This window comes from Zootoca vivipara, chromosome 13, assembly GCF_965207765.1.
Source record: "Zootoca vivipara chromosome 13, rZooViv2.hap1.1, whole genome shotgun sequence".
NCBI lineage: Eukaryota > Metazoa > Chordata > Lepidosauria > Squamata > Lacertidae > Zootoca > Zootoca vivipara.
Window position 1 is genome coordinate 40,895,593 of NC_142596.1, and position 118,409 is coordinate 41,014,001.

General features: G+C 45.8%; 5 protein-coding genes across 5 annotated transcripts; 3 read left to right on the forward strand and 2 right to left on the reverse strand.

Moving 5' to 3' along the window:
• The first annotated feature begins 1,389 nt into the window (after window positions 1–1,389).
• On the forward strand, window positions 1,390–13,383 carry ANKS4B (ankyrin repeat and sterile alpha motif domain containing 4B). Its single transcript, XM_035131588.3, has 2 exons — window positions 1,390–1,633; window positions 11,794–13,383. The coding sequence occupies exons 1-2, from the start codon at window positions 1,470–1,472 to the stop codon at window positions 12,875–12,877; spliced, it is 1,248 nt and encodes a 415-aa protein (XP_034987479.3). The 5' UTR covers window positions 1,390–1,469; the 3' UTR covers window positions 12,878–13,383.
• Window positions 13,384–19,541: 6,158 nt separating this feature from the next.
• Window positions 19,542–35,392, reverse strand: CRYM (crystallin mu). Its single transcript, XM_035131589.3, has 8 exons — window positions 34,253–35,392; window positions 30,890–31,040; window positions 30,373–30,435; window positions 30,044–30,145; window positions 29,425–29,608; window positions 23,677–23,798; window positions 22,103–22,187; window positions 19,542–19,725 (listed from the first exon to the last, which is right to left on the reverse strand). Exons 1-8 carry the CDS (start codon window positions 34,429–34,431, stop codon window positions 19,661–19,663), a joined length of 951 nt encoding a protein of 316 aa, XP_034987480.3. The 5' UTR covers window positions 34,432–35,392; the 3' UTR covers window positions 19,542–19,660.
• A 1,182-nt stretch (window positions 35,393–36,574) lies between these two features.
• Window positions 36,575–51,794, forward strand: UQCRC2 (ubiquinol-cytochrome c reductase core protein 2). Its single transcript, XM_035131592.3, has 14 exons — window positions 36,575–36,646; window positions 37,242–37,334; window positions 37,446–37,595; window positions 40,115–40,179; window positions 42,447–42,503; window positions 43,157–43,281; window positions 43,957–44,054; window positions 45,376–45,433; window positions 45,540–45,635; window positions 47,401–47,600; window positions 49,039–49,119; window positions 49,856–49,932; window positions 50,789–50,942; window positions 51,544–51,794. The coding sequence occupies exons 1-14, from the start codon at window positions 36,611–36,613 to the stop codon at window positions 51,625–51,627; spliced, it is 1,374 nt and encodes a 457-aa protein (XP_034987483.3). The 5' UTR covers window positions 36,575–36,610; the 3' UTR covers window positions 51,628–51,794.
• A 1,307-nt stretch (window positions 51,795–53,101) lies between these two features.
• On the reverse strand, window positions 53,102–64,460 carry PDZD9 (PDZ domain containing 9). The gene is made up of 6 exons (XM_088656968.1): window positions 64,142–64,460; window positions 61,927–61,983; window positions 59,724–59,900; window positions 56,522–56,714; window positions 53,785–53,966; window positions 53,102–53,424 (listed from the first exon to the last, which is right to left on the reverse strand). Exons 1-6 carry the CDS (start codon window positions 64,458–64,460, stop codon window positions 53,102–53,104), a joined length of 1,251 nt encoding a protein of 416 aa, XP_088513094.1.
• Window positions 64,461–66,742: 2,282 nt separating this feature from the next.
• Window positions 66,743–114,239, forward strand: MOSMO (modulator of smoothened). Its single transcript, XM_035130789.3, has 3 exons — window positions 66,743–67,071; window positions 108,332–108,544; window positions 113,578–114,239. The coding sequence occupies exons 1-3, from the start codon at window positions 66,966–66,968 to the stop codon at window positions 113,760–113,762; spliced, it is 504 nt and encodes a 167-aa protein (XP_034986680.1). The 5' UTR covers window positions 66,743–66,965; the 3' UTR covers window positions 113,763–114,239.
• The last annotated feature ends 4,170 nt before the right edge of the window (window positions 114,240–118,409 follow it).

The following is a 118,409-nucleotide window of genomic DNA, read 5'->3' on the forward strand; positions in this document are numbered from 1 at the left end:
TCATCTTCCAGCGTCATAACTTTTATATGCCTGTTGTCTTTGTCCATGGAGTTTTCTTGGCAGGGATACTGGAGTGGCTTGCCAGTTCCTTCTCCAGGTGGATCACGTTTAGTCAAAACTCTCCACTATGACCTGTCCATCTTGGGTGGCCCTGCATGGCATAGCTCATAGCTTCTCTGAGTTATTCAAGCCCCTTCGCCACGACAAGGCATTGATCCATTGATCAAACAACTACAAGAAGTTTAAAAGCATCCTTTCAAACAACTGTTAAGTTCCTCCTAATGAGTCCCACACACTTCATTCCCTCATTTCAGAGCGAAATGATTTGAGCCTTGGGATATCTTTTCTGAGGACAAAGGGAGAAATAATCATTCTGGAAGCTCAAAGCACCATTCAATGTTGATTCAACATTTACAAAAAGGGGAAGAAGAAGGACTCCCACTCAAATGAAGCTCATTCTTTAAGAGCTTTGCAAGGGTCTAGATTCTATAGATGGTAGAGCTAATAAAGTCCTCCCGAGCGGGAAATTGCGGTCTCATTGGATCTTTTCCAAACTGCTTGACAGAACCAACAGTGTGACTCATTAGGCATTAAGTCTCCTCCTCCTCCTCCTCCTCCTCCTCTTCTTCTTCTTCTTCTTCTTCCTCTTCTTCCTGGTTTCCTTATAACGGACCCAAAAACTGATATAAATCCCACTCCCCTGCTGCTGGTCGCTCGATATATTCAGTTGTAACACAGGATATTGCAACACAGCTCTCCTAGCCAAGGGTGCCAACTTGAATAAAATATTGGGGGGGAGGGGGGTTTAAGCAGGTAGGCCCCACCCTGTATAATAAATCACATGATGTCGCACACACAACCATTTGAATGGAAATTCCCCTCAACTTTGGAGAAGATCACAGCACCCAAAATGGCCGACACGATCTTGTGTTTAAAAACGGGGTGTCCGTTTTCCCGCAGAACAGTTGACAGGTATACTGTTGAACCACTCAGAGAACCGTAACTCTGGGAGGGGAGCAGGGGTCTCCTCACAACTTTGGGGGAAGCCGTGAGCGTTTAAAGTGGTATAATACCACTTTAAATGTGCAGTGTGGATGTACATAGCCTCAGTATAAGGCAGCTTCCTTTGTTAGGAGAGGCCTCCATTTATAACACAAATAGGCCTATTTTCCCCTTGTCAAATGCTGAAGAAAATGGAGTTGGATGGGGTGCCCTTACTCTGCGTAGGCATTTGGGCATTGTGAGAACTACAGTGAAGGTCCCTCAAAGTTATGACTGAGGAGATGACATTTTCAAGAACGGTGCAAACAGGAGTGACCTTTGCTTCCTCGTTTTTTTTTATCTTGCCGCCCTGCTGCCTGCGGCTATTAATTAACTAGCTGTGTTTCCGGAAGCATTCAGCCATTGAATCCAACGGCTACACTGTTTGAGGAGGATTCTGCCTCAGACAGATCCTACCAGCGGGGAAGATGTCCACCCGGTACCACCAGGCAGCTGCCGACGGCAATCTGGACCTACTCAGAGAAGCCACCAAAAAAGACCTGAACACTTCAGACGCGGATGGGATGACACCGACCTTGCTGGTGGCTTACCATGGCAACCTGGAGGCTATGGAAATAATCTGCCGAAGAGGGTAAAATCAGCAAGCTTTGATATATGCCAAAATGTGTCTTTTCTTAAAATCCTAAAACCTACAGGGAGAGGGATGGGAAAGTGACGTGGGATAACATGCAGAAGGTTCTTTGTTTTAGAGCTGATCAGGGGATGAGGAGGGAAAATCTATACAGTATAAGAAACCCCACCCAGAAGTTGTATCCCATGCTAGTCCTACACAGAGCAGAGCTATTGAAATCAATGGGCATTGAATTCTGTGATTCTACTTTGAGTTGAACCTAGTTAGATACAACTTTTTGCCTTGTGTTTAAGACCGTAAGAACATAAATGAGCTTGTTGGTGGCGTTGTCAATGTGGGCTGCCTGCTTGGTGGGGAGCCATGGCGGGGACTTTTTAGTGGTGGTTCCCCATTTGTGGAATGCCCTCCCTACTGAGGTGTGTTCGTCTCTCTCTCTCATTAAGCACTTTTAGGGGAGAATTTTAAAAAACAATCCTGTTTACCCAGGCATTTGATGGCTCCGTTCTTGGCAACCTTGGAATTATCGGTTCTGAGAGCTAGTGATCTTTTTAAAAGGTTTAAACAGTCTTTAGAGGTGTTAAATTGTATTCTTTCATTATTTACATGTTTGCTACTGTGGGCTCCTTGGGAAGGAAGGGTGAGATATAAATTTATTAAATAATAATACGACCCATCTAGTCCAGCATCCTGTTCTCACAGTGGCCAACCAGATGTCAATAACACTCCCTCATTCAGTGGTTTCCATTTGCTGGTATTCAATGGCATTACTATTTGTGATCGTGGAAGCAGACCACAGCCATCACGACTAGTGGCCACTAGTATTTTTGTGCTCCATTTATTTCTCTAATTCTCTTATAAAGCAATACAAGTTGGTGGCCATCATGGGCCTCCTGAGGGTTCGAATTCTGTGTTTAACATGCGACTGTTCTTTTCATCTGTCCTGAATCTTCCAATCTTCGGCTTCATGAGATGTCCATGAAGTCTGGGGTTAGGAGAGAGGGAGAAACACTTTTCTCCACCCACTTTCTCCCGTGTCATGCATAGTTTTATAAGCTCCCTTCAGGTCACCTCTTATTCCCTTTTTCTCTAAGCTTAAAAGCCCCCAAACGCTGTAAGCTTTGCTTGTAGATGGATGGGCTCCACCCCCTTGATCATTTTGGTTGCCCTTTTTTCCCTGAACCTTTTCCACCTCCACAATAACCAGAGCAGGTCCCAGGTTCTCGGTGGGCTTCCTGCTGGGGTGTGGGCACTCAACACATGAGTTGAGTGTAAGAAGGTTAGAAGGAAGGGCCATAGCTCAGTGGAAACGCATCTGCTTTGCATCCAGAAGATCTATTGCCTGGTGCAGTTCCCCAGTTGTCCGGTTTAGCACTTCGCTCACACAAGACACGCAACACTGGCAGTTTTACTAGTTGAGGTTCATTTAGCAATAACATGCTCTCAGCTCCCACAACTCATTCCTCACTGTCGGAGTCAGTTGACTTGACTGGCTTTCGGCTCGTCCCAAGGTGAGATATACTCCACGGTCTTCCTCTGCTTCCTGCTGGTCTTATTTGTTCTAATCGCTTGCTCCACCTCCTACTTCTTGGAGACTCAGGTGTAGCCAATTCCTCCTCCTCTGGAGCAGAATCCAACCCCCTCCTACCACCTGCCTCCTGCATCCCTGTGCTGCTGAGAAAAATTACAGGCAGTATTCCCGAGCAAGAAGGGCTTATCTCACTTTCGTTGTGTGAAAGCATCAAGTTCCTGTTTTCCTCTGCCTCTTCCTCCCCCTCTGCAGAATCCTCTCTGCCGGACATGTCTCTGACACCAGTTGAGCCCTACCTGGAACCCTGGAGAACCCTGCTCACAGTCTATGTAGAAAAAACTCTGCTAGATGGTTCAAGGATCTGACTCGGAAAGGCAGGTTCCTAGAATCATAGTTGGAAAGGACCCTATGGCTCATCTAGTCCAATCCCCCTCAATGCAGGAATCTGCAACCATACAGGGATCAAACCTGTGACCTTGCCGTCATCAGCACCAAGCTCTAACCAACTGAGCTAAACTGGGCCACACCAGAATCATGGCTAGGAGAAAGTGGGTGGGTGGGTGGTGAGCCTTCTTCCTGAACGCTGGAAGGAATGCTCCCAACAAGGAAACCTGTTTAACTCAGAGGTTTCCAGCCCAAAGAATTCAGAGCAAGGAAGACAATAATTTCTGTAGACTCAAAATTGCTTGTACACTTGGAAATCGATTGAACAGAATTGAACCAGGATTATATATACCTGCAATAATGCCTTTAGCACTTGACATGCGTTTGTGGGAGACGTAGGTGATCGAAATCCAGTTAAGAAGCAATCTTCTTCTAATTAGAGTCACTCAAAGGTACCTCAACCACTGCTTTGCAGCTTGTATTAATCTCTTTCAATCTGCTTGGGTTGGAATCTGCGTCTGTGCGTTGAACTCCTCTCTTGAACTTCCACAAGGAAGGGCTGTCTGAACGGGGGAGATGAATGTGGATTTTTGGACACATGTTGAACTGTTCAAAGGGCCCAATGTGGAGGATAAGTATCAACAAGGAGGAAATGATTGTATGAGTTGGAATGGACCCCAAGGGTCATCTAGTCCAGACCCCAGCAATGCAGGAATCTCAACACACGGTCCCCCATCCAATTTGAAACCATACCAGACCCTGGCTTAGCTTTGCAAATGTGCTAGCTGTTTTGTTGCTGCATCACCAAGAAAGGAACCCCCCACCAGCTTCCTTTTTATGTGTTAGCCCCAGGTCTTAAAATAAATCGTTATTTATTTCATTTATGAATTGCCTCCTATGAGGCATCTCAAAGCGATTTCACAACCCAATAAAAACGTGTATGAAACAATTGCATATATAAAACAGTTAAAAACTGTTACACATACGAAAACAGATTTAAAAAGTTACATCTATAAAAACAACTTCAAATACAATACGGATATTGACTGAGGGCCATAGTACTGGGTTGTGTGTGTCTGTGTAGAATAAAAGACTGATATGAGCTATGCTGAAATAATGCATAAAGCGAGGGAGGCTCAAGCCTAGGAGGAAACAGGGGCAGTTTTAGGGTAGTGTGACTGGTTCAGCTGCAGGGGGCGCCACAACAGTGCAGTGTAGAACAGAGCCTTAGAGGTGGAAGACACCAATTTTTAGTGTTGCACAGGGTGGCGCTGAAGTTTGGCAACCACTGGGGACAAATGCAGCCCTCTGTGACCAGTACTTGGGACTGTCCTCAAGCCACAACTTCCCCACCCAACCACAAGCCTCACTTGTCCTGCTCTGTGTCCTCCTGATGTCATTTTGTCAGGCTGGGCTGTGCCCTTGAATTGTAACAGTGCCTCTTGCCTGCCTGGTTAGAAATATGACTCTTGCTCATCCGCAATGCAGTCCACAATGCAAAAGCAATGGCAGATCCATTTAAAAGACATCAGGTGCACATTTAAAGCGCATGATCCCTCGTGTGTGTGTGTGTGTGTGTGTGTGTGTGTAAGTGTGTGTAATCGTAAGAACTGTAGTTTTGCTGTCACAGAGCTCCAGTTCCTCCGTGTTTCTCCAAAAATAAGACATCGTCTTATATTTATTTTTCCTCAAAAACAAAAACAAAACACGGTGGCTTATTTTTGGGGTATGGCTTATTTTTGGGGTATGGCTTATTTTTGGGGTATGGCTTATTTTCGGAGAACCACAGTAGCCCCTCTGACAAAATTCAGTTCCCAAGATTCTTTGGGGGAAGTCTTGTGTGCTGAACGTACTTTAATTGTCTGGTATCCACCTGCCTTTTGCCTTTGAACCCACCTGTCAGTGCTGTTGTGGATTTTAAAGCACATGCAGAGAAATATTTCTTCAGCTACTTGTAAGCTTTATTTGTGCTCATACAATCAGTGATCACCAGAGAGTCTCAGAAAAAGAGAACTCCAAATTCTTTGACAGAAAGCTGATATAGGAAAACAAAGCCTACAGCATAGGATTCAGATAAAACATAAGCTTCTAATAGGTTAAATTCCTCTCTTTTTTATACAGGGAGATAACTTTTCTCCTTCCCTGCAGAGTTCCTAGGCAGATGACATTAGGAGCAGAATACAAATCCCAGGAAGACCAACTCCTTTTATGCTTATCAGGAAAAGCTCAGAGGCATGTTGGCACCAGAAAGTTGTTCAGAACAGAAGGTGGTCCTCAATTCCTCACTGCTGGCTTAGAGTGTTAGAACAGAATGCAAACTTCAAGTATAGGAAGATAAAGAATTTCTTGTTGTTGTTTAGTCGTTTAGTCGTGTCTGACTCTTTGTGACCCCATGGACCAGAGCACGCCAGGCAATCCTGTCTTCCACTGCCTCCCACAGCTTGGTCAGACTCATGTTAGCTTCGAGAACACTGTCCAACCATCTCGTCCTCTGTTGTCCCCTTCTCCTAGTGCGGCTTGGGTGTGGCTTGCTCTTTCATATGCTATGTTTTATTGCCAGTAAAAGCAACCTTTTACTGTACCAAAGTACAATTGCTTATCCTAAATTTACAGCCTAGTAAAATGAATTATCACTCCATAGACTTTACTAATAAAAAAAGGAACCAAGGCTTGTCATTACCGAGGTGGTCAATGCCTGCTTGGGCTATACCACTTTGAACTGACCTGGGTGTGGGGATGATTAGGGAGGCAGGAGAGGATATATTATTTAATGATATCCTTCCTAACTTGCGCTAGCAAGTTCCATATTCTAGCAGAGTTCCAAACATCCACCTTTTAAAATCACGCAGCGACCAGCTTGTTGCTGACTCATCTGAGTCTTACTATTAAAGATCCCTTCCTGGTAAAAATCCCTTCTAATCCCTCTTAAAAAGAATAAACACAAGAATCTGATTAACATTAATATAAAAGTAGTTTACTCACAGATTCATTCAGGTTCACAGACATATCCCTGAAGGCAGGCTTAGGTTACATAACAACTAGAACTATTCCATAAAGAAGTTAGTCCCAAGTGACTGCGACTAAGCAGTCACTTCTCCAAACACACAGCAACGTACAAAATGGAAAAGACACACTGATCGGAACATGGAAGCCGTGTGCTCCTCCATGCTAGTATAACAGGCCACACCCTCTTCAAGTCACATGTAGTGGAAGTCTGTCTCAGCTCAAGAGGAAACAGGATGTTTTCTCCTGAGTGGTGCAAACCATCCCCTAACATGTCCACTGTAGGAATGTTGTACAGTGGTGCCTCGCAAGACGAATTTAATTCGTTCCGCGAGTCAATTCATTTTGCGAAAAATTCATCTTGCGAATCGCAGTTTCCCATAGGAATGCATTGAAATTTCTTTTTTTGCCCATAGGAACGCATTAATTAAATTTCAATGCATTCCTATGGGGAAACTGCGATTCGCAAGATGAATTTTTCGCAAAACGAATTCGTCTTGTGAGTCACCATCAGATCGCAAGACACATTCATCTTGTGAAAAATTCGTCTTGCAGGACAAAAACAGAAAAAGCCACTGCTCAGACATGGAGCTTTAAAGCCCAAGAAAAGTGGCACAAAAGGAAGCCTGGATGAGCCCTTAATGTAGACAGTAATGAGCTAGATTATCAAAATAATGTTGCACACCACCCCAATCTCTGAGCGGTGCAAGTTTCCAGGGGCTCACCCACAGCTCGTGTTTCCTTTTGTAAATGAGGCACAGTGGAGACTGTGTTGTCTTTAGGAAGTATGGTTTATTTGCACATATATACAACCTGCGCCTGTTATGGAGGGGCTTACAGCATTAACACTCCAAGAAGGTCTTGCTTCTTCCATGGCCACAGTCTTGGATGCCAGCAGAAACCAGCCATTACTCTCTGACCCTTACTGTGTTTAACAGACGGCCATTTCCCCCTTTCTCAGCTCACCTCCCAGCCAACTGCAATCCTAAAACAACAACTCCCTTTCCAACCCTGCCCTTTGTCCTACTCACTCAGAGCTGGAGGAGGGGCCCCTCCTGAGAGCCATCCGACACAGAGTCCCCGCTTTCTTAATGTCTTATCACCTTGCTTTTGTAAAATTAGTGACTCATACTTAGTGGGTGTTTTCATGCTGACCTGGCTATTCTGGCAATTGAATCCCATCTGGAGCTGGGGATTCTGCGGGCTTGATTAAATTATAACACTTACTAAATCCAGGAATTATAGGGAATATGGCACCCCCAAACCCTGGCACCCACAGCTCATAAATTATTTGTTCTCCATCACAAAGGCAAATCCTAAATCTCAATGAGTGAAACTATCATTTAAAAAATGGGTCATCTTCCTGACTTGTGACTGATCGCATTATATTATCTAAGAGACAAACTCAATAGAAGTTTGTGCCTGGTCTGGATTTTTTTATTATTAAAAAAACCCCTTTGGTATAAGACAACAGATGCCCTGCAGCTCATGTTGGAGAACATTGAATCACTGTGACCTGATGTGCAGGGAAACCTATTCATACAGACAGGCCCTTAATTTCACTGACATCAATAGGAGTAAAATGAGATTTTAACAGTTTAGCTTAAACCAGTTATGGGTAAACTCATGAGAAGTGATATAGTAGCCCTGTGTCTGCATACAAAGCAATCATAGCTAATTAGAAATAATACTTAGCATCTGTGTAGCGCTTTCAAGTGTTCAAAGTGCTTTACGTGCATTACCTAGTTGCAATCCTTACAACAACCCTGTAAGGTAGTATTATTGTCACCCATATTGCTCAGAGAGTGGCTTGCCAGTGTGGTGTAGTGGTTAAGAGCAGTAGACTCGTAATCTGGGGAACCAGGTTCGCGTCCCCGCTCCTCCACATGCAGCTGCTGGGTGACCTTGGGCTAGTCACACTTCTCTGAAGTCTCTCAGCCCCACCCACCTCACAGAGTGTTTGTTGTGGGGGAGGAAGGGAAAGGAGAATGTTAGCCGCTTTGAGACTCCTTCGGGTAGTGATAAAGCGGGATACCGGTATCAAATCCAAACTACTCCTCCTCCTCCTCCTCCTCCTCCTCCTCCTCCTCCTCCTCCTTGCCTAGTGAGTTCATGGCAGAGTCAAGATCTAAGCCATGGATTGTGATATTTGTAGTTTACAACGTGATCCAGTATAAATCTACTCAGAAGTTAATCCCGCTGAGTTCTATGAAACTTTCTTCCCAGTTATGTGTGACTGTGTCTCTGGTGCCTTACACAAGATCAGTCCCCTTAAAATGATTTAGCTCAGCAATTCCCAAACTCTTTTCCTCTACAGAGAGCTTGAACATTATTGAGAGTTTTGGTGGAGCACTTAATCATTTTTCTGCCCGTTGTAGCAACTGCAGTTCTCTGTGCTAGGTGATTTGCAATTGCATTTTTATTGCTTCTGTTTCTTGAATTGTATTTTATTGTATTGCAATAACGATGTACTTTGCCCTGCGTTGCTTAGGCTGCATCCACATGGCACTTTCACAACCTTTCCCTAACTGTTAATTCCACATTACATTTGACCACAAATACTCATTAAATTTGAGCACAAACACAACATAAAAGGCACTTCCGAAACTATAGTGGAATACCTAAACAAGTTTAGCAACCATTTCCATATTATTTGCAGGTGGGGGGGGGGGGTTGGAAGCAAAAAAAACACTGAAATTAGCACTTAACTTGCACACTCTGGTTCCAGAATATAAACACAAAGCGCATTATAAAATCAAAAACAAAAGCAAAACAAACCAATAACACCACCCCATAAGAAGGAAGGACAGTTAAACTTGTATACCTATGTTGCCTGACCCCTGATTATAGGGGGCATCCCACTAAATTCTGCTCAGAGAAACCCATTAAAATGAATGAGAATGACCAACCGAGGCCCGTTAAGATAAGCGGGTTGCACTGAGCATAACTTGGCAGAATGCAATCCCCCGTGGTAAGCTAGGGAAGGTAGACGTGACGGCATTGAGTGTTCTTTCCAGTTCGGTGACTCTGTAATTGTATGATTGCAAGATTGGGGTCTGGGCAAGAGTCTGCTAAAGCAGTTGGACAGGAGTTTACCCAAATGGTTGCACATGTCTCCTTTGTCCAGAAGATTGTCAGATTGCTATCAATAGCTGCCTTTTGAATGACTGGAAAATTCCTGACAAGGGGGAGATCTTTCCCTGCATCCAAGCAGAGGATGTGTGTGTAAAGCACAGGTGACCATTTTGAGCCAGGCTGAGGATAGGCAGAGAGCTGAAGCTTTGGAACAAACAGTATTTACTGATGCTGTCTGCCTGCCTGCCTGCCTGCCTGAGTATTTACAATAAAACAATGAACAGGATGGTGATACAATGACTACTGCAATTGACACAAGATAATATCACCAAGGCACCTGTCTGCAAACAAACAATAAACATCCATAAAAATTGCAAAAGTAGTTTCTTTCCCCAGATAGAAAGAGGATGATGTCCTTTAGTTTGTTAAACCTCCTTTAACAAACTGAAGCACATTGTCCTCTTTCTATGCTCCTCCCGATGCAAACATGCAGATGGGGATAGATACACCCCTGCTTTAAGTCGTTTACATACTGTCTTCTTTTGTATACTGTATTATTTACTACAAAGTTTGCTGACTAGCTCTTTAGCGACAAAACATTGGATTACTGGAATGAGGTCCGAGCACTGAACCACTGATGTATTACAAGTGAACTCCTTATTTATTGTGTTTGCTATTAAGATAATATCTATTTGGGAAAGAAACTACTTTTGCAGTGGCACCCAAAAATGGGATGTTCTGATTTTATCAGGACAGTTGAGGGGTCTCAGATACGCTCTGACTATGTGGTATATATTCAGCTCCAGTTGAAGACAAGTAATGCCTTCTGTGCAAATGTTTGAAAAACTTCTCAAGAGCAAATACAGTTGGGAGAACAAAGGGCCTGGGGGAAATAGATGACTTCTATCAGAATTCAATAGCAAAGCATTAAAGTTAAGTATATAAAGCCAGGATGTGCTTCCTCTTACTGAATTTACAAGAGGCTGCCATGGATACAGGCAGCTTGTCGGGAGCCACTGAATGTAAGTCTCAACAATTTATATTCAGAGAGGGAAACCTGCGGATAAGGTTGCCCATATTACCAAAGTCGGGGAGACAGAGATTGTAATGAGCGGGCTACTCAGCTGCAAATGTAACTGTATGCAAAAGGCTGTAAAAATCAAATCCCCCTCCCCTTCATGTAACATCATCATCATCAATTAATGTATAGCTTGCCCTTCCTCTTCAAGGAGCAAACACATCCACAGCAAAACTACTTTAAAAACAAGCATTCTAAAAACAGCTGAAAGAGTTACAGTTAAAACATTCTAAAAAGAGTTAAAAACATTCAGTCACTCTGCACTGGGGTAGGAAGCCTCTTGGGCACCCGGAGCAGCAAACATGACGTGCACCTAGGGGTGGGGCACTGCTACGTAGTGCGCATGCGCAGCATCGTTACGTATGATGCATGCGTCACTATGTACGATGCATGTGTTGCTATGTAGCAGGGTGCCGCCGGCGGCGCTTGCACTGCCCCCCAAAAGACGGAGGTAGGAGCGGGTTGCCCCCTCCGCTCCCCACTTGCTATGCCCCTGTCACTCTGTTATCCCAGGGTTCCCAGGACCAATCATCTTCAGCCATCCAATGCCTGGGCAAACAGGAATGCTTTTCACTTCCTCCTGAAAGTCAATAGCGAGGGAGACAGACTCATCTCACCAGGGTGGGCATTTCACAAACAGGGAACCACCACCAAAAAGGCCTTGCCACAAGTCAATGACAACCACACAACCCTCAGTGATTGTAGAGTTGAACCTGCTGATTGTAGAGTTGAACTAGATCTTTAAAGTTTTATTTCAAAATATTTCCGGGCTGTTCCCAAGCAGTGACCCAAATGGTTTAACCAGCCCTCTTCCCAGGAAACTCTGGGAATTTCAGCTCTGCAACAAAATAAAATGGGAATAAAGTGGCAAAAATTCCCTACACTTAGACAAGTAGCTCAGCTAGAAATGTGCTGGCCTAGAAGCTTTCTCCTTAGTGTACTAGTTTTCACCTTGCAGGGAAGAATTAAAAAATGGTGCTCCCAGCACCATTTTTCAAGTAGTACTATCCACTCTACCTTATTATGTTGCCTTTGGAAAACTCCAGAGTTGAGTTCAATTGTCTGAGTCCTTCATGTTTTGTTTCTTTCCAGAGGAAACCCAGATAAGTGTGACATTTGGGGGAACACTCCCCTTCACCACGCTGCCGCGAATGGCCATGTCCATTGCATAACATTCTTAATCAATTTTGGTGCCAATATCTTCGCCCTGGATAATGACATGCGTTCTCCTCTCGACGTGGCTGCCAGCAGGAACCAATACGAATGTGTCAGGATCCTCGACATTGCCGCTACTGAGCAGAACCTCAAGAATCCCAAGAGAGTCTCTCAGCTCAAGACCCAGGCTCGGCACGATGCAGAAAAGCAAATCCAGGAATGCGAGCGGCGTCAGGAGAAACACGAACACGAAATGGCCAGGAATTTCAGCAAAGGATCCATGCATTCAAAGAGGGGGACAGCCACAAGGACAAAAGTCTCCAGTTTCTTTGCATCCACTTCACTGGGCACACTGCCCAACAAGCTGAAAGACACCTTCAAGCTAAGGCTGAAAAGGAAAGAGGAGAATCTCGATGGTCAAGAAGCAAATGCCCAAGAGGGAGGCACCCCAGCCGGACGAACCGCCGTGATGGATGTGTTCAACGAAGAAGACGAGGAAGACCTGACCAAGGACTTCCAAAGGAAAAACGGCATTTCTGACGATGACGACGAGCTGGGCCAAAGGTCCATCTTCCACCGGCCGGGTCTTGGCAACATTGTCTTTAAAAACAACTTGCCCACCATGGGCAAAAACTTTGACGCGACGATGCTCGAGAAAGAAGGCATCGGCTTCAAAATGCCCAATGAGCTGCTTCAGTTCAAAGAGCCCGAAGATGACGGTGGTGACGCAGATGCGGAGAACAATCCGGAAGAGTCTTGGATTGAAGAGGATATCGGGTGGGATGACGGGAAAGTGGAGACCACCCCCCTGGAGGTGTTTTTGGCGTCCCAGAACCTGAACGAACTCCTTCCCATCTTGATGAGGGAAAACATTGATTTAGAGGCCCTGGTGCTTTGTTCGGATGAAGACCTGCGGAGCATTCAGATGCAGCTAGGGCCAAGGAAGAAAATCCTTCACGCAGTTGACAGAAGAATGCAGGCTCTGGCAAACCCGGGCAAGGCTGCAGATACGCAGTTATAAACCATGAAGTTCCTGTCTTGCAATAGCTCCACCAAAACCGCTGCAGGCTGCAGCTGTTGCAATGTGACTGCACCATGCAGGGTGTTAGATCAGGGATGAGGAACCAGTAACCATTCATCTGTTGGACTCAAACTCCCTTCAGCATGGCCAGTGAGTTGCAGTCCAGCAACAATTTGAAGGGACACAGCTTCCTCATTCAATGTGTTTAGATTCTAGAGTAGACAGCAGGGGATTTGAGCTTTTTGAAGCCACAGTGCAACTTAACAGGTTCAACTGCGGTCTGCAGGGTGATTGTTTAGTGGCTCAGATACATGCATAGGACTGGTTCCTACAAGGGGACAGAGTACCGCCACTTCCGTGATCAGAATGGCAAATAAGTTTTCTACAGGTGATCTTTATATGGAAAAGCGTCGCGTGAAGAGACAGGAGCAGAAGGAGGTCATGCATGCGAATGAACCCCATATTATTATTGTTAATATTTTTATTCATTAAATTTCTATACTCCATCCGAGGATCAGAGGGTGGTTTACAACACAAAAACACAAAGCTACATAGGCGAGTAACAAACAAAAACAATACCCGCACCCAGTTTAAAAGGTTGTAGATTGTTTAATTAGCCAAAGGCCTGGGAGAAGAGGAATGTTTTTTGGTACAAGTTCCAGAGTGGTTTAACAATCAATCTTTCTTCCAAGGGAAATCAGGGAATTGTAGCCCTGTGAGAGGAATGTGTGTGTGTGTGTGTGTCTCCTAACAGCTCTTAACAGATTACACTCCCCATAATTCTTTGGGGGAAGCCATGATGGTTTCAAGTGGTATGATACTGTTTTAAATGTCTAATGCAGACTATTCTGATGTGAATGTGTTTGTTAACAGGCACATCTATGTAGTCTCCAAATCCTAGTGATGAAACTCTAAAATGACACCATCCATGCAACCTCTAAAATAATTTCAGTTCACAGAGAGAGGGTAAAGGTAGGTTGATTGATGTATGCTGGCAGGTTTCAGGTTATTTGCTTCTTTGAGCAAATGCCCACGGCTTCCCTAGGGAAGCCCATTTTAAAACAAAGCAAAAATATATCTTCCCAGTACAGGAAAATGAGATGTCATTCCATGTGACAGCCACTTTAATAACCAGCCTTTGTTCTCATGCAGTATATTTAAGATGGTGAAACCACCGCTGATTTATATCGGGCAAATAAAATTGGAACTTACAAAGCTGCCTTTGGTCTGTCTAGTTGGTCTGTTTACTCCGATGCCATCAGCACTCGGAGGTCTCAAGTGTTGCTCTGATTATTGGGGAGGGAGGGAGGCTTAATGAAATCTACAGATCTCCTCCATGACCAGGAATCCCCAAACTGCGGCCCTCCAGATGTTTTGGCCTACAACTCCCATGATCCCTAGCTAACAGGACCAGCGGTCGGGGAAGATGGGAACTGTAGTCCAAAACATCTGGAGGGCCAAAGTTTGGGGATGCCTGTCCATGACACTTCTTAATTTTAGTCATAACTTCCAAAAACACAGGCAGGGGCGGAGGAAGGGGAGCAGTGGAGGCAGGCTGCCCCAGGTGTCAACACTGAGGGGGTGACAAAATGGCGGGTGGCACTCACCGCGGGGCCTGCAGTGCACCCGAGCCACGCATCTCTCCTGGGAGTGACGTGGTGGCTTGGGCTCCCGCAGGCTCTACACTTCCCCAAATGGTCTGCCTGCCATCCCTCCCTCAGCTGTAGGGCAGCTGAGTGGGAGGAGGCAGCAGACTCCTCGGAGGCATCCTGTCCTGGCTTGCCCTGCTCTGTGGGTGCCTGCCCCTGTTCCTGGGTGCAGGGCACGTCCACTGCCCATGGCGCCTGGTCGGCTTGCTCCACCACTGAACACAGGCCCCCACTGCCCCTGTTTAATTCAAACACTGGATGTGAGTGGCGAAGGATTGATGTTCTGGTCTAAGTTGTGTCTTCAGCAGCAGAAGTATTCTAGCAGGTGTGAGATCACAGTAAATGCTCAGGGTATGGGTAAGCAGAAAAGGCAAAGCAGGGCAGAGTCCAGCTTCCAGCAGAAGCAAACAGACAATACTTGCTTCTGGTGATGCAAAAAGGTAAGGCAAAGGAAAACAAAGACACATCCCTACTATACATGTAATGCATTTAAAGCGCCTGGCTTCCCCTTCAAGAATCCTGGGAGTTGTGGTTTGCTTCTCAGTTACAATTCACAGGACTCTTAGCAAACAACAGTCCCCATGATTCTTTGGGAGGAAGACAGGCACTTTAAATGTACAGTGGTACCTTGGTTACAGGTAGGTAGCCGTGTTGGTCTGATGTAGTCGAAACAAAATAAAAAAATTCCAGTAGCACCTTTGGGACCAACTAAGTTTGTCATTGGTATGAGCTTTCGTGTGCATGTACCTGAAGAAGTGTGCATGCACACGAAAGCTCATACCAATGACAAACTTAGTTGGTATCTAAGGTGCTACTGGAAGGAATTTTTTAATAGTGGTACCTCGGGTTACAAACGCTTCAGGTTACAAACTCCGCTAACCCAGAAATAGTACATCAGGTTAAGAACTTTGCTTCAGGATGAGAATAAAAATCGTGTGGCGGCGGCGCAGCAGCAGCAGGAGGCCCCATTAGCTAAAGTGGTGCTTCAGGTTAAGAACGGGCCTCCAGAACAAATTAAGTTCTTAACCAGAGGTGCCACTGTATAGTGTGTATGTAGACCAAGAGAACACATAAATTCAGGTTGCAGATAGCACCTTGGACAGCTCCAGGAGGAATTCAAGCTGGAGACTCACAGCAGCAAGACTCAAATGTTGCTTCAGCAACAAGCAGCCTCAAACTGAGTGTTAAGTACTGTAGAGCTGAACCTCAAGCTGGAAGCCTGGCACCGCCTCTGATGAGAAGTCTCTTCACTTAACAGGGTCTCCCCAACATGGAGAGTCAGACCCTGGGATCACAACAGGCAACCTCGGAGAACAAAGCATTGAGAGATGGAGGCCAGACAGCCTTCTTCAGCAAGTATAAAATTACAGAGGGACATAGAGGCAGGGAGCCATGGGGATGAGTCCTCAGGCCCCTATATATAGCCTTTTGAAACAATAGCTAAGACAGATGTCACAAAAGGTATCTGGGCCAGGACTCTGGTAATTGGACCCCTGGACTCGGGCAGAAGCTTTTCCCAGCTCTGCTGCCTCAGATATAGTAGCAGCGTGAGCCAAGCACTTAATATGGAGCCTTCTAAATGCCAAGCATATGCTCTGCACATGAACTGCAGGTCTTCTGCAAGTTGGCTGTAGCCCAGAAGTCCCAGGAGGAGGAAGTCAAGGTGATCAGTCTTAGGTTTGATAAGTGTACAAACGAATGAATAAAGTCAAGGTCCCTGGAATGCAATCAAATGCAAAGGGACAATCTTGAAGTCCAGGTGATGAAACACAGTTACCAAAGATGTATTTTAAATAATCTGCCTTTGTTCATTGCTGCGGTGTAATTAGTATTTGAGAGACAAATTTAGTCTGCACAGCCAGTATGTTACAATTTAGTGATATTACATACTGTGTTTGCATTGTGATATGTTGTGAAGTACATAAGGGGTTTTTTGGGGGGGTGAGTTGTTGGTGTACATTCTATTGGCTACCAGGCATAGACCTTTTCTTTTTTCTTTTTGCAAAGTTTTCAAATTCCTACAGACCTACTGTACATGATAGAAATATATTGTGTTCATTTCCAGTGATGGCCAAACTTGGCCCTCCAGCTGTTTTAGGACTACAATTCCCATCATCCCTGACCACTGTGCTGTTAGCTAGGGATGATGCGAGTTGTAGTCCCAAAACAGCTGGAGGGCCAACTTTGGCCATTTAGACCTTGACTTCATTTATTTGCTTGTATCCATTGACTGGTCAGAGATTACACCCTCCAGGTTTGATGAAGTGAACTCCATGACTGGGAGCCCATTGTCCTCCAGTTGTTGCCAAACAACGGTTCGCTTCACTCCTGACCATTACCCATGCTGGCTGGACTGATTGGCGTTGGAGTCCAGCAACATCTGACAGGCACCAGATCCCCCATCACTGTCAGGGGTAACCACTCAATCAATCAATCAAGCTTTATTACGGTTGTATACCAGCTATTAAAATAAAAATGCTTTACAGGGCTATGGGGGTTGTCATTCGGGGTGGATATAAGAGTCTATAAGTTTGAAGCGGCTATGTTTCCAGAAGGGGGTCCAGCTGGCCTTTCCCCTGGTGCTGCTCAAAGTTCTCAGTTTCGTGCCCGAGCGAAGGAACTACTTCCCACAGTCCAATCCCGCGTTTACTATTCCAATGGCTGTCTTGTTCTGGGGGGGAAGACTGGTCCTGCAGATCTGGGTGCAGAATCTGGCTACCATCCGAGTTAACTTTTGCTCCTTTCCTAATAGTAGGGCCTTTAGTTTGGCCTTATCTGGGAGGTCGGCCAGGCTCTCCAGAATGGGGGCGATGGTATCTCTACGTACCTTATCGAACAGAGGGCATCTAAAAAAAGATGTTCAGGGCTGGGGGTAACCACTCTCTTGCCACCCAGCCATATGCTTGAGCCCCTAGTTGGCAGCTGGCATCCTTCAGCAGGTACCTCTGCCCAGCAGCCATTATAGCATATCTGTATCAGCATAACATTGTTGTTTGAGATCAGTTGGCTTCTTCAGACTGGTAGTAAGGCTGTAAAGATCAGGTTGGGTAAAAGACATTCCATGCACACATGGGAAATGAAAGTCAAGCTGCTGATGTGGGTCTGAAATTTTAGAACACAACAAGTGCCCTGCAGAGTGAGACACAAAGGCCTACTGATAAACCTCTATCCTCTCAAAGCCATATGTGCCACAGGTCATCCTTGCAACTTGTGGCAGTGAATGCCGCATATAAATTAACTGTTCTGCAAAGAAGGGCTTCTGGTTTGTCCTGAATATCCTGAAGGCTGAATGCCGAATAATTGATGCTTTTGAATTATGGTGCTGGAGGAGACTCTTGAGAGTCCCATGGACTGCAAGAAGAGCAAACCTATCCATTCTGAAGGAAATCAGCCCTGAGTGCTCACTGGAAGGACAGATCCTGAAGCTAAGGCTCCAATACTTTGGCCACAACATGAGAAGAGAAGACTCCCTGGAAAAGACCCTGGTGCTGGGAAAGATGGAGGGCACAAGGAGAAGGGGATGACAGAGGACAAGATGGTTGGACAGTGTTCTCAAAGCTACCAACATGAGTTTGACCAAACTGCGGGAGGCAGTGGAAGACAGGAGTGTCTGGCATGTTCTGGTCCATGGGGTCACGAAGAGTTGGAGACAACTAAATGACTAAACAACAAAAATCCTGACGAAGTGTGCATGCACACGAAAACTCATACCAAAATAAAAACTTAGTTGGTCTTTAAGGTGCTACTGAAGGAATTTTTTTATTTTGTTTCGACTCAGACCAACATGGCTACCTACCTGTAACTAGAACAATCCTGCCAATTAGTTTAATTGGATGACCCTGAGTTCTAGTATTCTGAGAGGAGGGGGACCTCTCTCTATCCACTTCTTAAACACCATGAATTATCTTGAAAACGGTGGCATGCACACCCACTCCACTTTTTGCAAAAACACCAAATGCTGGTAAAGGTAAAGGGACCCCTGACCATTAGGTCCAGTCGTGACCGACTCTGGGGTTGCGGGGCTCATCTCGCGTTACTGGCCGAGGGAGCCAGCGTACAGCTTCCAGCAAAGTCGCTTCTGGCAAACCAGAGCAGCACACAGAAACACTGTTTACCTTCCCGCTGAAGCGGTACCTATTTATCTACTTGCACTTTGATGTGCTTTCGAACTGCTAGGTTGGCAGGAGCTGGGACTGAGCAATGGGAGCTCACCCCATCGCGGGGATTAGAACCACCAACCTTCTGATCAGCAAGCCCTAGGCTGTGTGGTTATCTGATCAAAATGCAAATAACCACTTTAACTTGTAGCAAAATTCAGTAAACACCCATTACCAGAGATTTTCAACCAATACAGCCTCACTTCAATTAAAAAATAAGGTGTAAGAGGGAAAAGTCATTATGTATTAAAGCAATACAAAATGTAGTATTCTGCTATTCTATTTTTTAAGCAAATAGCGCTCAAAAGGATTTGACCCACATCACGATTATGATTTTTTGCAATCCTCCTTGATCCACTCAGTGTCAACGAAAGGCAGAGATGCTAGGAGATAATTGCAAATTCTATTTATTATTTTACAACTGCGGCAAGCTTAATCATAGATGAGCCTCTTGAACTATTTCTCATCCTTGAGAAGATATGAAATTAAGCTGCCAAATGCGACTCGAAAAGGTGGTTGGAGCCTATTATTATTATTGACAATAATTTTCAACCTAATGCTTTGCAGCAAGAAATTATGTAACCTTCTAAAGATTTTGGGGGGAGGGTGAACCCCGTGCCTGTTTACCTCACAGTGAGCACAAGACAGAATTAAATAGTGTAAATCAAAACCAAAGTGGACAGAAAAAAATATTGGTTATGCATGTCACAAAAGTTTGGTTTATTCTATTCTAACTACTTTGTCCTCAACAGAAATACTATATAAGTTATACTGCAATCCTATGCATATTGACTCAAAAGAAAGCACACACCCCCAATTCAATGAGATTTTCTCCCATTGTAAGTGGGTATAAGATGGTAATGTTATCATTTTTATTTTTTAAAAAAACAGCTCCTGCTAAAAGTGGAGATACAACACTAAATGCTACTTCATTCTCAATATTGTTTTGGTGCTTGGATTATTGGAAGATCTTCATTTTAGCTGCCAGCTGACCAGGAATCAAATATCATTTTCGCCGGGACTGTGTCTTCAATCGCCATTCCTAAAATAAACAACAATTGACATCACAGTCAACAAGGATGAGGGGAACCCCACAGCATTTTCTGGAGGAAAAGAATGATCAGATCATATACAAGAATTTTAAAATCTGTTACTTCTACTGCATTCTACAATACTCCAAGGAGTCTGCATATTAAGCAAATTTGAATATACATGGGTCTATCTGATACAGATGTGGGAACCATTAACCCCCAGATGTTGAACTCCCACCATTCCTGACCATGACTGGGGCTGATGGGAGTTGTAGTTTAGCAACATCTGGAAGACCCAAGGCTCTAATACTATCTACACCAGCCTTCCCCAGTATGCCGCCATTGAGATGTTGTTGGACTCCAACTTCCACCAGTGCCACCATGCATTTGAAGCACATAAAAGGTAAAGGTAAAGGGATCCCTAACCATTGGGTCCAGTCATGACCGACTCTGGGGTTGCGGCGCTCATCTCGCATTATTGGCCGAGGGAGCTGGCATACAGCTTCCAGGTCATGTGACCAGCATGACAAAGTCGCTTCTGGCGAACCAGAGCAGCACACGGAAGCGCCGTTTACCTTCCTGCTGTAGCGGTCTCTATTTAGCTACTTGCACTTTGACATGCTTTCGAACTGCTAGGTTGGCAGGAGCTGGAACCAAGCAACGGGAGCTCACCCCGTCGCAGGGATTCGAACCGCCGACCTTCTGATTAGCAAGCTCTAGGCTCTGTGGTTCTTCCCCCAAAGAATCCTGTAGGGCTAGGAATTGCAGCTCCCAGGGTTCTTTGGAGGAAGCAGTGTGCTTTAAATCAGGGTTTCCTAAACCTGGGTCTCCAGCTGTTTTTTGGGAGGGAGGGAACTGACCCCTGGTCCTGCTAGCTAGGGATGATGGGAGCTGTAGTCCAACAACAGCTGGAGAACCAAGTTTGGGAAACCCTGCTTTAGGTGTACAGTGTGTAAGCAGCCTCAATTACTCCAGAGTGGCAAAAAAGATGACAAGACCCCAAAGACCCTCACCTAATTACTTGGCCTGCTGACCAACAACTGCAACCAACCCATGTCCCATTTTCAGGATGTTTCCCTCAATGGAGCCAGAACAAAAGCCACATGGCCCTGCCCACTGATCAAAGGGTTGCCAGCCCCACACCCTACAGGCACAAAGTCCATCTGGACTGCCAGCTGTTCTCAGGGAGGAAAGGCAGACACACAACTATTATTTAGCACCGAGGCTGTTCCAGAAGCACTTTCAATCATTTAAGAACTCACTTCAAAGGTAACTGCTTCCTCTTTGGGTCACAGCTCTAAAGCTGGTTCTGCAGAATTCCAAAAGACAATAGAAAGGGGACAGCTCAGCTGGTAGAGCACGAGCCTATTAATCTCAGGGTAGCAGGTTCAAGCTCCACATTGGACGAAACATTCCTGCATTGCAGGGCGTTGGAATAGATCAGGGTTTCCCTAACTTGGGTCTCCAGCTGTTTGTGGACTACAATTCCCATCATCCCTGACCACTGTTCCTGCTAGCTAGGGATGATGGGAGTTGTGGTCCCAAAACAGCTGAAAACCCAAGTTTGGGAAACCCTGGACTAGATCAGGCACCCCCAAACTTCAGCCCTCCAGATGTTTTGGACTACAATTCCCATCTTCCCCGACCACTGGTCCTGTTAGCTAGGGATCATGGAAGTTGTAGGCCAAAACATCTGGAGAGCCGCAGTTTGGGGATGCCTGGACTAGATGATCCTCATGGTCCCTTCCAATTGTTATTATTCAAGTTGTGCCTGGTGCCGATTGGCTGATGTCACAAAAAACCTCCCACCCAGTTCCTGGAAAGGTTTTGCAGTTTTATTTATTTTTTTAAATGAGGCAAAGGAATAGATAAATGCTTCATGTGACAGCTTGCCTGGAAGACAGGGCTTTCGGCTACTAGCCACGATGGTCACGTTCTCCCTTCACTGTTGGAGACTGCATGCATCTATGCATCTGTTGCTGGGAATCACAAACAGGGAGAGTGCTGTGGCGCTCATGCCCTGCTCTAGGGCTTCCCAGAGGCATCTGTCTGGCCTCTGCGAGAACAGGATGCTGGACTCGATGGTCCATTGCCTGACTCTTGTTAAGTTCTAAAGTTTTGTGGGGGGGGGGGAATTGTTACGATGAGAGCTCATGCATCATACAAAGACGAACAATACATTGATTCATCTTGGCTTCCCTGTTGATGCTAATCGCTTCTGTCTGATGTCTTCAAGGAGGGAAAGAGGCATGCCTGCCTTTGTTAAATGGGGGGAGTCCGTTGTCAATTTGAAGATAATCACCAGCATTCTCACGCAAGAGGGGGGGGGAGATAAATAATAAAGTGTTGTCTTGCACTCTTATTCATGCACAGCAGGGACATTCTTACCCAGGGACTTGAACACAGTGGTTTTCTCACGCAAAGCTGGTTTTGTTCCCAGTACCACCTCACCCAGCTCTGCATACATCTCTGCCTGCAAAACAAACACAGACCTTTTGTCATTTTCTGGTTCCACCATTTTCTGAGGTGCAGAAAAAGGCTTGCAAAGCCAAAACAGCATCACAAGTGGAAGGTATCGAAAGACTTTGGGGAACCTGAGATTTTGCAGGAAATCCTGTGGGGTGGGGTGGGGGAAGAGCTTTGGGTTCTCCCCAGGCTGAGCTCTGGCCCTGCCTTTAAACACAGTTACAAGTTCTTTGTTTGTTGTTTAGTCGTTTAGTCGTGTCCGACTCTTTGTGACCTCATGGACCATAGCACGCCAGGCACTCCTGTCTTGCACTGCCTCCCGCAGTTTGGTCAAACTCATGTTCGTAGCTTCGAGAACACTGTCCAACCATCTCGTCCTCTGACGTCCCCTTCTCCTAGTGCCCTCAATCTTTCCCAACATCAGGGTCTTTTCCAAGGATTCTTCTCTTCTCATGAGGTGGCCAAAGTACTGGAGCCTCAGCTTCACGATCAGTCCTTCCAGGGAGCACTCAGGGCTGATTTCCTCAAGAATGGGTAGGTTTGATCTTCTTGCAGTCCATGGGACTCTCAAGAGTCTCCTCCAGCACCCCTTCATGGATCAATGCCTTGTCGTGGCGAAGGGGCTTGAATAACTCAGAGAAGCTATGAGCTATGCCATGCAGGGCCACCCAAGATGGACAGGTCATAGTGGAGAGTTTTGACTAAACGTGATCCACCTGGAGAAGGAACTGGCAAGCCACTCCAGTATCCCTGCCAAGAAAACTCCATGGACAAAGACAACAGGCATACAAGTTCTTAAGGGTTCTTAAGATTTCAGTCCCCACAGAAAACCAGGCCTGGCACCAGCACTTGGCACCCTGGTGTAGAGTCACCCCTGGGGATTGTGGGAAGGTAAAATGGCAGCACCAATGGAAGTGACAATTCTACACAGGGGGATTGTGGGAAATTAAATTTGATGGTAAAGTAAAGGTAAAGGGACCCCTGACCATTAGGTCCAGTCGTGACCGACTCTGGGGTTGCGGCGCTCATCTCGCGTTATTGGCCGAGGGAGCCGGTGTACAGCTTCCAGGTCATGTGGCCAGCATGACAAAGCCGCTTCTGGTGAACCAGAGCAGCACATGAAAACGCCGTTTACCTTCCCGCTGCAGCGACACCTATTTATCTACTTGCACTTTGATGTGCTTTCGAACTGCTACGGTAGGTTGGCAGGAGCTGGGACCGAGCAACGGGAGCTCACGCTGTCGCAGGGATTAGAACCGCTGACCTTCTGATCGGCAAGCCCTAGTCTCCCACAATGTCCCGCAAAATATAGGAGTCCTTGAAAGGGTCCTTTGCCAAAGTTTCCCCTCAAACTTGGTGTCATCCCCACAGAAAACTATCGGGAAACTCCAAAAATGCTCGTGGCTACCTTGGGCAGAGGTCTCAGGGACTTCACTCAAAGTGTATTGGTAAAAGGAGACACACAACCCTCCACCCTCTCACTCCTGCTTGCTTACCCCCGATAAAATGACATCTCCCGATTCACGGATAGCAGCCTCTCTCGAATCGACGTATAATACAGAGTTCCTCATCGCATCATCATCCAGCTCCCGCCAGTCAGGCCTGCTTGCCCCAATGGCTAAAAGACAGAAATAAACGAATTGGAAATTTATCTCCCAAGATGAAAAGGGTTAAGACAATCACCCCAACCTTATGGTCACAATTGACAATTGCCTTTGAATTACTCTCGCAAAGCAGGAGCAATATTAATGTTTAACACACAAAGGGTGCTAAATGACTCCAGGGCCCAGGCTGAACCATGGGCTTCATTCATGCTCTTGTATCATTTACTGTGGCCACAACTACACCATATACTGAAAGCAGTATCATACCACTTTAAACAGAGATGGCTTCCCCCAAAGAATCCTGGGTGCTGTAGTTTATTAAGGGTTGTTAGGAGATTCCTATTCTCCTCACAGACCTACAATTCTCTCTTTTTTCATTTCGTATTTATTTTATTTTGTAACACAAACACACATAACACTAAAAAAAAAAAACCTTTAAAAGAAAATACAAAAACCAATATGAAAAAAATAATGAACATGGAACCAAATTTCAGTACTTCTTTTCTTCTAAGTTCAATGTGGGACTGCTTTCATATTGAGTAAACGGTTTCCTTCTCACTTCGCCCCCCCTTCTTTCTATTTTAAGCTTTTATACCATAATTTGTTTTGCAAAACTTAATCAAAACAAGCCCAGGTATTAATTTGAGGGCACTGCTTTTTAAGATAATCTCCATATTTTTCCCATTCTTTTTGAAATGTTTGTTTAGACTGACCCCTAATTGCATCTGTCATTCTAGCCAACTCAATGTAATCAAATAATTTTTCTTGCCATTCTTTTTTTGTTGGTGCTGTCTCGTTTCCCCAATTTTCTTCTTCTTCTCCTCTTCCTCCTCCTCTTACAAAAGTTTGTTTAAATTTGTTGCCGTTTAGTCGTGTCCGACTCTTCGTGACCCTATGGACCATAGCACGCCAGGCACTCCTGTCTTGCACTGCCTCCCGCAGTTTGGTCAGACTCATGTTCGTAGCTTCGAGAACACTGTCCAACCATCTCGTCCTCTGTCGTCCCCTTCTCCTAGTGCCCTCCATCTTTCCCAACATCAGGGTCTTTTCCAGGGAGTCTTCTCTTCTCATGAGGTGGCCAAAGTATTGGAGCCTCAGCTTCACGATCTGTCCTTCCAGGGAGCACTCAGGGCTGATTTCCTTCAGAATGGATAGGTTTGATCTTCTTGCAGTCCATGGGACTCTCAAGAGTCTCCTCCAAATATTGTTTAAATATTTTATTTAATTCTTCATATACCATATGCCAGAAGCCCTTAATTTTGTCACAGGTCCACCTACAATTCTCAGTGAAACCTATGAACCCCGATTGGCCCCACCTCCGAGACCACCTCCCACATAAAATCCTGCCTGCGAAGAGGGAACCAGTTCGCTCAGACTGGCTCCATCCGTCCTAAGCTGGGATAGCTCAGTTGGTAAAGCCTGAGACTCTTAATCTCAGGGTTGTGGGTTCGAGCCCCACACTGGTCAAACATTTCCTGCATTACAGGGGGCTGGAATAGATGAGGCTTGTGCTCTCTTCCAACTCTTATCATTCTATGGTTATATGACCCCCAGCTCCAGCCACCTCAAGTTCACCCAAGAGTGGAAGTAGCAAGCGTACCAAAATGGAGGCAGGGGCTATCTGGTAGCACAAGATCTCCCAGCCCCAAGTCTTCTCCTCACAATGAGGAAGCCAGACTCCTCATGTGCAACCCCTGACCCACTGATTTTGAGCCATATGCCCAGCGGCGTCGCTAGACTTCTGGCTGCCCGGGGCGGCAAACCAGAAGGCACCCCACCGGGGGGCGGGGCGTCCGCCGCGTGCATGTGTCACGCGTCATGACACATGCATCACGACGCACACGTTGCGCTCTGGAGCGGGTTGCCGGGGGCGGTGCTCGAGCGCCTGGATCCGAGGATCTGGGCCCTGGAGCACCGCCGCTGGCAACCCGCTCCGTAGTGCGACTGTGCTTCTTCCTACTCAGTCTCCGCTTATGCCCCTCGCCGCTCCGCCTCCGCCTGAGTAGGAAGAAGACAAAGCGCACTATGGATCGGCTTGCCGCACGCTTTGTCTTCTTCCTACTCGGGTGGAGGCGGAGCGGCGAGGGGCATCAGCGGCCGGCCGCCACTGACGCTGCTCTCTGGCGCCAGGAAGAAGCGAGGGGTGAGGGCAGAAACATTGAGGTCTCCGCGATGGCGAGGGGGCGCCATGCTGCCCCCCGCAGAGTGAAGCCCAGGGCGCCCCGCCCCCTATTGCGACGCCCCTGCATATGCCATGTGGGGGGACACACTTCTGCAGTAAGAATAGGTAAAGCTAAAGGGGCCCCTGACCATCAGGTCCAGTCGTGTCCGACTCTGGGGTTGCGGTGCTCATCTCTCTCTATAGGCCAAGGGAGCTGGCGTTTGTCCGCAGACAGCTTCCAGGTCATGTGGCCAGCATGACAAAGCTGCTTCTGGCAAACCAGAGCAGCACACGGAAACGCCGTTTACCTTCCCGCCGGAGCGGTCCCTATTTATCTACTTGCACTTTGAGGTGCTTTCTAACTGCTAGGTTGGCAGGAGCTGGGACCAAGCAATGGGAGCTCACCCCATTGCAGGGATTCAAACTGCCGACCTTCTGATCAGCAAGCCCTAGACTCTGTGGTTTAACCCACAGCGCCACCTGGGTCCCGCAGTAAGAATACCCCCTAGCATTTAGATCCCACCCGTTCAGCTAGTGAGGCTTCCAGAGCACCTTACGAAGACATAGATCAAAAGGAAAACGGGGAAAGTGGGGAGGAGGAAAAAGCAAATTCACACATTCTTCTGCTTAACAGTTCTTTAACTTACAGCTGCTGCCACTGGTGGTTTTGGCTGTCTTGCCCTCCATAAAGCATGTATAACTGTTTTACATATGTTTGCGAACTGCTTCAGGGTGTCTTGTTGCAAATGAGTCGTAAATGAAATTGACCAAAATTAATTCCAATGAAAAGAGCTCCCATCAGCTCGCAGCAAAAATAAAAAATAAAATAAATAAAGAGCAGTCCTTCCCCAGAAGCACTCTTTCCCCTCAGATAAGATCCTGCCACACAGTTCTTCCTTCAGGTAACTGGCATGATATTAGTCAGAATCCTCACAAGAGGCAATAGAATCCTACACTACTGGATCAGGGCAGCCTTAGCTATTTGGTAAAGTTTTTTTGTTTTGTTTTTAATGTACCAGTGTGGCACACTTTCTACCCACCATCTGGTTGAAAGCCCTTACACATGTGACAATATTTGATTGCATCACTTGAAATTTTAGGAGAGATTTTGTTGTTGTTTTTTGTTTTCATCCGAAACCTATAATTAAGGAGAATGAGCCACCATCAGCCTCCTTTTAAGTGGATATAAAGAATGCGACAGAAAGCAGTTATACAAAACAGAAACACTCACATATTTTTCTGAAAACCTGCTCAAGCATTAGAAATGAGTTCCCTGGGAAGTGGGTTGACGCAAGGAGAGGCATCCCTTTGTTTATGTGTTGCAGTCATGAACGAGGACACCAATTGTCCCCCTGACGCTTCATGATGTGCCTCTACACAATATGAAGAATCCATCACACAAAGGATTGATTATGAAGGGGTGGGTGGAAATTGGTCAGACAGTGATGAAATCTTGAATTGCATATCCCATTCGCTTCCACGAATCCCTTTCTATGTCCTTTGCTGACAATGCAGGACAGAAGTGGAGTGGCTGGTATGATGCAACTAGATTCTAGAAATTAATGCACACAATTAACTGAGGTTCATTAATCTCAATGGGTCTAATGTAAAGAAAGGAGACATCTGCAGGGACCTTTTAACCCTGGGAGGTCACTTCAGGAAGTAAAATGAGAAGAAACCAGAGTTCAAAGAAATTTTCCAAGAAAGAACCGGCGGGTTCTTCATCTGCTGTGAAGGTATTCATAAGAGAACAGAGCCAAACCCTGAAAAGAGATGTGATTGGTCCCCACTCAGAGAACTCACAATGGAAGGAGGAGCCAACTCCTAGAGGCCGAGGTCCCTCGCCCCCAATAATATATTTGCGGGGGCTGCCCCTCAAAGCTAATGGGCATTGCTGTTCAAATGTGATGTGCGTGCTGTGTCTTGTGATTGATAGGGCAGGGTGGGGTGGTTCTCACCTAGGGCCCCTCAATATTATATTCAAATTGGTGCCTCTATCATGAAATTCTGTACTGAGTAATTAGGGAATGTGGAATACAGGTGAGCCTCAGGAATGTTTTAATGTTTTCTGCATTGTGTGGAAGCGAATCCTACTGATTTTAACAGACTGCAGTTCAATGTAAGTGTGCCTCGAATCGATATTGTAAACAGATTAGCACCCCCTCTTTAAAACCAGTTAATCTGGATCAGCTAATCCTTTGCAAGATGCTTTAGCTACAGCTAATTAAAGCAAGGTGCTTTTCTTTTTCCCTTTCCCAACTAAGCCTATTTCTGGGAGCAATTGCTAACACTTTTGTTGAATGTTGACGGCCAATCTTGCACCATACCTAGATCCTTCTGCTCAATGTTAGGACAACTGTCTCATTACTCCACTTATGCTACTGCTTCCGACTGTTTCCTGGCAAGAAAGGCTTGTTGTCAGGGGCGTCTTGCCCATAGAGACCAGTGGCGCAGGGCACCAGGACGGCAAGTTCACGCCGAGTCCTGGAGGGCGCCTGGGGAGAGGCGGAGGCTCACTGCCCTTGCCCGCTGCGCTGAAACAGCGCCACATCTGGAGCCTCCGTCTCTTCCCCGCCGGAGGAGCCGCCCTCCAGCCGCTGCCCACCTCCTCCAGCCCCGCAAAGCTGCCGGCAGCGATGTAAAAAGGTCAGAAACTCTGGGAAATGGGGGGAGGGTGCCGGAGGGATCTTTGAACCACGGCACTGGATAGGCTTAAGACGTCCCTGCTTGTTGTCACCACCGACCAGCTGATAAGAACATATGTATATAAGAGTCTGGTGGATCAAGTCGATGGCCCATCTAGTCCAGCCTCCTGTTCTCACAGTGGCTAACCAGATGCCTGTGGGGAAAGTCCCCAAGCAAGACCTGAACCCACAGCTCCCTCCCCTTCCTGTGGTTGCCAGCAAATGGTATGCAAAAGCATTACTACCTCTGAACTTGGAGGCAGAGCATGGCCATCATGGCCAACAAGCCATCAATTTCCCCCTCCTCCATCACGGTGACATCAGGAGATGGACAAGTGAGTGGCTTTGCCCAGCTGAGATGTTGGCCAGGGAGGGGAAACCAAGAATCCTGACCCCTTGCTTTAAATAAGGCATCCCCAAACTGCGGCCCTCCAGATGTTTTGGCCTACAACTCCCATGATCCCTAGCTAACAGGACCAGTGGTTGGGGAAGGTGGGAAATGTAGTCCAAAACATCTGGAGGGCCAAAGTTTGAGGATGCCTGCTTTAAATCCTTCAGTAAAGGAGAGTCCATCACTTCCAAAGGAGCCTGCTTCTGTGTGGAACAGCTCAAATTATCTGGAAGTTTAGCCAAAAACCCTCCCTTGTCACTTTAAGGAGCTGTTTTGGAACACCAGAAAACAGGTCCCGTCCCCCGCTAGTATTTGGACCACATCAAGCTCCCTGGTTCCAACAAAGTCATCCACCCCTTTAAGTATCCAGAGAGGGAGAAATCCTTACACAAAGCATATCTTACCGTTGATATGGGCCCCGAGCTTCACCCATTCTCCATGCAAAATTGGCTTTGTTGCCATCGTGACCGTTACAACCACGTCCGCCCCGGTGACAGCCTCCTGAGCAGAAGAGCAGACTTGGACTGGCCCATGAACCGAGCGAGCAAACTTCTCCGCCTTCTCCTTGGTCCGATTCCAGATCTTCACCTACAAGGGAAACGGAGCGGCTGGTCTTTCACCCTCTCGGGGACTACATAAAATCTTTGCCTCAAGGAAGTCCTACTACAACATGGACAGGGGACCCGTGGACACTTTTCCAGGAGAGTGTAAACATAAGAAAACGCATAAAATTAATTTGCCAGTCCCTAATGCATTCCTCGGCCATGCGTGGCACGGGCGTGCTGCAGGCCCCATGGTGAGTGCCGCCCGCCAATTTGTCACCCCCTCAGTGCTGACACATGGGGCAGCCTGCCCCCATTGCACCCCCCTTCCTCCGCCCCTGGGGGGGAGGGACCAAAAGGTGTCAGACAAATCAACAGGTACTCTGTGCGTGCTAGAAACGCCTAAGACAGAGGCTATTGCTGAGTGGTAAATGCGTTAAAAAAATAAATAAAAATCTGTTGGTTTAATTGAACTTCCTACCTCCTTAAACGAGAACATCTCTGTGAAAATCTCGTAGTGGCTGTAGGCTTGAACACCAGCTCCTAGGATACACAGCACTTCAGAATCCACCGGCATTAAGAACTGAAAATATATCCAACGGGGGAGGGCAAAAAACTTGTTCATATGGCACCTTTCATATTAACAACTTTTGCCAACCCTAAAGCCTATGTCCTTTTATTAGGGGTGGGGAACACCCAGGCTGCAGGTCAATCCTGGCCTGGGGGGGGGGCGCCTGCAATTTGGCCCACCATGCCATTTCCCCCAAACCACAGTCCCTTTCTTTGTCCCGCTTAATAAAAAGCACCCACCTTGGTGGCTATTGCAGAAACTGCCGCTGTCCGTTTGGCTGTTATGACGCTACCATCCATGACCTTCCCGAAGGAGAACATCAAATAGAACGAAAAGAAAAACAGCAAGATGCAAGTTAAATACAAAATGCTTTTCCTCAAGCGGACAAGGCCCACCCATGCAACACATCGGAGTTGTATCATGCCACTTTAAACAGTCATGGCTTCCTCCCAAAGGATCCTGGGAAGTGTGGCTTGTAGCACAGCGCTACAATTCCCGGATTGGATGGATAATCAATCCCTCCTCCAAGGGAATACCCCTCACACATTGATAAGACGTGGGGACCATACTCTTCTCCGCCATGTGCCAGGCAGTGGTGGCTAGGGCCCTTTGAGACTGATTGAGAGGGAGGCAAGGAGTCCAACAGTAGGTGGCGCCAGAGATAATGACAGGCGGAGCCAGCTGGCTGAGGGCAGCCTGAGGTTGGTGGGGCTAAAGCGGTTCAAACTGTGCTCACTGTTGCCTTGGGAGACTTACAGCTTTGAGAGTGCCATTGCTTGGCTCAAACAGGAGCACTGTTGCTTGATGGGAAGGAACAGCAGGATCCGGTGTGTGCTCATAAAAGGTCACCAGCTTGGTTGTCAATGCGTCATCTTCCGCGCTGTAGGCAGGCATGAGTCCTAAAAAGCTTACAAGCAGAAGACGGAGGCGGTGCAATGGTCATTCAAGTGTGGTCTCTTCCCTCAGCAACTAAGCTAGCAAGTTAATCTAAAACTTTAAAGACAGTGTAATGAATAACTTAAGCCACCAGGGCTGGCACAAGGTTTGAGGGCTCTTTCATAAGTGCTGGCCAGTGTGGCCATCTGCTTTTAGTGGCGCCCCTCCGGGAGGAGTCCAAGGAAGCTTATTTTCATGATGCCAGCAGCTCCAGGAGGTAACAGTTTTTCCCTGCCAACGCCCTAATTCAGGCATGTCCAACAGGTAGATTGTGACCTACTGGTAGATCACTGGACGTCTGTGGTAGATCACCAGTAGATCAGTGGCTCCCCCCAAAGATGCTAAAAAAACTTTGTCTCCCCTAAGAAAAGCTCAACATCTTTGCCCTGCACCCCTAAAATGACCTGAACCACCAAAAACAGGGCTTTCCTTCCTAAAAAAGCTCAACGTCACTTTCCTCTTCCCTAAAGAAGCTCAACAACTTTGACCTGAACCCCACAAAAGGTGGTAGATCACTGCCAATTATTAACTCTGTGAGTAGATCGCAGTCTCTTGGAAGTTGGCTACCACTGCTAATTGACACATACTGCCAAGTCAATGCCTGGCCCAGGGAGGACCAGAGATTTCCTACCCCTGTTTTATAGGCAGCCCAAGGCAGGTGTCAGTGAAAGACCTTGGCGATTATTTCTTTGTTTACCCTGCCTTTCATCCCAAAGGAGCCCAGGGTGGCAAACCTCAAGCAAATCGCCACAGATGCAAGCGTTCAGGAACTTGTTTTCTCTTTTCCCCCATAAAAGAAGTATTCTAAAACCACAGGCTAAGCTTTGGCAACAATTTGTTTAAGGTTCAGCAAAGCAGGTTGGCAAGTCTGCTGTGGGTGTGTGAATTTGGAGAGCAGCTCTTCCTGGAGCCAGTCCACACCGAGAGAGAGAGAGAGAGAGAGAGAGAGAGAGAGAGAGAGAGAGAGAGAGAGAGAGAGAGAGAGAGAGTGTTTTGCCACAATAAATCTGTTCTCATCTTCTAGCAGACCACAAGGCTCCTGACTGTCATCAACAGCTCACAATTTGGTTAGCTCATTTTTATGTGCAAAGTGCTAGGGTGACTGAATTCTACTTGGAAAGAACAACAGTTTGGAACTGTACAGAGTCAATAAAAGTAGAAACCTGTGTGCCATCAGTGAGCATTCATGACAGCAGCATCTGGGCACAACAAGGAGTTTGGGGACACCCTAAGTGCAACCATAACACCCTGATTAATGTCAAAAGCACAGGCAGTCAAGAAGCTGGCGCAGACAGTCCCAAAAATGGGCATTATGGGGTGTGTGGCAGAGCTGAGTCATCCACAGACCAGCAGGATACTAAGCCAGCCAGTTTCCCAGAGAAGGGCTCAATTACATCACCTTGAAAGATTACCAAAAAAATGTTCTTCATCTTCCAACATGGCCAGCAGGGCTTCCTAGGCTGGCTTCATTAATTACGAACCTTGAAATTTTGGGTCCCCTCCATACGGGTGCCAACGTTTTGCAGCCACTTTGTAGCGCAAACCCTGCGTTTTGTAGCGTGCCACACCCCCAACTGAGTAATGGATACATCAAGCTGCGGTTTGAAGTTAACACACAGAAATTCAACGTTGTCCAATTCACTCCAAACTGGTGCCAAAGTTTTATAGCTGTGTTGTAGGGTTTTGTCGTTTCGGGGCTTGCAGTTAATGAAGCCCCCCAGGCCCCCTTCCAAGAATTCTCTGCCCATCTACAATCCTATGCCCACTTTCTTAGGAGTAAGCCTCATTGAACTCAACAGGGCTTACTTCAGAGAGCACACAGAATTGTAGAGTTGGAACATACCCAAAGGGTAATCTAGTCCCCAATACTGGGACCACATGTGCAGGCATACACTCAAATGTGCGTTTATGGACTCCTGGGTCCAAAAGGGAACAAAATGGGGAAAGTACAGCCTTTGATGACAGTAGGTTAAGATTTTCTAAAAAGCCAAAGTGACCCTTTGAAACAGGTGCTAGACAGACAGCACAATTCTCTGCATGTTCATTCACAAAGCTGGATCCAGGCGTTAGTTGTGCTTAGAGCAGACCCCATGAAATCAATTGAACTTTAAGTTAGTAACTGCTGAGCGCACAACTCAGCATTGCTCACTCCCTTTCTTCCCTGTACAGTGAAAACAGCAATTGCTTTTATTATGTACACATTACGAAACTCAGCAAAATAAAACCGAACATTTATATGACTATGCTTGAAACTGGTTTGTACATGCCCAATTGGATTCCTTATTTTGTTGTATTTACTTTACTGAACATTAACATGTGCCAATTTACAATATATATACTGTAGTTTAAAACTTGTAAATAGTGTGTGTGTGTGTGTGTGTGTGTGTGTGTGTGTAAGAATAGCTATTTCTTCATTGTTTGTTTTTTTTATTGCTAAGTTGCCCCACCGATGTCAACACATCTACTCAAAGCGTGACTATACAATACAATGTCTGCTCATTGAATGCATAGGGAGCTCATTCCCAGGTAAAGTGGGTTTAGGATCTGCTTGCCCCAATGAGTATGTCTGGATCCAACCTATAACCAGACCCCATGGATTTACTCCCAGGGAAGCCCACAAGAGTGCTGCCGCCCGTCACAGAAAGATCCCAGTTTCTCGAGGTTAATTTCGTCAGCTTAATGAACATCCGTAGGAAACGTCAAGCAGCTTTAGTCGTGCTGGGACCTGACCCGCGGCTGAAATTATTGGAACGAATTCCACCATGAATTCCACGGGGTCTCCTCTTATGTAAGACTTAGTTGGATTGCATTCAGCTAACTTGTACTCAGAGCGGACCAGTTAATAAGCGTGAACAAGTTGGGTCCATCAGATCCAATGGGTCTACTCTGAGAGTAGCAGTGACTTGAATCCAGGAGTGCCAGCTTGGCCCCGCGACCGTGGGTGCCCTGGGTCGTGGGTGCTACGCATGCTGTACCGAAATATGTGGGTGCCCAGCCTCTTCATGGGGAATTTTGAGGGTGCGGGGCACCCAGAGCCCCAAGGAGTTAGCACCTATGCTTGAATCCCACCCATTATCTTTATGGCATAAGTCACGGCGGGCGGGGGGGACAACCCTACAAAAACCCCACATCACCTGGGGATGTACCTGGCAGGCGATCCCCATCCCCATCCCGGGTCCTCACCCGCTATACTTCTGGATCGGCACCACGACGCGCACCGGCTGCACGACGCCTCCTTCGGCGCCCCGGGAGAAGTTGGCCAGGGCCGTGGCCAGGGCGGGGATGAGCCGGCGGGCGGCGGGGAAATGCTTCTCCACTTCTTCGGCCGCCAGGAAAACTGGAGGAGGCACAGCGTGGCTCATGGTGGGGACTGCGGAGAGCAGAGTCGGCGGCGCCCGGTGCCCCTCGACTGAGCCACCCGCTTCCAGGCGCCCCGCCCGCCCCGTCTCGCCGCTCTTCCAGCAGCCCGAGAGGCGGCGGCGTCCAGCACCTCCTGGCGGCGGCCCGAGACGCCTGCCTGCTGCTCCGGACGGACCTGGGGGCTTGGCCTCGCCTTGCCTGGTCCGGGACCTCTGAGCAGGGAACCCCCATGAAGGTCCTCGTAGGGTTGCCAGCTTTGATCTGGGAAAATACAGAACCGGTTGGGGGAAGCGGTTCCCCCCCCCCACCCGGTGCTGAAGTGACTTCAAAGCAAATACTGTTGTAAATTTTTACAACACTGTAAACTGCAATCTGTTGCAACCTAAATGGGTGGCCGTGGCCCTCTGGAATTTGTCACACACACACACACACACACACACACATACCTGATACAGGTAGGCAGCCGTGTTGGTCTGACGTAGTCGAAACAAAAAATAAATAAAAATATTCCTTCCAGTAGCATCTTAGAGACCAACTAAGTTTGCCATTGGTATGAGCTTTTGTGTGCATGCACACTTCTTCAGATACCTGAATTGGTAAATCTGTCTGCAGTTGGCTACCCAGAGCCATGGGCGTAGCAGCTGCAACCCATTAAATCAATAACATTCAATAAAAATACATAGCAAACTGAGGTTGCCCCCCCCCCAAAAAACAAAAATCCTGGCTAGACCCATGCCCAGAGCTTATGCATGGCTTTCACGCACGCTTTCGAACACATGCATTTGGAGAGAATCCCTAACTTGGCAGAGAGACAGACAGACAAACAGACAGACAGCGAAGACCTGAAATAAAAGACGAAACTGTATCAATACAGGACATAGCATTTTCTTTGCAATATGGGACAATCCTGTATTATACAGGACAGGTGGCAAGTGGCAACCCTGCTAGGGACGGATCTACTATGAAACGAATGAAGCTTAAGCTTCAGGGCCCCTAATCCTGGAGGGGCCCCAGAAGCGACTTTAGTCCACGTTGCTTAAGCTTTTTGGGTCTACTAGACCCAACTGGAGTCGCACGACTCAAATTGATTATTATTTTTATTGTATGTATATATTTCAAAAGTCCCAAAGTTTGAGAGTCAGCAGCACAGGTGTTGTAAAGGTGTGGTGGTCTGTCAAGGAACAACCCCATTGAAGAAGGCAACAAGACCTTGTTGTCACTTGTGAAGGTTAGCCATGCCTATTGATTTCGATGGGTTGCCCACAGTTAACTTTTACTCGTAGCTGACCTGTTGATATTAATACAGTAGAGCTAAATTAACCATGTCTTAATTTCAATGGGTCTACTCGGAGTAGGTCCAACAGCGCATACGACCCAAAGGCTTTTTTATATATATTAGGCCAGGAGTGAGTGGCCAACTCCCAAGAGACTGCGATCTACTCACAGAGTTAAAAACTGGCAGTGACCTACCCCCATTTTGGGGGTTCAGGTTGAGCTTTTTTAGGAAGGAGGAGAGCCCCGTTTTGGGGGGGTTCAGGTAAAAGTTGAAAGTTGTTGTAGAAAGTTGGGTAGAAAGTTGTCTACCCTTGATCTACAACAGACATCCGGTGATCTACTGGTAGATCACGATCTACCTGTTGGACATGCCTGAAACACCCTTCCCAGAATGGGTTCCCTTGACTCTTGCACTCTTAAACATTACTGAGCATAAAAAAGGGAGGAGGGACGTTAACCCACAGCTTAAGTTTGGGAGAGTCAAAAAGTTTTAGGATGTCCCTTTAGCTTAATACATGATTAACTTAGCTGCTCAGTCCTCAGGTTCTGTTTTCGTCCTTTGCCATCCAGGAGTCTACCAACTGCAAATGAGAACCGGACGTGTATGATGATTCTTAGTGGTGAACCCCTTGATGGGACTGGGACGCTCTAGCCGCTTTCCTGTCCTAGTTTCTATGATGGAACAGCGTTCCCCTACCTCTACGGGGCGGGGGCGTTTCCCTGGTAGTCGCAGGCGCTGGGCGCATAGACGGGAGATTATAGAAAGGCTCCGCTTTCTCTATGGTTCGGGCGGTGCGGAAAGAGTGGCCGCGCGGCGTGGGCCGGAAGAGCCTTCCGCTTCCTGGGCGGCCATCTTGGATTTCTTCCCCGGGGAGGCTCCGGAGGGGTCTGTGGCGGTCGGAGACCATGAAGCCCATTTCGGCGGCAGCGCGGTGCCTCTCGGTGAGCAGCAGCGCCCTGGAGGAGGCGGCGGTGGTAAAGGGGCGGGAGCCCGGAGCAAGACAGGCGCCTGGGCCGGGGAAGGCCCGATGGAGGAAGCGCAGTTCCCGCTTCTCGGGAGCGACCTTGACTCAGGCCTTCGACCGGGGAACGAGGGGAAAGGGAAGGCCGGCACATCGTCCCTCTCCGGGCGCTGCTGCTTCTCGCCGCTCCTCCTTCTCAGCAGCCGCTTTGGGGAGGGAATAGGGTGATGGCACACCCCTCTTCTGCGGGGAGACTGAAGGTCGCTGCAGGAGCTCCGAGGTCGGCCTGCCCCTGGAGCCCCAGCGCCGTTTGAGGCGGCGTTTCCCCATTTAATGTACAGGGTGGGGGAGAAAACGGAAGGAAAAAAATCCCCGCACGGGGGCGAGGAGTCTCTAGGGAGAACGGCTAAACTATTTATGTATTTTGTAAAAATTATACATCGCTTATTGCAGACAACGGCAACACATCCAAGTGCTCTACAAAAAGAGGAAACCATAAAATTCAGGAGAAATTGCAAGACGTTTAAACGAATGTATATGGATCTAGCTTACCAATGTTTCTCCTCTCTTATTAGAGGAGGTTTTATTCTCTCAAGGCTGCACCTAAAGTTGAAGCCCACGGAGGAGCAGAGCGTTCAAAAGTACTGCTGAATCCCCAGGAACTTGAGGTTAGTCTGAAGAGGAAGTTATTTTTCATTTTGATATTTCTGCTAATTAGAGCAGCACATAGTGGAGCAGTGTGATTTCACGTAGACTGATGTGTCCTCTTATAAATGCAGATTGCAAAACTACCAAATGGCTTGATGATTGCTTCTCTGGAAAATTATTCTCCAGTTTCAAGGATTGGCGTCTTCATCAAAGCAGGCAGCAGGTATGAGACCGCCACCAATTTGGGAACTGCTCACCTGCTCCGCCTTGCATCTAACCTGGTGGGTTTCTTCTTCAACTTCTTTGACTTTAGATTAAGGAAGCAAAGTGTTATATTCAGCTTATTTAGTGTTGGTATCCTAAAAGTGAAATTGGGAGGCAGGAAAGAGTGGGGTGGGGAGGTGAGTGGAGTACTTTTGAAATTCTGGAAAAACACATGTTTGTGCTACTCTGTTAAAAACAGAGGAGAATACTTTTTTGTTATTTTCATAGGAGGAAAAAATGGTGTGAATAAAACACTGCATTATTCTCAGGCTGGCATGTGTGTAGCATCTACATGATGGGTTGCCTCTCCTGATTTGCCCAGGCCAGGCAGTGACCATGTGATTTTGAGTATCATTATACAGTGGTGCCTCGCTAGACGAATTTAATTCATTCCACGGGTCTTTTCTTATAACGAAAAATTCGTCTAGCGAATCCCATAGGAATGCATTGATATATATATATTTTTGCCCATAGGAACGCATTAATTGAATTTCAATGCATTCCTATGGGAAACCGCGATTCACTAGATGAATTTTTCATAAAACGAATTCGTCTAGCGAGGCAACCTCCGCTCGAAAAATCCTTTCGTTAAGCGGAAATTTTGTTAAGCAGGGCATTCGTTAAGCCACTGTACTGCACTCTCTCGGGTATCCCACTTTTTGTTTTCCTGCCTCCACCCAATAAAATGTATATCCTCTTCTATCACTTCTGCTCTATGGGCCATTTGTTTTCCCTTCTGCACTGATCTTACTTGTAGGCCTCACAGAGGTTGGCCACTGTGAGAACAGGATGCTGGACTAGGTGGGCCTTTCAACTAATCCAGCCAGGCTTTTCAGTTAGTTGGCTTTAAAAGGCAAGTGGACAAATTCATTGAGGATAAGGCTATCAATGACTGTTGATCTTCATCCCTGTGTACGCCTCCTAGAATCAGAAGGGGTGTTGCACTCATGCCTTGATTTTTTGTTTCTCATGAGGCTCTGGTTGGCCATTGTAGGGAACTGGATGCTGCACTAGAAAGACTTCTGGTCTACTCTTATTAATTCTCACCATTCCTAATTTTCTGCTATTTCCTCGTCTCTGCTGCCATGACATCTTCAGGCAAAGACAGAGCTGGCTTCAAGCTGTTTTTTTAAATTGGCTTCTCCGCAGACTATGCCCAAAGCAGATTGCAGTGCAGCAGAAATAAGCTTCTCTGCCACCCTGCCCTGAATACCATACCAAGGGGCCTCTGGTGTGTGGCATACCTATACCATCACTGAATGTCCCATTGCCTCCATCCCTGAACGCTTCTATCACAGAGCTCCTCTTGGGCACTCAACTGGCCATAGTGGTCCATGCCAGCAACTGGGATAAGGCTTGGGGAACCAGCAGTGCTGCCTCCTCTTCTGCACCAAGGTGCCAAGATCTTGAACCAGCTGCTTGAGTCCCTTTGCTGTTTCTTCCTCCTCAGCTGGAGCAGCATCAGTTTATTTGAAAGTTTTGGGCTGCACCACTTTCCATGGCCACCAGAGGCCCTTGGAGAACAGTGTAAGACTGCTTTCTTGTTTTAAGGAACAGCAAATTAGCCTTTCTGAATCTCAGCAGACCCAGCAAATGTATCCAAGTAAACATCTTCATTTTCTAAAGAAATGATTTCTTCCCTAAAGGAGGCCCTGCTGGCAGATATTTCTAAGGACCTGAAACTTAAAAGGACCTGCAAGCACACACAAAAATGTGTCAGACACTCTTCTCCTTATTCTCCTTGTCTCTAATTATTCCAAAGGCTTAGCTGGCTTTGAGGAAGACCTCCCTTTATTAATGAGGAGGCTCTTCGCCGGAGCACTAGCAGGCTATTAACATGCTCTAGCACAGCTGCTCCTGGGTCCCCTGAGCAAAGTGGAGGCTGGCCAGCTGATTAGCAGCAGCCACCACCTCCCACTTCACACCTGACATGCGCAGCAGCACAAAGATCTAGGCTGGCTTGCCTGCTCCTTTGCTCTAGTCCTGCACCCCTGTTATAAATTGCAAATAGCCCTGCTGGGGCCATTGGCCATCTATTCTAGCATCTTGTCATGGTGGCCAGCCAGATGCCTCTTCAACGCTGCAAGAAGGAACAGAATGCAAGAGCACACTCTTCACTTGTGATTCCCAGCAACCGTGGAGGTTGAACATAGTCATCATGGCTAGTGGCTGTTGGTACCCTTATCCTCCATGATTTTGTCTGATCCTGTTTTAAAACCACCACATTCTATCACTCTTATCCGGGTGGGAGAAAAGGAGGTGCAGTCTTGCTACTTTCAGTTTTGTCTGGTTTCAGCATAAGGATTAAGTATATAATAAGCCTTCTGAATTTCCATTGGGTGTTTATCTTGCAGCATAACACTGACTTAACATGCTCTGGCTTATTCATTATACCTGAACAGTTTAGTGATGCAAGCATTGGCTCTGTGTATTTGGTTACAATACCCAGTGGCCAGGTTAAAACATATGGGCTAGATATGACTGAAGTTTTGTTTTGATGCCTGCAGTTGAAACTGTAATGTTGGTTTTTCTACAGACTACAAAAGGAGCTTCTGCCTTCAAAATCACCCGTGGTATTGAAGCTGTTGGTGGTAGCTTAAGGTTTGTAATTGTTCAATGCTCAACTGTGTTTGAATAATTACGTGGAAATTGGATTCCTCTGATTATGGCAGTTTATAGTTGGATGACTTTGTATAGCCCAAGGTGGAAGTACTGAGAATAAGGGTGGGTGGGTTTTTTAAAAGTGATTTTTCATGTTTTAATCTAAAGGCACGCTTCACTTAAACATCTCTCCACTATCCAATTTTAATTGCACTTCCCCCTGCAATAGTTCTTTCAAAAATGATTCCCAGTTTCATCCTGGAGTTTAATTATTTTGTTTTATATGAGCTTCATCAAGCATGTTGGTATGTAGAACCGTAGCACATGGTTTAACAGTGCTGATATCAGCACAGAAAGGAAGTATAATGACAGTGAAAGAGAGTTCTGTATTTTTCATATATGCTCATATAAACCAGGGGAAAGGCGTTACATCTCTAGAAACATATCACTTGTTGGCTTGGGGCATGATTCTCTCTTAGAGAGAAGTCGGGAGTGGCTGTGTCTCAGCGGGACAGCGCAGGCTTTGCATGCAAAATGTTTTTGGTTCAGTTCCCAGCATCTCGAGGAAGGACTTGGAAAAAGTCTAGTAAAAAATCTTGGAGATTTTGCCAGACTTTGTAAACAATACTGAGCTAAATAGACCAATTGTATAAGGTAACTTCCAGTGTTCCATCTCCTTTACTGAACCTGAAGCTGGGTTGCAGGTAGAGCTGGGCAATATATTGATATATTGTCTAAAGCCGCTTTGAAGTTCACATCATGATAAATTGTTTCATAATATTTGAGCTGGCAATATATTGTGAATCACTGTGTGTGTAAGGGCTAGGCCAGTGATGCCAAACTTGGCCCTCCAGCTGTTTTGGGACTACAACTCCCATCATCCCTAGCTAACAGTACCAAGGGTCAGGGATGATGGGAATTGTAGTCCCAACACACTTGGAGGGCCAAGTTTGTCCATCCAGCTGGGCTAGGCGATACCTGGTTTTCAACATCGCGATAACTCACCAGCTAAACACTGCAATGTTATCAGCAGCTAAACGTTGCAATGTTATCACTAGCTAAACATTGCAATCTACCACAATGTCTAAAATAAGGAAGGAACAGAGGTGAACAGGACATTGTCCAGGCAACTGCTACTGCTTAGGGGCCTAAAACAGATAAATGACAATCTTATCAATCATCATACACACAGTTTCATCAGCAGGCAAGCTAAAATGAATCCCAATAGGACTTTTGGTTTGGGGCTTGCCTACTAAGTGGTGATATTCAGGACAATCCAAAGTATGGCGATGAGTCATATCGTGAATACAAATAATGTGGGACTGCTGGCAGACCTGCTAGGAGGCAGAAGCAGCTGGCCATGACGGTGGTACGTGTCAGCAGTAGTGGTGACAACCTGCAAGGCCTGGCGGTGGCGGCAGAGTCAGTGGTGGCCTGCGAGTCCTCGTGGCGGCAACTGGAGGGGGCAGCAGTAGCAGCGGCTTTTATCTCCTTATTTAATATAGTGCTATTGCAAACTCTTGTGAATCAGAATCTCATGGCTTGTATCCGTTGCTGACCCTCCTTGGAGTAAACCCATTGAAATTAATCAGCATGGGTAACTTGCGTTCATGAATTTCATTGGGTCTATTCTGAGTAGAACTTGATTGGATAAAACTCGTGTCTTGTTTTATGTTTCTCAGAAGAGTTTTATCATTGCAAAATTAAAGGTAAAGGGGCCCCTGACCATCAGGTCCAGTCGTATCCAACTCTGGGGTTGCGGCGCTCATCTTGCTCTATAGGCCAAGGGAGCCGGCGTAGCTTCCGGGTCATGTGGCCAGCATGACAAAGCTGCTTCTGGCGAACCAGGGCAGCGCACGGAAACACCGTTTACCTTCCTGCCGGAGCGGTCCCTGTTTATCTACTTGCACTTTGATGTGTTTTCGAACTGCTAGGTGGGCAGGAGCTGGGACCGAACAACGGGAGCTCATCCCGATGCAGGGATTCGAACCACCGACCTTCTGATCAGCAAGCCCTAGACTCTGTGGTTTAACCCATTGCAAAATTAGTAGCTTATATTACACTACAAAGATAACTATTGGAGGGGACTCTTACAATAGGCAGTATACATGTGTACTAAATCTGCATGTGGGTATTAATTGTGCTTCAAGATAGAAAACATTAGTAGCAAAACATTTAATTGTAAGCAACCCCACAATAGGATTGTAAACAGAAGGAACCAGTAACCTCAGATCAACTTTTGAAAAATGCACTTCTTTTTATTTTAGTGTGACATCTACCAGAGAGAACATGGTTTATTCCGTTGAATGCCTCCGTGACTATATGTAAGCCTCTAGATGTGTAACAAATCAGTTTTCAACGCATTCTGTAAGCATTCCCATTGATAAAGCAACAAAACATCATTGCATAAGTAATTTTTTGTTCCTGCCCTTGAAATACACAGTATGACTTTATTCCAAGCTATAAATAACATGGCACATGTTTATCTGTGGGTCAGTTCCTAAAAGGATTGTCAGGAAGAAAACACATCTGTTAATTCTGCCCTTGTTCGTTACCTAACTCCCTGTCTCTCTCTTTCCCCACCCTCCGTCAATATTTTGGTTGTAAGGTTCTTACAAAGGAGCCGTGTGTTTTCTGTAAGGTGCCGTGTAGAGCAGGCATCCCCAAACCTCGGCCCTCCAGATGTTTTGGACTACAATTCCCATCTTCCCCGACCACTGGTCCTGTTAGCTAGGGATCATGGGAGTTGTAGGCCAAAACATCTGGAGGGCCGCAGTTTGGGGATGCCTGGTGTAGAGACTAGGTAACCTTTGAGTCCGTTCTTATATTCTCAGAAGGAATACCATTGAAATTCGTGTTAACCCACTTACCTTTGAATTTTTATATTTTAACATCAGCTTGCCCTTGATCTGCTCTCTAACATTTTGGAGCCTCTGTTTGATCCTTTCTTGATATATGTTGTTCTTCCTTTATTCAGTGATACCGTTTTGGAGTATTTATTAAATGTCACAACGGCCCCAGAATTCAGGCGCTGGGAAGTGGCTGAGGCCAATCCCCGTTTAAGAATTGACAAGGCGATTGCCTTTCAGAACTCTCAAGTTGGTGAGTGTTCCTAATCTGCTGGGGGCTACGAGGAGTATTTCTTTTAAGATTGTACAAGTATAAAACAATCCTTTTGAATGGAATAGTTTCCCCCTGCCTATGGGTGGATATCACAGTTGTCTTTCCAGGATTGTGCTCGAGAGAGGCCTGTAAATGTCACTTCTCCAACTTAAATTTGTGTGCCCTCAACAACTGATATGGCTTTAAATTAATGATTCCTTAAATTAATGATTCCTTTATTACATTTGCAGTGATAAAGGGGGTTGTGGAGTTCTTTCTTGGAAAACATTATTCTGTGCCATGCAGAATTTAAGGAGCAGCATTTTTAAAAATAAATAAATGTAGGGCTGCTATTTGGTGGATCAAAGGTATGCGCGATTTAAATCTCAGTGGACCCACACTAGGACCTTGGATATGCCTAAAATAGCTTTTCGATCCTTACCCAACATCCATGGTCCAGCAAACTATTTTGCAGATTGTTTAGACAGAGCCAAGTGACAGTTTGTTTCCCCAAGGTGGATTTGATTTGTATATTCTGCAAAAACAGGGGCTTCGCCTTAGTATTGAAGGGGAAGCTCCACACAATCAATGAAAAACACGTTTCTGCAGAGCACAGCTTATGTACAAATGATTCCCTACAATAAGTAAACAAACTTTCCATTGTCTTATGCATAGGTGTTCTTGAAAACTTGCATGCAGCGGCTTATCGGAATGCCCTTGCCAACTCCTTGTACTGTCCAGATTACGTTATTGGGAAGATTACTTCGGAACAAGTAAGATTTTAAACAGCACTTATTATACTTAATTATTGTAGATGAAGAGAAACTTGGCACTAAAGACTTCAACTTAATTGCAACGTTCGTCTCTCCCCTGCCCTCCTGATGCTATTTTGCTTCCAATTCTCATCAGCCCTGGCCAGCACAGCCTATGGTTAGGGATGATGGGAGTTGTAGTCTGGCAACATCTGAAGGGCTGGAGATTCCCTGTCCTATGATTTAGACTTGCTCAGCAAACCACAATTGAAAACCAGGGTTTGATCCTGGTTTATGCAAGCCATCCTTTGCCTGCTTGAATGTAACTTTGGGTTCTGGAGATGTCTCTCTTCACAGAAGCAGTATTAAAAAAAACAGCTTAAATTTACCTAGAAGGTTTTTGTTTGTAGGCGGCCCTGTTTAGGGAAGTTTTTAATGTTTGATGCTGTACTGTTTTTAATATTCGGTTGGAAGCCACCCAGAGTGGCTGGGGAAACCCAGCCAGATGGGCGGGGTATAAATAAATTGTTGTTGTTGTTGTTGTGGTTTGGAGGAGAATTTCCTCCCCTATCTGAGTGTATTGCTCCTACCTTACTTTGTTTTGGTTGATTTTTCAACATGCATGTCAACCGAATTCATAGTAAGTGTATGGGATTGCAGTTTTAAAGCACCATGTTGCGTTTTAACACTTGTTTCCACAAACTGTTGCACTTAATCAAAATATTTGTGAAGATGTTTAAAATTTGTGTCACTTAAACCTGTTCTGTTCTGAAATGCCTCAAACGCTAAGGCAGTGTTCTCCTCCATGTGCTTTTTTGGAAGTGAAGCATGGTCATAGTCTAGGCAAACAACTTACATAAGGTAAATTTTTTTAAATGGCCCTGGGTAGCTCAATTGGTTAGAGCTTGGTGCTGATAATGCCAAGGTTGCAGGTTCGATCCCCCTATGGGACAGCTGCATATTCCTGCCCTGCAGGGGGTTGGATTAGATCAGGCATAGGCAACCTTGGCTCTCCAGATGTTTTAGAACTACAACTCCCATGATCCCTAGCTAACAGGGCCAGTGGTCAGGGATCATGGGAGTTGTAGTTCCAAAACATCTGGAGAGCCAAGGTTGCCTATGCCTGGATTAGATGATCCTCAGGGTCCCTTCCAGCTCTACAATTCTATGATTCTGTGATTACCGTGTCTTGCTTATGAGATTCTCAGAAGCATCTGGTTGGCCACTGGAAAAGCAGGCTGCTTGACTCGATAGACCTTTTGGTGTGATTCAGAAGGACTCTTGTTCTTATTTTAATTATGTGGCAGAAATACTGACACACACACCCTCCTTTTCACCACAGCTGCACCAGTTCGTACAGAACAACTTCACAAGTGGCAGAATGGCTCTGGTGGGGCTCGGTATGTAAGGCAAGATCTGTGGCTGTACTGTGGTCTTTTAAAAGACAAAAACACCCTTTGCCGCAAACCTCTGGGTGGTTCTTCTGATGCTAACACTGCCTTTCAGGTGTCAGCCATTCCGACCTGAAGCAGATTGGAGAGCAGTTCCTAAACATCCGCAGCGGGGCTGGCTCAGTTGGTGAGAAGGCCAAGTATCGTGGAGGTAAACGTGCGCTCTCTTTTTTGGTACGTGCAGATTTCTTGATAATTCTGTAGCAGTGCTGCTGAATTAGATTGATGGGGTGAGTTCATCCTACCGTCCATCTCACCCCCTCTTGCTGTGGGGCCATCATCTGGCCTTCAAACCTGCTGTACCGCTACCCCAGCCACTGCACTGTCTCCTTACTCCACATCCAGGGACAACCTTTCACAAAGACCAGAGAATTCCACCACATGTTATATGGCTTGCAGATTACTGTTCTCAATAGGCATGTTACAGTTCACTACATTTTTATCACACCCTTCCTCCCAAGGTGTTCAGGGCAGGGCACACATGCTTCACGGGAACATAGGGGCCAATGCTCAATGCTAGAACATCTGCTTTGCATGCAGAAGGTCACAGGTCCAATTCCCGGTATCTCCAAGTGCAGCTTGGAATGTCCTGTATGAAACACTGGAGAGCCACTGCCAGTCAGTGCAGACAGTACTGAGCTAGATGGCTCAATGGTCTTATTCAGCACAAAGCAGTGTCTTTTCTTTGGGGGATGAGTGGTAGAACATCTGCTCTGGAGAGAACCTTTCCGGAACCCCTGGAGAGGTACTTCCATCAGCATAGACAATACTAAGCTGGATGGACCCAGTGGTCTGATTTGGTATAAGGACTGATTCGGTCCTAGGACTCTGTGTTCCTAACTGCAGGCTGGGGCTTTTTTGCCATCAAGGGCATCCTTCCCCAATCTGGTGCTCTCCAAATGTTGCTGGGCTACAACTCACATCATCCCAGATCATTAACCGCACTGGCTGTGGCTGATGGGGATTGTAGTCCAAAACAGTTGGGGGAAACTGATCTAGGCCTTTATCATCTGCTCTAGCTGGCAGTGGTCATCCAGAGTCTTGAGTAGGGAGAGGCCTTTCCAGACACTTGCTGATGTAACTGGAGATGTCAGGAAATGAATCTGGGACCTTTCCCCTGCAAAACAGATGTTCTCCCACAGTGCTATTCCTATTTTTCCTCACAACAATCCTGCAGGGTAGCTTAGGGTGAGAGCATGTGACTTACTTTTCAGGGGATTCTGTTGGCTGAGCAAGATGTGGACCCAGGCTGCCCTTGTCTTAAGACCAACATTAACCATCACACCACTTTGGCCTGTGCACTTTGACCTACTGCCCACTGGGCAAGTGCCAAATTCTAAGGCTGCTGTAGTTTTTCAGTTTTTCAGGGTGTCTACTTGATCACCTTGAAAATTCAGTTTCATAATTCAGTAGCCATAATGTGTCTGTTGGTGACTTGGGCCTTGAAGATCTAGTTCTAAGCTCTCCCTCTGGGATACTTCATGGCAGCAGCATTCACTTCCTATCTGAAAGTCACCTTGGTTCTCTGCGAATTTGTGTTTTGATTATGTTAGTTTTCTGGGGAACTTTGGGGTTCCTTAGAAGCTGACTTGATAACGTTAGTGATGCTAGTCATGCTTCCCAAAAAGGTAGCTTAAGTCATTGTGGTCTGCACAATGTGCAGGGAGCATGCTGGGTGTCTTTTAGGCTTCACCCTCAATTCATGTGGGGCACTTGCCTTATTCCCATTCCACATGATTCAAGTGTGTGCTTTGGAATGTGTCCCCCAGAATCCTCTGCAGCATCTACCAGTTTCATGGTGGGTTTGGGAAGGCTTCTCTGTAGACAATTTGACAGAGAAAATGCTGTTATTGTAGGGATTGTTGATGTGTTATGCTTTGATGAGCATATAATGCCTCTTTTTGCCTCTCACTAAGGTGAAGTCCGAGAGCAGAACGGCCATAGCCTTGTCCATGCTGCCGTAGTTGCTGAAGGAGCTGCTGTAGGAAGTGCAGAAGCAAACGCCTTTAGTGTCCTTCAGCATGTTCTTGGGGCAGGGCCTCTCATTAAGAGAGGAAGTAGCGTTACCAGTAAGCTCATCCAAGGTGTTGCAAAGGCAACTGCCCTACCTTTTGACGTAAGTATGTAGGCTTGTGTCTGTGATTTTAACGAGAGCAAAGAAAAGAGGAGAGACATGTAGGGTTGTATCCATCGTAAGTCCTACTCAGAGTAAAACTGTTGACATTAATGGACCTAAGTTAGTTATGTTCAGTAATTTCAACGGATGGATCTACTCTGTGCAGGACTAGCATTGGATGTAACCTGTACTGTTTATATTTTTGGAAATGATTATGTGTGAAAAACATGGACTGGCTGACTAGTAGCCACCAAGCCAGTTTTAAGACTCTGCTGCTTAGATACAGTGTCCTAAATAACTCTGGACCTTGTAAGGATGCTACAATCCACTAATGGAACCTGGTTACTTTTGCTACAGCCTGATGATTATTTGCTTGTGGTAACATGGGGGTGGGGTGGCTTTTTCATTGGTGGGATTGGTGGTGTGGAATGCAACCACTACTGAAATACGAGAGGCCGCATCAGTATTGGCATTCTGCCAACTGCTGAAGACACACCTGTTTAGCCAAGCATTCCCTTGGGCTTGAACTTCTTCTCTTACTGGATTAATAATACTTTTTAACTTGCTTGTTTCTTTTTAGTTTTAATTAAGGGTGATTTAATGTCCCAATGGAATTGTAACTGTGTTTTTTTTAAATTATGGGTTTCATACTTGATTGTATAGTTGTAAAACCCAGTTAGAAGTAATTCTAGCATATAAGCGGCACCGTATTTTTCGGACCATAACACGCACCAGACCATAACACGCACCTAGTTTTTTGAGGACGAAAACAAGAAAAAAAATTTCCCCGGTTTTCCTTCTCTAAAAGGCTTGGAGGGGGAGCGAAGGAGGCAGCAGGGGTTGGCGGGGAAGAACGAGCAGCATCCGCTGCCCCCCACTTCTCGCTGAACGCGGCGGAGTACTTGGTACTCAAATGCTCCTGAACAAATTTGGTTTGTGTACGTTTTTCGGAAGCTGAACATCCGATGCAGATTCTGCTTGAGTGCAGGAAGCTCCTGCAGCCAATCGGAAGCTGTGCGTTCGTTTTCGAACGGTTTGGGGAGTCGAACGGACTCATGGAACAAATTAAGTCTGAGAACCAAGATATTACTGTATACAAATAATTACAAAAGCTACATATGGCAAATGCCCTCTAAGAAGTGGCATTTTCCACTTCTCTCACACAAGTAGAAATTTTCATTTGACATTATGGCTTCTGATTGTTTTAAATTCATGCACAGTTACATATATTAACTAAAATATGAACAATCAGTAATAAACTAAGGGTTATCATTAGGTGATAACCCTATTTCCTAGGCCTATTTCCTAACTCTGTTTCCTAGTTTGAATTTCAGCCTGTCTAAACATGGACTACCGTACTTTAAAATGCCAAAAATATTTCCACATGAAGAAAAGAGCTTGTTGGAATATGCTAACTGAAATCAAATTTCTTTCACAGGCAGCAGCATTTAATGTCAATTACTCTGATTCCGGACTCTTTGGGGTTTACACTGTATCTCAGGCTTCAGCTGCTGGGGAGGTAAGTCACCAGTTTGTATTCTTAGACCAAGTTAATTGGAAGCACGTTCAGTCTGCAAGTTCTGATGAGGATTTATTTAACAATCGATAGGGTTTGATGACAAATGTGTGTATTGCTGACACCGCAAGGGGTGTTTTGCTTTCAGGAAGGATGTGCTGAAAGTAGAAAATGTGTCCTTAAGTTGCTATGGTTAGAGGGATAGGTGTACTTTAGGATAGATGTCTTTATGAAACCTCTTGTGGATTAGCTTCTTTAAAAAAAATCTCCTTAATTCATGTGATTGTAAGTGGGCAAACAAAGTAATCTGGCTCTGGAAAAGACCATAGTGGAAGAAGATTCAGTCCTTGGCATCTCCAGTTAAAAGAAAGGGATCTAGTAGCAGGTGAAAATAAGCCCCAGAGGCCTGCTATTCTTTCTCACCCACCCACTTTCAATCCACCCATCCATGCCCCTGCAGCTTGCTCAGGGGATAAGACTTGCATTCACTCCAATTGGATATTTCCCCCCAGTGCACATTGCAGATGCAGAAGGCTTGATCTAGCTCGGATTTTCCCTGTGTGCAAATAATGTGAGGACCACACAGAGTGATTCTCCCTCAGCCCTGCACACCCCAAGGGACAGCTCTGGCTGCATATGTCTAATAAAAATTCAAGGTATATGTAAATAAAGTGGGGACAGGTGTTGAATTCTGACTTTTGTAGCCAGCAGCAAAATGTTTTCATGTTTTTGAATCAAGGTAATCAAAGCTGCTTTGAACCAAGTGAAGGCAGTTGCCCAGGGTGGAGTCACCGATGCGGAAGTCACAAGAGCCAAGTAAGTTAGCTTACCAGAGCTATTCTTGTGACCTGTTCACAGCCCAAAATCATATATTAAACTCATCCCTCTTTCTGCTCTGGAACACATTCCTGATATTTGGGAATTGTTGATGTACATTTTAATCAGTTGTATTTTTAAGTAAAGTAAAAGCTCTCATTTTTATATCTAAATAAGAAAAGTGCCTCTCATCTAGGACAAATGAGATAGGGTTGAGGCATTTTAGAGAAGGTGGCGTAGCTCAATTGTTGAGCACATGCTTTGCATGCAGAATATCCCAGGTTCAAACCCTGCTTGTCACCCAGTTAAAATGCTTGGGCAGCCTAATATTCTAGAGAACTGCCAGCTGCTAGTCAGAGTAAGCAATATTGATAAGGTGGACAAATACTCTGAATTGGCAAATGGCTGTTTCTTATGTAAAATATACATTGTTGGACTACTTTTTTAAAAAAGAAGAAGAAGAGCAATGGAACACTAAAATGTATAGAAAATCTACTTTACTCTTAAACTATGGAAATCTAATAAATTGTTAGGTTTTACATGATTTCATAAAATACATGATTACAACACTTCTTTGGCCTATTTAACTGAGGGTTGTTTTTCCTCCCATGAAGCTGGATTTTCTCTCATGCCTGCCTTCAATGATGCCTTGTGATTTCCACAAGCTCACGGATGACCGTTTTAAAGTAATAGGCATTCTGTAACTATGTCAGAATTACGAAGTGCATTGCAAATGCAAGTAAGACAATGTAAATAAATGCACTCCACGTTATCCTTTTCCTGCTGATTGTCTGCCATCATATTTACAGATTCCTAAGCAGGCTGCTATGCTCATTTCCCTCAATATTCTTGACAGAAACCAGCTGAAGGCAGCTTACTTGATGTCTGTGGAGTCTTCAGAAGGCTTGCTTGATGAAATTGGCTCTCAGGCCCTGGCATCTGGGGCATACACATCACCAAGCGCTGCGGCCGAAAAGATTGATTCTGTGGCCACTGCTGACATTGTGAATGTAAGTAAGGTGCCTGTAGATTACAACATAATCAGCAGCGGTGGTAAATAGAATGCTGCCTTTGTGTTTAGAAAGGTTTCCCCTCTTCCTGTTTTCTGTAGTGCTGACAAAATGGGTTACCTGCTTCTTGAGTTGGCCAGCAGTCCGCATAACCCTTATTCTGAGGGTCAGGACTTTGCTCCGGTGACTCCCAGTCTCTGGGATGCCCATCAGAGCTGTATCTGTGAAGTGTTGACCCTAAATGTTTTGTTTCCCTCCGCCCACACTTCCGATGGCACTTTGCTGGTGTTATTCTTTGCGTTCGGGGTGTTTGCAGTCCTGGGTTTGCTTCTCATTTTTGTCTCTTGCCAGCTGCCCCAGAGACCTAGATTTGGTAGAATGCAGAATACAAATATATTAAATGAATACCAACACTGGCTTTCTGCCCCACAAATGGCTCTTCCTACACCCACTGCATGCCAAATTCTAATCCAGCAGTTCCTTTAAAGCTCAAAAATAGCCACTCATCAAATACAGTGATTCTGTTTGCTGATTCCGAAGCAGATGATGCCTCAATCGCCTAACATTTTGTCCTCTGCTATCTTTGTGCTTTATTTTTCAGGCTGCAAAGAAGTTTGTTAGTGGGAAGAAGTCGATGGCAGCTAGTGGGAATTTGGCAAACACCCCTTTTGTGGATGAGTTGTAAGAAGTTGAACACGAGGCACAGCCTCAAAATGGACTCTGTTCTAAGGCAGTTGTGTTGACTGTCATTATTGTCCTGTATTATTTATGAGCTCCTAATGCTTTGGAGCTGTAGGTTACTTTCAGTACACTTACACCAAATAAAGTGCAGAGCTCATCCTCTTAACAGGATTCTCAGTATCTTTGTCTCTTCTGTATTGTTATGCACTTAAAGCATTTTCTGTTGCTCTTATAGCAGCATCTGGTGCTTAATATGGAATTGTGTAGGATGAGCACAACCCTGAGTATCTGCTTTTTTGTTCTGAGCCAGTTTGGTCTTGTGGCTGGTGGACTGGTTTTGGATCGAGGAAGCCCAGGTTAAAACCTCATCACAGCCAATGGGTTCATTGGATGGCCTTGTGAGAGTCAAAATCTCAAGAGAATTGTTGGATGCCTTTAATTCTTCTAAAGTTCAAATGCTTAAAGCATTTTAAAACAATGGTGTATATCTACAAAATACTGGTAGAATCCCTCCCTTTGTGATGATGGAGGGGATTCACAACATTCCAAATTCTTCCTTGGTGTTGACACCAAATTTATTGAACTGTATAAAGCATTAAAAAGCTGGACTGGGATGGTTTTCTTCCCCCCTTTAAAAGGTAGGAAATAAGTAATTAAAGGAGGGGGCCAGAAATAAAGTAGGCATGGATCAATTTGGCACCATGGGAAACTTTGGTTGTTACGATAATCCCTAGGGCCCTTGACAACCTTGAGGATTGTACAGTCATACCTCTATTTAAGTATGCCTCGGTTTGAGTATTTTCAGTTTAAGTACTCCGCAGACCTGTCTGGAACGGATTAATCCACTTTCCATTACTTTCAATGGGAAAGTTCACTTCAGGTTAAGTACGCTTCAGTTTAAGTACAGACTTCCGGAACCAATTGTGTTTGTAAACCGAGGTACCACTGTACATTGATTGGTGCATGTCATATCATCAGGCTACATGGACCAGAATTGTGGGGTGCAGGGAACCCATTCCAGCATACAGATAATGAGTTTCCAAATGTGTGTGGGCATGTGTGTTGCAGTAAAATGCTAAGAACAAAATTTCCTAATCTTTGCTAATGGTTCAGCTAAAAAGTAGCAAGGGTTAGATTAATTTCAAGTCTGGCATAATTCATTTTGAATTATTGTTTCTTACCTTCACAAGTAGAAGATGGCCAAGTGCTGCTCTTGCAAATGTGCTGTATAGCTTGGCTGCTAGACTTCCAGATACATGACTATATGAAAGCTGACTGTAGTTATTTCCCCACTGTTGAGATTATTCTCTCCCACAAAAGAGGGAGCATCACTTCTTTCAAACACCCAAGTTTCCTGCTCGCCAAACAGATGAAACCCATCAGTTGAGGGAGGGGTTGTATGAGTGAAAATCCAGTTTATAACTGGATCCAGTTTCAGAAACCCAGTTCCTGGCAGTGCAAAACTGGATCCAGTGGCCTCACTCAACTTCTTGAGAAAAGTTTTCAAGCCAAAATGCATCCGACACAGTAGAGGAGGAAGATGACAATGATGGTGCCGCAACACCTTTTGGCATAGTCCAATATGGTGACGAGGATGTTAAATACAAACTTGAAATGTCGGCATCGCTTTCATCTTCAATACCTTTATGAATTATAATGTCGTTACCAATGTCTGAGCCCACGGTAAATGTGTAGGTTTTCCTTTCAAAGATGTGCCAGTCTTTAGAGATCCACTTGGCTTGCTTTGAAGTTTCGAAAGAAAGTGATGGTACAGCTTTGACATTAGGAAAAGCATCGGCATGTACAGTTCTGTGGGCATGTATAGTTCTGTTGGCATGTACAGTTCTGTTGGCATGTTCAGTTCTTTTGGCATGTTCAGTTCTTTTGGCATGTTCAGTTCTGTTGGCATGTTCAGTTCTGTTGGCATGTTCAGTTCTGTTGGCATGCTCAGTTCTGTTGGCATGCTCAGTTCTGTTGGCATGTTCAGTTCTGTTGGCATGTTCAGTTCTGTTGGCATGCTCAGTTCTGTTGGCATGTTCAGTTCTGTTGACATGTTCAGTTCTGTTGGCATGTTCAGTTCTGTTGGCATGCTCAGTTCTGTTGGCATGCTCAGTTCTGTTGGCATGTTCAGTTCTGTTGGCATGTTCAGTTCTGTTGGCATGTTCAGTTCTGTTAACAGGAACCTCAGTCACTTCAGTTTTAGTATAGATCTCATCACTACCAAAGCTGACAACATGGCCCCCACCAGTAGGCTCCTCGTCGTCACTAACATGACAGCCACAATCATACTCTTCAGAGTCTTCACTGCTCGACCAAGCTTCTTCACTGGTGTAACCTGACGTCCTAAAATGTAGACAACACAGGGAGTCTTGAAAAGTAGTAATGCTGTAAGGATTGCTTCTATTTGATTCATAGAGGGCAGATCTTAAAGAAGTGCTCTGGCCACAGATAAATATACTTGTGGGATTTAGTAACTCAGGAAGGGGTTGCAATTCAGTGACAGAACATAGCTTTGCAAGCAGAACGGTCTCAGGTTCAATGAAAAACCTCTTCCCTCTTCTGGGGGTCTTCTTGCAAAAGAGCTTTCAGATAATCCCTGTGATGCACTTTGAAGTCCCAACAATTGGGGCTTCAAAGTGCAGCATTACCTGATGCCATTGTGATGTCAGTTGATTGGATGACCTGCTGGGGGGTTGGGAGATAAGGATTTATTCCACTGGCCAGAAAAGGTTCCTCACATTTTGTATAGATAGACCAGAGGCATGCCTCAATATATGTCAGCTTCCCCTGTTGCTATACGTTTCCTGTTTGGCCTAGATTATTGCTATCATATTACCAATCAACATATCTGACTTATCAACACCCTCCTGTATTTTTAAAATAAAGCAACTGGCCCTCTACTCCCAGCACTTCTGGCTTCCATGCTGTGTTTCCTCCACCTCTTTTGTAACATACCATGTTTCTCCAAAAATAAGGCACCGTCTTATATTTATTTTTCCTTAAAAAAACACAGTGGCTTATTTTCAGGATATGGCTTATTTTCGGAGAACACGGTAACATTGCAAGCTCCTTGGAGATGGGGGAAATTGTGTATAATAATTGTATGCATTAAGTTACTAGGCTAGAACAGCCTATTAAATATAAATTATGTGCTTGGGAAAAGCTAGTGCTCTGCTACTTCAAGGTCTGCAAACAGTACTTAGGTGGATTTTGATGTCAAACTGTTGTGGTGGAGACCTCTTTACTGGTTAATTTTATAGGGTGTGGGTGTTGGCAAAGAAGACACTTGCATTGGTGACAGCCATCAGATGAAACACTACAGCTCATCCTTCTGGTAGCTCCCAGGACTACCGGCCCCTCTTTCTCATCCTAATAGCTTGGGTTAGAATACCCCTTTCTTCCATCCCTTATTTCCTCAAGTCCTGGAATTAGGAGGAGGAAGAGCAAGAACAAGAAGCTTCTGCTAAATGCTACTGGGGACTCTGTTCATTTCACTGAACGGAATTATCCCAGTTTATAGAATAACTTACTCCATGTGATCCTGAATGTTCATTTTTACAAAACACCACTCCATTGTGTGGTATGTGTTTTCCAATTTCTTTTGCTGATTACCAAGTGAAAGTTTCACAACTGAGCAATGCTGCTGCTTCCCTTACACCAGGGGTGGCCAACTCCCAGGAGACTGTGATCTACTTTCAGAATTAAAATCTGGCGGTGATCTGCCCCCATTTTTTTGGGTTCGGCTCAAAGTTGTTGAGCTTTTTTTAGGGAGAAGGAAAGGGGGGTGACCAGATTTGGTAACCTTTTTGGGGGGAGCACTGCCCAAATACTTTTCTTACGGGGGACAACAGAAACTTTTAGAGCTTTTGGGAGAGAGTTGCATAAAAGCACTCACAAAACTGTACACCGCACAAACTCCTTTACCCACTCCATTAACCTACCTATCAAGATTTCTTAAAAAAATACATGCCTTCATCCATTGTTAGTGTGAAACCTGCATCACCATTTTGGTAACCAACTGTTCGATATCAGGCGAGTACTGTGTCAGGGCCAGCTGCAGGAAATCCTTAAGGTGCTCATCTGTCATGTTTGAACGTTGCTCTCTCTCTCTCTCTCTTTCTCCCCCACCCCCTCAGCTAGGGGAACCCACCCACCTCTCTCTCTCTCTCTCGCTAGCTGGCTCCCAGTGGCTCATAGGGACAGGGGGGAAATCCCTCTGTGAGTCGCGGCTCCCACTTTCCTCCCATGCACGCAAACTCTCACACACCCCTCCCTTTCTGCCGACATGAGGGAGGAGGAGCCGGGGAGCTCTAGGCAGGCAAGAGGGACAGGGAGCAATCCAGCCATTCTGTGCAACGCACTAACGCAGTCACACACATACTGGTAAGCTCAGTATCGGGAAGAGGGAAGGAGCTCTCCCTGCAATTGCTCAGGGTTATTGAGCTTTTTTGTGGGGGAGAGACAAGAGTTCTTGAGGGTTTTTTTTAGGGGGAGAGCTCTTTCTTTTCTTTTAGGCTGGCGATCACTAAGGAACCCACAATCTACCCGCGATCTACCAGAAACGTCCTGGGGATCTACTGGTAGATCCCGATCTACCTGTTGGCCATGCCTGCCTTACACCATCTAATTACTGGCTCATTTTTAGTTGTTCCAAAGTGAGGGTTGGGACCTTTCTTCAGCCAGATGCCCACCTTCCCTTCTGGGCAACCAAACACCTGAGGGCTGCTTGCTACTGATGGAGGAGGGCCAGAGGTGGTGCTGCTAGCTAGCTAGCTAGCTAGCTAGCTAGCTATGTTTGTTTGTTTGTTTGTTTATTTCCACCCTTCATCATAAGATCTCAGGATATAAAATACAGGATAAAAACAGGATTTGCAAGTAAATAACCTATGGTTTCTTACCTTACTAGGTCAGCTCCCTTTCTTTCAGGTATGTTGTTGATGGCAGTTTCCCATCGGACTGGTAATTTCATAAATTCCCTGTAAACTTGGATCTGCAGAACTGTCCCAATGAGAGTGGTGTGCAGAAGCTGCCTTAGCTCTCGTAGTGTCCACCCTAGGACATTAGCATGCCCAATTTTAATCAGGATGTCACCTGGAAGGAAAAGAAAGCTATTAATCATAGAATCATAGAGTTGGAAGAGACCACAAGGGCCATCCACTCCAGCCCCCTGCCAAGCAGGAAACACCATCAAAGCATTTCTGACAGATGGCTGTCAAGCCTCCGCTTAAAGACCTCCAAAGGAGGAGACTCCACCACACTCCTTGGCAGCAAATTCCACTGCCGAACAGCTCTTATTGTCAGGAAGTTCTTCCTAATGTTTAGGTGGAATATTCTTTCTTGTAGCTTGAATCCATTGCTCCGTGTCCGCTTCTCTGGAGCAGCCGTTCCTCATAAGGCATTGTTTCCAGGCCTTTGACCAGTTTGGTTGCCCTCCTCTGGACACGTTCCAGCTTGTCAGTATCCTTCTTGAACTGTGGTGCCCAAAACTGGACACAGTATTCAAGGTGAGGTCTGACCAGAGTGGAATATAGTGGTACTATTACTTCCCTTGATCTAGATGCTATACTCCTATTGATGCAGCCCAGAATTGCAATGGCTTTTTTAGCTGCTGCATCACACTGTTGACTCATGTCAAGTTTGTGGTCTACCAAGACTCCTAGATCCTTTTCACATGTACTGCTCTCAAGCCAGGTGTCACCCATCCTGTATTTGTGCCTTTCATTTTTATTTTTATTTTGCCCAAGTGTAGCACTTTACATTTCTCCCTGTTAAAATTCATCTTGTTTGCTTTGGCCCAGTTGTCTAATCTGTTAAGGTCATTTTGAAGTGTGATCCTGTCCTCTGGGGTATTAGCCACCCCTCCCAATTTGGTGTCATCTGCTCAGGATGCCCTCAAGCCCATCATCCAAGTCATTGATAAAGATGTTGAATAAGACTGGGCCCAAGACAGAACCCTGTGCCACCCCACTAGTCACTTCTCTCCAGGATGAAGAGGAGCCATTGATGAGCACCCTTTGGGTTCGGTCAGTCAGCCAGTTACAAATCCACTGAATGTTAGCATTGTCTAGCCCGCATTTTACCAGCTTTTTTTCAAGAATATCATGGGGCACCTTGTCAAAGGCCTTGCTGAAATCAAGATAGGCTATATCCACAGCATTCCCTTCATCTACCAGGCTTGTAATTCTGTCAAATAATGAGATCAGATTAGTCTGACATGACCTATTTTTCAGAAACCCATGCTGACTTTTAGTGATCACAGCATTCCTTTCTAGGTGCTCACAGACTGTTTGCTTAATGATCTGCTCTAGAATCTTTCCTGGTATTGATGTCAGGCTGACTGGACGGTAATTGTTTGGGTCCTCTCTTTTTCCCCTTTTGAAAATAGGGACAACATTTGCCCTCCTCCAGTCTGCTGGGACTTTGCCTGTTCTCCAGGAATTCTCAAAGATTACTGCCAGTGGTTCTGAAATCACCTCTGCCAGTTCTTTTAATACTCTTGGGTGTAGTTCATCTGGCCCTGGAGACTTGAATACATCTAAACTAGCCAAGTATTCTTGTACTGTACTACCTCCTTACTTGTTCGGGGCTGTGTTTCCCCTGCTGAATAATCTGCTCCATATTCTTCAGGTCGGGCATTGTTTTCTTTTTTGGAGAAGACTGAGGCAAAGAAGGTATTGAGGAGTTCTGCCCTTTCTCTGTCCCCTGTTCGCATTTCACCATCTTCTCCTCTAGGTGACCCCAGTGTTTCCTTGTCTTCCTTTTGCTACGGACATACCCATAAAAGCCCTTTTTGTTGCTTTTAACCTCTCTAGCAAGCTTGAGATCATTCTGTGCTTTAGCTTTTCTGACTTTGTCTCTACACATGCTGGCTATTTGTGTGAATTCCTCTCTGGTGGTTTCCCCCTTTTTCCATTTTTTGTACATATCCCTTTTAAATCTTAACTCAGTTAAAAGTTCTTTAGATAGCCACCCTGGCTTCTTTAGGCACCTTCCATGTTTCCGTCTCATTGGTATTGCCTGAAGTTGTGCTTTTAATATCTCCCTTTTAACAAACTCCCAACCATCATGAACTCCCTTCCCTTTTAGTATTTCTGTCCATGTTCGACCTTATGCTCTTGGCTGAGTTTGACATCCAACAAATATCAGGATAGTTGAAATCCCCCATTACTACTATCTCACTTCCTTTTGAATGCTTGGTCATCTCTTCTAGGAAGACTTCATCTGTGACCTCAGTTTGGCTTGGGGATCTATAGTAAACTCCTACAATGAGATCACTGTTATTTTTCTCTCCCTTAATTTTGACCCAGATACTCTCAATATGGCTTTGAAGTTTTAAATCCTGGATCTCTTCACAGGTATACACATCCCTGATGTATAACGCCACTCCTCCTCCTTTCCTGTTTGGTCTATTTATCCAAAATAGATTGTATCCCTCTATTACTACATTCCAATCATGAGACTCATCCCGCCAGGTTTCAGTGATGCCTATTATGTCGTATTTAGTTTGCTGTACCAAGAGCTCAAGTTCATCTTGTTTATTTCCCATGCTCTGTGCATTAGTATACAGACATTGAAGACCATTGATCATTCCCCCATGTCTCTTATTTAAGGATTTTTTCCTCCCACCACTAAGTCTGTGTGCTGTTTGCTCCATTAGTTTGAGAAAAGTTGTTTGCAGAATGCACTATTGGCTTGCTTAACCTGGTAGTTCCTACATCTAGTGCTTTTTTCTCTCTGGAGGTTCTCAAGGGCACACATTACCAGCATCTCCCCACCCCCTCCAATATTAAGTATAACAACATAATGGTGAGTACCGGCACCATTTTTTCTTTTTAATAAAATAAATCCCATCTCTTTGATGGGTGGTGCTGGTCCCACTCAGTATAGACTTGTTGAAATTAATAGTTACGACTAATTTGGGTCTAATGCAACAAGCAGTGGAAGAGAGGGAATTCCATGAGAGAAGAGAGAATTCCATGAGAGAAGTGGAAGAGAGGGAATTCCATGAGGGAATTCCTTTGCTGCTGTAAAAGCTCTTTCTGTTCCTACTACATACCAGCCATGCATCCCCCAGGTTTGAGGTTGTTTCCACCTGCTTACCTGGTTGGAGTTTCCCATCTCTTTCTGCTGCACTTTTCTCTACCAGGCTTGAGATCTGGAGGTAGGGCCCGTTCTGAATGAGGATTAAGCCTAATCCCTGCTCTCCCATTTGGATATTTGTCTTCACAGTGGCACTTAAAGTATGTTCAGAGCTATCCATATCTGAAGACTCTTCATCTAAATAAGAAAGAAAGCAATCCACTATTGTTTGCACCTGCAAAAGCTTCTGGTCGGACATACTGCTTTGTTAGTGCATGCCCCCTAGCTTCTTGCTGAAGTCCTGTGACTTTTCATACCAAAAATGTTCTGGAGTGCGGGTCCTCCCCCCATTTTTGTTGCCCGATGGTTCATATGTGCCCCTCCAAGTGATCTTCTTCTTCTTCTTCTTCTTCTTCTTCTTCTTCTTCTTCTTCTTCTTCTTCTTCTTCTTCTTCTTCTTCTTCTTCTTCTTCTTCCTCTTCTTCTTCGGTGATCACTTGTAGCCGAGTAAGATTGTGGGGAAACATTAAAGGACAACTGCTAAAACAGAATGGTGGATAGGTGGTCCAGTGTAAAACCCTGAGCAATGCAACATGTCGGTGATTAAATACTAGTATTTCATCAATGACATGTTGCGGAATGCACTCCCAACTCTCCTTCCGCCAACCCCAACCCCCCATCATTCTGGAGGGGTCCATACTCTAACCCAGGCTTCCTCAACCTCGGCCCTCCAGATGTTTTTGGCCTCCCATGATCCCTAACTAGCAGGACCAGTGGTCAGGGATGATGGGAATTGCAGTCTCAAAACATCTGGAGGGCCAAGGTTGAGGAAGCCTGGTCTAACCACTGTATAAGTTTCATGCAAGCAAATCAGAATGAACGCTGAATAAACTGGTTGCCTGGCAGAGCCTCTAGTCACTGCAGTAGCTCTTTGATTCTGGTGATCCACCCACTGTTGGATCAGGCAGAAGATCCAATTAGTCCAGTCTCGAGTTTTCCACAATGCTCAAACATATGCCTTTGGTAGGGCTGTCATACTTCTGGAATTTCTCAGACATAGCCCTTGTAAACAGCGTCTAGGCAGAAATTGCTTAAATGCCCGGGGAAATCTGAATGTATGGCAACCCATGTCAGAAGTGTGGATTTTGGCAAATTTCATTAATAGAGCTCAAGAACTTTTGTGTCCAGATTTTCACTTTTTGAAATATGGCAACCCTACCTACCTTTGGGAAGCTTACAGGGAGGGGGCATACTAGCAACAGCCTCCCCCCACCAACTAAAAACTGGTATCTAGTGGTAGGGTGTCAAAAAGTGAGCCAGCAGTAAATCACACCGTTCAAATTTGGCGTTAACTCTTGGCTGAGTGCCAGGCCAAATAAACACAGGAGTCATCTCCAGTAGGTCTTACCCCATGAATCAGTGGCTGATACTGAAAGTCCTTGCCTCCCCCCAGTCATCTAAGACCCCTCCTCTCCAGGGCTTTGCCTCAAGCAATCGGAGACTGTGTTTGCATGCAGCCTATCACTGCTCCACCTGTTTCAACCCTCTTCTGATTCTGGGAAATGGAGGTGGGGGAGGGGAGCTGATTGCAACAGGAGGGGGAGATACCCATGACTCTTCACCAACCTGACTAATCTCTGCATCTTGGTCTCCCTTCTCCCACCCTTCCGCTTCAGCTTCTGTCTCTGAACTTCTCTCCGCCACAGACTCTCCCAGCTCACTAAACCCTGTTGCCTCTTCAGCTTTCAATATCACCTCCTCGCAGTCTTCTCCCTTTTCTCCCTCTGACTACTCATTGTTTTTCCATCACCACTCCCCAGCCTCTGAGTCTTCTTCCTTCGGTGGTTCCCCAGTTGGTTCTTCCCACCATTCCTCTGCGTCCAACCAGTATTGCACACAGAAGATCATTGTTTCAGTCCCTGGCATCTCTAGGTAGGGCTAGGAAATATTCCCTCTCTGAAACCATGAGAACCATCAGTGCTAACAATCCTGTGATAGATGGACCATTGGTATACGGCAGCTTCCAATGTTCCTATGGTCAACTACTTTTGAGCATCCTGCCTAACAGCTGCGGATAACTCTATCCTCCATTAATTTGTCTAATTCCCATTTTAAACTAAGCCTTAGAGCACCCCAACATCTGGTGACAGTGAGTACCAGCAATTAATCTTGCACTGTGTGAAGAAATCCTTTCTTTTGTCTGTATTGAACCTGCCACACTCACCTGTGTCCCAGTCGCTGTAATCATCAGAGTCTGTTGATAAAGATTCTTCTTCATCTGCTAAGGAAGAGAATTTGGACATGTTGCAAAGCTCATGCGGCCTAACCCTCTCAGCCAGGTGCGGGAGAACATTTAGCCCTCCAGATGTTGCTGAACCACAACTTGCACCAGTACCAGCAAGCATGACCAATGGGACAGGGAGGATGAGAGTTCTACTCTGCAACACCTGAAGGACCAAAGGTTGCTCTGAGCACCTGCTCCAAGGATACAATTCTCTGTACCTTAATGGGCTCCAAGACCCAGCTCCCAAAACTTAAGCTCAGAGTTATAAGTAACAGGGCAAATCAATTTCGTTCCAGATGTATTTATTTCCAAGGGTTAGGAACCAAAGAACTGTGCGAGATATGCTAAGATTCAAAAGACTTTCCCCATGAAGCATTGGAGACTGCTGTTGGAGAAATGTGAGCCCCAAAAGCCCCATTGGGCATACTGGAATTAGTTGCACAGTTCTTTGGATCCTGGCCACGATACCTGTCTATCAACATCTGAGTGATTCATTTAGGAAAACAAGGAGTGTTCATGGAACTACGGAGCTGGAAGGGATCCCAAGGATTGATTGTCCAGTTCAGGCATCCCCAAACTTTGGCCCTCCAGATGTTTTGGACTACAATTCCCATCTTCCCCGACCACTGGTCCGGTTAGCTAGGGATCATGGGAGTTGTAGGCCAAAACATCTGGAGGGCCGCAGTTTGGGGATGCCTGGTCCAGTTCAACCCCCTGCTATATAATAATAATAATAATAATAATAATAATAATAATAATAATATTATTTATACCCCGCCCATCTGGCCGGGTTCCCCCAGCCACTCTGGACGGCTTCCAACAAAATACTAAAATACAGAAATCCATCAAACATTAAAAGCTTCCCTAAACAGGGCTGCCTTGAGATGCCTTCTAAAGGTCTGGTAATTGTTGTTCTCTTTGACCTCTAGTGGGAGGGCATTCCACAGGGTGGGTGCCACTACCGAGAAGGCCCTCTGCCTGGTTCCCTGTAACTTGGCTTCTCGCAGCGAGGGAACTGCCAGAAGGCCCTCGGCTGTGGACCTCAGTGTCCGGGCAGAACGATGGGGTGGAGACGCTCCTTCAGGTATACTGGACCGAGGCCATTTAGGGCTTTAAAGGTCAACACCAACACTTTGAATTGTGCTCGGAGACGTACTAGAATCCCTAGCAGATAGCCACCCAACCACTATTTAAAAACCTCCAATGAAGGAGAGTCCATCACCTCCAAGGTTATCAATTCCATTGACCCACAGCTCTTACTGTCACAATGTTATTCCTAATGTTTAGTTGGAATCTCCTATCTTTAGATTTGAATACAGTGGTACCTCGGGTTAAGAACTTAATTCGTTCTGGAGGTCCGTTCTTAACCTGAAACTGTTCTTAACCTGAGGTACCACTTTAGCTAATGGGGCCTCCTGCTGCTGCTGCTGCGTTGCCACCGCCACACAAATTATGTTCTCATCCTGAAGTAAAGTTCTTAACCTGAGGTACTATTTCTGGGTTAGCAGAGTCTGTAACCTGAAGCGTCTTGTAACCCAAGGTACCACTGTACATTGGTTCAGGTCCTATCCTCTGGAGGGGCAGCAAACAAACTTACTTCACCCTCCATGTGATAGCCCTTCAGATATTTGAAGATGGCTTTCCTATCACTTCTTTTTTCCAAGCTAAACATACCCAACTCTCTCACCCATTCCAGACCCTTAATCACCTTGGTTGCCCTCCTCTGCACATGTTGCAGCTTGTCAATATCCTTCTTAAACCATGGTGTCCAGAACTGGACACAGGATCCCAGGTACGGCCTGTGTCGAGATGCAAACCCATAATTCATGGAGCCAAGAGGACTGTATAGCTCGGACAATGTGGTCACAGTCCAGTGCCATCTCAGTGTCACAGGGACAATCTCAACAGTTTCCATCAAAGAACTGCTGGCATTAATGAGAGCAGAATGCATACACACCTTACATTTAAAGCACATGGCTCCCCCCCCCCCGAGAATATTGGGAACTATGGTTTACTTTTTACAGAACTAGATTGCCCAGCATACTTAACAAACTACAGTTCCCACGTTTCTTTGTGGGAGGTCATGTGTTTTAAATGCGCTTTGTGTTTACAGATATTTAGAGGAACCTCAAACAAATTCTGGTGTCGTGATTACCTGGTGGGAAATATGTCGCACTTTTGAAAGACAATTTTTTTTTGACCGATGGTCTTCTGACAGACGGCCGTCTGACAGATGGTCTTCTGAAGGATGGTCGTCTGATGGATGGTCGTCTGACAGATGCTCTTCTGGCGGATGACCTTCGTCTGATGAATGACCCTTTTCTGTCAAATGAAGTTCTCATGTCGGACAACCGTCTTCTGGCAGATGATCTCCTTCTGGCAGATGACCTCCTTCTTTCATATGACGTTTGTCGCATAGATGGCCTTCTTTCATAAGATGAACCTCTTCTACCAGAAAACCTCTGGTGGTCCATGTTGACAAAGCCTCCGTGGATTCTCTGTGTAGCCAAAGACGGTCAGAGAAATGCCTCTGGAATGCCTTTTGGGAAGAGACCACCAGCCTACAGTGTCATGTGAAGGGAGAACACTACGGTAGGCAAGGTGATTTTTATGCCTAGTAACAGTTTAGAATACTAGCACTGTGGAGTTCCAAGATTCTTGGAATCTCCAATGAACATAAGAACATAAGAGCAAGCAGGGTCAGGCAAAAGACCCATCTAATCCAGCATCCTGTTCTCATAGTGGCCAACTAAATGCCTGTGGGAAACCCAGAAGCAGGATCTGAGCACACAAGAACTCTCCTCTCCTGTTGTTCCCAGCAACTGACATTCGGAAACACCTGTGGAGGTGGAGCATAGTCATCATGATTAATAGCCATCAATAGCCCTCTCTTCCATGAATTTGTCCGATCCTCTTTTAAAGTCATCTGAGTTGCTGGCCATCACTGCCTCCTGAGAGAGCAAGGTCCATAGTTTTACTATGCACTACATGAAGAACTTTCTTTCATCTGTACTGAATCTTCCGACATTCAGCTTTATTGGATGTCCACAAGTTCTAGACATGTTGCAGGGCAATGCAGAAGTAATCCAAAATGTGCTTTTCAGGAGCAAAAACAATGCAATAGAAAAACTAAATAAGCGTAATATTGGATTGTGTGTGGACTACTGTACGTAGAAAAATCAAGTACTCAGGCTGCATATACATTGTACCTTTAAAGCACCTTTGAAGCACACCCTCAAATAATTATGGGCACTGTAGTTTGTTGAGGGTTGCTGTGAATTGCAGCTCTGAGTGGTAGACTATAGTGCCTAGAATTCTTTGTGCAGGGAAATGTGCTTCAAAGGTGTGTACGCTGGACCAGTCTCCATAGATTCTAGAATAAAATGTTGTGTGTACACAGCCTAAGTAGCAACAATACTTAGGGCCTTTAGCAGAGGGTTTACTTATCACTTGCTACCAGATTAAAAAACAACCTGAAGATGCCAAGAACTGAGCTGTGGATATTCAGCTACTAACACCTGTCTTCTGCTACTGAGCAAGGGTTTTCCCCCATGGTACTTTCCAAAGCCTGGCTCTGAAAGTGACATTCGCTGGAGTGGGGTGGACAAGAATAACTTTGAAGAGCGGAGCATGCCTGAGGAAAAATTAGTGGGTGCAGGATGGGTTGAGCACCCCTTTTACTGATTGTCCTGTGTGAGCGCCTCTCCTTCCTGTTTGCTCAGATAATGTGTTGTTCTGTCCTATGTTCCACTGCACTTACTTCCAGGTAATTCTGTGCAGAGCTGCAGCTTGAATATGGCACTTTTATACCTTGCAGTTTATGCAGAAGGGTCTAAAAATAAGCTGGATAGACAGTCTGCAGCTGAAATGTCACCTGGCAATTAGGTTTCCTTGCACCAGTGTTATGGGTGTGTATTTCTAGTTGCCCATTGAAAGGAAGGGGTGTTGCTATGGCTAAAAATATTTTTAGAATCCATACAACTCTGTGGCTTTGGAGTTGCTAGACTTGGCAGTCTAGAATACCAATCATTGGCCAAGCATCCTACACCCTTGGTTGCAAGTGGCCCAGATTTAGATTTCTGGTTACTTGTAAAAGAACAGTAAAATATAGTTAGCAAATTCCTTACACACACTCTTGATCTTAGGTATTGTTCTCTCTGAGGTGGAAAATATATGGCTGCACCATTTCATACTGTATTAGGTGGCCTGCCTTGTCCAGGAAGCTCAGGTGGCAGCTGGCAAGGGTCTCATACCCCCTCCCCTCGTTCTATCCTCACAACAGCCCTGTGAGGTAGGACAGGTTAAGAGGTAGCTAATGGGGATTTGAACGTGGCTCTCCAGCACCCATAAAAATCCTTAGTACGCAAGCAGTAGTATAATAATAGCGCAACTTTCCTTTCCCTTTTTCTCAATTAAATCTCCCTCAGTAAAAATATATTTATTTATTTAAATCAGCTAGCCCCGCCCCCTTCCTCAACGCTTCCCCGTCGCCGAGCCCCGCCCCTAAGAGAGCCTCAGCCCCGCCCCGCCCTTTAGCGCCGCCCCTCACGTGCTCGCGCAGCATTTCATCTCTAAAACCCCGCCCCTTCACCCTGTAGGAAGCCCCGCCCTTGAAGCCTGCCCTCTCCGCTCTAAGCCCCGCCCAATCCTCTTGCCGCCGCCGCCGTCTCCTTAGCAGGCCCCGCCCCGTCTGGAACAAAGTGTGAAAGGCGCGGGGAGAGATGAGGACGAGGGCGTGAGCTTTAGCTTCCGGGTTGCGCGGAGGCTGCTCGGGTTTTGCTTCCGGCGCTGTCCCGAGTCGGGACGCGGGCGGGGGGGCCGAGCCCGCTCCTGTGGCAGCGGCGGCGGGGTGACGGCGAGAGCGTCTGCTGCGGATCGCGGAGCCGGAAGGCGAGCCGAGCCATGGAGCCGCGGCTGTGAGGAGCCCCCGGCCCGGGCCCCGCTCTTGGGAAGCCGGGCCGAGGCCGGAGCCGGAGGACATGGACAAACTGACCATCATCTCAGGATGCCTCTTTCTGGCCGCCGACATCTTCGCTATCGCCAGCCTGGCGAACCCGGACTGGATCAACACCGGCGAGTCCGCGGGTGGGTCAAAGCACGGAAGGACGAGGCAGGACGGCCGGCGGGGCTCGAGGGCTGGGAGGAGGAGGTGGGAGGGCAGGACGGGGTCTGCTCGGGGCAGCAGCCTGGAGGGGTAAACGCTGCAGCCGCTTTGGCGAGGGATGGGTGGCTCTGCAGGGAGCCGGAGGGGTCGAACCCAAGGCTCCTAAGCGGCTGGCTGCTGCAGGGACTGAGGTGCTGCTCTCTGCGTGGTCTGTTTGTGTTTTGGAAGAAGAATGGGGTGGTGGTGGTGCGAAGTGCATTGGGAAGGAGCAGGGTGGGGGGCTGGATCCAGGTCTCCCCACGAGGTCGGTTGTTGTGGAAATCGGGGCATCTAGACATTCACCGTGACCGGAGACTGTTCTTGTGTTTGGGGACAGGAGCAGTTCGGGGTTGGGGGCAAGTGTCGTGGCGGGGGACTCCAGCTCCCCAAGCAGTTGGCCACGGTGGGAACCAACGTGCTGGACTCTATGGGCATTTGGCTTGTTTGTGTTTTGGAAGCAGAAGAAGAGCAGGATGCGAAATACTGGGGCGGGCGGAGGAGGTGTCCATCTGGCCAGATCTTGCTCTCAGAAACATACCGGTAACCTTTTCCTAGGGTGATTCTTCATAGAAAATTGCTGATTGCTGTCTTGCCTGTTGGTGATTTTGTTAAGTACTTTCATCATCCCTGTGGAAAAGAGGGATGAAACACTACCAAATAAAATCTGAGATTGGAGGCTTTAAGCTGGGAAGTCGAGGGAATCAGTGGTGCTGCTGTGGTTAAATAGAACTTCCAGGTCCAGAGGCAGTATGCCAATGAATATAGAGTACTGGGGTCAACTTTAGATGCGGTCCGTTACCTTCATGCCTTGCTTATTGGGTTTCCAGAGGCATCTGCCAGCAAATGATATTGGACTAGCTGAACCAGATCCGGCATAGCTCTTCTTGTACAGTATTTGGGAACAGAGAAATAACTCCTCACCCCTTACCACCCAGAGTCATCAAGCCATTTCCTTGGAAGGGTAGGAGATGCAGTAAACCCTGTTGGGGGAAACCACTGATGGAGTGGTCAAATATATGAGGGAGGGGTTTGATCACCAAATGAGAGAATGTATGGGTGAAGGATGAAGCAATTTCATTGTTACAGTTTCTACTGCATCCTTGTGGCTTTGAGGACTTTGGCTGCAGTCAGTTAGCAAGGCCCAGAGGTTATCAAGTCTAATCCTCTGTCTGAAGATAGGTCCATCATGACACTAGCCCTCTCCAGTTATCCAACATCTAGACTGCGTTCAGCTGCAGCTGAAAATCAGGTATTGTGTAGAATGTGAGTTTACTGAAAATAAATATAATGTTCCACAGTTCGTTGTTAATGGAAGGTTCTGCCTCGTAATGTGTTTGAGAAATGAATGTGCAGTCCTGGCATGGCATCTGTGATAATTTACAGAAAAGTAGGAAAACAATTATCTTAACAGCTTGGAAGGGCTGCACATCAGATAAGTGATGAAAGGCAGATGTCACTGGTACCAACACTGGCGAATTATGCGAGTATAAATTGTGTTTAGGCTTGCTATTTAGTCCTTCAAAAATTGGTGTATGCTCCTTGCATGTGATGGCACACTAGGCTTGCACAGATAACATCATTTTTAAAGGATCAGGGGAATGAAAATTGCAAACTAGCATCACTCTAGGGGGTGCTCTATCCCAGGCATCCCCAAACTTTGGCCCTGCAGATGTTTTGGCCTACAACTTCCATGATCCCTAGCTAAGAGGACCAGTGGTCAGGGATGATGGGAATTGTAGTCAAAAACATCTGGAGGTTTGGGGATGCCTGCTCTATCCATAAAGGACAGTCACTCTGAGCCGTTCCTTGAGATGTGGCAGGTGCAAACAGGGCTGAACGTAGTGGTTTGGATCCAGAGTTTGTGTGAATGGAAACTGCTTGGGCAACAAAAGTTTCCTTCACTATGCATCCCCTGAAAAATGTTCTTTCGTGAGGTTCCGCTGGGCTTCCCTGAATTTTTTGGAGTACAGTATGGTGTGTGGGAAGAAAATTGGACAGAGACTGCACAAGCACAGAGATAGGCAATGTTGTTGGACTATAATTCCCATCTGCCACAGTAAAAGTGGTCAATGGCCAGAGATGAATGGAATTGTAGTCCCAACAATGTATGGAGGGCATTGCATTGACTACTTCTTCATAAAAAGAGATACTCTGGCTTGAGTAACTTTGGTTTGGAGAGCCTAGAGTTCTTGAAACTTTTTTTAAAAAAACACATTATATTGCCCTGATAGGGAGTGAAACCCAGAGGGGAATAGACAAGGGAAATGCATTACTAGAGAAAGAGAAGTTGAACCTGAAATAAAGGTGTTTTGTGTGTGTGTTGGATAGCAAAAACTATCTCAACTGTGGTCAGACAGCATATGGGTCATCTTTAGACATGTACTTGCATATTTGACCCTGAAGAAATAAGGGCTAGTCTGTCATCTCTTAATTGTACAGTGGTACCTCGGTTTATGAACACAATTGGTTCCAGAAGTCTGTTCATAATCTGAAGCGAACTTTCCCATTGAAAGTAATGGAAAGTGGATTAATCTGTTCCAGACGGTCTGCGGAGTACTTAAACTGAAGCGTTCATAAACTGAAGCGAACTTTCCCATTGAAAGTGGATTAATCCGTTCCAGGCGGGTCCGCGGAGTACTCAACCTGAAGCGTACTTAACCCGAAGCATGGGTGTAATTGGTTCCGGAAGTCTGTTCATAAACTGAAGCATTCATAAACTGAAGCGAACTTTCCCATTGAAAGTAATGGAAAGTGAATTAATCCGTTCCAGATGGGTCCGTGGCGTTCGTAAACCGAAAATTCATAAACCGAGGTGTTCATAAACCAAGGTTCCACTGTACTAAAGCAGATACATTGTTATGGTGAGAGATATTGCTGAAGGAATTGATCCTGCCCGCCCCCCCCTTCAGCTTGATGAATCTGAATTGGATCACTAATTGCTTTGTAAATGTGATAATGAGTAGCAGCCACTTGAGGCTATACTGGGATGTCAGCATAGGTTTCATTGGTGCTGGTGTTTAGTTTTTCTGATCCAACTGTAAATGCTAACCTTTTTGTGTGTGGGTGAACTTCCTGAAATAAGGACGCAAATTGCAGTGCTAGAGGGTACAACAACCAGAATAGATTTAATTAATGCCATGGAGTTCACCGTGTTGACATGCAGTTAAGTCTACCTGATACCACAGGCTTACTGTAGTCCTCTGGGACATTTTATCCTCCTTTTGTCTTATTTCTGACAGTCTTAGTTTTATGACAGCAAGTAGCAGTATTTCCTTGGCGTGCTGATGTTTGTGAATCTTGGTAAGTGCTGAGAAAAGGTTTTTTAATTCCAACAATCAGCTAATGAAAGTGTTAAGCACCCCCACCCCATTAGTCAGTTCCTTTTAACAGGGTCGGGCTTGTGGGAGACTGGAAGGCCTTCCAATGATTGTGTGTTCTTTGGAAGCTGAAAGTAGCCTTCTGACAAAGACAGATGACAACTCAATGTTGTATGTATGTGCCCGCATGATCAATGTGTATAGGATGATTTACAAATTTACTCAGATCAACTTAGAATCTTATATTTGATCCATGGGAAAAGGCACTGTGAAATGGAGATGAGAGAAGCTGGGAACTACTGCAACCATTTAGTAAATCTGGACATTTAGTAAATCTGGTTATTTTTCTTCCCTTTGCTTAAGTTTTCTTCTGAACTCTGCTTTGGAACTGCAAAATTTCAGCGTAGGGTTATGCTTCACACATTCTTTAAAAGACAGTGAGTCTCTGAAGTAGATGGTTGCAATTTGATTGTGTGTTTGTTGTTCCAGTTACATCGTCCCCTGTCCTCCAGACCTCTGTTATCTTTTTCATAGTTTCTTCACTTGATTTGTCAGTTCCATCAGGGCCTAAATAAACCGAGCACAACATACAGTGACCTTCTGGTCCTCAAAAGTGCTGTGAAAGCACAGAGACCATTCCATCATTATGAGAGTAAATTCACGGATTTGGGTCTCCTTACCTTTTGAGGATGGGTGTTGCAAACCAAGATGGTTAGCAATGAGGCAGTCACTGGGGACTGGAGCATGTATGGCCGCAGGCATATTAATTCACTCTCTGCAGGAGCTGGATTGCATTTTTAAAAATGCATCAAGGATGTCTCTTACATTGTGTGCTAATATAATGTTATTGGCCTTCATGTTTTTCCTGAAGTTTAATGCCAGTATACTTCACTGTAGACGTGATTGTTTATTTAAATATTTTCATTTAGTCACTTTTCAATAATATATAGTTTTTCCGCTTTCTTTGAGGCCTCCCTCTGGCAACAGCAGTTGTTTTCTACTCCTTTGCTTGCTCACAAGGATGCGGTAAATAAAAACTTGGTGGCGTTTGTAGCATTATTTGACATGACTGTCCTAAATAACCAGCCATTGTTTTTCTTGGCAAATAAATAAATCACCGGTTGGGTAATTTTTTTGTGGAGCCTGCAAAAGTCAGGTATCTTGTTCTGTTTCTGTATGACAATGGTCGCACGCTGCTTTTGACGTATACATTTCCACTGGGCACTGTTCAGCCATTGGATAGAATGCACGCAAACAGCAGCATGATTTAATTTCATAGCGACCTAAAATTGGGCTACTGTATTTCCAGTGAAATTGAAGGCACCTGAAAAGTGGCCCTATCTGGGGAATTCCCTGAGAATCCCTGCAATGGTCCGGAAGAGTTGCTGTTCTTTGTTTAGATCACGGGTGTCAAACTCAAGGCCCGGGGGCCAAATCCGGCCCGCCAGACCTTGTCATGTGGCCCGCCGAGCGCCCCAGCCAGCGGGACCCAGCAGCAGGACCTTGCTGCTGAAGTGCCGCACTGACAAAGCGCCGACAAACAGCTGGGGCCTGGGGGGGGGGTAGAAAGGCGGCCGGAGCAGCGCTGCGTGGAGCGCCCCAAGCCACAGCAGGAGAAGGAAGAGGCAGCTTGCCAGGTCAGCGCCCAGCAGCGCCGCACGGAGAGTCCCGAGCCTCTGCGACGCAGCAGTGCTCTGTAGCACTTTGAATCCTCCTCCTCCTGCCACGGCTCGGCGCCTGGAAACGGCTGCTGCTGCTGCTGCTGAAGCACAGACAAAGCACCCAGCAGCGCCACATGGAGGAGGAGGAGGATTCAAAGTGCTACAGAGCACTGCTGCGTCCCAGAGGCTCGGCACTCCGTATGGTGCTGCTGGGCACCGACCGACAAACCGCCTCCTCCTCCTCTTGCCTCACCTCCTCCTCCTCCTGCTGCGGCTCAGCCTCATGAACGTGAGCTCAGCAGCGGCTCAGCCTCATGGACGTGCAACTCTGAGGCTTTACGCACGTCTGCTAAGACGGACACCCGCTGCCTCACGCTGCACGGGAAATACTTTTTGCCCCTGGGTCCCTTCGCGCTCTTTTCTGCCGCTGAATCAAGGCGGCGACCCCCCCTTCCCTTTCTTTCTTCCTCTCTCTCGTTCTTATTCTTTCTTTCCCTCTCCTTCCTTCCTTCTTTATCTCTGTCTTCTCTCCGTCTTTCTTTTTCTTTCCTTCTTTTTTTCTTTCCTTCTTTATTCCCTTCCTTCTTTCCTACTCTTCTTTCTCTCCCCTCTTTCCTTCCTCTCTCCCTCCTGCTCCCTCTTTTCTTCCTTCCTTCCTTCCTTCCTTCCTTCCTTCCTTCCTTCCTTCCGTCCTTCCCATCTTTCTTCCTCTCCCTCATTCTTATTCTTTCTTTCCCTCTCTACTTCCTTCTTTCTCCCTTTCCGTCTTCTCTCCCTCTTTCTTTTTCTTTCCTTCTTTATTCCCTTCCTTCTTTCCTACTCTTCTTTCTCTCCCCTCTTTCCTTCCTTCCTCTCTCCCTCCCACTCCCTCCTTCCTTCCTTCCTTCCTTCCTTCCTTCCTTCCGTTCTTCCCATCTTTCTTCCTCTCCCTCATTCTTATTCTTTCTTTCCCTCTCTACTTCCTTCCTTCTTTCTCCCTTTCCGTCTTTTCTCCCTCTTTCTTTTTCTTTCCTTCTTTATTCCCTTCCTTTTCCTACTCTTCTTTCTCTCCCCTCTTTCCTTCCTTCCTCTTTCCCTCCCACTCCCTCTTTTCTTCCTTCCTTCCTCCCTCCCTCCCCTCCTCTCCCCTTCCCTCCCCTCCCTCTCCCTCTCCTCAGAAACATAGGATGCTGCTTTATACTTCTGGCCCTTAAACCCTGGAACCAGGAGAGCAGCTCCAGTGAGTCAACCTCAGCCAGTCCCTTTGGTGAAGGGTGGTGGCTTACTGGCAGAACATCTGTCCTGCATGCAGAAGGACCCCAGCATCTCCAGGTACCAGTAGCTCTGCAAAGCTCCTGCATGAAACCCTAGCGAGCCTCCACCACCCAGTGCAGTTACCAAAAATCATTTTTCAATAAATTGTACAATAATTGTACATTTGAATATCTACTTGCCATTATTCTGACTATGTTTCTGCTTTCAGAGCTAGTTATTACTTACATTATTACAAAAAAAACAGTAATAATTGAATGCAGTGACAATAATTTATGATAATAAAGAGTGGACACATAGTCCTACAGATACAACCGGCCCTTTGAGGGTGACCAAACTGCTGATGCGGCCCCCGATGAATTTGAGTTTGACACCCCTGGTTTAGATGAAACAAATGTACACCCCTTTTCAGCTGCCATTAATGGCTCTTCAAAGTAGTTCACAATAACACAACCAAATGTGTTTGTGAGGCCCTCACAATGACTGTTCCCATGAAGTGTATCCAAGAAGCATGTCCAAGTTGTTTGTGAATATTGTTCTGCTGCCCAGAGAGAATTCCCAGGAAGAGAGAGTAACGGAATCTGTTCTTGGTCCTGGGAGGCTGATGTTCACCTGAGTCCTCTCTCCACTCCTTCTGGCTGCTGTTAGTCAGATCAGGGATGAGGAACCTGTGCTCCTCCAGATATTCTTGGAATCCCAACTCCCATTATCTGCTGGCATGACCAATGATTCCAGTTTATGGGAGTTCTGGTCCAAAAGCATTTGGAGCGCCATGGGTTATCCCCCCCCCCCAATCAGCCAGAGGAGGGTCTGCTAAATAGACACTGTAAAAGAAAGCAAGTTTTTCAGGTTAAACATTCTCCCTTGTTTGTACTGTACTTCTTTGCTAGTCATTAAATATCAATTTATTGGCGCTGTGGTCTAAACCACAGAGCCTAGGGCTTGCCGATCAGAAGGTCGGCGGTTCGAATCCCCGCGATGGGGTGAGCTCCCATTGCTCGGTCCCTGCTCCTGCCAACCTAGCAGTTCGAAAGCACGTCAAAGTGCAAGTCCGTATATTCCGGCGTATAAGACGACTGGGCGTATAAGACGACCCCCAACTTTTCCAGTTAAAATATAGAGTTTGGGATATACTTGCCGTATAAGAAATACGACCCAGCGTATAAGACGACCCCTGACTTTTGAGAAGATTTCCCTAGGTTAAAAAGTAGTCTTATACGCAGGAATATACAGTAGATAAATAGGTACCGCTCCAGCGGGAAGGTAAACAGCGTTTCCGTGTGCTGCTCTGGTTCGCCAGAAGCGGCTTTGTCATGCTGGCCACATGGCCTGGAAGCTGTATGCCGGCTCCCTCGGCCAATAACGCGAGATGAGCACCGCAACCCCAGAGTCGTCTGCGACTGGACCTAATGGTCAGGGGTCCATTTACCTTTAAATATCAATTAATTTGATGCTTTGGCTGCACTTTACGAACCTTGCTCTGTTGTGTTTTTAAAACGTGTTACAAAGGTGCTAAATATCCTTTGTAACCTTAGCAAATCTTAAGCTTCCACTGATTTTTCTCAAGCTCTGTACTGTTTAGTTGGCATTTTGGTGAACTTTGGTTTAGTTTGGTATTTTCCTCTTTCAGTCCTAAAGAGAGATAAAATTAATAGTCTTGACAGCAGAAGACACCGCAGCATATGAAAAGAACACTTCATACTCTTGCTTTGATACTGAGTGGACATCTGGTATGTTTCTGCTAAAGTGGCACAGTAAAGATTTTAAAGTGTGCCTTTGTTCCAGTGGTAAATACTGTTGCATCTGGATTTAAAATGTGTGGTTTTAATACTCTGTTAACAAATTGTATTTGTATTTGCATGCAGCTCTTTTACCAATTGTTTCCCAGTTGGGTAGATAAGCAACAGAAACTCTGAATAAAAAAAAACGCAGTAAGAACAGTAATTAAAAACAGTGGATTGAAACTTTTAGCTTTTTTTGGATCCTGTAAACCAGGGGTCAGCAAACTTTTTCAGCAGGGGGCCGGTCCACTGTCCCTCAGACCTTGTGGGGGGGGGCAGACTATATTTTGAAAAAAAAAATGAACGAATTCCTATGTCCCACAAAATAACCCAGAGATGCATTTGAAATAAAAGCACACATTCTACTCATGTAAAAACACCAGGCAGGCCCCACAAATAACCCAGAGATGCATTTTGAATAAAAAGACACATTCTATTCATGTAAAAACATGCTGATTCCCGGACCGTCCGCGGGCCGGATTTAGAAGGCGATTGGGCTGCATCCGGCCCCCCGGCCTTAGTTTGGGGACCCCTGCTGTAAACAAAGGATGGGAAGCCTGTGGTCTTCCAGATACTCCCACAATCTCAGACAATCCCAGACAATTGGCGATGCAGGCAGGGGCTGGTGGGGGGCAGGAGTCCAAAAGCACCTGATGGGCCACAGATTGGAGCATGAACAGGGGCCCTCAAACATGCTCCCTGCGTCATCAGATTACATTTTAATCTGAGGAGAGTGTGCCTCAGTGTGCAGACTGACAAAATGGGAAAAGGCTTGCTTTTGACTAGGCTTTCAACATACTACTTTAAAGAAGTGAGACTTCAGTGCTTCTGAAGCTCAGCAAAACTGCAGGGAATGAGACAAGTAGTTTAAATAATGCAGACTGCCACTATGGAAAAAGATAGCTCATGGAACGCTAGATCTAGTTTCTTTGTTATTTCTGAACCAAATGAAGAATCTTTCTCTAAATCTACATGAAACTATTTAGGCTGCAATCTGATGTGCATTTATCTTTGAACTAAGCTCCACTGAATGCAAAGGGGGGGTGCCTTTCTCAGCACTTTTTCCTGGAGATCTTTTGAACCTTACCAGGAATTAAATTGAAGAATGTGCTCTACCTGTGAGCTTCACTTAGGTTGTGTTGGACCACCATGATATAAATAATAGAACTGGGAACCTTTGGCCCTCCAAATGTTGGACTCCAATTTCCATTGACACTAGCCAGTGGGCAGTTAATGGGAGTTGCAGGGTTCGAAATTAGCAGGGCGCCAGGAGCATTTTGTGCCTAAAGATTCTCCATTTGCAAGCACCTCAAAAAGTCTGGGTGTCATTTTTTTCCACCTGGCTGACACTCAAGGGTTACTGAAATGTATGTGCTTTGAAGCCTCGAAGTTTATGTTAAGGATAGACAATATGTTAAGGAGTTTAACAATAAAGAGTGGCGTGTTTTGAAAACTGAAGTATGGCACCAATATTTTTTATTGTAAACACCAAATTAAACATGTATCAACAATCTCTGCTAAAACTGCGATTTAAACAATGTGTCACTTAGGTGAATTGCGTATTAGTTCATGCTTATCAAAATAATAAATAAAAAGTGTTGCTGACCCCTCCCTCCCAGTGGCGACTAGACATTCTGTTTTGGCCCAGGTCCCAGAAGCCATTTGGCTCCTAGCTTTTCTATCCCAGTTTCCAACACTGGGGAGTTGTATTCCAACAACATCTGGAGGGCCACGGCATCCCCATCTGGAGGTGCCTTTATTTAGGGGAGAAGGAAGTTGTGCAGAAGAGATGTTTGACATTTTAAAGCTGTAACTTGATTGCTGGAAACTGGAAACACTTCTGCGTTTATACCTGTCGTGAAATTTAGATGCTAAATCCCTGCGGGTAACTCAGCAAAATGAGGAACGCTCACAACCACTTAAGACTGATACATATTTTCACATATGGCCATATTGGCTGCAATTGATATTTCAGGCATGCCGTCGTGTTGACTTGTGTGCAGCTACTGTTAAATAGCAAACTTTCAGTTGGCTGTGCAACTGTGAAATGTAATATATATATTTTTTACAAGTGACCTTGCTCCTCTTCTCATTTAAACAGCTCTGTAAGCTGAGATACTGTGACAGTAATAAGTTATGAATTTTAATGATGTATTTTAACTGCCAAACTAGTTTACTTACACTGGCATCTTCCAGCTTTCCTAGAGCATTTTCCATATGGACAGTTGGTAGTTTATCAAGCCATTAATCAAAGAATACGGTCTGGGTATAGGTTGCTGTGCTGCATACTTAAAACAGGTCTATTACATAAAAAAGTTGCCTTCCTCTGAGTCGGACCATTGGACCATTTTGCTCAGTATTGCCCACACTGACTGGCAGCAGATCTCTAGGGCATGGGTAGGCAAACCAAGGCCCGGGGGCAGGATGCGGCCCAATCACCTTCTAAATCTGGCATGCAGATGGTCTGGGAATCAGCGTGTTTTTACATGAGTAGAATGTCTCCTTTTATTTAACATGCATCTCTGGGTTATTTGTGGGGCCTGCCTGGTGTTTTTACATGAGTGGAGTATGCGCTTTTATTTAAAACTGGCTGTACCCTGCCACGTGTTGCAGTGGCCTCTCCTTCCCGCAGTCGGGCGGAATATCCCTGTGACTGTTTTGATCCCCCTTCCTGTACCCCCCTCCCCCACCCCTCGGTTCATCCCTGTGACTCCCCCCACCCTGTATCCACCCGGTTCATCCCTGTGACTCCCGGCGGGGTCCAGTCTATCTCTGATGGGGGTGGTGGCGTTGTTGGTGTGGTCCGGTCTGTTTGGTGGTAGGGGAGGAGGCGGGTTTCCCGATCTCCATTGTGTAGGCAGTGGCGTCGGCGATGGGGTCTGGCCTGTGGTCTGGCCTGGCCCCCGGGATCTCCGGGGTGTGTGTGGGGTTCTGGAGTGGGCTGGTCTCAGGGAGGGTGGAGGCTGTTGTCAGGAGATCTGTGGGGCGGGCTGGTGTCGGGGTGGGTCCGTGGTGGTGGCGGTGTGATCTCCGGGAGGTATGGGGGCTCTGGGGTGGTCTGGTTTCAGGGCGGCGTGGTCCCTGTCGGCGGTGGCGGAAGGATCCCTGGGGTGTGTATGAGTCCTGCTCGGCCTGGTCTTGGGGTGGACTGTTCTGTGGTGTCGGCGGGATCTCAGGGGTGGGCGGGGGATGGGGATCGGTCTGGTCTCGGTGTGGCCTGCTCCGTGGCGTCGGTGTGATCTCCCGGGGGGAGGGGGTTGGGGAGGTGGGTGGCCTTGGGCCGGCCTGGTCCTTTGTGGGGACGCGATCTCCGGTACGGGCGAGGGTTTTACAGCGGCCTATTCCGTGGACGTTCCGGGAAGGGGATCGGCCTGGTCTCGGGGTGGGGGTGGTCTATGGGGCGGGTTGTGTGTCGGGGTGGTGGGGGTCAATGGGGAGTGGGCGGGATTGTGGAAGTATTTTTGTCATGAGTGAGGTAGATGTCCACTGGACATCTAACAAAAATCCAGGTTTTTTACGGTACCTGTCCTAGGTGAGTTCTATCCAATGTAAGTGTATGGAAACACTCCCGTAGGGGAATGTGAGGTTGTGGCCAAATTTGAGAACGATCAGGTAAGCGGTTTCGGAGAACATATAGATACTGTACATGCATCTCTGGGTTGTTTTTGGGGCATAGGAATTCATTCATCCCCCCCCCCCCCAAATATAGTCCGCCGCGCCCACAAGGTTTGAGGGAGGGACAGTAAACCAGCCCCCTGCTGAAAAAGTTTCCTGACCCTGCTCTAGGGCTTCAGACAAGGAGCATTTCCCAGAGATGCTGGGGATTGAACCGGGGACCTTCTGCATGCAAAGCAGATGCTCTGTGGCTGAGCTATGGCCCTTCCTCAGCATTGCACCTTGCATTTTGCACATTTGGCCTTTACAAGTACAGTAGGTACAAAACAGCAGTTGTGTTTCCTTACTTACGGCATTACAACTGGGGATATTCTCAAACTTCTTAAATCTATAAATGGAATGTAATAAGGAACAGAATTAAAAATCTACATTTATAATTATTTTTATTAAAGATTTTCTTAGGTTACAAAGGTAGTGCAATGTCTCATTTTTCATGCATCATTTTTACACATCAATTTTACTTGTTGAGACATTATGAGGAAGGGGGGGAAAGAGGTAGGTGGGATGGGGAGTTGGGTGTGGTGGATTGCCGATGTTTCCGTTTTTCTTGATATGTGTAGGGGTTCGGCGTCAGCGTCGTTTGTGCAGGTTCTCTGTTGTTTGTTCGTGTTTCTTTGTTGGTGAGAGAGGTCAGGATTTGTCTTAGAATGTGGTTGTTCATTTATGGTTGGCTGTGATGATCCTTAATTTCTTGCGTGAGTGGGGAGGCTGTTTTGATCAAGTTAGCCATATTGAAAAAATCTACATTTATGGTATTCACATTGGCTGCAGTAAATGGGAAAGCCTGGCCACAGCACATCGTGCATTAGTTATTTCAAGAGTCGATTACTGCAATGAACTTTATATGGGGCTCCCCTTGAGCTTGATCTGGAAGCTGCAGTTAGTGCAGAATCCTGCAGCATGATTGCTGATAGGAGGGAGACCTTGTCAGCATATAACCCCTGTGCTCCGAGATCTGTGCTGCTTGTCAGTTGTCTACTGGTCCAAGTTCATTGTGTCGCTATTAGTATATAAAGCCCCTAACAACTTTTTAGCACCTGCTGAAAATACTTTTGTTTAGATAAGCCTACCCAGAAATCTGGAATGTTGATGTGTGCTTTAATCTGTTTTTAGGTTATTGCTGGTTATAATTTTTGGATGTTTTAACTGTGGATAGCTCAGTTGGTAGAGCATGAGACTCTTAATCTCAGGGTCGTGGGATCGAGCCCCACCTTGGGCAAAACATTCCTGCATTGCAGGGGATTGGCCTGGATGACCCTCATGGTCTATTCTTGTAAAATAGTTGTTCTTAACTGTTTTTAAACTTTTTGTAAACACCTTTAATGCAGGTTTCCTTGCAATCAAACAGCATACAAATTTTATTAAATAAACAACAGTAAGTCATGGCTTATTATGAATGAGCTATGTTTGCGTCAGATTCACTCCTGCTATGTTGCTGATGAGATAATAACTTCCCATTTTGTCCAAACCAGAAATCATGTTTATTAAAATCAATCATTTATTATATTTTTATCCCACCTTTTTCCTGAAGAGTCTTTGCCCTGGGGAAGACCTTGGTCTGTACGCATTGGGCAAATCTTTACAAAAATAAACGGCAATATTTGAGCACCAGCTGGAAACCAGTTTCATCCTTTTCTCTTCAGAGTTATCAGCAGATCCAGAAGAGTTCAGTCACTGCTTTTTCAAGCTCATGCCTGGGACAAATGCTTCTTATAGCCACCAAGGAGGTAACAGTAGAAGTCCAGTTGTGTGATCTCTTCCCCACCCGAGTGCATGGTTGACATCCTCACAACAGATTTATAAAACTCTTTATAGTCAGCTAGATGGTTTCTGCCTCACCCTTGAGGAAATGTGGCTCTAATGAAATCTGTCTTCCACATTTACCGGGTATTGCCAAATAAATAGGAGTAATAAAGAGAAGACATTAAGTTGATGATATTGGTTTCTCCGTGTGAAACAAGAGCAGCTGAATAAAACATTTAATATAGCTGCTGCCTGATAATCAGGTTAGGGTTAATATTTGGCATAAAAACTTAATTTTGCTTGGTTCTTCTAAACTAATAAGCCTTTGAAATTAAGGATTTGTTGTTATGCACTTCAAAATGTTCTGTGAGTGGCATTACAGTGAAGGCTCCCAGAACTCTTATTTCCTGGCATGCATGATCTGCAAAGTCTATAACCCTGATGTGCTTTATATAGTGCACAAAACCTTCTTCAGTGGTGTTTGCTTTGTAGCTGCGCGCTTCTTTGAGCTGAAGAAATGTAAAATTTTCTGGGTGTTACGTTGTCGTAGGTGAAATGGTTTGCATTCTTCCTGAGTTCTCTTTGGTGAGGGCATAATATATATGTATATTCCTGCGTATAAGACTACTTTTTAACCCAGGAAAATCTTCTCAAAAGTTGGGGGTCGTCTTATACACCCAGTCGTCTTATACACCAGAATATACGGTACATAGAAGGCCTGGAGATGTAAGGAAGATTTGTGTTGAAAGCACAAAATAAAACTTGCACTTGATTTCTTAGCGTACCGGCTGCAGCACATGTGTTCTGAGGTCATAGATTTTGCCAAATCTCTATAGGAGGTGACTGAGTTCCTCTTTTTCAATTTGAGATAGAAGGTTTAATTTGTATATTGTCCTGTTTTAAAAAGCTGTTAATACAATAATATATTTTATCTTTTGATTGAGAGCATCTTCAGCTGGTTGGGTGGGGGGAGGCACCCAGATTTAGTAATAAAATGTTCCAGCATGGTGCTTACATTTTAATGGCCACTAAAAAGAAATAAATATTGTTTTGGTGTCTCCGAGGAGGACGCATAGTTGAAACATTTAGGCAATTCATATAATAAATAAAGTGCCTGAAAAGTAGCAATTTAAGTCCTGTTTCTCTCCTTTTTCCTGTCATCATTACATATATCAAAAGTATTGGAATAAAGGAAAGCAAATCATATGTAGCCTTTGGCGTTGGCTGATTCTCATAAATGCAGAAAATTGCAGACTGATTTTATTGCAATACTGTTGAGAGGTTTTATTGCTTTAGTATGGATTCAGTCCTTCCCGTTGGGTATGAATGTGTGTGTGTGTGTGTTTTTTAATAGGGTGGCCATCTCCTAATCCCATATGCTCACTCATAATATTTGATAAATCAAATGGAATGTCGGTGTTTCTAAGCCTGGAAACAGGATCTAGTTGTGGGTTGTAACAGCCTTCTCCTCTTCACTCCATATTGCCAGGTCTGCAGAGGTGCCTGGTCATCCACTGGCTTAAAAATTTGAGACTAGCACCTAGGAATCTGAAGGTGCATAATCCCCCCCCCCACCTACCCTATACTGTACTACCAGTGGTAGGTATGTTAAGCCTGACCACAACTAAGGTGTAGTTATACCATCCCGCCCTTGTTGATAGGGAATTGATTTTGCTTCTATATTAAGGACCAAACTCATGAACATATTATCTTGAAATGTAAATAACAGCCAAGAGGAAGTCTGAGTAGCCTCGTGACTGTAGGGATCTGAACAACAACAACAACAACAACAACAAACACATCTCCTTGGAGTGACTGTTTGCATTTCAAGAGAAGCTTCCACTCTATGTCTTCAGAGAGATGATTTTTGTCAGGTCTGTGGCAGGAAGGAGAGGGAGAGGTCGGTTTCCGTTTTACACCCCCCCATACACACACCACACACACCCACACACAATGCCCCCCCCCAAGCATGCTCAGTTTTTCCAGGGACTGCAATTTTCATAAAATTAAAGCTTGTGTATTAATTTCATCCATGCAATTAATGCCTAGTTTGGCCCTAGGCATGGGCATTATATGTGACTCACTGTATGGTTCTCCCCCTCTCCCAACCCTAGTGGTCACTCTTCTTCTTACTGGAAGGTGTCCAGAAAGTACCGCTGTCAATTCCTTGTTGAGGGGTCAACACAGCTGAGCATAATGCAAACCCAATTATTGCACCAGATTGAAGCCATTGGAAAGATCGCTTCCCAAAAAGATGAATGCTTTCTTTCTTTCTTTCTTTCTTTCTTTCTTTCTTTCTTTCTTTCTTTCTTTCTTTCTTTCTTTCTTTCTTTCTTTCTTTCTCTCTCTCTCTCTCTCTCTCTCTCTCTCTCTCTCTCTCTCTCTCTCTCTCTCTCTCTCTGTGTGTGTGTGTGTGTGTTTGTGTGTGTCTTTTAATGGTGATGATTGTCTGCTTGTCTAAGCCACCAAGCTGCAGTAGACTGCTTACCACTGGGCAGCGAGTTCGTTCCAACCCTTTTCAGGAATTGGACTTTCAGATTTTTCTGCAAATCATATGTAATCTGATGCAGAATTGATGAGCATCAACCTGATGAGTGAACCAAAGAATCTTGGCTTAGATGCTTAGGAACAAAAAGGACTTGGAGGGGAAATTTAGTGGTCAAGACATAGACCCGTTTCTTTCTCTCTCTCGCTTTGCTTCCCAGTCTATGCATTTGTTCCCCAGAATATAAAAAAAGGTGGCGTAAACCTATACAAGTTGTTTGTTGTTACTACGTAATTAGCTTAAAAGAAGCCACACTTCGTCCAATTGCCAAGTAAACCTCATTGGAAAAATGTGATCTGTTTAATGACTCCTGGCTTATTAAAAGCAGTTTCCCTTTGCAGTCAGTACTTGCACATGAATAGGATTATATAAAACATTGACTTGCATTTCTGCCAGAGTTAGGAAGAACTGTGGGTCACACTTTTCAACTTGGCCTACTTTTCTTCTTTAAAATAGGTAGCAGAGGATCTGTTCAAGTTTTCCTCCCTTTTTAATTTCTTTCCCTTTGAGAGTCTTGTAACAAAAGCAGCTAGATGTAGTTCTTTTCTTTTGCTGTGGGTTGCACAAGCTGGCTAACTGAGCTTCAATGCTTTGAGGCAAAAGTTGTGCTCCTGAGCACCTGCACATAATTCTGACTTCTATTGCAATGACTGGGACTTAATCCCTAGTGTATAAGTGTTGTATTTGAAGAGTTGGGCTATGATAATCTAAATCAGAGAAAAATGGCCATTGTGATCAAAAGCTTGAATACAAATGAATGAAATAGCAAGGGAAGAGAATCCCATTCATGTTTTATAAATAGCTGTTTGTGGGCTCAGGAACTCTTGCCACATACATGTCAACATTTTCATGAACTGTTTGAGCTATGCATGCCAGCGTCCTGTTGAATGTTGCCCAAGGTTCATTGGAAGAAATCCTCCATCTGAACAAAATTCTTGACTCAAGGTCAAAGTGCAACTTGAATTTTGATAGTTCTAAGGATGAGTAGCTGTCAAGTGTTATCTGTGCACGCACAAGGATGTGTAGTCTGTTCAAAGGGATGGCAGACCGTATGCAAGATAGTCTGCAGAAGTTACATATTGCCAATGACTAACAGTCAGCTGTGATGGTTATATTTTGATGAATTTGTGGAATAGGTTTGGCTGCTTGAGAATCTCTGCTTGCTCCACCCCCACCTCTTTTTAGCATTTTAAAAAAATCTTTAGTTCAGTGTTGAAGGGGCAGAACATCAGTCCCTCCCTACAGCTTCTCTATCATCCTTCAGTTCATTTGTCCCTCTACCATCCTAGTCCATGCCTCGTGTTAGAAATTAACCAGGCTCCAGGCACATTTTGCGCCTGGCATGGGTTCAGTTGCGACCATGTGGAGATCTCTGGCTGCCAGGCTGGTAACTGGGGAAAGCAAAATACCACATGGAGAAGGATCTGAAATATTTTCCTTGAAGCTTGAACTAGTTTTTTTCCTGGATTGTTTTATTTGACGTTTTAATGTGTTGTAAACTGCTTTGAGATTTGTTATTCAATATATAAAGGGGTAAAGAGATGGTGGTGGTGGTGGTGGTGATGATGATAAACAACTTCATTGTACAAAAGAGAAGGCACCTGCCTAGCAGAGTGGTTGTGTGCACAAAGAGGGAAAGGAGAACCTGTTCTGAGCTTCCTGGAGGAAGGCCTGGGTAGATATACTAGAAGCAATTTCAAATTTTGCAAGGACACATGATAAGGAAGCTGGTGGGTTTCTGTGCTCAGCGATGCAATGAATTCTTCCTCCAGCTGGCTCCACTCAGTAGATGTTTTGGTCTTACCATAAAGTGCAAGGTAGTAGTTTGGGTTTTCTACAGACGTATGGTGGTTTTCCCCATAGAGATGCATGGCTATCTTTCATTCAGGGCTGTCTCTAGGCCTGGGTCCGGTGGCGCAGGGCACCAGGCCACCAGGGGCACTGCTGCGCCCGCGGAGAGACGCTCCACTCAGCTGTTCAGCGGCTTCAGGCCGCTCTCCGGAGGCGCGCGGGCCTGGGGCCGCCTCCGCCGCACGCAGGGGCGTTGCAACAGTGGGCGGGCAGCGCCCCCTGGCCCAGGGCCGGCCCTACGACCAGGCTGGGTGGCGCAGGGTGCTGATCCTCCAGGTGGCAGCCGCGCTGTGCGCTGTGCCCGCCCGCCGTGCTGGGAAACGGGGCGGGGTGCCGGAGGGATCCGTCGCACCAGGGCGCCAGGTATGATGAAGACAGCCCTGCTTTCATTTATGTCAGATAAGGTGAAGGTGTACTCATAGTCTATAAACAGGGCAAAAAGGCTAAATTTGCCAGTGACAGCTTGCATTTATCCCATAAAATTCAATCTGACAACTGAGCCACAGAGGTTGGTGATGGGTGCTCCTCCTCATAATTTAGTCCAGTCTTTGGTTGCATTTCCTAGTTGTGTTGGAGAATGCACACAGAGAAGTTGTGAGACTGGTTTATTTTTTTATATTTGTATTATTTTGATATGTTAAAATTGAAAGTATGCTTTATTGGCATACTTTATTCAATCTGCATGATTTTATTCTGTGTTCAGAAATTAGAGGGGCATTTACTTCCGATTCTTGGCTGTATAGCTGGGTCAGAGTTACTAGCATTCTATTCTTTTCTGGATAATGTCCCTGAAATTGGGCAGGCTTCACAGTGCAGAATGAGAGCTGCTGTGCCATAAATAAAGCATCATATGAAGATGTAGCAGGAGCTCCATCTTTCACCCTTTTCTGGAGAGCTTCCCAACTCCTGCATCCCCTTCTCTGGGAAGTCAGCCATACGTCTACCACAACGCATGCCTGCATTGGAGATGTCAGCCACTGGTAAGTTCATTTCATTCTTCCTTACAACCTTTCTGAACGAGGTGCCTTCCATATGTTTTGGACTACAACCCCCCATCAGGGCCCCCTGTCAGCATGGCTAATGGTTGGGAATGATGGGAGTTGTAGTCCAACAACTTCTGAGAAACCAGCAGGTTGGGAAAGTCTGCCGTTTACTATTTGCCCATCTTTTTCACCTTAGATATTTCAGTTGACGTGAGACTTAACGCTCGCGGGATGCTGGGTTTATACTGGTTCTGTACAGTGAGGGTGTTCATGCAGAACCGCTGTCATATTTCCTCATGCTATCAGACCATTGATTCATCGAATTCAGTACTGATTGCCTTTCCCATCATCTGCTACCTGGTGGGAGATGCTAGGGGTGAAATCTGGGACATTTTGTATTCAAAGCATTGCTCTACTACCGAGCTATGGCCCCTGAGGATGGATAGTTGCTATCTTTGGAGAGTTCCACATGTGGGCTCCATTATGTATACAGTCGTACCTTGGATCCCGAATGCCTTGGTACTCAGATGTTTTTGATCCCGAACGTCACAAACCCAGAAGGGAGTGTTCCAGTTTGCAAACGTTCTTTGGAACCCAAATGTCTGATGGGGCTTCCGCGGCTTCTGATTGGCTGCAGGAGCTTCCTTCAGCCAACCAGAAGCCGCGCTTTGGTTTCCGAACAGTTTGTAAGTCGAACAGACTACCAGAACGGATTCCATTCGACTTCCATGGTACGACTGTATTCCTTAATGTCTGTCCTCTTGTTCAGCACCTTTACAAGAGGCTATGAGGCAAGGTCACTGGTGTGCCTGGACCCCATCTGCACAATACATTTAGATCAATCTCTTGCCACTTTGAACAGTCATGGCTCTATTTCCACTTCCAGATTTTAACCTCGCATGAACTCTGTGAGGTAGTGACTGGCCCCAAGATTACCCAAAGAGCTTCATAGCTGAGTTGGGTATTTGAGCCTGGGTCCTCCAGTCCTAAACTCATGGCTGGACTGCTATAATGTTCCCCCAGTCCTAGTTCAGGTTTCTCCTCTTACTGTATGGCTACCAGCTTCATCATGGCCTCCCACCTAGATTTTGTTGGTTTGGGGTGGACAGTGTAATTTGGTGAACATTTTTAATAATGCTGCTTTCTCTCTCTTTTCAAGTAGTTCTCAACAGAGTGGAATGCAGAACAGTCCTGAAGATGACAGTTCAGACATGATTAAAACATGTTGTCAAGCTGCTGGTGACATCCATGGCCCCAGCGCAACTCATTTACCAAGGAGAGAGGCTGTGGCAAGCAAAACTGGAAGGTTCAAGAGGAACTGCGCCTGGGAGAACAGAAGACAGCCAAAGTGTGTGAGAAGCCAAAAGGCTGGACTTCTCCACAACCTCGTGTTGTGTTGAAAGGAGTAGATCCATGAGAATTTGCCCAAATTAATGATGGGCTAAAGCATGTGGTGGAGGTGATTGCCTGGTTCAGACATCACAGTTTTACTCCATGATTTGTTGGAGCATAAAAGACCCATGAGCTATAGTGCTTGCTCCCTTCTTTTCCTTCTGAAGTCCTTCCCTGCAGAGGAAACTTACTGTGCTAGTTTCTAAACCACATTTTCCTTGAAGCCCACCGAAGGAAACCGTGGTTAAAATGTAATCTTCAAATCAGGATCAGGTCCTGGTTTTACAATCTTGATTTGTAGGGAGTTCTTAAACCATGATTTCCTGGTTCAGACACCGCAGGAAAGTGCCGTCTAAGAAACCAGAAGGTCTCTACGGCCAGGTGTACAGGAGGCGGAGTGCAAGAGTTGAGCGTACACAAAACCTGTCGCTGTTAATGCTTGTTGATGCTTTAACGTATCATGGTTTGTTGGAGGGGCTTTTTACATCTGAAGCAGGCCAATGCATTGCTTCCGTCCCCTTTGTAAGCAAGGAAACATTATACGATCCTTGCCTGGCTCTTCTTTCCCCTCAGCTTTGCCCTGTGTATGACAGCAAGAAGGATCTAGGCCAGGGGTCCCCAGACTTACCGCGCAGCGGGCCAGAGGGCAGGGGAGTGCACGCGCAGCGGGCCGGAGGACGGGGGAGTGCGCGCCCGTGCGCATGCGCACACGCACACGGTCGGGGGAAAATCGCCGAAAATCGCTTGTGCGCATGCGTATGGGCCTCCCCCGACCCGGAAGTGCATCGGAAATGACCTCTTCTGGGTCGGGAGAGGCCCATACGCATGCGCACAAAGGATTTTCGGCGATTTTTTGCCCGATTTTGAAGATTGTCGCCGCGCCCCGCGCCGTAAGAGCGGGCGGCGGCAGCGGGCGGCGGGGGTCGTCGCGGGCCGGATTGGGAGGCCAATTGGGCCGCATCCGGCCCAGGGGCCGTAGTTTGGGGACCCTGATCTAGGCTTTTACAGCAGCTTGGCAAAGCCCTTTCCAACTCCCGTATGAAGAAGGCTGCTGAAATATCATTCACAGATTCCCACAGAGTGCTTGCTATCGGCGGCAGTGGGTGGAATGAGCAGAATACTCTTGGGGTATTCTGCACAGCATGCCTGTGAAAATTATGTGCAGATGGAGTGGAGCCTGCGTCATTGGCACGTGTGATGCCAGAAGTAGCAAGACGACAGTGGAGTCCTGTGATACAGCAGAAACATGTAGGACCTCATCCCTCTGGAAATGTGGGTAGCGCTAATGGGCTTTTTCTTGCCTATTCTTGCCTGTTGTAACAATAGCAAGAAGTTTGCCTTTTGTGTCCATTTCAAAAGGCGTTTTCAGAACTGCAGATGCTACCAGACTTCAGTACATTTTATCGTTGAAACTACGTTTTGCAGCATGCTACCATGTCAGTTTCTTGACAGTTCTTCATTCCACAAAAAAAAAACAGAAGCAGAAGTGTTGAGAGTGGGGCATTGCTTTTAGTCTTGTTCTCCCCGCACCGTGTCCCCGGGCTTGCTGGTACTGCTATTTCCCTTTGTGGACCCATTCTAGCTCCAGAAAAAAAGGATGCATCTAGCAGAGCCTTTTGCCCTTTCCTTTGGCCAAGGAAATGCAGTGGACATCGTCTAAGAAAGGGAACTTGAACAGTTTAGCACTTTTCACAGCCATAGTATGTTGCTTCATTTTCCAAGACAGCTGGCTACCAATCCCTGCCCAGATATGGCAGAGATGAAGAGCCTGGAGCCTTCCAGATGTTGTTGGATTTCAGCTCTCACCAGCCCCAGCCAGCACAGTCAGGGGTGATGAGAGTTGTAGTCTAACATCTGGAAGGTTACAGGTTCCTTCTTCCCTGGGTGGCCGTGGGCCACTGACCTGGTAAACTGGCCACTTGCCTGGCCTGGCTAGCAAGCTTCCTGACTGTATTCACCTAAATTAAAGATGTTGTGAGAAACAGACATTGAAATGTGCCAAAACCCACCCACCCCCCAATTTCCAAAACCTTAAAATGTATATATTCCATACTCCTAACGGCTGTGCCACACTGGCTGTCAGTTGCACTGCAAAATCTCCCCGTTATATTTCAGTTCTTGCAGCTCCTGTTTTTTGCCTTCTCAAGTGTCTTAATGTGCCTTCATGTATTGGATTCCCCTTCAAGGTGTGCATTTAGTTCGCTCCTGTTATCCTCCAACAGAGTCCCTCCCCCTTTTGAAACACCTTTCAGGTCTTCTCAAAAGCCATGTTGGTTTGGCATCAACACTGTTCAGATCTGGGTGTGTCAGAATCCGATTGTCTCCCATTTGAAAAGCTTTCCTTTTCCTTGTGCATTGCCTTATCTTCATTGCAGGGGTGGAAAACCTGTGGCCCTCCAGATGTGGAACTACAGTTCCCATCATCCCTGACCATGGTGACCATTTGGGATGGGACTCAAGCAACATCTGGAAAGGGACAGGTTCTCCACCCATTCTTTGTTGTGTCCAAATATAATGTGTTAGCACCAAATGCAGGCTAGCTATTGTAACGCTACTAACACCCCAGTTTATTTACCTCTCCCTGGATGCTCTTTGCTGGCAATTTTTTTTGCATAGCTTAACGGACGTTTTAGTGATTCTTGGTGACAAAGAGTTGTTTACAGTAGTTTGTTGGACTGTTAAAATAAAAATGCAGATCAAACAAGAAAAAAAATCTAGCACTCAGCAGCGAGATTGGCAACAGATGTTTTTATAACATTATGAAAGTCTACGAGCAGATCAAGTGGAACAGAGCTACAGAAAGGCTATACTGGGGCCAAGGATTGCGTTCAGTAAAATTCCACTACAGCTCACAATGCCATTAACATTTTAAAATAGGGGCAGTGTATCCCTTACATTTTGGTATGCCAATTCTTTTCAATCTATAGTCTTGCTTTCACTCCAAAATAAATCTGTGATCTGTAGTTAAGTTCTTATGGGTGGATTATTTTTTTGTTTTATTTTTTGGCTTTCTCAAAAATAGTCCAACTTAGCAAGTTTCTGGAATAGAAATGGAGCCCCAGTTACAAAGTGTGAAAGCACTGAATCTTGCATTTTGTTCGAAGTTCTTCACACACACCTCCTTAAATTTCCGGGGTTTCCTTTCTCCCATTCAGGTTAATTGGTTCTCTTTAGGCAGTTTTATTAATGTTGGCTCAAAATCTGTCCGCATTTTGCACAGAAAGGATTTATAGGAACTTTCCTTGACTGAAATTGGATCTTGTTGAGGCGTTATGTGTGCAGGGAGACCCATTCAGAAAAAGGGGGAGAGGCCAAGGTTTTCTTTGGGTTTTGTAAACTGACTGCTTTCTGACCCACTTATTTTTAAAATGGGATGCAGGAGCTAGTTCCCACAAAAGTGTAGAGTCTAGATCAGGCATCCCCAAACTCCGGCCCTCCAGATGTTTTGGCCTACAACTCCCATGATCCCTAGCTAACAGGACCAGTGGTCAGGGATGATGGGAATTGTAGTCCAAAACATCTGGAGGGCCAAAGTTTGGGGATGCCTGGTCTAGATGTTCTCACTCAATATTGCCTTGCTTTTTTGTTTTAAAATTTTTTCTTTCTTAGCTCTCTTATTTTGAGAGTGGATCCTTTTTTTTGGGTCACATCCACACCATAGATCTAAAGCACATGGCTTCCCCAAAGAACCGTGGGAACTGTAGTTTCATCCCCCATAGAGCTACAGTTTCTAGCACTCTTAAATTACAGTTCCTGAGATTCTTTGAGGGAAGCCATGTGCTTTAAATCTGCTTTACGTGTGTAGATGTGACTTGGTTTCTAATTCTCTCATTATTACTACCTGTGGGGGACTCAGATGACATTTCTAGCCTGCCTTTTGGATCCTGTCATAAAACAGTTTAAAAGGAACAGGATGATAAAGAAAGCCACAAAATATGGAACCACCCAGAAGCTGATAAGTATGTCTGGCAACTGAGTATAAATGATGTTGACTGCTGAAACAGCCAGGTTTTCACAGCTTGCCAGAAACCAAGCAGATGGGAAGCCCGGCAGTCAGTCAGTCCTCCAAAAGGGCATTTTAGGGTCCAGGTGCCATGACCTAAAAGGCTCTGTCTCTTGTGCTTGCTTTGCCAAATGTAAGATGGGGGGGGCAGAATACACAGAGCAGGGTTTTTGTTCTGAGGCAGCGTTGGGGAACCTTTCTCGGTTCAAGGAATGCATTATTGCTGACCTGCTCTTGACACCCGCTCTTGACTTGTGGTCTCCGGGGAGACCCACAAGGGGCAGATAGAAAGACCTTAGGAGTCTTGCTTGGCCCCTCGGCCTGAGGTTCCCCATCCATTTTCCAAGTGCATAGGCAGGGCGTGGACCGGTGCTTCTTGTGCTTATAGGGGCAGAGGGGGGTCCTGTGTCTTTTCTGTGCTGTCGCTTGCTGTTCCTACCCACCTGGCACATGCATTTTGAAGAGGGCAAGCCTTCAGAGAAGCCTTGCAAACCTGGTTCAAATGATATGACTTTTGACCCACGTGTGTTGGCCAAGAAGCCTACCGTATGCCGTTGTTCCACAGAACTCCTGTTCCGATGAAAGAGCTCTGAGCAACCATGAATCTTGAGACCCTGCCCGTATATTTGTGTACATGTGTATTAAAAATAGAATCACGCTGATGGTCTCCCCTTGCTGGGGACAACTAACATAGCCTGTTTCTGAGTTGCACAGAGCACTGCCTAGTGCAGTGTTTCTCAACCAGTGTGCCTCCGGATGTTTTGGGACTACAACTCCCATCATCCCTAGCTAGCAAGACCAGTGGTCAGGAATGATGGGAGTTGTAGTCCCAAAACATCTGGAGGCACACTGGTTGAGAAACACTGGCCTAGTGTTCATGTCTGGGATTCTCCTTGGTAGCCTAACTGAAGGTGACTTTCAGACTTATGAGTATTTGCAGGCATGTAATAAACGCCATATGGGGACCCAGGTGGCGCTGTGGTTAAACCACTGAGCCTAGGGCTTGCTGATCAGAAGGTCAGTGGTTCGAATCCCTGTGACGGGGTGAGCTCCCGTTGCTTGATCCCAGCTCCTGCCAACCTAGCAGTTCGAAAGCACATCAAAAATGCAAGTAGATAAATAGGAACCGCTATAGCGGGAAGGTAAACGGCGTTTCCATGTGCTGCTCTGGTTTGCCAGAAGCGGCTTTGTCATGCTGGCCACATGACCTGGAAGCTATACACCGGCTCCCTCGGCCAATAACATGAGATGAGCGCGCAACCCCAGAGTCGGTCACGACTGGACCTAATGGTCAGGGGTCCCTTTACCTTTAATAAACGCCATAAAGTGTGATTAGGAAGAGTGTGTTGGGTGCCTGGTTTGAAAAACAACCACCCCAGTGTTCTGATGCAGATACCTGTGTTAGATAGTCTCCTTCCCTGCAGAACAGGATTCACTGGGAGATACCAATTTGCACCCTGCTTTGGTGCAATTACACTTTGAAGTAATACATTCATCATCCTGAAACTCTGGGCTATTTTGGGAAGCTAATTGTTGGAAGAAGGCTCATTGTTTTTGTTGTTACGATATTTATTTTTTGAGTTTTAATATTGTAAACTGCCTTATGATCCTCGGATGAACAGCAGTATGAAACTTTAATAAATGCAACCGCTGCTACCACGATGTGAAATGGTTAGATGTTTTTCAAACTCAAAAGGAAAGGTATAGGCCTGCCAGATTTTGGAGGAAAGGGGTCAAGCGGGAGATATGTCAAGGTGACTGCTTAAAGCTGTAATATCATACTCCTCACCTATGAGTAAGCCTCTTTGAACACAACGCGGGTGGCGTCTGAGTGTAGAATTGCGCTGTAAATATAAACACGGGAAGACTAGAGTATTGGATGAAAGGGCATTCACATGAGGGGCAGATGGAGGGGGGGCAAGGGAACATTGGTGGCTGTAGAGCAGGCATCCCCAAACTGCGGCCCTCCAGATGTTTTGGCCTACAACTCCCATGATCCCTAGCTAACAGGACCACTGGTCGGGGAAGATGGGAATTGTAGTCCAAAACATCTGGAGGGCCAAAGTTTGGGGATGCCTGCTGTAGAGGGAAAATGTTCAGGGAAGAGCATAGAAAGAAGAGAAAACAATTGCAGAGCATCAAGTCAGTGGAAATGTCTGAAAACACACAAACTTAAAATGAAGACAAAAACAGAGAAGCCAGTGAAGGTCTGTGAGAAGTATGTCGGGACAAAACCAGGGTGGGAGGAGAAGAGGGAAATGGACAAATCATTTTTAGTAGTGTCTGCAGCAACTGATGGCTATGCAGCTGAAAAATGCTCTCCTGCCAGTGTTAGTGACAAAGCAAGAATCCGTTTGCATGGGGGTTTAGGGGCAAGCTTGCTCCTCACCTATCCGTGCCCCCAGCCCCCAGGGCAGGTACCTCCCACTTTGTGAAATGTGGGTTTTCTGTAGTTTGGGAGCTTGTGCATGAGGGATCACTTTACATATCTGTGTGAAGCTAAATATAGCCGCCTTACGCAGGAGCAGAACAGCTGTGTGGTCATTGTAGCTTCTGGCTCCGATGGCCCAGAGTGAGGGCCAGAACTCGTTTAACTGGAAAGGTAGAGCTTGGAGAACACACTGTTGGTTCATGCAACAGGGTGGTTACCGGCCTGCGTCAACAGTGTCTTTAAAGTTACTTGACATCTCTCTCTTTCTCTCCCCTTCTCTGTGTTTGTTCTCCCCCTTGCAGCCTCTTGCCATTACGAAAACCCAGAGTTCTGGATTTCAGTGACAGTTGTGATTTGCTACTGTGCTTGTGTGTGTGCGCGTGCGTGTGTGGAAATCATTTCTAGTTCAATTCAGTATATTAGCTACGGGACAAGCACTTAATTAAACTTTGTGCTAGGCAAGAATACCCTTCGGCACGAGTCCAAATGCTGCGCTTCGGTATGCAAAAGCTCAACAAAGTCGTCTTTATGCTTTCCAGAGTGCTGCGCGAGAGTGACTTTTTCCAGTGTCTGCCAGTTCTATCTTGTCTGGAGGCAAATGTTTGGGGAAATGTGCTAGATGCCCCTAAGTGGTAGAGGGTCTGGAGTAGTTTTAAATGCCATTGTGTTAAAGCCCAGGTGGCCAATTATTTTCTCCTCTTGTAACTTGAAAGATCAATGAGCCGGATTGCCCTTAATTTTTTTTTTAAGAAGAAGTTTAATTTATTTATTTCATTTGTGAATCGCTTCTCACAAGGCATCCCAAAGCGATTTACTAAAATAATATTCATAAAACATTTGCATATGTAAAATCAATTCAGTTTGAAGACAGATGCCAACCGGGGTAAAGATTTTAGGTTTGTTGAGAGAGGAACGTCTTTAAAGGTAAAGGTAAAGGGACCCCTGACCATTAGGTCCAGTCGTGACCGACTCTGGGGTTGTGCCGAGGGAGCCGGCGAATAGCTTCCGGTCATGTGGCCAGCATGACAAAGCCGCTTCTGGCAAACCAGAGCACCACATGGAAATGCAGTTCCTATTTATCTACTTGCATTTTGACGTGCTTTCGAACTGCTAGGTTGGCAGGAGCTGGGACCGAGCAACGGGAGCTCACCCCGTCACAGGGATTCGAACCGCCGACCTTCTGATCAGCAAGCCCTAGGCTCAGTGGTTTAACCACAGCGCCACCTGGGTTTGAAGACGGATGCCAACCGGGGCAAAGATTTTAGGTTTGTTGAGAGAGGAACGTCTTTAGCAGGTGCCAAAACGCAATAGAGAAAGCATCTGTCTGGTATGCAATGGGAGGATGGTCCAAAGGGCAGGTGATTCCAATAGCATGCAGAATGGACCTCCTGATATGATGGTGCCTGCAGGATGCCCTCTCCTGTAGGATGCAATGATCCGCTTGGGCATGCAGGCAGCGAGCTGATCTTGTAGGTTATCCTGGTCCCAAGGTGTGTAGGGTTTTGTACACCTTATACCTAGCCTGGTATCTAATTGGCAGCTGGTGCAACTAATAGCAGTTGTAGGGTGGTTTGCATTGTGGACTGTGTTGCTGGAGGACGTTTCGGTGCCCCCCCCCCATGGCAACTTACAAAGTTTCACATAAGCAAACTGGGCAAGTTCACTTCTCTCCAGGAGCTCACACATGACAACAGCAGTCAACTCTTTTTGTGAACATAGTTGCAGGACCACACTAATTTAGTAATGCGCACAGTGGTTATTGCACAAATACAGTGGTACCTCGGTTTAAGTACACAATTGGTTCCAGACGTCTGTACTTAAACTGAGGCGTACTTAACCTGAAGCGAACTTTCCCATTGAAAGTAATGGAACGTGGATTAATCCGTTCCAGACAGGTCCGCGGAGTACTTAAACTGAAGTGTACTTAAGCTGAAGTGAACTTTCCCACTGAAAGTAATGGAAAGTGGATTAATCCGTTCCAGACGGGTCCGCGGAGTACTTAAACTGAAAGTACTCAAACCAAAGCGTACTTAAACCGAGGTATGACTGTACCGGCAATAACGCTGTTCAGGTGTTTGCTGAACTATCCTGTTTCCAGTGTCTCTGCCAGTAGTGACCTTTGTGTGTTGAGAAGGAAGATCTGGTGGCGGAGTCATTATGTTTTCAGCTGAATGTGCTTGGCATCCATCAAATGATGAGCCTGTCCCTCAAGAACATTCTGCCAAATGCATTGAAGACCATTCCTTCACACCTCCCACACACTGCCAATAGGAACAGGGGAATTGGGCTGGAGCTGGCATGCGTGTGTGGCCACACTGAGACACTCTTCCCAACAGTGCTCCTTGTCTATGGCCGCCTATGCTTTTTTTTTGCCTGCATTTGTGGATCTCTGGAAAGGCACAGTCTGTAATGGTTGTGATATTTTCATGTCAGGGCATCTCTAGGGACTGACATGCTTTTACGGTGCAAGTGCTAAAGGAGTGTGATAATTTCCCATTCTGTGATACTAGTAACTTCCAAATGTGATGTCCCTTGACGCATCCGCAGTAAATAGCTGCTAGTTAAAAGAGGGGGAAAGGCCCAAAGAGTATTCAGATACATTAGGAATGTTCTCCTCATTGATGGAATAATAAGTCAGGCTGTGACTGGTGCTTTCTGTGCCTTGATTTCCCTCTTAAGCAAGTGATAATGTGCTTTGCACCATGTCTGGCAAGAGCTGAAGGTTGTGGAGGTAAGATTTATGAGTTCAGGACACAAAAGTCTGAATATGCTTGCCTCTTAATCTGTAAACAGAACAACCTGCCCGGAGCCCATTTGAAATAAAGCCTCCATCTATCATGCTGTGTTATGAGTATACGTTCTCAAATTACATCTTAAGAAGTCTCAACAGAAATTGGCTGTATTCAGAGCAATACTAGTAAGAATATAGGGAATACCTGCACCTCTCTGACTCCGGATATGGATATACATTTCCTCCTTAGTATTATTAATGTGGAGAGCTTTTTAAAGCATCCAATCTAAGTGCAACCTGATGGTTACTCAGACAATATTATTACATTTTCAGGCTGTGTGTGTGTTTTGAATGGAGTCCATATTTCTCTTGTCACATATCATTTTTATTGCCAACTGTTTCCCACATGCCCGTTCATGCTGCTTTTTTTTTTTAAGAGGAGGGGATATGTTGTAAGATTAAGCAATATTGAGTAAGGTGAAGCAGTATTGCAAAAGTTACCAGCTAAGATAAACGTGAATGAGGCTTAGTTATCTCAAACAGGTGAGGACGTCAACTTGTGTTTGGCCTGTGCCACTTCAGATGGATGGGGCGGGGCATGGGGGGTCTCTTATGAATGGATGCATGGCACTTACTCTCTGTATCTAGAGAAAACATAGAATTGTAGAGTTGGAAGGGGACCCCAAGGGTCATCTAGTCCAACCCCATGCAATGCAGGAATCTCATACATTCCCTATACTGTACAGTCGTACCTTGGATCTCGAACGTCTCGGCGCCTGAACAAATTGGCTCCCGTACAATCAAAACCTGCAAGTGTGTTTTCCGGTTTTCAAATGATTTTCGGAAGCCGAATGTCTGACATGGCTTCCAATTGGCTGCAGGAGCACTTTGGTTTCCAAACATTTTGGAAGTCGAATGGACTTCCATAACAGATTCCGTTCGACTTCCAGTGTACGACTGTACATGGAAAACTCATATGTCAAGGAGAACGTTTCTTTCATAGCCTCCCTGACATTCTAAGTATGAATAATAATTGGTTTTTCTTTACAGCATTCCATCATGAGAGCTCCAATCAGCAGTCTGAAAGGGTGCAGGCCGGGACCAGTTGTACCTTATTGCCTATTTGTTTTTAAATCAAATGATTTATTCTCTCACAAACATCTTCTGAACCATCTTTAGGCAGCAGTTCACCTCTTAAATCAAGCCGAGGGAAAAAGCTGCCCAATCTTTCCCAGGAACTAGAATAAGGGAGAGATTAGTTGCATCTTGTGGATGCAGTGCAGGTGTGGCAGAACATTTGGTGCTCTAGAAGTTGCTGAACTGAGACTTCCATCATCCCTGGCCTTTGGCCATGCCTGCTGGGGCTGATGGGAGTTGTAGTCCAGTGACAAGTGGAGAGCCAAAGGTTCTTCACAACTGGTGTAGAAGATCTAAAATGGATTTTCCTCCAATGTTGTGTTCAAAAGCCACCTCCTAGAAATCCTCTTTTCCAAATTAGTGGAGGAAGATTTAAAACTGGATCTTTAGCATCCGTATTTGACAACTCGGTGAGGCAGGTTAGGCTGAGAGCTAGGAATTGGTCCAATATCACCCCAGTGGATCAGTGAATCTTCGCCAGCATCCTAACCATTGCACTGTACTGCCTCTTTTGTGGCCGTAGATAGGTTTCTAACTTGCAGGACAGCAGTAATCTCCAAAACTGCTGAGAATCTTACAGAGAAGTTGGTGAAAGTGGCTGCTGGAGACTAACTGATGTAATGTTGCTGGCATTCTACTGAACTTTAACTGCTGTATGTAATTGTGTGTTACTGGAAGAACTTGCAGTGACCTTTTGGTTAATACACATAAACTGCCTTTGACTTTGTCTCTCTTGAATCTGCTGCCTTTCATTGATTCTCATTGGATGTTTGCAAGTTCCAGTATTATGAAGTACCCTTTAGTTCCTCTTCCACCCCCACCTCAACTGAAAATCCTCAGACACTGCCGCCTTTCCTTGCAGGGGAGATCCTGCAACCTGTTGATCATTTTCTGGTCCCTTTGCCATACACCTCTTCCAGCTCTAAGGCACCTGCTTTTTGGAGGTTGGGCAAACCATGCATCCAAGACGTTGGGTTGTAGCCAGCTAACTTTTACTCAGATCCATTAATTTCAATAGGTCTACTCTAAGTTGGTCTACTGGGTACTAAGAGCAAAGCATCCCAGGGTTCCCTGGGAAGAGGGATGGATGGATTAAATCACTCAAGGAACTCTTTCTCTGGGAGAGGAAATAGGGGTTTCCTAACAACTCTCGGCAACCTTAACACTTCCCAGGATTCCTTGGAGGAATCCCTGGCTGTTAAATTGGTATCGTGGTGATTTTAATACTGCAGATGTTCCCCTAAGTATAAGGCAGCTTCCTGTGACTCTTGGTATGGCTCCATAGGACATATTTATTCATTTATTTTATTTACGTACCACCCTTTATACAAAGATCCCAGGCTGGTGTACAACATTCAGAACACAATAGATGGAGCATAATAAAAACATAATGCACATCATCATCATCATCATCACCACAACAACAACAGTCCCCCACCCACATTTAATAGGCCATAGATTATTTAATGGCCAAAGGCCTGGGTAAAGAGCAATGTCTTTGCCTGGTGCTTAAAGTCATATAATGATGGCACTGGGTGAGCCTCTCCGGGGAGAGCATTCCACAGTCGGTGTCAGGGGCTCTGCTTCCTCCCCCCTTGGCAATAGATAAGCAGTACAAAGAGAAAGCAGTCTCTTACCAGTAACAGAACTCTTTAATGAACGCAGCAAAAGAACAAGCGACTCTTCTCAGAGTGCAGGTGCTCCCAATTAAGGTTTCCCCCACTTCCCTCTAGTCACTTCTGTCCTCTCGTCTCCTAGCCACCCGATTTCTCAACCATTGAGCGTTTTGCGCAGTTACAGTGGTACCTCGGTTTACAAACACAATTGGTTCAGGAAGTCTGTACCTGAAGCGTACTTTCCCAATGAAAGTAATGGAAAGTGGATTAATCCGTTCCAGACGGTCCGTGGAGTACTTAAGCCTTAGTGTACTTAAGCTGAAGCGAACTTTCCCATTGAAAGTAATGGAAAGTGGATTAATCTGTTCCAGACGGGTCCACGGAGTACTCAACCTGAAGCGTACTTAACCCGAGGTATGAGTGTAATTGGTTCCGGAAGTCCGTACCTAACCTGAAGCGTACTTAACCTGAACTTTCCCATTGAAAGTAATGGAAAGTGGATAAACCGTTCCAGATGGGTCCGCAGAGTACTTAAACTGAAAATACTCAAACCGAGGCTTACTTAAACCGAGGTATGACTGTACCTTATCTAATCTCCTAGCCTTGGGACTGAGAGGCTAGGAGGCTGCACATCTTCCAGTGATAGAGAGTCTGCTAGCTCACTCTCTTCCCATTCTTCTTCTTCTTGCTGTTTACCTCCCAGTTCTGCCCAACTGTTGTCTTGCAAACTGTGCCCCTCTGTGAGCCATTGTTCCAAATCAACACTCCTGCACTGCTCCTGTGGAGTTTCAGGATCCTGGCCATGAGCAGGGGGAGGGGGAGGCTCCCACCATTCCTCACCAGAGTTGAACTCCTCAGCCTGGTCTCTGACAGTCGGGGAGCCACCACAGTAAAAGCCTGTTCTCATGTTGCCACCCTCCAAACCTCTTGGGGAGTGAGGGCATGGAGAAGGGCCTCAGATGACAAGCACAGGGTTTGAGTCTGTTTGTATGGGGAGAGTCAGTCCTTAAGGTTATGAGGTCCTGAGCCATGTAAGGCTTTATAGGTCAGCACCAGCACTTTGAATTGGGCCTAGAAACTAATTGGCTGCCAGCTTGAACTGTATATGTATGGCGTCAATAAGTAAGGTAAAGGACCCCTGGACGGTTAAGTCCAGTCAAAGGCGACTATGAGGTTGTAGTGCTCATCTTGCTTTCAGGCCAAGGGAGATAGTATTTGCCCACAGACAGTTTTCCGGGTCATGTGACCAGCATGACTAAACCGCTACTGGCGCTCGGAGGACCATGACAAGTGCCAGAGCGCACAGAAATGCCGTTTACCTTCCCACTGCAGCGGTACCTATTTATCTACTTGCAGTGGTGTGCTTTCTAACTGCTAGCTTGGCAGGAGCTGGGGCAGAGCAACGGGAGCTCACCCCATCGCGGGGATTCGAACCACTGACCTACCGATCAGCAAGCCCAAGAGGCTCAGTGGTTTAGACCAGTGTTTCTCAACCAGTGTGCCTCCAGATGTTTTGGGACTACAACTCCCATCATTCCTGACCACTGGTCTTGCTAGCTAGGGATGATGGGAGTTGTAGTCCCAAAACATCTGGAGGCACACTGGTTGAGAAACACTGGTTTAGACCACAGCGCCACCCACATTACTACCAACAGTAAGAATGACTCTTACTTGATGAATGACTCTTGTTTAGGGCCCGTCTACATCAGTATTGGCCACACTGACTGGCAGCAGCGCTCCAGGGTTCCAGACGAGTCTTCCCACCAGCCCTACCTAGAGACGTTGGGAATTGAACCTCAGCCTTTCTGCCTCACTGAACTATATCCCTTCCCCCCCTCTCCAAGGGGAGCTGTTTTATGCATTCACCTTTGCCTCCTAGCATTCTTGGACCCCCTGAAGTTCCCTTCCCTCTTTCCTATTTGTATACTCTTCAGAACAGGGGACAAGGCTGTCTTCAGAGGCTGCTGCATTACAAATTATTCATCACAATTTTTGTTCTGCCTTTTGGGGGGGGGGGTAGGAGGGGTGGCACTGTTAATGCTGTGCTCTCAGCCCTGAGCCCGTCTGAATAATTCAAAGGAGTTAAGAAGTGGGAGAAGAGGCAGGTGCCACTGCCTGTGTTTTTCCTTCCTTTTTATTGTAGGCACTTCCTTTTTTTCTTTTTTGTTACCTAGGAAACCAGCGTTGGCTGGCATGTTGATGATCAGGTGGAATCCAAAGTAGTTTCAGCTGTCAAAGGTGTATTCCACCTCTCTGAAATTATGTCTGCTGATCAATTGAATAGCCCAGGCTTTTATCACCTTTGCTAAGTTATGGACACCTTCCCTCTAGCTCCACTCCTCCTTTCTAAGTTTTGGTCTAAATCTGCAGTCCAAATGCATGTATATAATTATCTCTTTGAAATAGTGTCAGATGTTAATGGGTCCTCAATGTGTCTTAATCAGAGTTCTAAGACATGAAGAAAAGCATTGATGGTCCTCTAAAGGTGTTACTCAGACATAATAACCCCTATTCACATGAACAAGAAATTTAAAAATGCTGGGGTGTGGGGAGTCATATTCCCTGACTCCCTTGGCTCATTCTTACAATCAGAGTTCATCTCCGACTGCCTCCGTCAAGAAGGGATGGAGATGACTTTCACTGTTCTCTTGCCTAGATCTCTTGGATTATTGGGATCATCTAGAATATTCTTTATTGTAATCTTTGTACGAAATGTTCCTTTCATATCTCCAATTTTCTTGTTTTTCCCATTCTGTTGTTTTCCTTTATTTCTTTGCATTGTTCGTTTAAGAAGGCCCTCTTGTCTCTCCTTGTTATTTTTTGGAAATCTGCATTCAATTTCCTGTATCTTTCACTAGCTCCCTCGCATTTTGCTTGCCTTCTCTCCCCTGCTATTTGTAAGGCCTCATTGGACAGCCACTTTGCTTTCTTGCATTTCCTTTTCATTGGGATGGTTTTCATTGCTGCCTCCTGTATAATGTTACGAGCCTCCATACATAGTTTTTCAGGCACTCTGTCCACCAAATCTAAATCCTTAAACCTGTTCCTCACTTCCACTGTGTATTCACAAGGGATTTGATTTAGATTGTGTCTTACTGGCCCAGTGGTTTTTCCTACTTTCTTCAGTTTAAGCTGGAATTTCACTGGAAGGACAGATCCTGAAGCTGAGGCTTCAATACTTTGGCCACCTCATGAGAAGAGAAGACTCCCTGGAAAAGACCCTGATGTTGGGAAAGATTGAGGGCACAAGGTGAAGGGGACGACAGAGGATGAGATGGTTGGACAGTGTTCTCGAAGCTACCAACATGAGTCTGACCAAACTGCGGGAGGCAGTGGAAGACAGGAGTGCCTGGCGTGCTCTGGTCCATGGGGTCACGAAGAGTCGGACACGACTAAACAACAACAGAATATTCTTGGTCTGTCTTTTCCATTGGGCTACTGAAAGATTGTCTTCAATCTCTTTCAGTCTTTTAAAATGACGTAGTGCCGATGACAGAACTGTTTGAGGAGTCCTGGCATTATGGACATCTCTTAACTCGGTGGTGTTCGCATGGTTAATACAGCCATTCTGTCTTATGCCCCACCATGTTTGCAAAGATATCCTCTGTTGCCTAGCTGACATTCCCTTTGATTCTCTTAGCTTTCTAGTGAGCCCCTGCATCACACACAGGTGCTGTTTTTTTTGTTTTTATGGAATTCTGAAATCCACCAAAATAATACAGTATTACCACTGTGTGAAAGGGATATTTTTAAGAGATCCTGGTCTTAGCAGAGACTGTTGACCTTACCACACCCCTTTGATTTAGTTGCTGAGTCAGTCCTCCAACTGTGTAAAAAAAATGGGAGTGGAAACAGGTTAATGAGTTGTTTTCCCAGATACCCCCTCAAATCATGTTCCTGGAAATGTACATTGATGTTTGCAAGGAAGGTGTGCGTGCAAATAATTCAGGGAGAACTTAATTAATAGTTACATTATGAATGGAGGGGCAATGAAAGAAGTGTCGGCTTTAACCCCAAAAAAGAGAGTTTACTTTGGCTCAGCAGCTGCCCACCTGAGGATGTTCAGTAGGGCACGACTTCTTTTGCCATTTACTGACCCCCAGCGGTACTTCGACATCTTCCTCCTGGCACCTGGGTGGTGGACATAAGATACTACCAATTTTAGGTGGCGATGGGTGGCTTGTCTGTTGCTTCAGCCCGAGCCTTTAAAGTTAAGCTAGGTTCATTCCTCCATGCAAATTCTCACCTGCAATAACATTCCTGCTGGCCAGCATAGGGTCCACGGAGACTCTGCTGGCTGCTTAGGTCTCCACATGTTTAACTGAGTGGAAGTAAACAAGCCGTCCTTTTGATGCTCCCTATGGAAGAGATTCCACCAGCCTCCGTTCTTTGCAGAGTTAAATGGGAAACAAAAGAACACTGTTGTTTTTTTCTGCTGTGAATTCATCCGGCTCTTTCTAGGAAGGAAAAGCTGCCCTCAGTTATACCGTAGCCCGGACAATGTTGTCTTTTGAGAATCGTTGTCTTGAAACAGAGGTTGAGTTGTCACTATCATACCTTTTACAAGAACGGTTGTTGGGATTTAGTTTCCCATAGAGAGATCTATGGCAGGGCAGTGAATGGGCCTCTTTCTCTTCAAATGACAGGAAAATAATTTGTCACGAGTGGTTTGCAGGCATTTTTCCCTTTGAGGAGGTTCTTTTTGATGATTCTTCCCATAAACCCTGAAAAGTTTTTTTTAAAATATATATAATGCTAGCTGGTAACATTTGCATTAATTTTATAGCAATTACAGGCATGTTGTTTTTAGTTTCCTTGCATAGGCTGTAGCTAGGGGTGTATATGGCATTTGCAGTTTTCCCTATAAAGCAGACCCCCCCCCAAGAGTGATCCTCCTGCACAGCAGCTGTGACCCAGCAGTTCCAGACCCCTCCAGATCTCCTGTCTAGGATTGCCAAAGAAGTCTGAATTTGGGTCTTACAAAAGCAGGTTTACTGGCTTCTTTTGATCTCTTCTGAGAAGGGGAGTGTAGCTGTTGATGGTTTTTATTCAGTTTGATGAAACTATATTGGAATGAGACGTGCTCAGATACACGCTACATAATGCCTGTGCTCGGCGGAGATTATATAGCGTACGTAGGCGGGTTCAGAATTCAAAAAGGATCTTGTGGACCTGGAAAAGTGATTCAAAGGATCACTCAATTGGAGCATCTTCTCTCTGAGAAAAGATTAAAGTGTTCGACATTTCTTAGTTCGTTTCAAGTCATGGCGGTGGGTGGGGATGAAGGCACACAATAGGGGAGGGATGGGGGAGCCCCGTTTCCCATCAACCCCAGTAGTCAGGCAGTCAAGTTGGAATCCAGCAGTGTCCAGAGGGAGACGGACACTCTTTCCCTGCAAGTGGGACTTGTAAAATACCGGTATGTGTGATGCCGAGAAAGTGGGTAGAGAGGATCTGTCTCTTTCCTACAAAATCAGAACATTGCAAAACTGGTTGATCAGTTTACGACCGACAAAGGAAGTATTGCTTCCCACAAGGCATAATTTGAAATCTGCTGCTGCAAAATGTGGTGTGAGCTTCTTTTTAAAAGGGGGCTGGAAAAAAATTATGGGGGAAGGATCTATTAATGGCCATTGGCCAGAATATTTAATGGGACCTCCAGTTGATGATACCTACGGCACTTGGCATTTATGTAGCACTTCAAGTGATCAGTGTGCTTCTCATATAATCCCTGCAGCAGACCTATGAATTGTTTTCAGCCCAAGATTGTAAATGGGGTTCTGAGCTGGAGAGAATGTGGCTTTTTGCTGCATAGTGAAATTTCAACCAGTGATTTCCCAGATTGCAGCTGGGTGGCTTAATGGCAAAGAGGTTCTAACCACCAGTTATTAATTGGTTACCATTATCAATACCCCACCTTTTAAGATACAAATCCTTCCAAGGCAGCCTACAAGTAATATCAAAATACATTTTAAAAGCCACAGTAAACGATATGTTTATATTGTTTATTATGGCTTTTAAAATGTATTTTGATGTTATTTGTAAGCGTCTGTGTGCGCGAGCGCGATTGTGTATTTATCACAATCCTTTCCACAGAGCAAGAGGCTCTAGATGGCTTTCTATTGGAGGGTGGGGGGCAATAGTGGGGGAAAGCTGATGGCTGAGTTGCCCATTGTTGGACCTCCCAGAAGCATCTTGTTTGCCCTTGGACCAGATGAGCCATCAGTCTGACCTAGCAGGGCTGCTCTGAGGTTTCGCTAATTCGGCTTTCTTCCTGTTTTGGTTCTGCAGCTAAACAGAAGTTGCTAACGTCAATCAGATAGCAGCCGCCTGAAGCTTCCACCCTGATGATCTTGCTAGTCCCACCCGTGGGTATTAGCCAGAAAACCCCAGATTCATTGATCTTGGGAAATACACTTTCAGGAGATGCTGACACCTCCACCTGGCCCTAGCCCCACCCTACAATGAAATACCAGCTGGCACTTTGGTCAGGAACATGGCCTTGAGGAGTGGAACAGTTTTCTCTTAAAGAATACCATAGAGAATTACACCCAACATAAAGAGTTGTTTGATGGAGCAATTTGTATTTCCTCCTCAAAATAAACAAACCATCATTCCACTTCAGAATGACTCCAAGTAGTCTTTTGATGATTTGGAAGTGAAGGGGGATAGATGTATTTCTATCCTAGAACTGTAGCATCGAGAGGGACCCCAAGGCTCACCTATTCCAACCACCCGGTGAATATATATATGAGTTTCTAACACTGGCGAGAACACGATGGTGTCTAACTTACTTTTTTGCCCAAGGGCGTTTCCACCCAATCTAAACCTCCTCTAGTCCTGGCCCCCAACCTTATGCATTCCCCCTCCCAGACCCGCCAAGGGTTATTTCCCCCCCTTTCCCTCCCTCTACCCATTTCTTGCCCAGGCCCCTGGTTGGCAATATTGCCATTCCCCAAAAACATAAATAAAGCCCCGGTGGATCAGGCCAGTAGCCTTTTTGGTTCAGTACCCTGTTCTCACAGTGGCCAACCAAATGCCAGTGGGAAACCAGTAGGCAGGATTCAAGCACAAGAACACTCCCCACCCCCCATGCAGCCCCTGCCATAGTTTCCAGCAGCTGGTGATACCCAACAACTGACATAGCCCCAACAGAACATGCTCATTCCTCATCTGGGACGATAACTCCAAACCATTTTATTGAATACTGCAACTTCTCACACCGCAGAAAGTAGGGCCGGAAATAGTGGGGATGCTCATATTTGTGGGTTCACAGCAGCTAAACAGGATTTGTAAGGTAATTGGTTTTAACTTGTTAAACCATTTGCATCTGGAGCACACTAAGTGAGATTTGTTCAAACGAGAATGCTTTGCTCTTAGCTAACAAGAAGCACCTGAATTCTGTGCTGTAAACACATGCAGTCATGTCGCGCTGGACTGCTCCTTTCACGAAGGCGGCTAAATTGAAATAGATCTCCCAGCGCCAAGTGAGGCGTATTAATTGCACAGCCTTATTCTATTATCTTTGGCCTAATTTCCCAGAAAATGAAGGCTGCGCGCTGTGGCAAATCATTAGGACATTTGTAACAATCAAGAGTAGCCTTTGCTGTTGTGTGAGGCATTTAGAGCTGTGTCAACTGACCTTTTCATTTGCCCACAATCTGTGCAGCTCCTTTTGGAAAGCTTCTGGTTTGAATCGAAAAGGCGCAGCTTGGAAAATTCCGCTGATTTCTGCCTGCAGGTGGTGTCTAGAACAGGAGACCCCAGGCTGCCAGCCAATAGACCTTGCATTGCAGTTTATAGCCGGCCATACCCAAATTCCTACTGTGGATAAGTTGTTGTTGGAGATGCTAGTGGCAAAAAAGGGCAGGAATATGTGGAATCTGACAACAATTCCAAACGGCTGGCTTTGGTTGCAGGGAGGCAACACCCGCCCTGTGGTGTTAAGGGCAGAACAAGCAGATGAGCGTGAGGATTGTCCATGTCAATTGCACTTGCAATTTGGTGGCCTCTGTTACGGACTTGCCTGAGCCCATTCTCAAGAGAATTCCTTAACACTGTAACTGTGACATCTGAACAATGACTGTTGTGTTTGCTGGTGTGCATTTCCAGCAAGCAGACAATGACTCTGCCTCCAGGAGCTTTTAATCCAATTGTGTTATAGTTAGTCTTAAGGGAGGAGTCATTAAACCACACAGATCACAAGACTTTTTCCCTCTTTAGTGTTAAAGCTTTTTAACTTCAAGCCCGAAGGTGAGTGGGCAGCAAGTTGGAGCTGAGAAGAAAACATCCTCCGCTTTGCAATGCACCAGTTTCCTGGGCTAACCATGTTGTCTAGATGCACTGGTTCTCCCCCCCCCTCTGTCTTGGGTCACTCTTGCTGTCTGCAAGCTTTATTAAAGTGGTCCGTGGCATGCCTCTGGATTGTTGGTTGAGGATGGGAAATGGCACATCCATCACATTAAATGTTCATTGTGATTTTTAACTGTACTTTTCATTTCTCCTTTTTATTTATTACATTGTAGTCGCTGCATTCTGTGGAATTCAAATTGCAATACTGTACAGTAAAATGCAAACGAAGTAATAAAGTGAGATTGAAAATCGTACAGCATCTAGCACAGCACAGTACAATTGCTACAATGGACAAAAAAATCAGATGCTCAGCAATTTTCAGGTGGTCCATCCATGGAGGGGGAAATGTTGGGAGCCTCTGATCTATTTGATCTATTTGATTTATTTTGTTGTGTTGTGTTTTATGATGGGCGTAAAGCCGAATAAACATCTTTTGTTTGTTTTTGTTCTGATCTAAACTTTCTACGAAATGGCTACTAGTCTCTTGGTTCAGAGGCCATGCGCCATAGAATGTCACCTGTCAGGTAGCAAGAACCGTCAGAAGGGCTGTTAGCTTAATTCCCCCAGAAATATCTGGATGGCCATTGTAGGGGGAGACAGGATTGACTTTTGGTATGACAAGCCAGGGCTGCTCCGAACTCCTTGTCTCGAGGAAGGGGGTGAGGATGGGCAGAGAGAGAAAAAAAGGCACACCGGTTAACGGGTTATTGTCTTGTCGTGTGTGTCGTTTCAGGTGCTCTCACAGTTGGCCTTGTGCGACAGTGTCAAACCATTCATGGACGTGACAGGACCTGTATTCCTCCACGGTTGCCTCCTGAGTGGGTCACCACCTTGTTTTTCATCATCATGGGAATCATTTCACTGACTGTCACCTGTGGCTTGCTAGTGGCTTCCCACTGGCGAAGAGAAGCAACTAAATACGCACGCTGGATAGCATTCACTGGAAGTAAGTCTGCCTTTTGGGCTCTGGAGTAGATCTGGCAGCGGGCCAAACCTCTGGGGGGTCACCTTGGCTTTTGGGAAGTCAGCAGAGGAGAGCACCTGTGTTCTGAGATGCTTCCGAGCACCTTCCTTGTAACCTGAAGCCCCATGTGGACCCTCCCTTCCCTGGCAGGAAGCTGAAAACTCTTCTCTGTTTGCAAGAAACCTGCATGTACCGACTCCTTCTCCAGCATAGAAAAGGCCAATGGCAAACCTATAGCATCTGCCATTGGTTTCTGTCACCTGAGAGAAGGAAGGGTTCATTAGATTTTATATTCCCCCAAGGAGGTCTAGGTAGGATACATTCTGAGTTGGGGGGGGGTGAGGGGTAAGGATCTTTTCTCTCACACACAACTAGGTTGCAGTATACTAGTTTCGTCCCTACTGCTAAGCCTAATTTGGGTTCCCCAATAAAGGTCAGCACGCTAACAGTGGAGGCCATGGCTGGCTGAGTGGAACAAAGTGAAAAGGAACATTCCACCGGGCAATAGTTCAGAATTTGTCCACTCCCTTTTCAGGGCCGCCTGAGCCCATGATCAACCACAACATCTTGTGGCAATGAATTGCGGCAGCTAGACTGGTGACTGGGAGCGGCCGCCGAGACCACATAACACCGGTCTTGAAAGATCTACATTGGCTCCCAGTACGTTTCCGAGCACAATTCAAAGTGTTGGTGCTGACCTTTAAAGCCCTAAATGGCCTCAGTCCAGTATACTTGAAGGAGCGTCTCCACCTCCATCGTTCTGCCCGGACACTGAGGTACAGCACCGAGGGCCTTCTGGCGGTTCCCTCGCTGCGAGAAGCCAAGTTACAGGGAACCAGGGAGAGGGCCTTCTCGGTGGTGGCACCCGCCCTGTGGAACGCCCTCCCAACAGATATCAAAAAGGAAAACAACTACCAGACTTTTAGAAGACATTTGAAGGCAGCCCTGTTCAGGGAGGCTTTTAATGTTTAAGAGATTATTGTGTTATATTCTCCTGTTGGAAGCTGCCCAGAGTGGCTGGGGAGACCCGGCCAGATGGGCGGGGTATAAATAATAAATTATTATTATATTATTATTATTTAATACATTGATTAGGCCTCCCACACAGCCAGCCTTTAAGTACAGCTTTGTGCAGCCCATGAAGGTATACAAGGGAAGCCTGCAAGCCCCTGCCGTACAGATCAAAAGGTCTTGAGGCAGGGATGGTGCTGTTTCCCTCATCAAACTCCTTCGTATCCAAAGCGGAAGCAGATTTCCCCTGCTCAGGCGCAGCTCCTCCTTCAAGCCCCGTAAACCAAATATTGGCTACTGCATGGAATGCTGCTGAACATGAAACTCACCGTGCCACACAGGATCCGAAAAGACTCAACAGTCCATGTTTGCATGGCCAATATTCACTTAGTTTTGTCTGCAAGTCAGGCTCATCTGGCAGCTTTTTTTTTTTTAAGTGGCACCTGTTAAGTATGAATGCAGATTAATAGCAATTGCTGCTGAGTTACACAGTACTTGCACTAGTGGCTGGTGCTCTCACAGTTGGAGTCAGTGCTGTTGGAGCTGGTGGGGCATAAGGCAGGGAGGCCAGTGGTAGGTGGGAGTCAGTGCCAGCGACAAGCAGAGCCAATTGCTTCTGGTTTTGCCCCAGTCCTTCTCCCTGCTGAGTTCTACAAGGAGCAATGCTGAAACTGAAGAGGAGGAAGTATACAGCCTGCGCCACCTCTTGAGCTGGTTGCTTAGCAGTTCTTGTTTTATCTGTAAGCCACTTGAGTCCCATCAAGGAAAAAGGCAGGGTATCATTAATAATAATAATAATAATAATAATAATAATAATAATAATAATAATAATGGGCTGTTTGAGGGCAGACTGAAGGTGGTGGGGCATTTGTCCTTATGGAGCAGCCTCCACTGAGCATATGCAAGCTGTCTTTGATCAAAGCCATTTCTCATTCCACAAGTTAGAACTTACCCCATATTCACAAGCCATCAGTCACTGTGGGCTTACTCAGCAGCCCAGGTAGGGAAATTTAAGCTGGACCGATCTCCTTTCACAAATATTTGCCCACCCAGGAAGATCAGAAATCCTGCTTTCCATGAAGCACCCTTCTCCAAACTATTGTGCGTGTTTGAGGGTGGTTAATTGGAAGCTTATCTCTTTATGCAGACTAATTATAACAGATAGGATCCATTTCAAAAATGGTGCACATGCGTGTTTTAATAGGATTCCTTTATTCCCTGCTTTTTGTTCTAGTCAACAACAGTTTCACCTATACCAGAAACCAATTTTCTGCAAGTGTCTGAGCCTAATCTACTGCAGGATTTTGAATATCCCCAAGTAAAAATAATACATTATCTAAAAGACAGACTCAGGATGACCTGGGCAGCTGCATACATTATCACTGAGAGCTAGCGTAAATAGAAAAATGGATAAAAGGGGGAATGAGGCATTGTGGAGTTTTGGGGGGTTCATACTCACCCTTTATTCTTAAATAAAATACTTCTGCAAGTCTGAGTTTCCTTCTAAAGGAATATCAGAAATGGAGTAGAAATGTTGGAGGACAGTACTGTCAGTGGGTACTTGATGGCGGGGCCACGATGGTGAAATAAAACTGCTCAGGTGCAGAGCCGGCCTTTCTCTGAATTCCATTTGCTGGGAGAGGGGAGTGCAACATCCAAGGGGCTCCTTTTGCCCTATTGCCCTGTGGTTGGCTTGCCAGAAACGTCTTGACTTCTGGAAGGCACTCTGGTTCAATGGTAGAGCCATCCAACTCTGATTCTCTACTTTGCATGCAGAAGGTTCTGTACTCAGTCTCTAGTATCCCCCAGTTAAAAGGTTCAGATATCAAGTGATGAGGAAAAACCTCTACCTGAGACCCTGGTGAGCTATTTCCATTTGGAATGGACAGTTGTACCGAGCTAGATGGGTAGATGGTCTGACCAGGTGCATGTCCGCTTCTGATAAGCCATACAATGGGTATAATGCTCCTTTTGTGCTCTACAGCGGGAGGGGAGTGAAGCAGCCGTATTGGGAGGAAGAGCCTGGCCCAAGGCTGAAGGTTATCTGCACTGGGTCAGCAAGCCTAGAGCTTTATCCTGTGTGATTCCTTGGGAACATGAAATTCCCAAGGGCAGGTGTCCCCTCCTTGCCTCACACCTGGGACACACACAGGCAGTGGGATAGGGTAGTAGAATAGGATGAAGGCTTGTTTATTCCAAAGTGTATTGTGCCTCTGACCCGAGCCAAATCAAGCAGCAGCCAAGTGGGCTGTTTTCCAAACCTCCTGGTCAGCTCACACCCTTATCCTGATCTCTTAGCAATGTTCATCATTTGGGTGCCGAATTAACAGAAAGCTTTAAGCTCCCTCTAGTGGTTTCTCAGCTGGCGTCCTCATAAACTGAATTAAGCCTGGATTGGTAGACTCCGTCTGTTTCAGGTAGGTGTCCCATGGCTACTATAGCGTTCTTTCTTTGGCACGAGAAGCCCCCGGTCTCCTAGCTTGTGCCTAGGGTGTGACCACAAAATATTCGTTCCAGTTAGCATACTGCCCCCCCCCTTGAGGTACGGCATATGTGTGTTTTGCATGGAATGTGTACCGTGCTGTCTTTAACTTACTTACACATTTTTACACGCCAACACCCCACCTTTCGTTGAACATTTCCAAGATGGCTTACAGTTAAACCAGGAATTCATGAAAATGCTTTTTTTTAAAAAGCCCCTATTGATAAAACTGTAGGACAGAACATCACACTCAAGAGTCCAGCCATCTAAAATGGAGAGCAACTGAAGGTATCATGATTTACTGTTTGTTTATTGAGCCTGGTTTAATAAGAAGATCTTCAGCTGGCATCTAAAACTCAGGACGGTGTTGGGTAAGTGGCCTTAAGGAGGGTGTTTATTGCTGGAGCATACTGTTTCAGTGGCCTTCACTTGAGCCATTCCTTGCCTGATCTCTGATGATGGTGGTGGGAATGATTGGGTAGTACAGAGGTTACCAACATAGCGCTGATGGGCATACAGGCACCAACAAAGGCCTTCCACGAGGCATTCTGTAATTGAGGTGCCACCACTGAGAAGGCTCTCTACTTGGTAGCTGTTTGCCGCATGCCAGCTGGTGAGGCACCCAAGGAAGTCCCTCTGCCAGAAGGGAAGGGAAGTCCCTCGTATCTGAAGAAGTGTGCATGCACACGAAAGCTCATACCAATGACAAACTTAGTTGGTCTCTTAAGGCAGCGTTTCTCAACCACTGTTCCATGGCACACTAGTGTGCCGCGAGACGCTGGCTGGTGTGCCGCGACGTGCGGTGATGAGAAGGGCGATTTGCGTTGTCACGTGCCTGGCGGCCGCCAATAGCTAACGCTGACCCACCAGAAAGCAATATTTTTCCTCCTCTTTCCCAAAGCTCAGTGCAAACGAGCCTGGCGGCCGCCAATACACAGCGCTGCCCTGCCGGAAAGCAATATTTGGCAAGTGTTTCTTACAGTCATAATTATAATATAGGGTGGCACAGAGTTAAATTTTTTAACTTTTTTAATGGTGGTGTGCCTCGTGATTTTTTTCACGGAACAAGTGTGCCGTGGCCCAAAAAAGGTTGAGAAACACTGTCTTAAGGTGCTACTGGAAGGAATTTTTTTATTTTGTTTTGCCAGAGAATTGTAGGTTTGGAAGAGACCTGTGAGGTTCTCTAGTTTAATCCTTTACTGATGCAGGAAATCTGAGGTTCTTAAGTTACGGGAAGGTATCTATGCAGACAAGTAGTCCTGGTCGGAGTGCCTTACAACTTGGGGGGTACTCAGAGAACAAAGAGCAACATCTATGTAAGAGGATCTGTTGGTTTGAATGCCCACACCGCTCTAAAATCCCAATCCTCTTTCTTGTCCTTTTGAGATGTAGTGGGATGAAACTTCCAAGGTCTGCACTCCATGGTGGCTGTTGTTGTTTAATGCTATGAGCTATCGACATGACTCTCGCTCTCTCACACACCCCAAGGACTAATCCGTGTTCTGTTTTCATTTTCTTCCAGTGATCCTATTCTGCATGGCAGCCCTAATATTTCCCATAGGATTTTATATCAACGAAGTGGGCGGCCAACCTTATAAACTGCCGAACAACACAGTGGTTGGGTCGTCGTACGTACTGTTTGTTTTATCCATTTTCTTTACAATAGTGGGACTTCTATTTGCTGGCAAAGTCTGTTTACCTGGCTGACAAAGGTCTAGATACTGCTTCACTCGGTCATGAAGGAGAGTAGGACGTCCGTCGCTATCTCGGAAGGATGCCTGCGTTGGGCTGCTGCAGTCTTACCGGAACGAGGAGGTCTCTGATGTGTTCTCACTATGCACTTTGGATTTATTTTTGTTTTTGAATGGAGAGCCTTTCCCACAACCAAATACAGACAGACAGCCTTGACTCATCTCCTGAGCGTCTGGATGAGGTCAGGTGTGCACTGTGATAGAAACTAGTGTAGTGGAATAATTCTTTTCTACACTGAGCAGCGTTATTGCCCTCCACCCCCCACCCCCCACCCCCACATCACTGTACTGGACCCATTTTAGATAACTTGACAATTTTGAAAAGTCTCAAAAGTATTTATGAACTTTGGTCGACCAGAGGTTTGCCAAGGGAGTTGGAAGTGGGGCTGGCCTCACTCTCTTTAGGAAATAAGCATCTTCCTTCTGTGATAGGCAAGAAGCATTTGCCGCCAAAAAAACAACAACAACCAACCAACAGCTCAACATTACACTAACTGCATCCTGAAGCCAATTGATCAAAAGATGTTCTCGGAAATCTGTTACAACAAAAACGTCTGCCTGCCATCTCTCTCGCCAACCCCAGTGAGCTCTAGAAACACTGTGGAACGTCACGGTGGCTGGGAATTCTTTATTATATTTATATAAATATAAATATATATATATATATATTGCTGATGCAGTATACAGAATATGTATATATATGTGTGTGTGTGTGCGTGTGTGTGTGCGTGTGCATACACACACACATATATACACACAGACACATGTTTCTGGAAGAGAGCTCTTGAGCGCTTTGCTAGCAAAACACTGTGGTGTGTAAAACTAGAACTCGATAGGAGAGGGGGGAAAGTGAAATAGAAAAACATACACAAAGCCATTTCTCTGAAGGCTGCATAGCTGGGAAAGCCTTCAGTTTACCTCATTCTTTGTAGCAGCCCTTGGTTTTAACAGACGTTTTGTTATAGGTACAAACAACTCCATACTTTTCTAGGTGCAATTATAAGTTAAGCTAAGAGGGTTTTCTTTCTTTCTTTATATGGTAATTTATTTGTATACTGAGGATAGAAGGCAAGTTTGTGTCATACTTTGCCAAGATCCGATCCCAGTATTGGGAAGTTACACTACTTAAATTATGGGCAACTGAAGTGGGTTGGTTCCTCCCCCATCTCTCTCTGTTTCTCTCTCCCCACCCCCCAAACCCTCTTTCCAGCTTGCCAGCTCTTTCTGGCTTCACTTATTAATATGAATTTCTCCACAGAAAATCTACCGTGAGATATCACCTCAAGTTGGCTACATAACGTGAACCGTAGCTTTGTAAAAGCTACAAAGAGGGACATATTCTTCTTTCACGTGCGAGTATTAAGTTAAATCCACTGGTACAAAAATGAGAGCCATATGGTCACTTGACGTCCCCATGCTTTGCCTTGTTCTGACACTTAACGTAGGGCTTGCCCACTTCCAAGGGGCCTTTGCACTTCGTAGCATCGTCTCCCCTCTCATCCTGGCCGCTTAAGAGAGTCTGCCATTGCCAACCTCCTCCAGTAATGGAGGCAGCTCCTGTTTTCTCTGCTCTCCGGCCAAGAGAGCACTTATGGGGCCACCAGAAGTGAAGAACGACCTGCACAATAGCCAAAAAGGAAGATCTGAGCAACAGTCTTTTGCCACAGAGTGTTTCTGAGCAGCAGCGCCTGCTTCCCATTCTGGCCATGAGCAGCCCCCATTAAAGCTCCTTAATTCATGTCATCAGACCCAGCAGCAGCGGCCTGGTTTTTGTAGCTCCACTCATCAGCAGGCCCTTTACCAGGACGTGGGCTTTGGCAGATGCCTGATGGTTTTGACCCTAGGCGCCAGCCCTGCTCACTTAAGTGACGGCAACCGAGTGGAGCTGGAACAACAGCAGCAACGAAACCCCACACTACAGACATACCTCAGGTTACAGACGCTTCGAGTTGCGCCTTTTCGGGTTGCGCACCGCGCCGAATCCGGAAGTACGGGAACGGGTTACTTCCGGGTTTCGGCGCATGCACAGAAGCACTAAATCGCGACCCGCGCATGTGCAGGCGCGGCGCTGCGGGTTGCGAACGTGCCCCCCGCACAGATCACGTTCACAACCCGAGCGTCCCCTGTATTTTGGAAGAAGTTGATAACCTTTGAAATACTGTTGGATGCTAGCTGCCGGTCCTTTGTTGCAGGAGTTGCTTAGGGAGTAACAGCTGTTGTACTTTCAGCATAACACATGGTGTTGCTTTCTATTCATGGGTACAACTGATCACTGCAAAGTTGTCATAGAATTGTAGCGTTGGAAGGGGCCACAAGTGATTGCCGTAGCAGTGGGAAAATGTAAGGTTACCAGGCCGGCAGTATCTCATGCTGCAATCAGGCACTGAGGGGAATTGCTTCCGGCTTCAAGAGAAAGATCCTGACCAATTTTAATTTGTGTATGCAAAATTTGCTGTAAAAAATGAAGGTTCTCTGGTAGAAAAACCTTGTATGATTTTCAGAACAACCTTTCAATCATGCAAACTTTCCCATCACAGTATTGTTGCCAGAGGCTGACTTGGGTGTATCAGATTCCTTTCTCTGTAGAGTTTACGGATGATTGTGATATATATATATATATATTTTGCCTGGAGTATTTGTTTTAAAAAATTTAACCTGTTCACTCAGCTGGCTGAGGGGTTCTTCACAAAAGAAATTGGGAGCGCTGTTGAATTCTGTCAGCTTTCCTAAAATGACACCCTATGTGGGCTTGCTGGTTTCGGATGTGAAAGCTCTTTTTAAAAATGCGCAATGTTGGACAAAACTGGAGTGCAACAGGAAATCCCGTGCAGAGCTCTGAGGAGATCTTCATAGTTTAATGGGGTTAATTTGTTCGCATTTATGAATTGGTACTTAAAAGGGATGAGCAAGCTGATAAAAGGCCTGGCAGCTATAACCTGTACTATTAAGGGTAAAAAATATATATGACACATTCTCCAAAGGATTATTGTAAATAGTTCCATGGAATAATATGGAGGTGGTGCATTTTCCTAGAAGTTTTTATCCCTGGTTTGTTACCTGCCTGGGTTCTTTCTAGGGCTGCCAGTAGAGTTACTGCCCCTTCTCCTGTGCAGCATGACACCCAGAAATACAGCTAATGATCCCTCCACCTGCCCCTTTCCTGCCATGGAAATGAAATTATATTAGAAACCTTCACCCGTTTAATTTCTACATATCAGGCCGCTGTTGTAAGACACAGGAGCAGAGCTTTTTTTAAAAAACAACAACAACAAAAACTACAAACTCTTGCCCTTTTACTACATTCTATGTCTTGCCATAGTAAAAGACATAACTACCCTACAATTATCTGAGTAACTGTATGGTCCTCTTTTCATACCTAGTTTGCTGCAGGTGCTATTTTGAGAATAGGAATCGGAGCATTTAACCTCGCACAATCTCTGCCTAAGAAGGCAGAGTGAGTTATGGCTGGGCCAAATCTCTTGTAGCCCTCCCTGCCCGTCCTCTATTCTTTCCTAGTGTGTATCTCCTCACCCCACCCCAAATTCATACTGCCATCACCCGTCTTCATTGGCACCATCTTTCAGACGTGGGATCTTGCACCCCTATCCAAAGCTCAGCCTGCCTTTCTACTTTAAGAAGCTAAATTAGACCCCATCTCCCCTGTTTGGAAACGTGTGCAAATGGCATTACTTAAGAGCTCTTGGTCGAGAAATAGGAAGACCGTGGAAGCTCGCTAAATGGCCATTTATTATTTTTATTTTTTGGAAGAACCAGGGATTCTCCCAAGCTCCCATCTTTAAACTATTAAATGGAAGGGTTTAATATAAGCCGGCCTTGACTTGAGTTAGAAACTGTCCTGAGAACGTAGATTAGCAACCTAAGCTGATGGATTTGTGTTCGGTGCTAAACAAGAGGTCAAAGGGTATTGGGAGATGGGTCACATGTATCCAAAATGCATCATGGGAGTCTTAGTAGGGGCAGCGTCAAGACTAGGGCAGAGCGACATCTGCTTTTCAGCATCACGATATATCACCAGCTAAACATCATGATACAGTCATACCTTGGGTTACGGCTGCTTCAGGTTGTGCATTTTCAGGTTGCGCACTACGCCAAACCCGGAAGTCCCGGAACGGGTTACTTTCGGGTTTTGGCGCTCGCGCGTGCGCAGAAACACTAAATCATGCTTTGTGCATGCACAGAAGCGCTGAATCGCAACCCGCACGTGTGCAGATGCGGCGCTGTGGGTTGCGAACGCACCTCCCACACGGATCACGTTCACAACCCGAGCGTCCACTGTATACCGATATATCTGAAATATATGTCTGAAATGAGGATGGAACTACGTAGAGGCAAATGGCGTAATGTCCTGGCATCTAGGGGTGTAAAACTGATACGGTTTTACTTAACAGTTGTAACAGTATGTTAATGTTATTTTATAGTACAGAGCAACAGGGGTGGCAGGAATCATGAGAACAGCAATGACCGGCTTCACGGTTTTTCCCACGTTGTGATTTTTTTTTAAAAAAAAAAACCTAGACAGACATCACGATATATCACCATGTTGAACATTATGAAACTGTTCCCGCGATGCAGACTTCAAACT

What these genes read in the sequence shown, in the direction of transcription:
- CRYM (XM_035131589.3), bottom strand. Translation starts at nt 34,431, where the DNA reads ATGAGCCACGCTGTGCCTCCTCCAGTTTTCCTGGCGGCCGAAGAAGTG. An exon ending in GCAATGGCACTCTCAAAGCT is followed by an intron (nt 30,436 to 30,889) that starts GTAAGTCTCCCA and finishes TCCTTCGGGAAG; the next exon opens with GTCATGGATGGTAGCGTCAT. An exon ending in GAGATGTCATTTTATCGGGG is followed by an intron (nt 22,188 to 23,676) that starts GTAAGCAAGCAG and finishes TTTGTTTTGCAG; the next exon opens with GCAGAGATGTATGCAGAGCT.
- PDZD9 (XM_088656968.1), bottom strand. Translation starts at nt 64,460, where the DNA reads ATGGACCACCAGAGGTTTTCTGGTAGAAGAGGTTCATCTTATGAAAGA. An exon ending in AAGGGAGCTGACCTAGTAAG is followed by an intron (nt 53,967 to 56,521) that starts GTAAGAAACCAT and finishes TCTACATTTTAG; the next exon opens with GACGTCAGGTTACACCAGTG. An exon ending in TCCTGTTAACAGAACTGAAC is followed by an intron (nt 53,425 to 53,784) that starts ATGCCAACAGAA and finishes ACAGAACTGTAC; the next exon opens with ATGCCGATGCTTTTCCTAAT.
- UQCRC2 (XM_035131592.3), top strand. Translation starts at nt 36,611, where the DNA reads ATGAAGCCCATTTCGGCGGCAGCGCGGTGCCTCTCG. An exon ending in CTTTCAGAACTCTCAAGTTG is followed by an intron (nt 43,282 to 43,956) that starts GTGAGTGTTCCT and finishes TCTTATGCATAG; the next exon opens with GTGTTCTTGAAAACTTGCAT. An exon ending in AGGCTTCAGCTGCTGGGGAG is followed by an intron (nt 49,120 to 49,855) that starts GTAAGTCACCAG and finishes TTTTGAATCAAG; the next exon opens with GTAATCAAAGCTGCTTTGAA.
- ANKS4B (XM_035131588.3), top strand. Translation starts at nt 1,470, where the DNA reads ATGTCCACCCGGTACCACCAGGCAGCTGCCGACGGCAATCTGGACCTA. An exon ending in GAAATAATCTGCCGAAGAGG is followed by an intron (nt 1,634 to 11,793) that starts GTAAAATCAGCA and finishes GTTTCTTTCCAG; the next exon opens with AGGAAACCCAGATAAGTGTG.
- MOSMO (XM_035130789.3), top strand. Translation starts at nt 66,966, where the DNA reads ATGGACAAACTGACCATCATCTCAGGATGCCTCTTTCTGGCCGCCGAC. An exon ending in CAACACCGGCGAGTCCGCGG is followed by an intron (nt 67,072 to 108,331) that starts GTGGGTCAAAGC and finishes GTGTCGTTTCAG; the next exon opens with GTGCTCTCACAGTTGGCCTT. An exon ending in CTGGATAGCATTCACTGGAA is followed by an intron (nt 108,545 to 113,577) that starts GTAAGTCTGCCT and finishes ATTTTCTTCCAG; the next exon opens with TGATCCTATTCTGCATGGCA.